Source organism: Carassius carassius, chromosome 8, assembly GCF_963082965.1.
Source record: "Carassius carassius chromosome 8, fCarCar2.1, whole genome shotgun sequence".
In the NCBI taxonomy this organism is placed as follows: Eukaryota; Metazoa; Chordata; class Actinopteri; order Cypriniformes; family Cyprinidae; genus Carassius; species Carassius carassius.
The window spans coordinates 20,573,381-20,717,559 of record NC_081762.1 but is presented as its reverse complement, the minus strand read 5'-3'; the positions used below and the strand labels follow the sequence as shown (position 1 = coordinate 20,717,559).

The window sequence follows — 144,179 nt, the reverse complement described above, 5'->3', positions numbered from 1 at the left end:
AAAGTGAAAAACTGAGATTGTTTTGATGGGCCCCCAGCAGACGGATCATCAACCTGAGTCCTGTGATGGCGATCCCAGAGGAGCAGCCCGCCCAGCCAGCTCTGCCCGTCCAGCCTGAGGGCATGCGTGTGGTCTGCGGCCACTGCGGCAACACATTCCTTGTACGCTCTCACATCTTTATATTCATATTTCATCTCTGACCTACTGTAATATTTCTTCCCGTCTCAGTATGTTCAAAGCAGAGAAGATCTGTGAATGCATTTGCACTGCCATTCAAAAGCTGGAGGTCAGTAAGCTCACCAAGGCTGCATTTATTTGAAAAGTAACATTGGGAAGGATTAGTAATATTTCAATAATTGTCTTCTATTTGAATATAATTTTAAAATGTTATCCATTGCTGTACTGTCAAAGCATCAATACTCCACTCTTCAGTGTCACACGATCCTTCAGAAATCAATCTAATATGCAGATTTGCTGCTCAAGAAACATTTCTTATTATTATTATCAATATTAAATACAATTGTACCACTCAATATTTTCTTTGTGGAAACCGTAATACATTCTTTGATAACGAAAAGGTTCAAAATTATTTGTAACATTCTAAATGTCTTTACTGTAATTTTCAATTGAATGCATCCTTGCGGAATGAATGTATTCATTGCTTTCTTTTAGAAAGTCTTCCTGACCTCAGACTTTTGTAGGGTAGTGTACATGTGCTGTAGAGTTTTCCTAGTGTACATGTTCTTAGTGTTCTGTGATGCCCCTGCTGTGTAGGGCAGCGATGATGATGATGATGATGATGATGATGATGAGTGCTCCCAGTCTTCCTCAGGCCTGGCTATTCGCAGACCCTCTGATCTTTTCAAGGTCCTAATACACTGCCACCTTCTCAGCTGGTGGAACTGACTGAATGACAAACTAACTAGAAATGCATGATTCCAGGGCTCCAGACTGTGAAAAATTAACTAAAATTCAAATCTATTACTTTTATCTACACTGCCTCTCAAATGATTTTGAACAGGAAGATTTTTTATATTTTTAAAAGAATTATCTTCTGCTCACCAAGCCTGCATTTATTTGATGCACCAATAAAAAAGGTACATTTTGAAATATTTTTACTATTTAAAATATCTGTTTTCTACTTATATTTATATATTTTAAAATGTCATTTATTCCTGTGATTTCAAAACAGAATTTTTTTCCATCATCATTACTCCAGTGTCATGATTCTTCAGAAATCATTCTAATATTGTGATTTTCTTCTAAAAAAAAAAAAAAAGTTTATTATTATTATTATGTTAAAAACATAATAACTGTGAGTATAATTTTTTCCTGATTTTTTGATGAAAAGACCATTCAGAATAACAGCATTTATCTTTATTTTGTAACATGTCTTTACCATCACGTTTGATCAATTCAAAGCATTTTAAGCAACTAATTCACATAACTAATGTTGTCAGTCTATATACTGAATCTTCATTTCATCCACTGACTGTTAATAACTAAAGTAAGAAGCTATGAACTCAATGAACATCTAAGCAATCATCCATAGTAAGCAATTCTGTAATTTGTCAACTTAAAGTCGTTTGGCTCCTGTATGTCATTTATCTGTATATTTTTGTCTGGAGCCCTATGACTCAGATGATCATAACTCCTTGTAGCCTGCAGAGGCAAGATGCAGCAACAGAAAAAAATGATTTACATGTTTTTTGTGAGATCTTCTGTTACAATCTTAAAGAATTCTAGTTTTTTAACTGCTTTTTGCCTTTGTACAGGGTTAAATCCACTAATTCTCCTAATATAGTCCTTTATACATGTCAGTTTATTCACTGAAATCGTCTCCAAAAGATTTGCTAGTTCTTTGAATCATTTATCAGTAGCCATTTAAACTAATACTGAATGTTATGCACTGACCGCTGGAATCAAGTTCGGTGTAGATTTGAAAATGATTTGTCGTGCTGTTTGTTTAATTACTGTAGATGTAACCTCTTTCTCAAATCTCCTTGTTTTTGCAGTGGATGGAGCTCCGATTCAATACACTGGCCAAGTGCCCGCATTGCAAAAAAATGTGAGTTGGCATCATTTGTCATAATATTTGTGCATCAAAAAAAGCGATGTGTGTGGCAATACTCCACCAGTGATGTGCCGTTCTCAGGAGAAATGTCGTAAATCGCAATGTGTGATGTACCCCCAGGTCAGGCTTGAGTTTGTAACTGGCCCGTTTGTAGATGTGAAAGTAAATAAACCCTGGCCAGTTCCAGTTAGAGACGGAGGCAATGTGATGCCTGTCTGCCAGTTACCTGAGACAGCAAGCGTATCAAGCTGACATACTGAAACACGAGCCCTGCACACTAGTGATGCTGCGAGGGAGAGTTATGACAACAGATGTTGCAGCACAGATGAATGGAGCTGAGTCTCCCAAAGCAAAGCACAGATTTCCAGTTGAACGCAGAGCATTGGAAGAGGCAAAGAAGAAGATACAAGCAGCTGATTTGTTGTGATTCTAGAAGAATGTTTGAAGATCCCGTCACATGAGAGGCATGTGAAGGGTCATGGTAAGACTTAATGGCCCTCAAACAGGAAAAAGAGCAGACCATGTGACCGAGGGCTCTGTGCTGAACCCAGTGAGATCTCAAAGGCCCAGTACAAAAATATATACTTTAAACCAACTTTTTTAAAGATAAATACTATTTAAAAAAGTTTTAGTTTTTCTCAAATTATATTTAGATTTAAAAAGTCCTCAAAATATTTATCTTCAAAGAAAGTAAAAACATTTATTATAAAGACTATACTATACTTAATCAGTGTATTTTCTTTAGACGTAAGCCAGAATAGTACTTAATGTAGGTTGATGTTTTTTGTTTTTTACAACTTAAGTTCACAAAAAGCTAAATAAGCTATAATATAAAAGTAGAATTTTCAATTAAAATAAAGCTAAAAACATTTCATTAGTCAATGTTTAATTTAGTTTGTTTACTATAAATGACGGCAATTTCAAAAGAGCTTAAAGGGATAGTTCCCCTCAAAAATGAATATTATGTGATCATTTATTCACCCTCAAGTTGTTCCAAACCTGTAATAGTTTCTTTTTCCTGTTGATACCAAAAGAAGATATTTTGAAGAATATGGGTAAACAAACAGAAAAAATAATATGGAAGTCAATGGGGACCTTTTTTATTTCTTCTACAAAATATCTTCTTATGTGCTCAATTTTATGGTATTTCCTGTTTTGTACTAAACAAGTGATCCGTCAGTAAAGCAATGCAATAAGAGGAGTTTTGCTTTTTAGAAAACTGAACAGAACCGGTTTAAACCTGAAATCATTATTTTAAGCTATACCAATATAAAAAATCTCTTTAAAAATAAATGACTCAGTCATTTTACTCTTTCCACTGTTTGTTGTTTCAGGGCCTCATTTATTAAGCATGTATACGCACAGATTTGATCTTAGATTGTGCGTACGCGTGCGCTCATATTTGTAAAAACTGTCTTTGATGTGGAAAAGTGCGTAGCATCACGTCAGGGTCTGAGCAGATGTACACACTTTTTTTTGTTTGAGTAATGTAAGCTGTTCTTGAAGATCACTGTTCTAAATTAAATTATTTGGACAATTTTTTTTAAACTCCATTTTTCAAACCGCTTTTCCTATGTAGAGTTGCAAGGCAGGCACTGACTAATTCCTGCTATAAAAGCGTTATACCTCTGTACTGAGAGACTGAAACATCAGGTGTGTGGTCAGTTTGTAGTGGTCAGTTTTGCAGCACTAGTACTAAGCACATCTGCTATCTCCATCTTCAGATCCTCTGTAGGCAGTGCTCTACCCAGAAGGCGCTGCTGTGCCTACATTACAGTAGGAATGATCTGCATTTTCATCGGCGTCGGTTTAACGGTGAGTATTATTTAGTATGGTTCATAGTTAATTTTGTTGTGTTCTCTACCATCCAAAATGTTGGGGACAGTAAGTTTTTTCTTGAAAGAAATGAATACTTTTATTCAGCAAGGATGCAAATAAATGTTTGGACATTCTATTCAAAATAGAAAATTGAAAAATAAAATGCATCATAGTTCCCACATAAATATTAAGCAGCACAAAAGTTTTCAACACTGATAAATATTAAAGTGATTTCTGAAGGATCATGTGACACTGAAGACTGGAGTAATAATGCTGAAAATTCAGCATCATAAAAAATAAAGGAATAACATTTTAAAATATATAAAAATAGAAATTTTATTTTAAAATTGTAATAATATTTTATAATATTACTGTTTTACTGTATTTTGGTCAAATAAATGCAGCCTTGGTGAGCTTAAGAGCCTTCTTTCAAAAACCTTAAAAGAATCTTACATATATGAATATTTATGTATATACTTTATTTATTTTTGCATATATGTTTAAATTAAGATTTTATCATTTAAATGTCACCAAGGCAGTGTAAACTTTATTTTGGATTTAATTTTTTTTATATAGCAGTATAAAAGTTTTTTTAAGTGTATAAAAATATAAATTTTGGTTTATATGAAAATATTATTTTTTAATGCTTAAATTTTTTTAAGAAAAACAAGTTTAGATAATTGAACATCTAAAAGGGTAAAGCATGTTTCTGTTTTTCAGCTTTTCCATCCAATTTATAATGTTACAAAAATTATATAAAAATAAATACGTAGATGATGGGGAAAAAAGAACACTTAAATAAATAATGCAACAAGGAGATAAAAATGTTGCAATATATTATTTGTTTAACAGAATCTAAGAATATAGATGATTTATTCATATTAGCTGACCTTGTACCTGTCATGTAATGACCCCTTACGAAAGTGTGTCCTGGGGGGCAGTTCTCCAGGAGTTTCACTACATGACAGTTTGGATAAAAACAAAAAAGCTTCCTGGATACACTTACTAATTTTCCTGGATACACAGCGGAAAACGGTATACTTTCCACTGACATGAAGTCACGGTTTTCTTTAGTAACAGACTTATTTCAGTCACGCTGGTAATTTACATCAGGGTCAGATGATCATTCTCACAGTTTGATTTAAACCATATATTATGTTGCAGTTCCTAAAAAAAGTTACCAACCAACAAACAACTATCACTCAAATTAGCATTTGACAGTTGTTCATTTTGGACTCTGGAAATGAACTATTAAACTTTTTTTTTTTTTTTTACATCATCACATCGCTGTGTTTTTCCTCTCAGGTTGGCACTCAGGACTTTGCCAGACGTTACCACGCTACTTATGTGTCCTGGGCCTTCGCGTATCTCCTGGGCCTCATCTGTCTGGTACGAGCCTGCTACTGGGGAACGATTAAAGTCAGCTATCCAGAGAACACCTTTGCGTAGACAAAGCATCCATCCTTCAAGTCCTTAGTGTTTGATTTCTCTTGATTTGAACAGGTTAACTGTTACAAGAACATCAGAATCCAGGGGGTTTGGGTACGTGCAGATGTTTCAGATTGAGTTTTTGATTAGCTCTGATGTACCTGTAGCTGATTTGAACCCGCAATATGATGACTTGAGGAATTAAAGTGAATTCAAAAACTAGAAAACTAATACAAATATTCCATTCGTGGTTCACCTGGATTTGTTATGGTGGGTGGATATCAAACGTATTTTACGTACTGCATTTTGTTACCAACTTGACCAAAAGAGATGATCTTTTATTTGCCCATTGCACTACAATTTTATGCAATTCTTCTGTTGTGTTGCTGCTAGTTACTACAGTCGTTCTGAGCTGAGAGATGTTGTGTGTTCAGAGAGCCTGCTTGTGGCACTATCTGTCACGTTCAGATATATTTAACTGTTCTTAAAATCCTGTGCCAACATTGTTTTGGTTGTTCAGTGTCCGTTAGGAGATCTCCCGACTCATTTAGGCTGCTCAAACTCACTGTGAGCAATAATCATGCATTTTTAAAAACAAAACTCTGGGTTCAGTGCAACTTAAGCTCATTCAACAGTTTTTATGTCATGGTATTGATTGTTTAGCACAAAAATAATTTTGACAATAGAAACAAACAAACAAAAAAGGCACTGATGCAGTGGAAGTGAGTGGGACCAATTCATAAACATTAAAAGCAAGACGTCTTATGATGATTTGAAAACTTGTTGTGCTGCTTGATATTTTTGTGCATTTTATTTTTTCATATTTCTGTTATGAATAGGAAGTTTAAAACTTTTATTTGGAACAGAATTTGGTTCATCTTTGATGTGTCATTGCTAAATAACAGTATTATACTAATATATACTAAATATATATAACAAAATTGACTTGTAAAGAAGAATTAATGTAAGTGCATTTATAAAATTATAAGCTTCACACTTCTACTTTTAAATACTCCAAAATTGTCCCCAGTCACTTCCATTCTAAGATACATATATTTTTGTTGAAAACAAGTTTGCAAATGCTTGATCTTAACTTGTATTGAACCTGAAATATTCCTTTAATTTAACTCACACTTTGATCAGACACTTGGTGAATGGGAAATGACATATGCATGATTTTAATTGGACTCTTTTATACTCAGAAACAGTGTTTTGTTAGTCTGTTACTGACAGGGCACAGTGCAAGTGTTGCTCTCTGTCCTGTGTGTAGAATGTAAATGCCCCACTGCCACCCGCCTAATTCCACAACTCACCACAACCTTGCTAGTATTGCTGTAGCTCTCATTTACAGTAGGTCAGTATTTTGTCAAGACAAATGGAGATAACTATACTGTCTAAACTTGTTCTGAATGTGATAAGCCAGTGAAATCCTTGTACATAGGAAACTGAGCGCACTAAGTCTGTAGTTCAAGTTGGAATATGGCTTGGGTCTTTTTAAAACAATAATTTCTCAATAAAATAATAAAAATATTCCTTGCCCCTTGATGGTGTGTTGCTTCATGCCAGCTTGACATGAAATGTCATTTTTTTCTTTGACGTACAGTATAATCGCAAATATGTTATTTTGCATTGCACAAAAGCCTCCTGATTTCTTTTAATTTGGCACAATGTGTCATTTGGATGAATAAGGCATAATAATATAATTCAGGAAGAAGCTAACACCAAATGGTCTTTCAAAGGTCAGGCTGTTATTAGACATGGTCCGCAGCTTTATAATTTACATTATTTATTATTCACTGTTCTTCAGAAAAACCTCCAGGTCTTGCAAATCCTTTGGTTTTTCCAACAGTGACTCATCTTTTCACACTGGTGACAACTCATACACAACTTTTATAAAATAGTCAAACATTCCTTAATGCTCAAGAGGAAACATGATGCATTAATGTGCCAGGGGGTGAAAACTTATTACATTTTAAAATCAGGATGAAGTATACTTTTTTTTGTCTCATGCAGCTTAATAAAGGCATTCCTAAATTAAACATAAACAAACAAGCAAACAAACTGTCCAAAATGTTCCACCCTTAATGCATCTTGTTTGGTTCTGGAGCATCAGTGAACATTTACATCTTTTGGCTGCATATGAGTATGTATACCGTTAAGAGTATGTGCGCGTGGAAATCGTTCAACCATGACGTCTTGTTTCACAGGGGTATAAATAAGAGGTAACACAGACACAAACTCCCTTATTCATTCATCACAATGGGTAAGACCAAAGAACATAGCTGTGATGTGCAGCAAATGGTTGTTGAGCTTCACAAAATGAGAAGTGGCTACAAGAAAATAGCAAAAACACTGAGAATGCCCATTTCCACTATCGGGACAATAATTAAGAAATTACAGTTAACTGAAGTGTTATGAATAAGGTGTCTATCTTGTCCCAACACATTTTCAGGAGGATGGTTCGAGATGCCAAAAAACCTCCAAGAATCACAGCAGCTGGAGAAGTTAGTTGGGTCTTCGCATATAACATTTTCAACTCACATTGTTATATTGACTATACATTTAAAGAAATGGAAAAAAAGAAAGAAAAAAAGTTTCCATATTATTGGATTACACCATATGTTAAAAAAAAAACTACACTAAAAAATGCTGGGTTAAATATGGACTAACCATCCATAACCCAATCGCTTGGTTTGTCCATATTTAACCCAGCATTTTTAGAGTGTGGATTAGTTAATTTATGTCAATATATTTATGTTTCTTTCCATCCACTGGATGGCAGTGTAGATTCTTGAGCGATGGCTTTCATATGCTGTCGCCATCTCCAGACTCCACATAGTCAGAAAAATTCCAGGACAGATTCAATGAAAATAAGCCAGTACATCCACTTAGAAACTTTATTAACCACTTGATACTACCTCCACTTGGCAATACTTAAGACGAAAATTGTGGTTGGTCACATTAATTTCATATGTTCATTCTGAGTTGACAAACTACATGAAATACAAGAATAGAAGTATATCTTCTCAAAGAAGTGGTCATGTCAAGTGCTGCTACACGAGGAGACACAGACCTGTGCTACAGACATACTGACAGCACTCAACACTGTACTGTCACGGCACAGATGAACACATCTTACACATCTCTGATGGGACTGGAGTGCTATCACTGGAGAACAAAGATCTCATTGCTCTATTTGATATCCTCTACAGTTTACACTACTCCTATAGAGCTAAGAATGGAACAACACTGAAAGCAAGAGCTAGTCACTATGACTATACAGCAGATATGAAGACAACGTGTTCCTGATGACAGGGATACAGATGTCAGTCCAGGCTTGTGTGGTCCTCATAATGTCTGCTGTCATCTAACGGGAGTCGACAGATTCTAGTTATTGTTGAGGACCCACCATGATGCTGTGGAAAGAAACAAATTAATAAACCAATATAACAAATATACATATACATTAAATTTAATATATATATTTATTTTCAAAAAGATTCTGTACTGTAGTTTACCTGGAACCAGCATAGTTGTCATAATCTCTGGCGTCTCTAAGAAATCCACATTGCCTCTCTGGAAGGTTTTGCTGTAATTGGTCTGCAGATGACTAAAATAAGAAACAAATAGGCTTTTTTATCCAGTTTTTGCAATTCCTTGAATGCAATAAGAAATCTTTGGGACTGTATTAATATTGAAGCTTGTGAGAAGTGGTTTTGGAAGAGTGAAAATGTGGCAGTGACTTACTTCTTCCACATGTTGCTTTGCTCCCAGAACTCATACAGAATGAAGCGGGATTCGTTGGCAAGCCGCTGAACTGCAACACTGCCGAAAGAGCAGAGCCAGCGTGGGATTAATGTCAAACACGTTTGCTTAAAATGGTTCTTTAAGGTTTAAAGCTCTAAATCTGTGTTGTTCAAACGATTTCAGAAAATGTAAAAAAAGTTAAGGAAAATTAAGGAAAGTTTAAATTTAAATTGCATCTTTGTATGCAATTTCATAATTCTATTGTCTTTGAAATGTGATTAAAGAGTCAAACTGACATGCATTTATAACAAAATAAAATATGCTTTATGGTATTTTTCAATTAAGCATGTCTGTCATGTATTTAAATATATCTGTAATTACACATGAAGTCGCATTTAAATGTAATTGATTAATACACTGTTAAATTGAACATACAATCAAGTATTTGACATATTCTTGGTATGTCATCAACACAAAAATAAGCACACTTAAAGCTCAACAAAAGATGAATAAAACCATGATTTAACGTAACTTAAAATATACTTTTAAACTTAAATTTGCATTATTACAAAGTGAGCTCTCCAAGTACACTTTAATGGCCTTATATATACAGTATATATAATCTACAAGTACGGTTTGTTTATTTGGAAGATTTGAAATACAAAAGCTTTATGATCAATATTATAATTTTAAGCCAGTCCACATTCACTTCTACTAAATGTAAAAGAGCAGCATGAACATTGAACAAAACAACCGAACCATTCCTTTCATTAACAAATAACACGAATATTGGTAAGCCATCGAACCCTTCAATGTTCTGGTGTAAAAGGTTGTCAGTGAGTCATTTGAGCTGAAGCGCTTGAAGCAAGTCAATTATTTAATAATCCAAAACAGAATTCTTCATCCAAGCCATTCCCACTGTTAATTAGCCAATTGGTGAAAAGCTCATAATTAAACCAAACAAATGGTCTACCTTTATTAGAAAATCTTCTAGACAAATTAACTGCTAACATGATCACTGACATTTTTGTGATGTCAGAGTTAAAAGTCAAACCTGGACTGAGGGCTCGTAAACACATGGTCACATGCTCACAGCATGATGCAGTTCATTCACAGACCACTTTAAGCTTTAAGGCTCTGCCACATGAGCGAATGGATGTCTTGTCCTGAATATTTCTTGATTTAATTGGATTCTAACAGTAATAATAACAGGTATTTCTTAGACATGCAGAAAACAACAGCCTCCAACTGTGAAATGAAACATAAAATTCATTGAATTCAAACACATGGATGTAAATTCTGATCACTTGGAGAACTGGCCTAGACTGACCCCTTACAACCAAAGCTGTATGCAAATTCACCAGACAGTCACCCAGATGCAGTGGCGGTGTGAACTCACTGGAGGCAGCCGGTCTGGGTTCTTGCGCAGTCGATGTACTGCCGGAGAGCCAGACGAAATTCCTCCACTTCCTCCTCCAGCACTGAGAGCTGCCTCTGCACGATCAGGATGTGCTGGAACACAGCAGCAGTCAGAAAACAGGATTCCAACCATGCGTTATTTATAAAGTGACCAAAACTGTTCCTGAATCAGTTTTCCCTTGGAATACATGAAGTACTCTAATGTCGCTCCAAACCTGTAACACCTTTGTTCATCTTTGGGACACAAATGAATTAAGATATTTTTTTATGAAATCCGAGAGCTCTCTGCATAGACAGCAACACAACTGACACATTCAAAGCCAAGAAAGGTAGTAAGGACATTGTTAAAATAGTCCAAGTGACATGTCATGAGTGTGCGTCGAATTCTGGCATGGAAGAGAAGAAATTAGTGAATAAATGTGTTATTTTTGTTTTCTTTGTGCACAAAAAGTATTCTCATAGCTTCATAAAATTAAAGTTGAACCACTGATGACACATGGACTATTTTAACAATATCCTGTCTATCTTTCTGGGCCTTGAACATGTCAACATGTGTAAATAATGTGTAAATAATGACTGAATTTTCATTTTTGGGTGAACTAACTCTTTAAAGATTTTGTTACGACAATATATTTGATCATTTTCGTAAATATTCCCTATAAAGCATAGAGATTATATGCAACGTATCTACAAGCTGAAATTGAGTCTGGACCAAAAAGACATGGTGAGAGGCACTGTAAAAATGATTATAACTAGAAAACATTCAAGAAACATTTCTTATTATTAGTGTAGAAAACAGTCAGGGGCTGCTTATTATATATATGTGGTGATGTTATCAGCCATCACGGGGTTAATTCCCAAATATGGTGTTTCCGCGAGGATAAAAGGAGATGCGACGGACATCTGGGGGAGCGTTTATTCCGTTTCTGGGAAGTGACGTCACTTTCGGGGCGCCGTTTTCGGTTCAGGAGTGCGGCAGAGGAGACTAGCAGACACGAGAGGCAAACAGATATCACTACGAGTTTTTCTTTATTAGCACGTTATTGAGTGCATTGAGCACTGCGAGTCATTTACCACAGGTATGTGATATTCTCTTATGCCTAAGCTAACGATTAAAGTGGGAGGATCATCTCCTTAACTTAATGTTATATTTAAACAGCGATACAAGCGTGGAGGTGTTGCAGCAGGCTTGGCAGACCTTGAAGACTGGCAGACGCTGTCGGCTCGCTACTTACTGACTGTTTATCTACGTGTGATACTAAACGACCCTGAAGTGGATGGGGTGGCGTTTCACGTATAAATTACCGTGTTCGCCCTCATTTCCGTCTTTTGCTCCAACTGTCTACTACTATCTGAGACGCTGTATTCTATTTCAACAGTGTGACTGCTTCTATCCGGTTGTGGACTGTATTCAAGCCGATCGAAGCACGCGTCGAATGTACAGCCTGCCCGGATATTTCTAAAATCGATCCTTAATGTGACAGTATTCCTCGACTGTTGAACTGAGGTTGGGGGGAAATAATTGCACACTGACAAATTCTCTATGTCACCCTTGTATTTATATAGTTTATATATGGGTGTTTAATCCGAATTCTGCATTCATTATGGTGTGATGAACTGATTTACTGTTTGTGACATTGTCGTTCATTTCTCTGTCAGGAAGTTTGTGGGGTGGTCTAGAATCTCCCGCTAACGTGCTGAGCACGGTCATTATAGAGAAACTGGCCTGTTTGGCCGTGCGTGCGATTTTTGTATGCTTCTTTGACAACCTTGATGTGAGAGTGCATGTTTCGTGTATCGTTTTTTTTTGTATTGAATATTCTTTGTCTTTTCCCTTCAGAATCTGGGGCCATCCGTGGTTCCTGAAGTCGGCAGGGTGTTGTGGCTGTCGGACAGATTCAGACACGGTGATTGTTTTTTTCGTTTGTTTTTGTGTGTGTTTTGTACGAGTGGTGACAATACAGTGGATTTGTCTGGTAAGTGCCCCCCTATAGTATTTAATTATGGAGGCTGAATTACAGGAAATGAGAGAGCTTGTGATTCAGTTAAAGGCTGACAATGAGAGACTGCGACTGGAGCGGGCACCGGTTGAGTTGCTTGATCCTGGCGCAGCCTCTGGTAGTGCTTCGCGACCGGTAACACCTAGTTCCGTCGACTCAAATGTTGGTACCGTCGAACGCTTCGTGTTCGTGCCGCGAGATAGCCGTTGTCCAAAATTCAACGGTAGATCTGGTATAGGCGTTGAAGAATGGATCGAAGAAGCAGAGGCATGTATGCGCATACGGACCATGACTGTTGTTGAAAAAGCTTTCTTTTTGTTCGATCATCTCGAAGGAGAGGCTAGAGACGAAATTAAATATCGACCAAGTAGGGATGGGAGGCGTTCATCAGAATTAGGTGAATTACGGGAAATGTTGCAGCAGAAGCAAAAGCAAATTGATCAACTTACTCAGGTTCTAGCCCGTAGCCAAAGCCCCCAGTTTCGCGGTCGTTCACCACGTTTTGCATCCCTGGTTTGCCGACGGTGTCAGCAGCCTGGTCATTTTGCTCGAGATTGTACTCAGCAATTTCACCCTCCTGGCCCTCCAACTCATCCCCCCGTTGACTCGTTATCCAGCGGCATGAGGTCTGGCTTGTCCAACCCGCCGGAAAACTAGTCCCCACCGGGCTGCAGAGCCACAGTCCGGTTGGGTTTACGAATGGCTCTCGTATCTTTTCTGATGGTCTCTCCACGTCGCGTCTAGTCTCCTCTTGCCCACACCTTGTTGTTACGATCGGGGGTGTCTCAGTGCCCTGCCTGATAGATACTGGCTCCATGGTATCAACCATTACAGAGAGCTGTTTTAGGTCATGTTTTGAACCATGGGGCCAGGATCGGTTGCAGTCATGCCACTGGTTGCGCCTCAGAGCCGCCAATGGACTGGAAATTCCATACATTGGGTATATGGAATTAGACATTGGACTGTGTGGTCGCACCGTATCCGGTTGTGGAATACTGGTAGTTCGCGACCCCCCAGGCGCTAATCCGAGTACTCCGGGTATTCTGGGGATGAATGTTCTTAGTCGTTGCTATAGTGAGCTCTTCGGACAACACGGCGCAGCCTTATTTGATCTACCATTAGTAGCGCGGGATGCGGGATTATCCCAGGCCTTCCAAGCCTGTCAAAAAGTGGATGGCGTTCTTCCATGCGGAGGTAATACCAAAATCCGTGGCCGTCGAGTGTGTCGGGTTCCCAGTGGCACTCTGAAATTTGTAGCTGCTACGTACTCGTCCGTGTTTAGTGGTAAGACCGTGTTATTTGAGCCCCTTGAGACCGGGTTACCCGTGGGCTTATTAGCCTCTCCGTCTTTAGTGCGCGTGAGCGGGGGTACAGTTTTTGTACCCGTGGTTAATGTCGGTCTAATTGACGCGGTTTTATATCCTACAACAATCCTAGGTAAGCTGCAGGAGGTGTATTTTGTGGATCCTCCGGTAGGGTTGAAGGAGGTTTCGACTGATACTGCTAGGCTCGTAACCTGTGATGGGATTGCTGTGTCAGAGGCGGGATGCGTTGACAAGGTAGAACTGCAAGGGTTGTCGGACGAAGAGCAGAAACAGGTAAGGGCTCTCCTTTGGGAGTTCCAGAGTGTGTTCTCCACTGGCGAGGGAGACCTTGGTTGCACTAACCTGTTGTCTCACGACATCCCTCTATTGGATGAAACTCCAGTCCGAGAAAGCTATAGACGAATCCCCCCATCTGAATATGAGTTGGTTAAGACCCATATTGGTCAGCTTTTGGATGCACAAGTGATCAAGGAGAGTTGCAGTCCATATGCCTCCCCGGTAGTATTGGTAAAGAAGAAGGACGGTAGCCTGCGCTTATGCGTAGACTACCGTCAACTCAATTCTAAGACTCGAAGAGACTCGTTTCCGTTGCCCCGAATCGAGGAAACATTGGATTCTTTAACAGGGGCCCGCTGGTTCACTACATTAGATCTGGCCAGCGGGTACAATCAGGTCCCTGTTACTGAATCCGATCGCTATAAGACCGCCTTTTGCACACCCTTTGGGTTATACGAATGGAATCGTATGCTCTTTGGCCTGTGCAATGCACCCGGTACCTTCCAGCATTTGATGGAGCGGCTCTTTGGCGACCAGCGTCATCGGTCTGTCTTATTGTATCTTCACGACATTATCGTGTACTCCTCATCGGTCCAATCCCATCTGCAGAGGTTGAGGATGGTGCTGGCTCGCCTGCGAGCCGCTGGCCTCAAAGTGAAGCTGGAAAAATGCGCGTTCTTTAAGGAAAAGGTGCAGTACTTGGGACATGTCATATCGTCCCAGGCAGTAGCTACGGACCCAGGAAAGGTGGAGGCCGTAGCACAGTGGCCTTGTCCTAGGACTGTGTCAGAGCTGCGGACCTTTCTGGGGTTTGTTAGCTACTATAGGCGGTTTGTAGAAGGGTTTGCTCAGGTAGCAGCTCCGTTACATCGGCTGGTAACTGAGGCAAATAAAGGGAAGGGGAGTAGTCGGAGGCAGGAATTAGCGCCATGGTGGTCAGAACAATGCGATCAAGCGTTCCACACTTTGAAGCAGAAACTCACTACCGCGCCGGTTCTTGCTTATGCGGATTTCAAACTTCCGTTTATCTTAGAGATTGACGCCAGCCATGTAGGGCTGGGGGCAGTGCTTTCACAAGAGGTCGATGGTAAGGTGAGGCCAGTGGCTTATGCTAGCCGAAGTCTTCGACCAGCAGAGCGTAATACTGCCACATACAGTTCGATGCGGCTTGAGTTTTTGGCCTTAAAATGGGCTATGGGGGAAAAATTTCGCGAATACTTGCTAGGTCATCAATGTATTGTCCGGACCGACAACAATACACTGAGCCACCTAGCCACTGCAAAATTGGGCGCCACCGAACAGCGATGGGCAGCCGAATTAGCGGCTTTTGATTTTGTAGTACAGTATCGATCGGATAGGTCTAATCAAAATGCGGACGCATTATCACGGTTACCTTCGGTGGAACAGTCCACCGGGGATAATAGCCAGTCAGGTATGCTCGTTCCTGAGCTGCTGCGGCGCGCAGCGGGTGTAGGCCCAATTGGATCCACTGCGGTGAGAGCTGTGCAGGCTATGCCAGCTCGATCCGGGCCAGAATTGGTGGCCCTACAGGAGGAGGACCCGGTTATTAGTGTAGCCCTTAGGTATTGGCGTCAAGGGCAAGGTGCGGTGTCAACAGGCCAAGGGGGCTGCACCAGTTGCTCGGAGTTATATGGCACACTTATTGGCCTCTCGTCCAAATGAGATCGTGGCCCTTGACTTCACAGTCTTGGAACCCTCTCATTCTGGGCAAGAAAACGTACTTGTGATGACAGACGTTTTTAGGAAGTTTACGATGGCAGTCCCTACTCGGGATCAACAGGCGGAGACCGTGGCCTGTGTCTTGGTGGGTGAGTGGTTTTATAAGTTTGGGGTCCCTGGCCGAATCCATTCGGATCAGGGCCGAAATTTTGAGTCTCATCTTATCCAGCAGCTGTGTAACCTCTACCAGGTGGACAAGTCCCGCACAACACCATACCATCCAGCCGGCAATGGCCAGTGCGAACGGTTTAACCGTACCTTGCATAATTTGTTGCAGACTTTGCCCACCGGAAGAAAGAGGGACTGGGCATCTTGTTTGCCCCAAGTATTGTTTTGCTATAACAACACTCCCCACCAAGCCACTGGAGAAGCCCCTTACTATTTGATGTTTGGGCAGGAACCTAGATTGCCGGTTGATTTCCTGCTGGGTCGGGTGCAGGAGCCGGTGGCTGGTAGGGTCCATCATTGGGTGGAAGAGCATCAATCCCAGCTTCAAGTAGCTTTTGATGGCGCCCGTGAGCGGTTGCAAGCGGCAGCCCAACATCGTAAGGCTAAGCACGATCGCCAAGTAAGGGAACAGCCATTATCCAAGGGTCAACTGGTCTATCTGCGAGAGCATGGGTTCGTGGGACGTCATAAGATCCAGGACCTTTGGAGCTCGACGGTATACCAGGTAGTCAAGACTCCACGAGATGGCGGGTCAGTGTATACAATTGCACCGGTACAGGACCTTGAGAAGGTTCGTCATGTTCACCGGGCGTCCTTGAAACCTCGTAATCAGAACAATCCAGCCTGTACTGAGCCCTTAGTAGGGCAGGTCGAACCATCATCCCCCCTGGAGATAGAAGACGAGCTGGATGACGGGGACTTGGCCCGTGTGGTGGTAGAGGCCCCGTCGGGTACTCAAGGAGGTGTAGAGGGGGGTAGAGCCCGCTTGGAGGCCAGGGTCAGTCTAGCTCCGGAAGTGGAAGAATCCACTGGCCAGCCTTTAGTGGGAGGACATGGCGCTGACCCTCGGTTAGAGTTGGAGCTTATAGCTTCGGGGCCGTCCGCTTCATTAGGGGATGCCCCAAGAAGAACGGGCCGTGTTGGGGCAGGTCAGCACTCCAATCGGCACCACTTGCCGCGAGCGGCAGGAAGTGAAGTCCATCAGATTTCTGCCAGTTCTGGTTTGGACCTGGCCTGGTACAGACCGTGGGACCAGTAGTTTTTTTCTCATCGTCGGGACTACGATGACTAATGGGGGGGAAAATTGTGGTGATGTTATCAGCCATCACAGGGGTTAATTCCCAAATATGGCGTTTCCGCGAGGATAAAAGGAGATGCGACGGACATCTGGGGGAGCGTTTATTCCGTTTCTGGGAAGTGACGTCACTTTCGGGCGCCGTTTTCGGTTCAGGAGTGCGGCAGAGGAGACTAGCAGACACGAGAGGCAAACAGATATCACTACGAGTTTTTCTTTATTAGCACGTTATTGAGTGCATTGAGCACCGCGAGTCATTTACCACAGGTATGTGATATTCTCTTATGCCTAAGCTAACGATTAAAGTGGGAGGATCATCTCCTTAACTTAATGTTATATTTTAACAGCGATACAAGCATGGAGGTGTTGCAGCAGGCTTGGCAGACCTTGAAGACTGGCAGACGCTGTCGGCTCGCTACTTACTGACTGTTTATCTACGTGTGATACTAAACGACCCTGAAGTGGATGGGGTGGCGTTTCACGTACAAATTACCGTGTTCGCCCTCATTTCCGTTTCTTGCTCCAACTGTCTACTACTATCTGAGACGCTGTATTCTATTTCAACAGTGTGACTGCTTCTATCCGGTTGTGGACTGTATTCAAGCCGATCGAAGCACGCGTCGAATGTACAGCCTGCCCGGATATTTCTAAAATCGATCCTTAATGTGACAGTATTCCTCGACTGTTGAACTGAGGTTGGGGGGAAATAATTGCACACTGACAAATTCTCTATGTCACCCTTGTATTTATATAGTTTATATATGGCTGTTTAATCCGAATTCTGCATTCATTATGGTGTGATGAACTGATTTACTGTTTGTGACATTGTCGTTCATTTCTCTGTCAGGAAGTTTGTGGGGTGGTCTAGAATCTCCCGCTAACGTGCTGAGCACGGTCATTATAGAGAAACTGGCCTGTTTGGCCGTGCGTGCGATTTTTGTATGCTTCTTTGACAACCTTGATGTGAGAGTGCATGTTTCGTGTATCGTTTTTTTTTGTATTGAATATTCTTTGTCTTTTCCCTTCAGAATCTGGGGCCATCCGTGGTTCCTGAAGTCTTCTGGGTGTGGTGGTGGTTTGATTGACAGTCTGCAGTGTTCACAGTGAGTGTAGTGTTGTGAGAGAGCACGAGTGGTTGCAGTGTTGATCTGATAGCCAGGACAAATTCCCCAGGTTCTGAAGTGGTGTGCGTGTGTGTGTGTGTGTGTGTGTGTGTGTGTGTGTGTGTGTGTGTGTGTGTGTGTGTGTGTAATGTGTGACGTGTCTGGTTTTAAGATTCTTTATTAAAAAGTGTGTTTAGTAAATTATGCTTTTTTTCAATAAACTGTTTGTACTTTCACCATTGTCTGGTATCTGACTCAGCCATTACGTACCTGTGTGCTTTATGTACTCAAACTATTTCTGGGTTCCCGGATTACATCTGGGTGGCGTAGTCGGAATTCACCTAAAGTCTCAAACTGCCAAATATATATATTATGTATATATATACATAAAAATAATTGTATGTATTAATTATACAGGGCTTTTTGAGTCACAGTTACAAGATGTCAGATCAAAACTATATAGCTCTGAATCTAATAGGGCTTGATGGGGTTGAATTAAAACATGACTAAAACATAATAATTCCCACCTATGGTTCTGTGACTCAGATCGCTGTGAGAATAAAGAGAAACCCCTCAGGTCTCGAGCATCAGGTAAAGCAATGAAGACACACGTCATAATAGCTACTTTTTATAAAACAGGCTGTTGACAGGTGAATGGGAACTGAAGAGAACAGGAACTGAGAGTTTGTACCCTGCGGGACATAGTGACCTCTCCACAGGCCCTGTGCTATTTCCATTTTCCATCTTTGACAAACTAACTCTCTCTACAAATACACACAGAGGAAACCGCATTTTGTTTCAATGCTGGTTTGTTCAATGCATCCCAAACTATTAAATTCCCATATTTATCTGCTCCAAATAAATGTAATATCAAGCAGAAAGACTGTCCTTTATAAGTATCCTCAATCAAGGAGATCTGCTTTGAGCATAATCAGTCCTATTAACATAAATCACAGCTCAAGACTTGAATGCTAAATGAACACAAATACAGATGCATTAGCAATGCTGAAATTGTTATTACATGCATATAGTCTTTGCTAGTGAATATCACGGTCTGTTCAGATAACCGACAAATTGATGAGAGTCTATTTAACTTCAGCCATGAAATAGAGTTTCATAGCCCATGGAGAGATAAATGCTTTTTCATTTGGACGTATGAGAATGTGATACACACAAATGCAACAAATCAGACTTGAAATATCACTCATAACAAACCGACTGCTAGATCACACATTCATTTGTGCAAAGAATGTTTGCAAAAAAGCCTTGTGAAATCGCATGGGAATCTTATTTGAAAAAGAAGCTACTCATTTGTGTGTAATTTTATGCTTCAGCATGTCCAATATGATGTTGTATTGTGTCTCTGTCGGCAGTGACGCACAACTGTGTTTACAGCCAGTCTCCACAGGGGTCTGGATACCACTCTTCCCCCCGTTGTTCCCAAGCACCGAGTCACAGACACACAAACCGCCTATTTAAAGTCCGTCAACAGCATCTTGTGAGCCTCAGAGAAGAGCTCTCTCAAAGTACTGATGCCAAATGAGAGAGGAAGAGTGATAGACGGAGGAAAAAAAGGAAATCAAAAAGAATAACTTGGAACTAGTTTTTCGATCCTGTTTCCTAGACGACAGGCCTCTGTGGTGAATGACGTGAATGATTTTCTGAGAATACGGTGACATACAGGAAGACCATAAATGACTTACTGATTTGGTGGAGCTTTCCAACACCTCTTCTTCCACCGGCTCCAAACGCAGTTCCTGTGAAGAAAACACACATCTCTGTTTGAATCTCATGACAACAAAAATCTAAATAAAATATGAGAAATTATATTTTGCATTAAAAAAAAAATTCCACCTGTTTTTTAGGATAATAATTTTTGCATGACTATGGAGTATATTTTACCTAAAAATTCATATTACCGTAATGCAAATATCATTCTTATCAAAGTAATACATCTAATTGGCATTACAGTAATGCATCTGGGCATTTATTTATTTATTTGTATGTTTTTATTTTTATTTTATTTATTTAGCAGTTTCCATTATTTTCATTAGTGATTTTCATTAGATTCTCATTACTGTAATGTAATTTTTGTTTAAAGGTGCCCTTGTTACAGTATAATTACACATATAAGTGCTGAGTAATATTAATTAACTACATGTCCTTATTATATGGTTAGGGTTATAATTAGGGTTTGTCTTAGGGTTACTTGCATGTAACTACGCATAATTTATTGTTATTATAATAGAAAATACATGCAACTTAAGGACACCTTAAAATAAAGTGTTAGCCAATTGTTTAAGAAGCATAAATTAGAGAAAGTAAAATAAATACTACCAAGTTTTCTTTTCAGTAATGCTATGAAATAGACTTCATTTTTTCTAAGCAGAACATTATTTTATATCTTATAAAATATGACCATATGACTAAAACATGTTATTGACAGGTTCCATGATGTTTACCCTCAAATGATTTGTAAAGTTAAAAGTAAGAGTGATGACAGACACAGAGAAAGCATTATAATGAGAAAAACAGAAATCATTTGTGTAGCCTGTTGCCTTTTTCTCGAGACGGTCAATCAGCTTTTGCAGTCTGTTGATCTGGGTTATCCATTGATTGTCCTCTTCATACAGACCTGCAGAAACACACATTTCAGCACACAAATGCAGCTCTCTCTTGTTCTCTTAACATATGGCTCTAGGAGGAACTTGCTCTGGCTGAATGTAATTGAATTGGAATCGAATTGTATTGGGAGTGTTTTTTTGCCAGCAATTATTAATTTGATAATCTCATCATGTTTTTTTACCAGCAATAAACACAAGCACAGATGTGTTCCACCTAACACTGTCACCTTCACTGTCCCCTTCTTTCTCTGGAGTCTGTCCCATAATCCCTCTTTCCAGATCTGCTGTCAGCTGCATGCCCACTGGGTGTGTGTTATGTGCCCCTTCCTTCCTCCAGAGCACTGAGGCTCAGAATAATCACCTGAATTAACAAGGTTCAGAAGTGGGTTGTTCGGAGACAAGCTGTTATTCCTTTGAAGTCTTCGATTAGATCTCCTTCCTGACCACTGAATGGGCAGAACCTCTGGCTTCACAGGCCCCTGTCTGTGATCGAGACAGAACACACAATTAACACAATACAGATGCTCAGGAATGAGAGGAATATTTTTCTCAAAATCTCATTATTAGATTCTGGTTATTCTGGAATGGGAGGTCAAAAATAACAAATAATATTTAAATAATATAAAACATGAAAAAACTGTGTTTCATTGAGAATTACTTTAAAGCAGCTCTCCAGTGTGTTCTAGTCTTGACTGACCTTGATGGACTGAACAAAAGAAATGAACCTGAAAAGATTTCTGTAATCGCCGTACAGACCAGTGGTACTTCATATGTTCTTACCAGCTGGAACAAACCTTTGTGGAAAGTTCACTTTGCCAAGCTGTTATTTTTTGGCCTGATTTTGTATGAAATGACATCCCTCCGGGGCCATGCATTGATTTTCCTTCAAGTAAATCAGGGCCTTTATACTGAAACAGCAGGTTCCCCATAAAGAATCCTGCTGAAGGGTGAAAATCCTGGTCTTTACTTCTGACTTTCCAGAGTTTTCGGTGCTGTGACCTGGATGGAGCTTCTCGCTTAACATCACTCAAACCTTTTCAGCTATATAACTATGATTTGTTAAGTGTTCCTCCAGCAAATGACCTCTACAGGGGAATTACGGAAAGGTGGACTTTAGTCTTAAAAATAAAGGTTCTTTACTTTCATCGATATTTTAACATCATGAAATCTTGCCATTGCACAAAAAGGTTCTTCAGACTATAAGATGACCTTTTATATTTAAACACGTGTAGCTTATATTTAAATCACGTGTTCTTAATGGACAGACAGTAAGTTCAGATAATTGTTAGAAGAGTGCATGGAGTCAATAGTGACAGAGTTTGTCAAGAAATATAGTAAAACTCCCACAGACCAGCTGGAGACCATCAATGAAGATGTAGTGTTCTGAGTGGATTCTTACAGTTTTTCTCAATTGCTTTGGCTCAGTTCTCAAATGATTTTTTTTATTTCCCAAAACATTAAGTTCAAATCTCTGAACAATTCAATTCTTTTTCACATCAGATTGGAATTTCTTATTGATTTGAGCAAATTGCAAATGCTTTGGCACATGTGTGCAAAGAGTACATACAACTGTCTGCAGTTTGGACAACAAATAATTGCATATGGCTTGATGATCAAAACTGATGACTCGATTCTCACTTACACTGTCAAACACTTCAGAACTTCTCAGACATTTTTTATTGTGTAAGCCATCACATTCAAAACGATCTATTCAATTATCATAATTAGTATACATGAATGTATATTCTAAAATATATCTGACATTGACATTATTTGTAATGTCTGCTAAATTGGCACATGACCTCTAATTGCATTCGCAATCTAATTGCAAATTACCTCTAATATGAATCAACCATTTCACCATTTAACCAATCAACTTTGGGAGTATATATTACAATGTGTGCTGCCATTTCAGAGAACGGTGTGAGCACACATTCCACACATTGGGCCCTATAATACCCAACTTCTCCTGGCCTTCCTAAATGCACTTTACAGAGACCTGATTCCAGAACAAGAAAGAGGTTTAGTTAGACCACATTTGCCTAATTATGTTGTTGTCTGGGATAATGTCAGCTTCCACCGAACCAACAGTGTTAGGGACTGGTTTGCTGCACATGAAAGGATAACAGTGGAATTCCTTCCACCATACTCTCCATTCCTAAATCCAATAGAAGAGTTTTTTTCAGCATGGAGGTGGAAAGTGTATGATCATAGACCACAAAATCAGATGTCTTTGTTGGATGCCATGAATGCTGCATGTGAGGTCATCACAGCTGACCATTGCAGGGGATGGGTGCGGCATTCAAGGAGATTTTTTCCACGGTGTGTGGCAATGGAAAACATCAGATGTGATGTTGATGAAAATCTTTGGCCTGACCAATGTGAGCGACAAGATGTCCACCAAGAATAATTTGTTTGGTTTTTTTTCCCATGAATGTTATTTGTTGTTTGTGTATTTGTGGTAATACACAAATATGAAATGTAAAGTGAAATCTTGTTACTCTTGTCAGTTACTTTACATGTACAGTAAGTACACTTGTATTGTGTATATACACATGAAGTACAAAAATAAACACTGTAAAAATACAAATGTTCATAGACTTTTTTCTTCTTCTACATACTGTTGACTTTTCTCAACAAATATGAGATTTTTGTTTAAACCCTTAATTTTCATGGTTGACTGTTGTGGTGAAAAAACAACTAAACATTTTGACCAGTGTGGGTCACACAATGACAAAAATACTTTAGATTTTGGTGGCCTTGGCCAAATTATTGACACAATAACTAGGTTTTGAAGCATGAATTAAATGTTTTGGGTGAGTAACTACATTTTGCAGACATGCTATAAAGTTCTGAAGTTCCTGCAAACAGATGTGACATTTGCACTCACAGTTTAGAGAATGTTAAGACTGTTGCGAAAAATGTGCCAAAGCAATTGAGAAAAACTGTAACAGCTCCTCCAAAGGTTATTATATAGTTATCTATTATATATGTTATCTATAGGTTTATTTATCTTATTTCATCGTTCTTAATAGCACCTCCCCTCAGCAAGCAGCATGATTTAAAGTAAAATTCTTGGGATGAGTAACAAACCTAAATGTATACTTCGCATTATGGATTTCTTGACATTTTCAACCCATCATATAAAAAAAATAATAACAGTGATTCCTGCCTTTAAAACATGTTATATTCTTACATTATGTAGGTATATGCCTATGCTAATATCATTTGTTCATTGCATCTAAATAAATTGCATTAACAAAACACAGTCTGTTCACATGCAAATGATGCTTCAACATTTTCATCTGGCATCAAAACAGTTCTTAAACATCACAACCTCACTGATGCCTCTTCGATTGCACAAGACCTTTCTGTCCTGCTCTCTTTTGCTACCAATTAAAATGTACAAAATAAGTCAGCAGTTTTCTGACTTAGACTTAAGACTTAATCCTGGTCATCCGGTTAGGGTTTATTTTGCTATAAGGACAACCTGTTTGTACAGTATAGTACTTTTTACTTTTATTAGGAAGTAATCATGTGCCATCAAACACTCATAAAGATTATATGTTATTAACGGAATACCATTTTACTATTCAGTTGTGGGAGTGAAAAATGATTAAGTGCAATCTAATTGTATCTATTGTTCAGCTGCTCTCGAGCAGCAGAGGAATGCTCCATCTATTTTAACTCTTGAGACAATGAAATAAATGTAGGCAGGCAGGTGTCAAAATTAAGGCTCAGTTGGTTGCTCATTATCCCTAAAGACACTGTTGCACAACGCACGTCCTGAGGGAAGCTTACCCTCCGTGGTTAAAAATGGCTCACAATTGCATCAGCACACTGAAATCAAAAGCAAATGAATCAGCTAGAGCCACACAGGTGATTAAAACTCAGCTGGAATCACATCCAGACACCTGCAGGAACCCATGGATCTGAACTGACAGACCCAACGATCTGTTCTCCAGAGACCAGCCTCTTCTCATACAGGAAATTATATGGAAATGAAGCAGTGTGAAAAACAAAAATGGAGGTACATCTTCAACAGTGCTTTTTCATAATAGCTGGTAATGGTCTGCTTCGCACACATAGATGAAAGCCGTGCTGTGAATGGGTTGAGCGCTCCTGTGAGCTCTGGATTCAGATTTAAGCTCATCTCTCCTGTTTCATCCCTGTGTGCGGTGCTGCTCCTCAGAGACTCGACGCTTCAGACGGAATAGAGAATGGACCACGCTATTTCTATTTGTTCTGGTCACCAGACACTTTCAGCACATCTAACGCAGTGGGAATAAATCCACACTGACCAGTACACAATGAGCTTGCCGTATAATGCCAGGCCTCGCCATCTCAGAGCCTTTAGGCTCAAAATGTGTATGCATGCTTTCTAAAAAACACTAATGTTATGAAACTCCACACTGTCAACTGTGACACAAAAGCATGGTGACATAAGAGGTTGCGCGTGTGTAGCCATGTGAAGACATGCACAGGTTTGCTCTGTGCTTGAAAAAAAATTATGAAAACATTTCTTAAAGGGATGGTTCACTCAAAAAAGGAAATTCTGTCATCACTATTCACCCTCATGTTGTTCCGAACCCTGAATGATTTTATTTTTAAAGGATTCGTTTACCCGAGAATTAAAATTTGTCCATCTTCTACTCACCTTTGAAGCATCCTAGGTGTATGTGACTTTCCTCTTTCAGAATAATCCAATTTAAGTTATATAAAAAATTGTCCTTGCTCTTCCAAGCCTTTCAGTGGGGGTAAGCGGGTGTTTGTTGTCAACAGTTCAGAAGACGTGAAATAAAGTGCGCGAATCTATAATAAAACGTCCCTCACATGGTTCTGGGGGGTGAATAAAGTCCCCCTGTAGTGAATCCATGCGTGTTTGTAAGATAAATATCCAGATTTCAAATGTAATAAACACTTCTCACTTCTGCTGAAGATGTGCAGGCGGAGGATGGAAGATGTATGTGTTGCATGTGCGTCTTTGGGAAATGTAGGAGCAAAGGAAGCAAAGTTTTTTTACTTTTGCAAAGGAAAACCAGTCTCCTCTTGGCTAATTTCAAAATCCTCTGACGTTGTTAAGTGAGTGACATGACATACAGCCAAATATGATGACCCATACTCGGAATTCGTTCTCTGCATTTAACCCATCCAAAGTGCACAAACACAGCAGTGAACACACACACACCATGAACACACACCCAGAGCAAATACTCATTTTGTGCTTCCAATTTCAGCGTTTTGTTTTATTCTCTCTTCTTGCTCGTCACTAACCACACAGCACTGACGAACTACAACATCCGCCTGCACGTCTTCCAGTTCCCAACAGTCAGCCTTTATTCACCCCCCAGAGCCGTGTGAGAGATGTTTTATTACAGATTCGCGCACTTTATTTCACATCTCCTGAACTGCTGACAACAAACACCCGCTTACAACATTGAAAGACTCAGAAGAGTAAAACAATTTTTAATACAACTTAGATTGGATTATTCTGAAAGAGGAAAGTCACACACACCTAGAATGATTCGAGGGTGAGTAGAAGATGGACAAATTTTCATTCTCCGATCTGTTAAACATAGACTGCTATTCACTTGGGAAAAGTGTGATTAATTATATTGCATTTGAAGTATATTTGTTAAACTGTAATTGCAAAATCTTAATGAAATAAAAGGCCTCTTAAGTGTACACTTTCATGTTTTCACAAATATGTTAATAAATATGTTTCTTAACAAATAAAAGATATAAAGTGCACTTTGTAATGGTAGCATTCATTGGCCAAGGCCCAGCCATGAGGCCATTTGACCAGATAGTATCGTTCGTCGTCGTTTTGTGTCCCATATGCATCAGACATTTAGCCAATGGTCCGTGGGTGAGAGATGGAGACATTGGGCCAAAGCAAATCCCATTGAGATATAAAGACATGTTCCAATGTGAAATCATTTCAAATGTCTTTGTACTAAAAAAGCTAAAAACAATTCTACAACAAAATCATGATATATCTCTTAATTGTTTAAACATGAATGTATCTGAGGATTTAACATTAAACAAGTACATTCAATTTGCTAAATGAATGTAAAAATTAGGAAGTTAAACATATTTTGGTAACATTTTCAATATGGTCTCTTGTTAACATTAATTAACGGATTAGCTAATATTATCAATTTTGTGTTTTTAAACTTAGCTATGGTAAATACGGTGACAGAGTCCGTCTCTGAAAATAAGGAAGATAAAACTTAATGTAACAAAATGAAAGGGATAGTTCACTCAAAACTGAAAACACTTGTCATCAATTACTCACGCTTAAACTGTTCCAAACCTGTATGAATTTTATTCTGATGAACATTAAAATATATATTGTGAAGAATGTTGGTAACCAAACTTAATTTTAATTTATTTATTTAACCAGGAAAGAAAACTCACTGAGATAAAGATCTCTTTTACTGGCCAAGATAGGCAGCTGAGTTTACATAGACAATTTTACATCGAAGTTACAACACACAAACATAAACAAACATCATTACATAAATATACATTTTTTTTTAACTTCATCTCAGTCTGGAGAAGATTCCAATCCGAGGCTGTGGCATATTTAAAAGAGGTTTCACCAATCTCGGTTCTAGCAAAAGGCACACACAGGTTGTGGGTCGATTTAGAGCGTAGTGAATAATGACTGGGCAACTTCTGTTTACTGAGACAGCAAAGATAAGAGGGCAAATAACCCTATATAGCTTTGTAAATCAAGAGATACCACTGCTTTTTCAAACAGTTGCTGGTAGCCATTGACTTTCATGTTATTATTTTATTTATTTATTTATTTATTTATTTATTTATTCACACTATGGAGGTAAATATCTACCAGTAACTGTTTGGTTACCAACATTCTTTAAACTATGTATATTTTTTTAAGTTCAACAAAATGTTCATTTTTGGGGGAACTGTCCCTTTAAGTTCTATAAAAAAAAAAGTAGGATAGGTTTCAGAGCTACATATCCTCAAACCGTTTTAAGTACCTTGAAGAAGAATTTGTTATTTAAATTATAAAATAATAGAGCTGAAATTAAACACAGGATGGGCTGGAGCCCCCTAAATAGTGTCTGTAATTGCCTCTGTTTTTACTAATAACTGCAGTAAATGCTGTATATTTCAGTGGTGCATAGTTATTAAGTTAGACACAACATACCGCCTGCAGAGGCGATAATGAGGTAATTTAAATTTACCAATTAATTAGGAAGCGACTGGCTGTATCAGAGCCAGAGTGGTTTTAAGTACAGACAGAAAAAGAAAAGGAAGCACTTCCATTTAAACCTCAGCATCCTTCATTTCTTTAGGCCAGCTGCTCCAGCTAATTTTCTTAAGATAATAAGGTGAGCGGAGCAGCACAGCTGCTGCATACTGAGAGGGAGGAGAGGTAGTGGGCACGTTGTGACACACACACACATATACAATCTCAGGCACACAGCGCTCTCTAGCATGCAGTCATCCAGGTGCTGGAACAAATCAGCTCATTTTCTATTCCAAATTCTGCGCTCTATAAAGATCTGCTGACCCCCACTGTGGACCATGCAGCAGAACCTCTTCAGCACACAAATGCAGTCAGAGATGCTGTGAGCTCAAAATGAGCTGCTAATCAAGCACAACACACACGCATGCACACACACAGTTTCTGTTGATTTGGTGGCGGTTTACTCTGGCATCCATCCCCTTTCTGCACCAAAACAAAGGCCTGGGTCAATGGTCTGCTGGTCACCTGGTCTATTAACAAGTAATGCCACTGATGCTCTAGATATTCAACAGCAAGGATGGCTGTGCACAGAATCCCCTTTGCTCGAGTCAGTGCACAATTGCTGTCTACATGCATTTTCAACAGTGTATGTTTAGATCTGTGGAGACTACATGTCCACTGGTGCGTGAGTGTGATTGCTTTTAGTACACAGTCAATAAAGACTTCACATACTACCGGCCAAAGGCTAGGAATAATTAAGTTGCTTTAATGATTTTGAAAGAAGTCTCTTAAGCTCACCAAGACTGATTTATTTGATCATAAATACAGTATAACAATAATATTATGAATTAATATTACAGTTAAAAATAACTGTTTGTGTTTTAAAACATATTTCTTTCCTTTAAAAACTTTTGAATAGTGGTGTATCACGGTTTTCACAAAAATATTAAGCATCACAACTGTTCCAAGCTTTGATAATAATAAAAATGTTTCTTGAGCAGCAAATCAGCATTTAGATCATGTAGCACTGAAGACTGGAGTAATGTAGCTGAAAATTCAACTTTGCATCAAAGGATTGCATTACATCTTAAAGTATATTTAAACAGTTATTTTTAATTGTAATAATATTTCACAATATTACGGGTTAAATATATCTTTAATAAAATAAATGCAGTCTTGTTGAGAATAAGAGATTATTATTTTATTTTTGTACAAAAATGTGATTATTCACATTTTTTTTAAGTGTATGTTTGATTAGATTTGAAAGAATGCATACTTTGTCAGTGTCCAACATAAACATACAGTGTCATATTAATATTTCATCATTAATTCTGTCACAGTCTAGCTATAATGAAAGCACCCAAATGGCATTTATAATACTGCAATGTGTGATTTGTATCAAGTCAAACATATCTCAATGTTATGATAATACCACTGCTAGTCCTGCTCTGCTGTCACACAGACAATCTCCTGAAAGAGCTTGACGTTCAGCTTCTGAAGACAATGAACTGAAAATATGCACTCATCTCCTGCTCACTCCACATGTATGGTAGAAACTGTATGCTTAAATAAAAGTAAGTGTGTGTTCTGGGTGGCTTGCCTGTCCTGCCGGGTCTGTTCGGCAGTGGTCTCCATGGCACACTCCAGAGAGCTCTGGAGAGACTGCAGCTGACTGGTGGTCTCCTTCAACAGGAAACGTGTCACAAACTGCTCCAGATGTGTGGCCTCCTGATAGTCCTGCAAATTTAAGGCAAAGATTGCATTCACGGTTACTCTAGAATGAGAATTTAAAATACACTGGCATTTCAGTTGCACTAAAATATGAATAAAGGTTTATTTAATAATTGTATTGATGTGTATTTTATAATTATATATATATATATATATACATATATATATATAATATAACAACAACATAAAATAATTATTATCCACAACCAGTAAGATTTTTTTTATGTTTTCGGGAAGTCTCTTGTGTTCACCAAGGCTGCATTTATTTAATTAAAGGACAGTAAAAACAGTAATATTGTGAAATATTATTACAATTTCAAATACGTATTTTCTATTATAATATATTTTAAAACTTATTTTATTCTTGTGATGTCAAAGCTGAGTTTTCAGCATCATTAACATGATCCTTCAGAAATCATTCTGATATGTTGATTTCAGAGGTGGGTAGTAACGAGTTACATTTACTTCGTTACATTTACTTGAGTAATTTTTTGGGGTAACTAATACTTTTCGGAGTATATTTAAAGTTGGGTACTTTATACTCTTACTTGAGTAAATTTTGGGGGGAAAATCTGTACTTTTACTTCGTTACTGTGGGCGACGCTCCTCTCGTTACTTTATCTTAATGCAATAAATGTTATAAATGCTTCAGTTTATTCCAAACGCGCCTGTCACAGTGTCTGGGTTGTGTTCCCTGGGTTTCCACTAGGTGTCCTCCTTTCTCACGGTGTCTGTCTCCTTATCACTTCCTGTTCCCTTATTTGGTCACCTTCCTGCTGTTTAGTAATTGATTGTTCCCCACCTGTCTCCTGTTCCCTCATTATCCTTCTGTGTATTTATACCCGGTCTGTCTGAGTCTGTGTTACGGAGTCCTTGTTTAATGTCCTATAGTTATTCATGTCCGTCGCTTCTTGCCTTGCTTTGCCTTGTCTTCGTGTCTTGTTTATGTTTGATATTCTGGTTTTGACCCTGCCTGGACTGTTTACCCCTTTGGATTACCCTTTAATAAATGACTTACCTGCAATTGGTTCTATCTCCGTGCCTCATTGGATCCCTGCCGTGACAGAAGGACTCCGTCATTCTATGAACCAGCGGTATGTCGTCTTTCCGTTCCCCAGCCAAGATGGCGGAGAGGCGAGCCAAGTATCTTAGGTTGATCGCCCTCCGCCAAGAGGGAAATGAAGTGGGTGCCCTGGCTCAGGTGTTCTGGTCCCTGGCCGAGGGCATGGGCTACAATGATGCGGCCCTCAAGGACTATTTCAATGGCGGGCTGGATGATCCAGTGTCTCAGGAGGAGATGGCGCAGTTAGAGACACTGGAATTCTGGGAATTCGTGCGCTACCTGCAGCATCGGCTTCCGTGGGATGCCCCAGCCACTTCTGTCTCTTCCGGCGGGGTGGTCGTCAGCCCAGCACCACTGCCCAGGATGGCAACCAGCCAAGCGCCACAACCCAAGATGGCCGCCAGTCCAGCACCACTGCCCAGGATGGCTACCAACCAAGCGCCACAACCCAAGATGGCCGCCAGTCCAGCACCACTGCCCAGGATGGCTACCAGCCAAGCGCCACAGCACAAGATGGCCGCTAACCCAGCGCCAATGCCCAAATTGGCCACCGTTCCAGCGCCCCAGCCCAAGATGGCCGCCAGCCCAGTGCCAATGCCCAAATTGGCCACCGGTTCAGCTCCACAGCCCAAGATGGCCGTCAGTCCAGCGCCACAGCACAAGATGGCCGTCAGTCCAGCGCCACAGCGCAAGATGGCCGCTAACCCAGCGCCAATGCCCAAATTGGTCACCAGTCCAGCGCCACAGTACAAGATGGCCGCCGGTCCAGCGCCACAACCCCAGGTGGCCGCCAGCCCAGCACCACAGTACAAGATGGCCGCCTGTCCAGAGTCATGGCCCAAGATGGCTGCTTGCCCAGCGCCGCTGCACTGGATGAGAGTCTCAGCTGACCCTCCGGAGTCGAGTCAGATTCCAGTTGACCCTCCAGAGTCGAGTCAGCTGCCAGTGAACTCTCCAGAGTCGAGTCGGGTGCCAGTGAACTCTCCAGAGTCGAGTCGGGTGCCAGTGAACTCTCCAGAGTCGAGTCGGGTGCCAGTGAACTCTCCAGAGTCGAGTCGGGTGCCAGTGAACTCTCCAGAGTCGAGTCGGGTGCCAGTGAACTCTCCAGAGTCCAGTCGGGTGCCAGTGAACTCTCCAGAGTCGAGTCGGGTGCCAGTGAACTCTCCAGAGTCGAGTCGGGTGCCAGTGAGCTCTCCAGAGTCGAGTCGGGTGCCAGTGAGCTCTCCAGAGTCGAGTCGGGTGCCAGTGAGCTCTCCAGAGTCGAGTCGGGTGCCAGTGAGCTCTCCAGAGTCGAGTCGGGTGCCAGTGAGCTCTCCAGAGTCGAGTCGGGTGCCAGTGAGCTCTCCAGAGTCGAGTCGGGTGCCAGTGAGCTCTCCAGAGTCGAGTCGGGTGCCAGTGAGCTCTCCAGAGTCGAGTCGGGTGCCAGTCACCGCTGATCCTCCAGAGTCGGGTGCCAGTCACCGCTGATCCTCCAGAGTCGGGGGCTAGTCACCGCTGATCCTCCAGAGTCGGGGGCTAGTCACCGCTGATCCTCCAGAGTCGGGGGCTAGTCACCGCTGATCCTCCAGAGTCGGGGGCTAGTCACCGCTGATCCTCCAGAGTCGGGGGCTAGTCACCGCTGATCCTCCAGAGTCGGGGGCTAGTCACCGCTGATCCTCCAGAGTCAGGGCTAGTCACCGCTGATCCTCCAGAGTCAGGGCTAGTCACCGCTGATCCTCCAGAGTCAGGGCTAGTCACCGCTGATCCTCCAGAGTCAGGGCTAGTCACCGCTGATCCTCCAGAGTCAGGGCTAGTCACCGCTGATCCTCCAGAGTCAGGGCTAGTCACCGCTGATCCTCCAGAGTCAGGGCTAGTCACCGCTGATCCTCCAGAGTCAGGGCTAGTCACCGCTGATCCTCCAGAGTCAGGGCTAGTCACCGCTGATCCTCCAGAGTCAGGGCTAGTCACCGCTGATCCTCCAGAGTCAGGGCTAGTCACCGCTGATCCTCCAGAGTCAGGGCTAGTCACCGCTGATCGTCAAGGACTGAGTCTAGTCACCGCTGATCGTCAAGGACTGAGTCAAGTCACCGGTGATCGTCAAGGACTGAGTCAAGTCACCGGTGATCGTCAAGGACTGAGTCAAGTCACCGGTGATCGTCAAGGACTGAGTCAAGTCACCGGTGATCGTCAAGGACTGAGTCAAGTCACCGGTGATCGTCAAGGACTGAGTCAAGTCACCGGTGATCGTCAAGGACTGAGTCAAGTCACCGGTGATCGTCAAGGACTGAGTCAAGTCACCTCTGATCGTCAAGGACTGAGTCAAGTCACCTCTGATCGTCAAGGACTGAGTCAAGTCACCTCTGATCGTCAAGGACTGAGTCAAGTCACCTCTGATCGTCAAGGACTGAGTCAAGTCACCTCTGATCGTCAAGGACTGAGTCAAGTCACCTCTGATCGTCAAGGACTGAGTCAAGTCACCTCTGATCGTCAAGGACTGAGTCAAGTCACCTCTGATCTTCATGAACAAAGGCAAGTCACCTCTGATCTTCATGAACAAAGGCAAGTCACCTCTGATCTTCATGAACAAAGGCAAGTCACCTCTGATCTTCATGAACAAAGGCAAGTCACCTCTGATCTTCATGAACAAAGGCAAGTCACCTCTGATCTTCATGAACAAAGGCAAGTCACCTCTGATCTTCATGAACAAAGGCAAGTCACCATTGATCTTCATGAACAAAGGCAAGTCACCATTGATCTTCATGAACAAAGGCAAGTCACCATTGATCTTCATGAACAAAGGCAAGTCACCATTGATCTTCATGAGCAAAGGCAAATCACCAATGATCTTCATGAGCAAATGCAAATCACCAATGATCTTCATGAGCAGGGTCAGGCCAGCACCAATCTTTTGGAGTCCAGTAAGGACACCAGGGAATTACCAGAGTTTCGTCGTCCCGTTGGTCCAGCCACACGGAGGTCTGCTCCGCCTTGGGGGGCTCTGGTCCTGACCACATGGCTGTGGTGGTCTTCTGCTCCGCCCTGGGGGCCTTCCGCCCTGACCACACGGCTGTGGGGGTCTTCCGCTCCGCCCTGGAGGACTCTGGCTTCGTCCACAAGGACGTGGTGGTCTTTTGCTCCGCCCTGGGGGGCTTCCGTCCTGACCACACGGTTGTGGTGGTCTTCTGCTCCGCCCTGGGGGGCTTCCATCCTGACCACACGGTTGTGGTGGTCTTCTGCTCCGCCCTGGGGGGCTTCCGCCTTGACCACACGGCTGTGGCGGTCTTCTGCTCCGCCCTGGGGGGTGTCACATGATGTCCTTATGGATTTCTGTTTTGTGTTTCTTGGTTTCTGTTATGTTTCTGTCTGTTCCCCTCAGTGAGTCTGGCCCTCCGTCCCTCCCCCCGAGCCTCGATCTGTCCGCCTCCCTCCTGGTCTGTGTTGTGTCTTGTCGTGGAGCGTCTGGGAGCCGCTCCGTAGAGGGGGGGTCCTGTCACAGTGTCTGGGTTGTGTTCCCTGGGTTTCCACTAGGTGTCCTCCTTTCTCACGGTGTCTGTCTCCTTATCACTTCCTGTTCCCTTATTTGGTCACCTTCCTGCTGTTTAGTAATTGATTGTTCCCCACCTGTCTCCTGTTCCCTCATTATCCTTCTGTGTATTTATACCCGGTCTGTCTGAGTCTGTGTTACGGAGTCCTTGTTTAATGTCCTATAGTTATTCATGTCCGTCGCTTCTTGCCTTGCTTTGCCTTGTCTTCGTGTCTTGTTTATGTTTGATATTCTGGTTTTGACCCTGCCTGGACTGTTTACCCCTTTGGATTACCCTTTAATAAATGACTTACCTGCAATTGGTTCTATCTCCGTGCCTCATTGGATCCCTGCCGTGACAGCGCCGTCTAGTTTTCTCTGGGCAATGAGCGATGCCCATTCGCGAATGATTCATTCAGTCAATTCTGTTCAAAGGCTTGATCAAACCAATTGGCAAACGAGTGAATTGGTTCATGAATCAGTTTGAATGAGTCGTTCAGTTCCCTGCCGCGCGCGCTGAGCGACTGAAGTGGTTCACTCGGAGTTGTAACGTTTAAGAACAGAAAGAGCGTTGAAAACGTGGCTGGAACTGCACTGAATTGAAATCTGCAAAGGCTATTATTTGCTAGCGATGGAGATCCTTATTAGATGAACACCGCGTGTGCTGTCTACTGTTTAACAGGTAATAACTTGGGCTACATTCGATTACAGTACACGATACCACTGTGACATTAGTTTGTTGTACGTGTGTGGCTTATAACAGAGGGGAGTCAAGTTGAATGCAGCTTCCAAAAGACAAAAAATAACCGATTAAGATTTTATTAATTTTAATACAATCACACCGGTGCGAGTACGTTCAGCAAGTCATGTCATCAGCTGCGCTGAGCCAGAGATAGATGTGTTTTTACAGCACTGCGCATTATAACCAATCACACATGATTCTTTTGAGCTTATTAAATCATTGGCCAATCAGAGGCGTTCAGATGAGTCATCGCTAAAATGCCGGTGCTTCCTTCACTCGCTCGCTGACTGGAGACCTCTTTCTGGCGAATTCTCTCATCAGAAACAACAAAGTGCAGATGTGTGTACGAATCTTTAATTAAGATATTGATTTCACAGTGTTAACAGTTTCAATGATTTTAATGGGAGTTTCTGAGAGTGATTGAACTCTAGACTGTCAGTGAAAATGATCTTTGATAATGTAAATGTTATTTGCTCTCTTTCTGAACAATGAAAGATTAGTAGCAATATTTATATCACATTAACTTTCAATGTTAAATTCACATTTAATATAAAGTCAGTCGTATTAAAAATATGTTATGGCATGACACCTATATCTGTTACTTAAGTAAAAAGACAGGGTTTTATAATAAATTACATAAATTGGAGTAAAGGCTGATGAAATATATACATTTATACACACACACATACATTACATACATGTTATCTATATATCTAAATAAAAATAGGCTCAGTATATATGACCCAAAGTAACTAGTAACTAACTACTTGAGTAGATTTTTTTATCCGATACTCTTTTACTCTTACTCAAGTAACTATTCAAGACTAGTACTTTTACTTTTACTTGAGTAAATATTTCTAGAAGTACTTTTACTTTTACTTGAGTACAGTTTTTGGGTACTCTACCCACCTCTGGTTGATTTGCTGATCATTTGTTACAATCAATGCTGAAAACAGTCAAAATATTTTGATGGAAACTGATATATTTTTTCAGGATAATTTGATAATTATATAATAATTTAAAAGTCCCTAAAAAACAGCATTTATTAGAAATTTAAATATTTTGTAACTGTATTGATGTCTTTACTTTCACGTTCAATCAATTTAATGCATCCTTGAATAATAATAAATAAATATCGCAATGACCCCAACATTTGAATGGATATACATTACAGTAGAATTTTAATATGAATCTTATTAAGAATATAAAAGTAACATTCATTCACCGTGGCAGGATGTAAAGTGACTGTCCAAAACAAATTGTAATAAATAAAATCAGAAAGCTCAGTGTAGGTTTTTGCACTATACTTGCAATCCAGGTACATGACTGAAATAGTCCATGCATCACGGCTTTCAATCAGCCTCTTTTATCTTTTTGGATGAGATTCTGTTTCCCATTCGCAGTCTCAAAGGCAAGGCTGCACAGGTATATTATTTGCACATGGTACGTCGCTTATTCAATGTTAGAAATCAGCAGCTTCCTCTATAATTATGTCGCACTCCAAAGCAACTGTGTTCTGTCACAAAGAAAAGCCATTATTAAGGCGAGAACATCGCCCAGCTAACAGGACACATAACTCTTCTGAGCATCCAGTTATGAAACAGCACAACATGTCTATCATGAACTGACTCAAGATGTTCACAAGTCACAAATCCAACAGATCCACCAACACATGTGTATTTACAAAGTGGGTTAAACACACAGACCTTTACAATAACCTCAGCATGAATCACTGCAACCAAGATCTGCATAACCCGAGGCTGTTCAACAAGCAGCAAACATCACTAATCTCTCCTTCCAGTGTCGAAGCTCGAGGACAACATTTTACACAGCAGCCAATCACGTAAACACACATTCAGACAATCAATACAAAGCGTCTGCAGCATGCAAATGATACCTCATGAATCACAATTAAATTCTTCAGAATAATCACACTGATTGCGACAATAATGCATGCACATTCATTTTGCTCTCAGTGCTTTTTAAGACTGAAAATAAGTCATCCAATAAATCCATTAATAAATAATATTCCATTGTTTTCAATGACAAGCTGTTAAATAAGTTTGAAGCCGAAACAGACTAAATGAGATACTAAAAGGTAAGCAAATCGTGACATTCTTATTAAAAAAACACCATTTGGAGATCAAATCACCAATATAAAAACAATATTGTTAATATTTGAGCTATAAATCTGTCATGGCTCCACCTGAAGGCAAGAGATATTGGCTGGAAGATGTGAGCGCTCACAGTGGGATGTTCATAAGTGTGGTTGCTGTTTATAGAGTCCTGTCCTGAGGGCAGAGACCACATGCATCACAGCAGCTGGTTTGCACACCCACTCGTGGCCTTATGCAATAAACACAACACTATTTGTTGCCATACAGCATCACTATCTGTTATTGTTAATGATTACTGGAGCTCATGCAATAGAGATGTACACATTACCAAGTGGTGTGAAGAAAGAGATCAAAGAAAACACCTTTGTTAACACCTTGATTTTTTTCTCACCACAAGACAAGAGTGTGATTCAGGGCCGGTTCTTGACAGCTAGAGAAGGGTGGGCTGGCAGATATCCTAGGTGGGCATTTATATATATATATTATATTTATATATGTATGTATGTATCACAGTGTCTACAAAAAAGCAGCAACATTTTTTTTCAACAATAAATGTTTCTGGAGTGGTAAGGATCATGTGACCTTTAAGACTGGCGTAATGAGGCTGAATCACCTTTGTATCACAGGAATGCAATAATAATAATAATTATAATATTAAATAAAATAATATTAAATATTACTTTAATGCCTAGAAATGTGTTTTGCCTTACATAGTTTATGATTAGTGGATAGTGCTGTAAATTTTCACACTGGAGGTTAAAAAATTACACAACTGTGTAAATATTTTAAACACAGGCATTCAAATGATGTTCTTTTCCATCTTGCTCTGTTCCTCTCTTTGAGGTTTAATATTGTGAACTGTGCTCTTGCCTCTAAATGAGTGGTGTGTTATTCCTCGTTGCACAACAGTATAAAAATCAAAAAGAATTCTGTCTGGACAAAGACAGCACCTGTCAACATACATAAACCTTTAAACCATGCAGTGATAAAACAATCAATCACAATTTACACATCAGACAGCCACATATGTTTTTACTGCTCTTTTGCTCAAAGTAATGCTGAAGCTTTAAACACATACAATAAAACACAGAAGCAAATGCCAGAAGTCTTTTACAAAAAAAGTCCCATTGAACTCATTAATCGTGTTTCACATCCTCTGTCTGCCTCACTAATCAAGCGGCATAATGAAATGACACAGCACTGCCCTTCATGCCGATGACTCCATTTCTGAGAGGTTCACATGCATTAAGTGGCATGTCTGCTGGGCCTGGAGTCAGCGCTTGGCTAATTCATTATATGTGCGAGGCAGCAGACAGTGGGTTAAATGGCTCGGTGGGGACGCGTACCTGCGCGCACCTCTGATGGTCAGTGTGGACTGTGCCCATTACTGACATCAGACACTCAGCACGATAAACGCCACTGTTCAGACCAGAATGTCAGTGCTGATAACCACCGACAACACTGCACATCTATATGAGCAAGACTGTGGCAAATAACTCAATCAATACATCTGTGAGCAGATCTTGCTATGTATGAAATCTCTTTTATATGAATTTTTCGATGTCTAAAACACAAACTGTTTGAAAGATAATAATTAGATAATACGTGACAATCACGTATTAACAAATATTCATTATTGTCCATAAATCATAGCTTAAACATACAAGATCTCTGTTCAATTTTTGTATATGAACATTTGATGGAAATGGCCAGTGTTGGGCAGAAACAACCCTAAAGTATTGAGATTTTTACTTTATATACATTTTTCAAATATGTGACAGTAGTTAGTAGTGTAAAAAGGTAGGTGTGGTTTTTAGAAAATACCACTTTAATGTGATAAATATCTTTTTATCATTGTTTATCAGTGTTGGGGAGTAACTAGTTACATGTAACTGCGTTACGTAATTTAATTACAAAATTATTGTAACTGTAATTAGTTACAGTTACTACGAAAAAATGAGTAATTAAATTACAGTTACTTATGAAATTTTTAACGATTACAAAGGGGATTACATTTGAATATTTACACACATCCACATACAGATTTAACTGATTTCTTTCCCAAATTGCACTGACTATTCTGGGACATACCGCCCTAATAATTTCCTGGATGACGAAATACAGTCTGGTTCGTAGAATCCAGTCATAAAAACGAAATGCCTAACGCGGACGGAATATGCCACATTTTGGATGACTAAATCAAAAGTAGGTCAGTACACTTGAATCAAAACATGACATCGACTAGTATCTGTGAATATTAAGCCCCAAAAATGCAATATATGACTTGCACATTCTGCGTGTCTGTGGAAATCAGGCGCGGACTGGACACCGGGAGAACCGGGACAATTCCTGGTGGCCTGGCAGCCGATTTTGCCCCACTATTTAATATCATTATTGTATAATTGCCTGCGAATGTACTAAAGCGATCATTTGCGAATCCGCCATTTGATAATTAAATCTCTAATAAGTCAAGTGTTAGTCATGACTCGCGCGCTCTCCGCGCCTCCGCCAAACGGTTTGGATCAGACTCAGAGTAATCAATGCGAGAGAGAGAGAGAGAGAGAGAGAGAGAGAGAGAGAGAGGAGAGAGAGAGAGAGAGAGAGAGAGAGAGAGAGAGAGAGAGAGAGAGAGAGAGAGAGAGAGAGAGAATTAATAAAGTGGACTGTGGAAGCGCACAGCTGGAGCAGAGAAGCAGAACTCCTGTTCAGGGTTTTAGGTCAGTTTCATCTGTAAAGATGCTTTTTTTGTCTTTTTTTTTTTTTTTTAATCAAGCAGCAGCACGTTGCTCACCAGCCATCACTCAAAATACTATATAAAGGACATCATTATTATCAGTTGTAATGTTACAGTAGGAATTTATCTTTAAAAAATTCCGATTTAAATTTACATTTTAATATTTAACTATAAATCCAGAGAAAATGGTTACCATTGTTTAAATGTGATAACCAAAAATGTAAAATTATTTTACAAATGTATTTATTTAAAAATAAATACAAATCCATTTGCAAAAAAACAAAAACAAAACAAGGTTATTTTACTTTTATATAGGCTAATAAAAGCAAGGTTAATTTTTGTAAGGGAAAAACATGACTCGTGTACAGTATTCAGATTTTTCTATAAAGATATTGTAGTATTGTAGAGTATTGTATTTTAAAGTATAGTTTTGTTCAATCTTGAGTATTAAAGTCACGAGAGATGGATAACAGGGCAAAATAAAGAAACTGAAGAGAAAAATGGAAGTGAAGGTGCAGTTCAGGAGACCACTTTTAATTATTTTTCATATCCCCAAATTAAAGATTTAAACCTTTTTTATGTCAGGTCCATACAAAAAAATATATTTGTCCATGAATTTGTTTGTATGAGTTTTTTTCCCAGTCCGCCCCTCCTGTAAATTAATGGCAAAGACATGGTTTCATTTACTACACATAGGCCTACTGAAGCGCGCAGTGTTTTCAACCTCTGCTGCCTCAATATAGGAGTACACGAGCACATAAACATAATTTCTAGAACTGCTCTGTGTCACTTAATGTGCATTTTACTTATTTTGAGAAAACTATCATCATATACAAAGAGACAGCAGTTTAAAAAAACACCAATGTTTCAGGAGTTTATTACACAGAATACGTCACATGCTTATTAGATAACTGTATTTAAGTTGATGTATATGCTTTTATTTATTATTCTTTAAATTTCACAAATTTAGAAAAGTAATCAAAAAGTACTCAAAAGTAATTAGTTACATTACTTTAATAAAGTAATTGAAAAAGTTACACTACTATTACATTTTAAACAGGGTAACTTGTAATCTGTAACCTATTACATTTCCAAAGTAACCTTCCCAACACTGTTGTTTATCACCATCCACCCTATTTTTATATGCAGAATTAAGCTATTTTCTGTCAATGTGCGAGATTTTCATTTCATTAGCTGTTATAGGAAAATAACTAGAAGAATAAAAAGATAATAAATAAATGAAAATCAACTTTCTTGCATGGTTTGTAGCACATAGGGATAGTTGGATAGTAATATTAAAACAGATAGTAATATTAAACCTTTGTGCTACAAACCATGCAAGAGTGTTGATTCTCAAATTATTTATTTATTTGGTATTTATTGTAGTGAAATACATATATACTACATATTTACTTAATACTTATGTTGCTGCATACTACCACATTGTTTTTAATATAAACTATGAATGAAAATATTTATTAGCTGTATTTTAAATATAAAATTACCTGTTTAATGCATTTGATGCATTTTATTCTGTTTTTTTTTTTTTTTTGTAAATATGTTAGTTAGGTGTAATATATGTATGTATGTATTCTTTTCAATTTAGGGTTTTATACATACATTTATTTCAGTTAATTTGTATTTTATTTCAAGTAATATTTTACATTTTAGTTTATGATAATAACCCCATGATTTACCCTAATTACAGTTTTTTTCGATTGCTAAACGTCAGTGAGCACAACTGGAGCTACATGTGCAAAACTCTAACTACAGTCTGCACTAGCAACAGTCACCTGAGCTAAACAGTTCACATCACCTGCAAAACTCATTCCAAGCAACACAACTCTTAACACATGGCTCAAAACAGACTCAGTGCAGCCACACACAACACAACCCTCACTGAGATAACACACACTGTCACTCAGAACACACTGAGGGGAAAACACTAGCATCAAACACCAACACAGAAAATACTCACTTTTCATTTTTACAGTTTGAACAATTTCAGTTACTTCATACAAAGTCATATTTTCTTCAAAGAAAAGAGTGACATTCTTTCACATGATTTACAGTTTTTCTCAGTCGCTTTGGTACGGTACATTTCTCGAATCATCCATGAGATTTGCAAAACAGTAAGTGCATTTCTCAAAACAACTTGTACAAAGAGAAAAACACAATGGATTACCTGCAAAAGCCAGTCTCTTGCTCAAAATCCTTAGTTCATCTCTCAAAAATAAATATCTGTGTCAATGTCAGTGCCATCAGAATGACAAGAGCTTGTGTCATAGTTTACGGATAAGACAGTCAAATTGCTTAGTCATGTTGTCAATATAACAGTGTATTCTGGAGAGATGTTCTGATGTAAACTATGGCAACAGTTTGGATGACAGTTACTGTATTGAACAGTATGCCATATGCTTATGTATGCCATATATCCATTTCAAAAGTACAAATTTACACATTACTGTAAGTGGGAAATTGATTGAAAGAGACTGGATAGAATTCCCAGTTACACTTTTACTAGTGGTCTGACCCCCCCCCCCCCCCCCCCCCCCCCCAAAAAAAAAAACCTTGTCATTGTGATATAGAAAAGGAAAAATAAATATGGGCACAAAGATGAAAATAAGTCAATTGTCAGAATGTGTAACTCTTGTGTTGTCCTCTGTCTATACAGTATAAGCTTTCTAACTGAAGATTCATGAGATGAACCTTTGAGCTATTTCAGAGAAATGGTTCATCACTGGTTTATCATCTACATTCTCTTCATTAGTAAATATTCACTTGCACTATTCATGCCAAATTTACAAAAAGTCTAATAATGATGTGTAAAAATATAAATCAAAAGTGTGCTTGTCAGTTTATGACAACTAGATTAACCATTTTGCATTGAATGACATATACGATGAACTAAAGACCCGATGTTTTGAGGGGTAAGACTATTCCATAGAAAACTATATAATACATTTTGAGCAACATGACATTAGCAACTGATAATGTAGGAAACGGATGGAGGGAACGGAGACGTTATGTCGAATGACATATGGGGTCTCACTTGGGAGGCCAATCATCTCTGAGTTTAAGAGAAAACGCCAATGAAAATTGGCTAGTGGATTTAACATACCTGAGCCACTCCCCGTGCCAACGGGTATAAATAGGGCGACAGGTGCATCCACTCATTAGGTTTTACGCTGAGGAGCAGAGAACGTGTCCCGGCAACAGCGACCAGTTCAAGGTTGTGGCATGGGGACATAACGTCTCCGTTCCCTCCATCAGGGAACGAGGGTTACGTACGTAACCGAGACGTTCCCTATCTGTCAGTCACTACGAGTTATGTTGAACGACATATGGGGTCCTATGGAAAACGCCACAACCTGAACACCGTCACAACTCTGTGGCGCTGTAATTGTCGGCAAGCCGTGGCGTGCCACAAAAGCTACGCTTAAGGTCGTAACCTTCCCAAAGCCCCAGCGCAAATTCACTGACCTTGGTACCGAAGGGGCCAAAGGGTGAGTACATCGCTGCTGGAGAAGGCCACGCTGCTGTTCCGCCCACATAAAGTTAATGGAAGGGATTTCAACCTTCAGAGAAAGATTGCTTCAAATCTTCCCTATTTGTTCTTTCAGCTGGCAAGACAATGGGGAAGCGAGCCTTAGGAAAAGGTCGCTACGGAGACCACATCCTACCCGTAGGGAGGTGACATGTGGATATACCGATATGGACTGACCCAGGGGCAGTACTACAAATGGAAGGGGTCTCTGAGGCAGGTCCTACCTTGAAGTAGGGATGGAACGGCTGCCAGAAGAGACTGACAGAACGGGTCTGTCAAGGGAAGACACGGGTTTGCCAAGAGGGAAACCTTACCGTGGAAGAAAACACATATGGGATTAACCGTAGGGAATTAAGCCATATGAACACCTAGCCCAGTACAGGGGCTGACCGGAACTCCGGGCATGCTAACGCCAGTACTGGGCCTGTCGACAGACTGCTCCGCCAAGTCTGACTGCCGAGGGTGCTGGAGGATGCTCGACCAGGGTGCGCCAACCGGGGAACTCTACTGGGAGAAGAAAAGTGCTCACATCCCCGTGTTAGGGGGAATGGCGCAGCAAGCTTGACACCGAGCCAGCCCTTCCCGCCAATTACCTGTTGCCCAACACACGGGAAGAAACTGGCTCTACACGGAGGTTGTAAAACCTCGCAAAGGTGTTAGGTGTCGCCCAGCCCGCAGCTCGACAGATGTCTGCCAAAGAGGCGCCGTGCGCCAGCGCATAGGAGGAGGCCACACTCCGTGTGGGGGCACGGCTCGCCTTGGGAATGGTAAGCCAAGGCGATGGCATCCACTATCCAGTGGGCCAACCTCTGCTTAGAGACAGCCTTCCCCTTCCGCTGACCTCCAAAGCAGACCAGGAGCTGCTCAGAGCTTCTAAATCTCTGGGTGCGGTCCACGTATATGCGAAGCGCTATATACAGACACAGCGACGCCAAGGCTGGATCTGCCTCCTCCAGGGGCAGCGCTTGCAGGTTCACCACCTGGTCTCGGAAGGGAGTGGTGGGAACCTTGGGCACGTATCCAGGCCGGGGTCTCAGGACAACGTGAGAGTAGGCCGGCCTGAACACAAGGCACTCTTCACTTACCGAAAATGCTTGGAGGTCCCCGACCCTCTTGATGGAAGTGAGCGCGATCAGGAGCGCTGTCTGGAGAGACCGGAACTTAAGCTCGACTGAATCCAGCGCCTCAAAGGGACCCCTCCGAAGTCCCGCCAGGACAATAGAGAGGTCCCAGGAGGGAATCAGGGGTGACCTAGGAGGATGTAACCTTCTGGCACCCCTCAGGAACCTAACGATCAGGTCATGCCTCCCCAGGGACCGGCCGTCCACTGCATCGTGATGGGCTGCAATGGCAGCCACATACACTTTCAGGGTGGAGGGTGACAGCCCACGCTCCAACCTTTCTTGCAGGAAAGTAAGCACGACTCTGACCGGGCATCTCCGGGGGTCTTCTCGGTGAGAAGAACACCAATTCGTGAACAGACTCCACTTCAGAGCATAGGCCTGCCTTGTAGAAGGGGCTCTAGCCTGAGTGATAGTGTCTACCACCGCTGGGGGCAGATCATTTAGGTCTGCTGCGTCCCGTCCAGAAGCCACACGTGGAGGTTCCAGAGATCTGGATGCGGGTGTCAAATGGTGCCAAGCCCCTGAGAGAGAAGGTCTCTCCTCAGGGGGATGCGCCAGGGAAGGGCTGTCACGAGGAGCATGAGTTCCGAAAACCAGGTCCAGGTGGGCCAATAAGGCGCAACCAACAGGACCTGTTCCTCGTCCTCGCTGACCTTGCACACTGTCTGTGTGAACAGGCTCACTGGGGGAAACACATACTTGCGTAAAGCCAGAGGCCAGCTGTGTGCTAGTGCATCTGTGCCCAGGGGGGCCTGGGACAGGGAATAGTACAGCTGGCAATGGGAGGACTCGTGGGAAGCAAACAGGTCTACCTGGGCTTCCCCGAATCGACTCCAGATCAGCTGGACCGTCTGGGGATGGAGTCGCCATTCCCCAGGGAAAGTGAGCTGTTGTGAGAGCGCGTCGGCTGCAGATTGAGCTACCCCAGGATGTGGATAGCGCGCAGCGACCTGAGCTGCATCTGACCCCAGAGGAGGAGATGGCGGGCGAGTTGAGACATGCGACGTGATCATAGACCGCCCTGTCGGTTGATGTACGAAACAGCCGCAGTGTTGTCCATGCGGACCAACACTTGCTTGTCCAGCAACAGCGGACGAAACCGTCGTAAAGCTAGATGCACTGCCAGCAACTCCAGACAGTTGAAGTGCCAAAGCAGCCGAGGTCCTGTCCAGGACCCCGAAGCTGCCTGCCCGTTGCATGTCGCGCCCCAGCCCGAGTTGGAGGCATCTGTTGTGACAACAACATGCCGGGACACTTGTTCTAAGGGCACGACGGCCCGTAGAAAGGCAAGGTCCGACCAGGGGCTGAATAGGCGGCGACACATCGGAGTGATGATGACACGATGTGTACCGCGGCGCCATGCCCATTTTGGGACTCGGGAGTTCAACCAGTGCTGAAGTGGCCTCATATGAAGCAACCCGAGCGGCGTGACTGCGGCTGCGGATGCCATATGCCCAAGGGGCCTCTGAAAGTGTTTCAGTGGTACCACTGTCCTGCGTCTGAAGGAACTCAGGCAGTTCAGCACTGACTGGGCACACTCGCTGGTGAGACGTGCCGTCATACTCACCAAGTCTAACTCCATACCGAGATAAGAGATTCTCTGCACAGGGGAGAGCTTGCTCTTCTCCCGGTTGACCTGAAGCCCCAACTGACTGAGGTGCCGGAGCACGAAGTCCCTGTGATCGTACAACTCCTCTCGGGAACGGGCCATAATGAGCCAGTCGTTGAGATAGTTGAGGATCCTGATGCCCACTTCCCAGAGCGGGGCAAGGGCTCCCCGTGCGCAGCTCCTGCATCAAACTCGGGTTGGTTCTACCCTCGTGCATTGATAAAGCCTTGGCTTGGTGAGTTTGCAGGATAGCCATGGCATGTAGAGCAGAGGCAGCTTGGCCCGCCGCACTGTTAGCCTTGGCAGCGAGAGCGGCCGACAGCTTACAGGCCTTGGGTGAGAGGCGCGGACTATTCCTCCCAGTGGCGGCGTTATGCGAACACAAGTGCACCGCAATCGCACTCTCCTGCTGGGGAATGTCGACGCACCCCTAGCTGCCCCGCCATCGAGGGTAGTGGGGACGGAGGACCGAAATGAGCTGCTTCCGGCCGTAAAAAGGGGCCATCCACGACTACATCACTTCCCCATGCACATCCGGGAAGAAAGGAACCAGAGCAAAACGCGGTTGTGAGCCGCGCTCTACACCGAGAACCAATCAAACAGCCATGAGCACTCAGGGCTGGGCGGCCACCTCCATCCTGATGCTCACAGCTGCCCGGGCAAGCACGGCTGTCAACTCTGGGTCCAATTCGGCAGTGGCGACAATACCCGAGGGGGGCAGCCCCGCCGAATCTTCATCCACAGAGGTCAACAGCCTATCCCCGATGCTGCAATCGACATCTGATCCCCGGCGGCAAACTGAATGACCCGTTGGGACTGCCATAAGACAGCCCAGCAAAATCACCCAGCAGCCGCACAGGACAAACACTGCGGAAGGGGTAAGAGGTCCGTGGGGTGTGGCCCGGTGGAGAAGCTCTCACTGTCACCTTCAAATCTCCCAGAGCACTAGCCGGCGATCCTCTGCTCGTGGCAGAGAAACCGGAACGGGTAGTGACAGAGGGGTCTGCTCCCTTACCTTTAAGAAAGGGGAGACGCGATCACAGCATTGCCATGGTCACACACGCAGTGCGTGCATGAACCATCCACGAACGCGCCTTCAGCGTGCTGAATGCCCAGACACGGAAGACAACGATCGTGGCCGTTGTCAGAGAACAGGAAACGACCGCATCCAGAAGGACGCGGACGGAATGGCGTCTTTAAAAAGACGCGAATCGTCCGCGATTTGCTCTTTTAGGAAATCTGCTCTCTTAGCTGAAGCGCCCAGGGGAATCGCTGAAAGGGACACCACTGTTTGCGCCGTACCGCCAACCAGAACAGCTTCCCGACACAGCAGATGAATGGCTTTGTGGAGTATAACAGCTTTCCCTTCCATTAACTTTATGTGGGCGGAACAGCAGCGTGGCCTTCTCCAGCAGCGATGTACTCACCCTTTGGCCCCTTCGGTACCAAGGTCAGTGAATTTGCGCTGGGGCTTTGGGAAGGTTACGACCTTAAGCGTAGCTTTTGTGGCACGCCACGGCTTGCCGACAATTACAGCGCCACAGAGTTGTGACGGTGTTCAGGTTGTGGCGTTTTCCATAGGACCCCATATGTCGTTCAACATAACTCGTAGTGACTGACAGATAGGGAACGTCTCGGTTACGTACGTAACCCTCGTTCCCTGATGGAGGGAACGGAGACGTTATGTCCCCATGCCACAACCTTGAACTGGTCGCTGTTGCCGGGACACGTTCTCTGCTCCTCAGCGTAAAACCTAATGAGTGGATGCACCTGTCGCCCTATTTATACCCGTTGGCACGGGGAGTGGCTCAGGTATGTTAAATCCACTAGCCAATTTTCATTGGCGTTTTCTCTTAAACTCAGAGATGATTGGCCTCCCAAGTGAGACCCCATATGTCGTTCAACATAACTCGTAGTGACCGACAGATAGGGAACTGGTTTTATGATGTGTATAAATGACTAAATGATGTGGTTGTACAAGTAGTTTTGAGAATTTCATTTCTGATTTGAGAAATGCACCAAAGTGACTGAGAAAAACTGTATTTACATTTTTAGAACATAATTCTTTAAGGTAAATGAAAATTAGCAGTTTGCTGCAGTAATTTACAGAATTACAGTAATGAGAAAAAAAGGTAGAAACTAAAAGTACATACTGTAATTCGAACAAATAATTTTCAGGGCTAATCCTGAAATTGCAATCAGCAGTGTTTGAAAGGCACAAGACTGAAATCTATTCTGTTTTGAATGTGTGGTTCATAGTTTTGACAGCAGTGTGTTAGCATTTGAACAAAGTGCTGTGAATCCACAGTGTTGTGCAGGTTGTGGGTAAAGTCATGGGATAAGTGTGTAGAGTTTTGAAAACTGTGTTCAAGCAATGAAAAACGAACTAGAGTTTGGTCCACATGTACTGCTGCTGTGCAGACTGTAGTTAGAGTTTTGCACATGTGACTCCAGTTGTGCCCACTGTTGTTTAGCAATCGAAAAAAACTGTAAAACATTTGTTTTTGTAATTTTTTCCAAATAACTTTTAAGTATTAAATAATCTAAAATTAAAAGTTTAAGCTACTTTGTGGTGTAGCAGTCTTTTATAAAATGATATCTTGAGCGTAGTTTATAGAATCATACAAGTGAAAAGATTCGTAGGTAACTCAAAATTGAGTGGGTGACATCCAAATGTTGTCAAACATCAGTCCTCCGCTATTTTTAAACTCGGGTGTACCCCTGAGTGAAGAACCATGGGTACACTGCAGTGATTACTAAGTCAATTTTGTTTGTTTGAGAAACACAAAATGTTTTAGGCTGTAATTTGTAGCCACATAATAGTTTGATTTTGATTCTTGACAAATAACATCCATTTATCAATAAACCGACATTAATAATTAAAAATGATTAAAGCACTTTATCATATTCATATTCATATCCAGCAGCATGTTGAGGACAGACTGTGTGTGTGTGTGTGTTTGTGTGTTTGTGTGTGTGTGTGTGTGTGTGTGTGTGTGTGTGTGTGTGTGTGTGTGTGTGTGTGTGTGTGTGTGTGTGTGTGTGTGTGTGTGTGTGTGTGTGTGTGTGATATACCTTCATCCACTCTCAGAGCTCCCACAGTGCATGGATTGAACAGCTTTATTGCGAGACTTAGAAAATTACACACCTACGGCCGCATTAGGGGCCAGAGAACATGCTGCGTGTGATTGAGATAAGACACTGACAGCCTCCAGGAATGCATGCAGAATACTAATTTTAGTGCTTACAGGTATCACGTCTATCTGCCCCCCACTCACAAACACTGAGAGTGAAAACAAATGACTGCAGCCACATAAATACACAAAGGTTACGTGAGTACGCAGCTAACATCGCTTCCAGTTGGAGGATGGCCTCTTTTCTCATAGACGTGGTTTCAATCAAGTATGTGACTGATATCAGGTCCATCTGTTGAACAAAGGCAAGGAAGGCAACTTACCTTCTTGGTTTTGTCCATGGCTTTCAGTATGGATACGTTCAGGTCTTCCAAGGCTGCGAGGACGTTTTCATATTCTCCAAGATGCTGAGAGAAGTATTCTAACAGAAAGAGAGACTATTTAAAATATTAAGATACATGCAACAATGTTTTTCATAAAAACAAATTTCAAACGTCATTTGATATAATGGAATAATGATATGCATTAACATAGAATAAGAATGTATATATAATTTCAAAGTTGAATACAATAATTTAAGACCTACCGTAAAATATGTATATACATTGTATTTATCTTATGCAAAATATACTTGATGTTTGCACGTTTCATTGTAATGTTTTACTGCTTTATCTTTCATAAGTTACTTTCTACCCCTTATTTATTGGGATTGGTAAGTTTCTTTTCTTTTTGTTTTTTAAATAAGTTTTTTAAATAAGTATCTTATGCTCATCAAGGCTGTGCAAAAAAAAAAAGTAACGTTCCCAACAGATCCTACAGAAATCATTCTAATATGCTTATTTGCTGCTCAAGAAAAAAATCTTATTATTATCAGTATGTTGAAAGCATACTGCTTAATATTTTTTTATGGAGACTGTGATTCACTTCCATTCATAAGTTTGGAGTAAGAAAGATTAAAAAAAAGTATAAAATTAATAATTAACTTATATCTCAGATAAATGCTGTTCTTTTGAATTTATCAAATAATCTTGAAAAAAGTATGATTTATTATACTTTTTTTATTTATAATGATATATATTAGCATAATTGCAGTCTTCAATGTCACATGATCCTTCAGAAATCATTCTATGTTTAGTTTCGTAATTATTATTGGAACTCAATTTAATACTGGTTCTCATTATTATAAATGTCATTATAAGTAATATTTGTGCTGCCTAATATTTTTGTGGAAATCATTATACTTTTTTCAAGATTATTTGATAAATTCAAAAGAACAGCATTTATCTGAGATATAAGTTAATTATTAATTTTATACTTTTTTTATCTTTCTTATTCCAAACTTATGAATGGAAGTGAATCACAGTTTCCATAAAAAATATTAAGCAGCAGGCTTTCAACATACTGATAATAATAAGATTTTTATATATATTTTATTTATTTTTTTCAGTAATGAAATGTTCAAAAGTACAGGGTTTTTAAATTTTACTAAACCAAACCTTACATATAAATTCTTTTTTATAAATAAATATAAATATAACCCATATTTACTGTATATAAAACAGTGTAATACATTTCAAGTCAAATATAATTTGAACAGAAAAATAAATAAATAAAATAAAAAGATACCTGAGGCAGGACCCTGGAGAACCTTTAGGCAGTCTGTAAAGATGCCTTAAATATCCTATTATTATTATTCTTATTCAAGAAACTTTTGTGAGTGCTTCACTTTTACTGGTGGAACCATTGTCAGTCTTTAGATTTCTTGAAGGATCTCATGAAGTGCCAGAGGGTTCAGAAGAACCCCAAATTCTGCCTCAAGTATCTTGTCATCATCACAGTTAACCAGTATTAGTGTCTGTCAATAACAAGTGTGAACTCTTACCACACAGCTCATCTGTGTCCACGTTGCTGTAAACAGACCATAAGCAGACATGTTCATTTCTTTTCCACAACATGTTAAAAGAGACATGTGAGCTGCATCTAAACGTGATCTAATGTTTTGTGCTGATTTCAAGCTATGCAGACAGCATCCCGCTCAAAGGCAGGTCCTTTGGGACTGTGATGTTTGTCTAATGAGAGAGGGTCATATTTAATCTCTAACCCTGAATAACACCCAGCAGGCAAACACTGAGTCCACTGACAAGTCCATGTCTCAGCCCTGCTCTGATGAGAGGCTCAGTGCCGTGAGGTAAAGTCATCATCTTACCGGATGACAATATAAGAGTCAGAATACACAATATGTAATGTTATAAAACTAAAATGTAGTGGTGATATTTTGATATAATATTTTATCGAATAATTAACATTTATTTTTTTCCATATTTCACTTTTGCTATTTAAACATCACTGTGATTCAGAAAGGAGTGGTAACAATGAATGGGAACATGCAAATTGGCTGAAAAGTAAAATTAGAGTTTATATTCTTCTTTCGCACTGAACATCAAACAGTTTTTATTGAGAGAAATATGCCCAAATTTAACAGCGATTTCCATTAGCTTCACAGAGTGACAGCATTATTGGCTACAGGGATTGAAACTGTTGTTAAAATGGAATGAAATCACTATCATTAAGTTTATGTCTTTTAAATTTAAGTGGGTTGAATTTTTTCAGTGTAGACATAAAAAAGTCTGAGCTCTTCTCACGCCCAGAGGTTAGATTTTAATGGTTAGGTCACTTTCAAGGAAAGATTGATGAATTCCTCGTTTCAGGAATCTCTGTCTGTGACTAGTGAATTGTGATAATCCATATACTGACAATTTGATCTATGATGGTGGAACGGATATGTGTACATAAAATCATCCGTCAGTACACTTGAAGTCATGCTTTAAATTGTTTTCTCAGATATATCAAACTTATATATTAAAGATATTTACACAAATAGAGTATAAAATAAGACAGAAAACCCTTAAGGTCTAAAATACAGTTTTAAAAAACTGATAAAAACAAACAAAAATCAAATCAAATAAAACAAAAATACGTCTGTACGTAAAAAAAATGTTTTGTTTTTTTGTTTATCTTTGACATCATGCAGTAACAAGTTTGCACAAAATAGTTTAAGAACTAAAATATTCATTGCAATCAATTGATTGCCAGCTCTACAAACTATGCCGAATTATGACTGATGTGTTTATATACCTGGTTAATTTTAGATAATGCTTAATTTTACATAACTAATACATAGCTTTTACTTGGCTTTCATTGTAATGTTTTACTGCTTTATTTTTCGTAAGTTACTTTCTTCCCTTTATTTATTGGGATTGGTAGGTTTCTTTAAATGGGATTTGGGATCATACTTCAGGTGAAATGTATTGTACTGCATAACAAGTGGAGTTACTTTGTGGACATTTTCCTGAGAAACCATCAGGTTCACACTTTAATCGTTACTACGTATCTATCATAATGAATAATTGATGCTTGACCCAAAACAATATTATGCTCATGCTAAGGGGAAGAGCCGATCATTATGTTGGCAAACGAAAGCAATTTTTTTCTTTGAAATACTACATCAAACCATATCGGCCAGCCACATCAAACACTTACTACAAAGAGAGCATGTACCAGCCAGGAGAGATGCTGCTATGGAAACCAAGGTGACTTAAGTGACATGGAATCATTCTGCGAGGAGGTGAAGGCAAGATCAAGATCTGCTCCTTATAACATATGCTACACAGATTACGTTCATCACAACATATGGTCAAACACTGGGGTATTTAAACAATTTTTATTTTTGGTTTGATATTTCACCTCCCACAAAAAACAACAACAAGCATGTCTTTCCTCTGGCTTGTCATGCATTATTTCTGCCAAATTTTGAAGCCTTTCTTTTTCATTCAAGAAAATCTCAGAAGAAAGCTAACTTCTTTATCTCTCTCGCACAAACACAAACATCAGCATGGACCACTGACATGGCTTTGTCTAACAAGCCAGAAGCGCGATAAGCATCAGTGTGACAGTAGTGTGTCGTGTTTGAGAGACAGCACACCCTCGTTCTCACTGCCGCTGTGATGACATCATCAGGACAGAGAGGCTGCTGGGTGGAAGTCAGTGCTTCCAGCTCTGCGTTAAAACGAACCTCTTGCATGCTTGCTACAAAGTCATGCCTTTTTTGTGACAGAATCATACAGCAAGTATGTTGCAAAATACAAAAATGTTGTAAAAAATTATGAAAAAGATACTTGGGGCACCATTTAGGGTTCTAATCTCCTTAGTATTTATTCATATGTAGGGCGGGAGTTGATTCCGAAAAGAATCGATTCTTTGATTCAGAGGCATCAGATGAACTCAGCTAAATCTCGGGTAAATTGACTGTGTCCGTTACTCTGATTAATGTTTCTACACATTAATGTTTCAGTTAAGTTCAATGGTGCAAAGCAAACATATTAATGTGTAAGCTGCAACTTGTTGTAACTTTCACACAGCTGGTGCAACCAGCTCCAGATCTTCCCTTGGACTTCAACACTGTTTCTAGCACACATATATTCCTGAGTCAATACACTGAGATTCCAGATATGTGATTGTATCTGATCACTGAATTTGGACACTTCAGTGTTCAGAAAACCACCATTTTTGAAAGGTTGCCTATAAGATGTCCAAAGGGTTTAATCAGTGTGTTGATCTGAGGAACCTAAAATGGTGCCTTCATTAGTATGTGTATGTGAATGAAGAGCAGCAATACTTACTTTGTGTTATGAGTGTCAATTGCATGGAAGAGCTCCTTTAATTCATCTCCTGACAGAACACCATCTGAGAAATAAGCCTTGAACTCATCAAAGGACAGCTTCCCATCATCTTTTGAGAGGAAAATGTGGTTAAAAAGTATGATATATATATATATATATATATATATAAAAGCAAGCAAAGTTCACGTCATCCTTTACGCGATGACGATTTAGCTCATGCACGTCAGATCTCAGGTGTTTGGGAAAACATGAACACGCTGCGAGACGATGTTTGCCACAGGGCTGAGAGCTTGTGTTAGTTGGAGCAGACGCCCAGAGGTTTTCAAACAAACAGTGACCGGTGAGTCATGCCAGCCTATACTCAAAATAGAAGAAATGTACTGCTGCACATGCTGCGTGCTACACTCCTACTAATATACAATATTAAATAAAATGCAGTGAAAGAGCCTCAGAAAGAACACAAAATAAGGAAGAGAGAAAGAGGTCTGCAGAAATCTTTATGCCTGACATTATACACTGAAAAACCTGCAACTGTTACCATAAAGAAACATTTGAACCTAATTTAACCTATAATAAATTAGTTTTGTTTGTTTAAATTCATGTATCAAGGTTGATTCAGTGATGTTAAATAATATTTTACTATTGTTTGCTTAGTCTGGGTTTAAAAGACACTTAATATTTAGCAACATAATTAATTTGACTTCGCTGATATCAAATAAACGGAGCTCGATGATGACATTATTAGCTGCTTTATAGTCAAATCAGATTTAGATTTTGCAATATCAAAACTGTATTTTAACCAAACTGAAACAACATTGAACTGGATTTGAGCTGAATGACGACCTAACCTTCTGTAGAACTGACCTTTGATAAACTGAATTAATGCTGAACTGACTGAAGCTGAATAATGACACTATTGTCTGTTTTAGAGCTACTTTATGGCTTAAACTGAAAATTTGCAGAAAAAGATTTGCATCGTTAACTCTATTTTTACATGTTTATTACTGTGAAGCTGCTTAGAAACAATCTGTAACATAAAGTTTAGTTTAAAATTCTTTTACATTGAACAATATGATTAACAGAAAGATACAATTCAAATTAAATTGAATTGATTAAACTATCATAAAATGTATTAAGTTATCATTTCTAATAATAGTAATATTAATACAAATACTTTTTTAATTTGAATTTTATTTCAATGTGCACAATTAGACATAACATTCTTAACACATAAACTTGCAATGAACATCATTTTAATCTTACCTAGTTATTGTGTGTATATTTCCGTATATTTCCAGTTACTTTAAGTTAAATCATCAAATTATTGTATGCACTGTTTGCATTCTAAAGCAAAAAATAAAATAAAAAACTGAGTTTGAATTCACAATTACTGAACTTCACATATGAAATCCAATCAATGCTATTTTAAAAATCCCATGGCTGCTAAAACTGAACTATAAGTGGAGATGTTAAGAAGGATCGCAGTGACCTTGCAGTGAGTGTTTGCATCGCTCTACTAAAATATTGACTAACATTAGGAAACGTATGGACATCTAGTGTTTCCATGACAACAGAGAATGGACAACCATTCATACATATTGATGCACAGTTAGAGTAATGTGTACGAGACTAAAACAAACACTTTATTACGCGGGAAACAACAAGTGCACAGAAAGGCAATGTCTTACCATTTTTATCAGCTCTTCTCAATATCTGAAAGCAAACAGGACAATATCAGTTGATAACTAGGGGCCATGGAAAAATCATGCTGCGTTGATCATGTAAAGGGACTTTAGCACTGTAAATTATTTAGGTCGAGGCCTAAAAAGAGCAGAGATGAAAGAAAAAGTGATGATGGATGTGTTGACTTTGAGCACCCAGGCGCGCTGTAGTGGTCTGTTAAATAAAGTCCCAATTCACAGCGAGAATATTCACACTCTAAATATGGTCCTCTGCTAGGCATGCCAAGACTATGCTGAATATAGCTTCCTCCTCAGAGGAGTGAAAAACTATGCCACCAATCTGTCAGGGACCGCTGCTTCCTTATTCCTGTATGATAATTAACAATACACACCTCATGTCTCATGGGAAGCTCTTTAGACAGCACACTACAATTAAATTAGTAGCTAAAAGAGATTTAATGACTGAATGTGTATAAACTATGCATAATGACTAATTAATAATATGCTAATTAACATTATGCATGATGACGACAAACAGACTAAATGATGATAGCATTACATGAATATCTATGAAGAATGTCAGTCTCACATCACCAGACCACTTCAACATTTAGACCTGAGATCAGTAAAGTTGAGATCAAATTTAGTTCATTAAATATATATATGTGTGTGTAACCCTGGTCCACAACAAAAACAGTAACACAGGTATATTTGTAGCAACTGCCAAAAATACATTGTATGGGTCAAAATTTAAAAAAAAATTATTTTATGGCAAAAATCATTAGGATTAGATATTTTGAAATGTCCTACCCATATATCAAAACTAAATTTTTGATTAGTAAGAATTTAATTTGCACAGCTTTAATTGCGATTTTCGCAATATATTTTTTTAGGCACATTCAGATTCCAGATTTTCAAATAGTTGTATCACTGCCAAATATTGTCCAATCCTAACAAACCATACGTTAATGGAAAGAATATCTATTCAGCATTTCAATTTCAATTTATCCTGTTTTTTGGTCCAAAGCTCTCTCTCACACACACACACACACACACACACACACAAACATATCAGAAAAGATAAAAAAAAAAGCTTTAAAATACTCACATCCAAAAATATTGACATTCCTTTCTTTAACTCGACGGGAGTGCTGGCATCATCTGAGAGTGACTGCACCTCTTCAGAGCAATCCATAATGATTCCTTCTCTAACTGAAACTCTTCGCTTCAGGTATAGTAATAAGGCTTAATGTGTCGACACAAGTGCGCGTGCAGGCGAAGGAGCGTGCGTTCTGCTCTGTGTCTGTGAGGAATCTCCCGCTGTTCTCCGTCCAGCGATGAGCCACAGGTCTCCTGATGCTGCGCAGAGCACCAATCACACTCGCTCTGAGTTGGGCAGCACGCTACTCATTATTCTCAGCTGTCTCAGCGGGGAGAAACGATTGTGATGTTTTATGATGTGTTTCCTCGTGTTTGTTAGGATGCAAATGACAGAATAATGGAAAACTTGCACACGCACAAAAAAAAGAGTATCTCAATAACGTTTTGTTGGGTGCCTGCCATTAAGTTCATTCGTGCAAACCGGATAGTACAATTTAAGGCATAGTTCATCGCAACAGTGACAATGTTGTCATCATGTCCCCATTTATCACTCTCTCATCATGTCTTTCTAAATATGACTTGCTTTATTTCACTTGCAAAAAGAGAAATTCCGAAGAATGTGTTAGTCGCACATATACATAAAAACGGTTCCAGCACAGAATAAAAACAGTGTAGAAATGTCAGCATAAAATTTTTAAGTAATAACGGTATAATAAAAGTTAATGCTCACTGATATTTTACCAACAACAATAGGATAAATAAATAATGACATGATTTTACATTCTTAAAGATTCCTTTAAGTGATCATAGCACAGTTCTAAATACTTTCGCGCGCGTTAAGCAGGATTATGTTCACACACAGTAGCCTATCAATTTTCTTACAGAAAAAAGTAATACACCAATTAACCATTTGAAAAGTCCTTTCTACCTCCCTTGAAATGAAGCACAGAGCGCTTTCCGTGAATTAAAGGTGAAACAGCAGCGACATCTTGTGGTAAAACATGCCAAGAACAGAAGCACCATGTTAAAGAGAAAACATCCCCAAACTTTTACCCGGCACAATTTCAATCTCTAGATGAATCAGTGTAATCACTGATTACTTAATAAGTGCAGTTGAATTGAAATATTAGGTTACATTAGTTTGGTAGCAATTACTAGTCTCGAGATAAAGCTCATTAATAGGGCCGCTGCTAAATCACACAAATACACATCCACAAAAACGAACACAGAATTAAATAAGCAACTTGCTGACCAAGCCACATTAAAAGACTGTCTGCAATGCACAAAGACTCATAATCTGTTGTAAAAAGAACAAAACCATCACCCTTGAGCAGAGTGCTTTTAATAATGCACTGTGGCCAGATGAGTCAGGTCTCTACATTCATAAACAAGCCAACTGTTGCCTTGAACCCTCACTGTCTGAAATCACAGACGATCTGTAATGACATGGCAGACAGGTCTGATGATTGCTCAGTGTGGTAATACCTAAATGAATGGCTATGATGCAAACCCTGTGCTCTCAAGTCAGTCCCATATTCCAGTCTGATCATGTTCCCACAAATGCTGACTAAATCATTCAAAAGTGGTTTCGTGAAAACCAGGGTAAAGTCCAGTGCCTCCATAATCTTCCATCCATTCTTGATCATCTTTTATGGTTCATGCTAGTGTGAAGTACAACCCGAATTCCGGAAAAGTTGGGACGTTTTTTAAATTTTAATAAAATGAAAACTAAAGGAATTTCAAATCACATGAGCCAATATTTTATTCACAATAGAACATAGATAACGTAGCAAATGTTTAAATGGAGAAATTTTACACTTTTATCCACTTAATTAGCTCATTTAAAATTTAATGCCTGCTACAGGTCTCAAGAAAGTTGGCACGGGGGCAACAAATGGCTAAAAAAGCAAGCAGTTTTGAAAAGATTCAGCTGGGAGAACATCTAGTGATTAATTAAGTTAATTGATATCAGGTCTGTAACATGATTAGCTATAAAAGCTTTGTCTTAGAGAAGCAGAGTCTCTCAGAAGTAAAGATGGGCAGAGGCTCTCCAATCTGTGAAAGACTGCGTAAAAAAATTGTGGAAAACTTTAAAAACAATGTTCCTCAACGTCAAATTGCAAAGGCTTTGCAAATCTCATCATCTACAGTGCATAACATCATCAAAAGATTCAGAGAAACTGGAGAAATCTCTGTGCGTAAGGGACAAGGCCGGAGACCTTTATTTGATGCCCGTGGTCTTCGGGCTCTCAGACGACACTGCATCACTCATCGGCATGATTGTGTCAATGATATTACTAAATGGGCCCAGGAATACTTTCAGAAACCACTGTCGGTAAACACAATCCGCCGTGCCATCAGCAGATGCCAACTAAAGCTCTATCATGCAAAAAGGAAGCCATATGTGAACATGGTCCAGAAGCGCCGTCGTGTCCTGTGGGCCAAGGCTCATTTAAAATGGACTATTTCAAAGTGGAATAGTGTTTTATGGTCAGACGAGTCCAAATTTGACATTCTTGTTGGAAATCACGGACGCCGTGTCCTCCGGGCTAAAGAGGAGGGAGACCTTCCAGCATGTTATCAGCGTTCAGTTCAAAAGCCAGCATCTCTGATGGTATGGGGGTGCATAAGTGCATACGGTATGGGCAGCTTGCATGTTTTGGAAGGCTCTGTGAAAGCTGAAAGGTATATAAAGGTTTTAGAGCAACATATGCTTCCCTCCAAACAACGTCTATTTCAGGGAAGGCCTTGTTTATTTCAGCAGGACAATGCAAAACCACATACTGCAGCTATAACAACAGCATGGCTTCGTCGTAGAAGAGTCCGGGTGCTAACCTGGCCTGCCTGCAGTCCAGATCTTTCACCTATAGAGAACATTTGGCGCATCATTAAACGAAAAATACGTCAAAGACGACCACGAACTCTTCAGCAGCTGGAAATCTATATAAGGCAAGAATGGGACCAAATTCCAACAGCAAAACTCCAGCAACTCATAGCCTCAATGCCCAGACGTCTTCAAACTGTTTTGAAAAGAAAAGGAGATGCTACACCATGGTAAACATGCCCCGTCCCAACTATTTTGAGACCTGTAGCAGAAATCAAAATTGAAATGAGCTCATTTTGTGCATAAAATTGTAAACTTTCTCAGTTTAAACATTTGCTATGTTATCTATGTTCTATTGTGAATAAAATATTGGCTCATGTGATTTGAAAGTCTTTTAGTTTTCATTTTATTAAAATTTAAAAAACGTCCCAACTTTTCCGGAATTCGGGTTGTATGTAAAAAAGGACACCAACTCCATCTGGGAGAGAACCAGCGCTTATCTTCTCATTATTAGATGTTATTCGTGTGTTACTACACAGTTAAGAGCTTGTGTGGCAGGATTCCAGGAGTGACAGAATCTGTTATAAAGGTAAAGGGTGTCAAATATCAAAATTATGAACACTGATAACACTGGAGATCTATGGCTGGCTATTATTATATATTTTCTATTTTAAATACAATCCCAGTGTTTGCTGAAGTCGTTTCTTGTTTACTCTAGCTATTGAACTAAGTGTATTGTAGAGGCTAAATGCCTCTTTGAAAAATGACAAAAGAACTTTAAAAACAGAAAATGGGAAGGGGAGAATTTAGATTTGTCAAACCGTCAAAGTGCTTCAGTGGATTTACAAAACAAACTAGATTATATTTCCTAAATGAAAAGCAGTGATTGGCAGCATTAAAAAGATTGTCTTTAATGCTTTAAAAATGTAAAGCGACTGTACATCAGAGCAGCTTTGTGTTTTCATTTCACAATGCTCAATTTGGGCCTTTTCATTGGCTGAGCATGAGAATCAACATGCTTCTTTTTGTTTTCACATGGCCTTTAAAGGCTGAATATTCTATCAGTGTAACTTTAGGAAATTTATTCTTGACATTTAATCTTAACATTTATAGATATTTATAGAATTTAAAGTTAAATATGTCTAAGATTTAATGTTAAATGTATCTGTAAAAGGAAGCATTAGAAAGTATAAAAAATAATTAACAAGAAAACAATAAAGGTACATAATACTTTGTTCAAAGAGTGTCTAATACTCTCCAATCTTTTTTGTCACTCAATATCCCCCAAAATATTGTTTTTACTAAATCTTAATAACATTTGAAAAGAGACCCAATGTATACCAAAGCATGCATGTATTTATGTATATATTTTTATTTATTTATTTTAGTCTTATGAGACAGAAATGGGCTTCCATACAGCTTGGACACCCCCCCCCCCCCCCCCCCCCCCAATTATTTAATAAAAAATGATTATTATTAATATAAATAATTTTGTGTTTGTGTGTGTATAGGATATATATACTACTTTGAACAGCAAACATTACTTTATCCAAAGAGTCTCCGCAAATAGCCTAGTGGCCAATGTGTGTGTTTTACTCAATAACACCAAAAAAGCAGTGTTTCTAGTAAGTTTATATTTATGTATACTGGATTATCCAACACTATCATCCGACCACGTGTGAAATATTTCCACTAGTGATTGTACTTAACACTAAAACGTTACAGTGAACAGCGTTTTCAGGTGAATCAGAGAGCAGTCTTGTGTCATCGCGATACTCACGCTGACGTGCGCTCGTGACATCACGTGACGACATCGCACGGAATGCTGGGAAACAAACAGTGGTATGAATAACACTTGGCGTAAACATCCGTTACCTATGTGTGCAAGAGTTCGTGGAGCGCAAGCAAACAACCAGTCCGGCAGACGCAGCGACCGTCTTCCACAGCTTTTATAACCGTGCTCAGCTGAGCGAAGAGATGTGACAGTCTGAGCAGCGAGAGCGGCGGGACTCTGGACTCGGGAAAGTGGCGCGTGTGTGTGATTTATGGGTCAGACAGGAGCGGTCTGAGAGAGGTTTATTCTTCTGATGTTGGGATCGAGAGTATGGCGTTCATAAGCGAGCGACAGCTGACGTGCTTGCATCTCAAGTCCTTGAAGTGGCTCGACTCCACATCAGTCTTTCCGAGATAAATCACTAACGTTAGATGGTAAATCACTGGACTCTTTCCAGGGAATCGTCGCTGATCGCTTCGCCAGAGCAGCCCGGGTTGGGCAACGTGTAGCCTCCGTTCAAGGGTCAACATTTTGGACTGGTCCAGTCGATCAATCCAGTGGAGTCATATGACGTCGGGATGAATCTGTGGAGCTCGGGGCCAGTGCAGGGGGTGCTGAAAGCCCTGAAGCACGCCGCGGGGAGAGGGCACGTCCAGCTGAGCCGCTGGTTGCAGCGGACCCCGGACTCACTGGACTGCGACAAGATCGACATCTTGATCTGTAACGTGTTTGACGAGCGAGGGAACGGAGGGAGACCGGAGGCGGACCCCGCGGGTCACACCGAGCCCGTCGCGTCCTTCGCTCCCGAGTTCAGACACCCGTGCTGCATCACCACCTGTTGCTTCAAGAGCGCCCTGCTGGCGTGCGTCCTGACAGCCGTGTGCTTCTCCTCGGTGGCTCTGGTCCGTCAGTACCTGAAGGACGTGCTGCTGTGGGTGGAGAGTTTGGACAGTTTCGTGGGAGCCCTGCTGTTCATAGTGGGCTTGATCACGGTGTCGTTCCCCTGCGGCTGGGGCTACATCGTGCTGAACGTGGCCGCGGGGTATCTGTACGGGTTTGTGTTGGGCATGGGGCTGGTGATGGTGGGGGTTTTGATCGGGACTTTCATCGCTCATGTGGTGTGTAAGCGACTGCTGACGAACTGGGTTCTGGGTAAGATCGGCAGCAGTGAACAGCTGAGTGCTGTTATTCGGGTCGTGGAGGGGGGAAGTGGACTCAAAATCGTGGCCTTAGCGAGACTCACGCCGATCCCTTTCGGCCTCCAGAACGCGGTCTTCTCGGTAAGTCGCCCTTGACCATTTATTCTATTGACATTATTGTTGTTTTTTGACATAATTGTTGTTTTCGTGTAACCAATTTCGCACCAGTGTTATTTTGGTGACATTGGTAGAATGCCAATATATATACTAACCGTTTTCACTTTTATTTGACAGGTTTAGTATATTTCTTTTGTATTATTTGATATTTATATTTTTATTTTAGTTAAATTATTCTACTTTTCTTCAGTTTTGGCTTTTTATTATACATTAAGTGAGATGTTGTTCTAACAAATAGCTAAAATAATAAGTTTAAGATTTGTAATATTTTATTTCAGTTTAAGATTATTTTGTTTTGAGTAACAAAGTTGTTAAGTGGTTTTAGTTAACCCTATAACTCAACATCAATTGCAAGTATGATATTGCTTTTATACAGAAACAATAAATAGCCGAAGTAATAGATCATCACTTATATTGTGACATTTTCCTTTCAGACAAATTCATATGTTTGAAAATCGCTCCAAATGAAGAAATGGTCTAGCTTTGTTGTTATCAAGAAATGTCTGAAATTATTAAAAACCGGATCTGGATCAACATATGGTTTGTGATAGAGATTTCCCATCCCACTTAAAAGCGTTCTGCTCGAAATCCTTTCCGTGTACTCACTAGTGAAAGAAACCCAAAAAACAGAAAATGTTGACATTCAGGCTTTCACAAACCTTGTTTCACTGGAGTCAGACATATGATTCTCCCTATTTATGCATGTGTTTTTAATTGATTAATTCATTTATTTGATTTATTTTGGCAGAGTAAAAAGACACCCAGCACACAAATGTGTCTGATTAATAGCATTGAAGTGGCTGTTAATCTTCAAGGGACATCCAGGTGGCTTTATCCAGCTTTGCTGGAATTAAACAATTAAGACCTCCAGCTCAGAGGCAGATTTAAATCAAACATAACTGCTCTTCACGCAGGATCAAGGGTATAAAGACAGGTCTTTCTGTACATTGAAATATTACCTTCAGACACTTTGCACAACCAACATTATACATTTTTAATTAGCTGACACACATGAAAAAGAAACTGCAAGCTTTAACAGTGACAGAGGACAGTGAAGATCAGTGACACATTCCTACTGCAGACAGTGTCTAACAGCATTTTTAGCCTTACTCCGAATTACTTCTAACCCAGTTTCTTTAACCTTTTTGATAAATACATGGTGACTGACACATGTAAACATACAGCAACATTTAAATAATTTACCAAAAAAGTTAAACAGCTTTTTGGGCTCCTGAATGTGATTTGAATTTTATGTAAATAATTTAGTTTGGTCACTCAGCAAGCTGTGTTTTGTTCTCTTCGTTCAGAAGTTGTTTCTTAAAACAAAGAAAGATTATATCTGCTTAATTTGAATTCGATTTGAGAGACTTTCTGGGGGATTAAGGCTGATTTGTTTGTTTTTTTGTTGTTGTTTTTTTATATGAACTTTTTGGAACATATTTGACTATTTCTTGCATAATTTATTCACTGTTTTTTATTATGATGGTGATGCTTATGAGCAGGTGTTTTTTAATACAAGTTGAATGTTTAGCCCCACTTCCACTTGGTAACTGGGTTTAAGGAGTGCTGGAAATTAACATTGAACACAGGAATTTGTCTCTCTTTTTTTTAGGTTAACAAACCGCTTTAATGTTGAACAGCTGTTTAACTGCACAGTTAATTAAAAATATTCAAAATTACAGTTACTCTGCTGCAATTAAATAACTGTAAATAATGTCAATTACAATATTTTTTGCAGCAGTTAAACATTTGTAACTTGTGCATGAATGCAGAGATGAATCGGAGCATTTAACATTTGTATATTATACTTCTTAATAAAGGCAGCTGTTATATATTGGATGCTGAAGAAACATCGCTTGGCACACAAAAAAAGCTTTAAACCAAAGTGGTAGTTATTTAGTAAATTTGCATTTGCGATTTTGCATTTTGTACAACACCCAATATACACTGTAATCAAAACTAGAATACTCCCATTATAATCAACAAGCTGTAAACATTCTGTAATAAAATATTGATTCTGTTGCGTAGCTACAGAGTCCAAACTCTGTCTGGTCTCGGACTGTTGTGTGAAATTGTGTAAACTAACAACAGTCAGGATGGGAGTGTTCTAGTATTGGCATGGCATTCATTTTCTGTGTATAATTAATTACACATTTGAATAACAGTTTTGTTTTCATGCAGTTGTGAGCACAGCACAATGCCCTTAAAGCAACGTAAGTCTCTGTTAATTCTGAAGGACGCTGTAGTGATCGAGTACTTGGGTCATCTCAGTAACTCTTCAGTTTTGGGTTTGCTTTACATGGGATTGAACCCGATATGTGAGTCCGTTCTCTCGCTCCATTACCCTGCCACCCTCTACTATAATCCTAATATCAATGAGGATGTAATTCAGTTTGTTTCAGTCTACATTTGGGAAGTAAGCAAGTGCCACTGACTCTAATTGTGTTAACCCTCATTTATTTTTTACATAACAGAGGGTGCACAACCCAAGGGTGTGATATATGTCGGCACTAAGCGGGTAACACTGGAATTATGTTTCACATTCTCAGTAAGCACGTTCTATAGAAAGGGCCGTATTTCAATGTGCCCTGCGTTTTCTGCTGAAGCAGAGTGTGATGCGTTATGTAGGTAACCCAACACAATGCATGCGTCTGCATAGTGCATACTTAAAATATTGCTTCACAGCAATTTACAATGAAGTCACTTCCTAGAACAAGAATGCGTCATTTTATCTGGTTCATGAATATTAATAGGTCGACGCAACCCACATCAAACAATGCTTGCATCTTCGCCAGTCTAATGAGCTAAAATAGAAGTAATTTACAACATGGTTCTTAGTTTAGCACAAGAAGACAGAGATTTGCACCATGTTTTACAACTCGCACCCAAAGGTGATGCAATTTAATTATACAATGCTTTTAATGGGTTTATGTAGGGTGTGTTTGCTTCTATTTAAATATTTAATTTTCAAAGCATTATAGCAATGCAATACAACCAGTAAAACATCCTACATGTGTTGCAGGAACGAATCTGTGCATTGTGTTGTATTTACCAACTCTATGACCAATGCTCTCTTTGACAGATCACAGATGTGTCCTTGCCAAATTATTTAGTGGCTTCCTCAGTGGGACTTCTCCCAACACAACTCCTTAACTCGTATCTGGGCACCACCCTGCGCACAATGGAAGATGTGATTGCAGAACAGAGCGTCAGTGGATACTTTGTGTTCAGTCTACAGGTAAGCCTCCAAAAACGGAAAAGATCTGAAAGAAAATCAGCAAGAACCCTGTATGTACAGGTTGGCATACAAGTGAACATACTCCTTGCAGAATCTTCAAGAAGTTATATTAAAGGTGCCATAGAATACATTGGTATTGGCTAGTGATTGGACTAGTTTTGAGTAGCTCACACTCGCGGGTATACCGGTGTTATGGTTTAACTGGTGGTGACCATGTAATGACCTCACATTGCTTCCAAATGCAGTTTTTAACTGCGACATTCCTATTCATGTTCATTCTGGTTGCACATGAAGGGAGCATCAGTGAAAACAGGCATGGACAGCCATACAGAGAGCCAATAAGCTCTTTTGGAAAACAAAATATGATGCTTACTTTTTTTTTGTAGTCTGGATGTTTGTGCACAAAGGGTTATTATCGATCCCTCTTTCTGAAGCAATCTTTGCACAACTCCAGCGCTGAACTGACCCTTATTTGTGAGGCAGTCTGCATTAATGTATAGGACTTTTCAATTTTTTTCCGGGACATTTCTTTTGAAAATGAAAGTTAACCACTGTGTCCTCAGCGGTCTATGTTCGTTGGAGCATCCCAACATCGACACTGTTAATGGCTCTTTTGCGCTGACATTGCACCTACAGCAGCTACAGCAAGAGAACAGTAATGGTGGACCGCAGCTTCTCACTCAGGGCTGTGTATATGCTAATAGGGCAGAGAGCGTCACACATGGGTGGTACTTTCACCGACTATGTCATCACAGTAGTGAGAAACCTGGAACTGCTAGTGTGGAGTAGGGCTGTCAACGAATATTCTAAATTCGAATATGTATTCGAATAGTTTAAAAAAAAAACGAATTTCGAAGGTGAAAACTAATATTCGAATAAAAAAAAATGTGGAACAAAAGGCTCGCGGTAGTAGAGGCGTGGTTGTCTGCTTTGCGAGTGGGCGCGCTAACGCTTCTGAGGGTTCAGGGACAGGTCACAGCCTCACAGGAGTCGCACTGTGTGGCACAGCATCACTGCTGAAAGTTGACGCGTCTTCATGGAAGGTGCCAGCAAGTGCAGAGCCCAACTCGACCGCAGCAGAGAAAATGAGGTAAAATTGTTGACCCGCGATATTGTTGTATGCAAGCTACAGTTAGCATACCATTCGACAACTAGCAACATGAGGTCACATCTCAAAAATGTGCACCCAAATGAGCATGGCATAATGTGTGTAACTCCAGCTAAACAGTCACGTCTTGACACTTAACGTTACTTTGCATCGCCCGCCGCAAGCACTTTGTCTGCAACATGACAAGAGGCCATAACGGATAAAATAATTTCGTTCATTTTTAAGGACATGAGACCGATCAGTATCGCGGATGGGGCAGGCTTCGGGGAGTTATGTCAAGCAATGGATCCGAGGTTTGATTATTTATCGTTTCATGTCAAGGAAAAGTTCCATGTTTACCACAGCACAGCTCGCTCGGAGCATTCAATGTCAGTTCTATATGCTGTAAAACTTCTATTAATATTAATATTAATATTATTTGTTTCAATCACTGAATAAAGCCTGCTATATTTGGGACAACAGTCGCGTCCTTAAATTGCTTGCACAAAAATTTGTTTGTTCATTTTCAACCATTATGCGCAGAGAACGTGAGGGTGAGAGAGCGTGAGGTCTGCAGTCTTGGCCATTAGTTGATTTCCTTGTTTTTGTGTAGGTAATACGTTGTCATATATGTTTAAACTTAAATAGACTACCTATACAAGTAGTTATGTCTCTTTGTATTATTTTTGCCTGTTATTGACGTAATGCGCGTCATTGGCAACATGCGCCACCAGATGTTCGAATAGTTCGAATATTCGTGTATTTTTTAGAGGGAATATTCGAACGTCATTTTTGAGCAATTTTGACAGCCCTAGTGTGGAGAGACTGTTTATGAATTATAGGGATTAAAAAACAATGAGTGAGTGGATTTATCCCATTATAGGCTGGTTGTTTAGTTTCATGTTTATTTACAGAGCTTAATACAACACTGGTGATTGTTACCCTTTTTTTTTATTTAAACACAATTGGTGGTGCACAGTATAATGTTGTCTTGAACCTGTTCATTGTTTTGCAAAGTTCTTTGGTTTCCAAGTATGCTTTGCATATTGGAATTCTCAGAATCCACTGGAACTTTCAGTGGCGTTTAGATGTAGCTCTGCCACTTACTTGGACAATTGAGAGACTACTAGACGATGATCACAAAAGGCTATAAACAGTGATTAATGCTAAAGAGTATAACCCAATGTGAAATTTAAACCAGGTCATTTGTGTAATTTCATTCATTTTGACTTGTAGAATTTACTTGTTTGTGTTCTCCTGCACTAAAAATTAGATGTATAAAGAACATTACAGTAAAAAAAAAAAAAAATTTAAATGGTGTTTTGCAGATTTTGCAATAGATATGTAACCAAATGAGGACATGAAATATTTATGTCTAGTCTAGATTCTTGTGGAACCTGCAGTAAACCATAATTATAGATAGTCACTGGAAGAGCTTTTTTGCCCTTGTGTGTAGTAAAGTTAGATGCCAGTAATGAATTCTTGACTGAAACAGGATGTTTCGATATATCAGCCAAGGAATTATTGCTTAAATTTACAACCACACTGAATAAGTCCCATCATGTGGATGTTTGTATCAGCTCAGTCAGCAGATCCACCCAATGACTCACTCTCTGTGTTCCTCTCATCAGATCTTCATCAGCATAGGCCTGATGTTTTATGTTGTACATCGAGCACAAGTGGAACTGAACGCCGCCATTGCAGCCTGCCAGTTGGAGCTGGAGACGTCTTGCATGAACGGCGGAGCGGCCAACCACAGCAGCTCGACCTACTGCAGCAAACGGGCTGCGGCGGGAGGGGGGATCAACGTGGTCTGAATGAACATATTTCAATCCTTTATCCAGCTGGACGGATGGAGATCTGCCTCGCCTGCGTCAGGGAGTCTCGGGAGCTGCTACAGTCCCAGCTAGCTCGCTAGCTCAGCTAGTTCTGGTTCTGATGGAGGTCTGATGTGGATGTGGAGCGACACTGGACTGTCAGAGAGATCATCAGGCTTTGATGGAAACATTGCCCAAAGATTGGGACCCAGGGCCAGTATTAAATGAGAAGTTTATGAGATTGACTTGAGATATATTTGTTTTTGCGGTACATTTTCTTTTCTTAATGATACTAATATAAAATTATTAAACTTTATAGACGGTCTAAAGCATGAAATGGGTAAATTAAAGCAAATGTTATAGAATTGTAGTTAGTTACAAAAGAGGGCCCAACTAATATATCAGGTTAATATGCTTAAGATGTTTCCTTTTTTGGTGTATTTTATATATATATATATATATATGTGTGTGTGTGTGTGTGTGTGTGTGTGTGCAGAGTTGTTTCCTTTTTTATACTTCTTTTTTTTTTTTTAATTCATCTAAAGGTATTGCTTGATGGATCATTTCTTTTCGTATTATGTATAGAGTAAGAAAAACTATTATCAGTTAGTACCACCTGCATACAAATTCTGGCTCTTGCCAAACCGGGAACACTTTTGCTACTCTGCAGTTTTATAAGGAACAGATGGGAGGGAAGGAAATTTTCTTAGCTGGATATTTAAGGATGTCCTGCCAAGAGTCTTTAGTACAGCTTGATTGGCTCAGCGGTGTGATCGTACGCGTTCGATTTCTCATTCTCATATTGAGAGGACTAAAATTCTTTGCCTTCTTTGTTGTATCGTGTAACCAAATGCTTTATTATAGGGCTGTTTGCATTTTTGATAACACTTGTTAATTTTGTTTTCATTGTTAGAATCATAATCAAAAACGTTTGCACATGGAATTGAACAAACTGAAATTTGTAAGATAAAGACAAAATGCAGAAAAGTGGGGAAATATTGAATATATTTGTATAATTATTTAAAGATATGATTTATAAACATTTTCCCTAAATAAGGGGAAGATATATATATATATATATATATATATATATATATATATATAAAGGGAAGCGTTGTCATATGTTAGTACTTTGTTATTAATATGTAATGAATGCTGAAGTTCAACATTATTCCCATCAGTCTAATGGGTTGCTGGCACTGTGCTAAAATGGCTCACAGTTGCCTACAATGCATCTTTTGGCACTTTTTCCTCAAAAATGCCCACTAGTGAAAATTCAGCTCCCCTGCACACTTGAGCGCGACAAGATCAGCTACAAATAACTGAAAAAACTGCGAACTATAACTAAAATGTTATTACACGACTCCAGTCATGGTAATGTCTGTCCTTCCCTCCTTAGAGATTCACCTAATTAGAAACAAAAGACTCCTGAGCATTGACTGACGTATTTGGGTCCTGGCAATATCATTTAGCACGGGTGAACTCACAGCTTCCACACCGGGAACGTGCAAGGGATTTCACACAATCCTGAGGCTTAGTTTGTTTGTTGGGCTGGTTGACATGAAATTATACTGTAAATCCAGCCGTTCATGCTGTAAATCATTGTGGAGGTGACTTTGATGTAGTTTGATTTTGTCATTGTGAGCTTTTTATCCCCATTTTTATTTTTATTTTATAAGAAACACATGCTCTCAATGATGGATTTCCCAGTAACTGAAATGTACACTCGGTGGGTAGTGACTTCTTTCTCCGAGTCATTTGAGACTCGCCGTTTGGTTTACAGCATCAACACTAGAGCTTCACCATAATCTGACAATCAGTGGAACACTGGTGCGCTGCTCATTCCGAAAAACATCTCATCTTACTCTGTATTTTCGTCTCCAGTTATAGTTTTGCTGCTACTTAGACTGTAGGGTCTGAGTGAAATGCTGACAAGGGCTCCAATTAATATTGCAATTTTATTAAGTGATCTAAACCATCTCACTTTTTCGTACATGGAGAGTGTGCAAATAGATTTTCTAACAAGTTGTTACATTTTTTTTCGAAACATGCAGGTGTTACTAGGCACAAATGGACACATTCCTTAACTTAAAAATGGGACGATTTTTTTTTTTTTTCTCAAAGGAAATGGAATAGCCCCTCTGTTTTCTGAATTTAGCAATAAATAAAAACTGAACATGCTGACTCACTATCTGAGTTACATTGTAGAGATGCAACAATCCTGGTCTTGTGTTACGATGTCAACCTGCCTTGTACCTCTTGCTGCCTAAGACACTGAAACGGGACACTTGCCCGCGGTGTGTTCAGACTCTTAATTCGAGCAGGCATGGGGTTGCGATAACTGAAAAGATGAAGATTGTTGGCGTGTAAAATGCAAAAAGAATCAAAATTTAATGAACAACAATAATAAATGACAATTTGAGGTTATGTATCAGTGCTTTTGTCTTATTTTTCCAGTCCAAATGACAGTGGGATATGCAACAGTGCTATATATAACAGCAAAGGGGTCATGTGAAGTTCTTGGCAAACCTTAATCTGAAGATTACAACACATTTAAAAAAAAAAAATACGTACAAATGTAATTTCAGATTAGGGCACATCAGGTACTATACTGAAACCTCTTGACCCCTTTGACAAGTGCATTTTACATACACTGTATTTTGTTATACAGAGAATTTTGCAATGTAAATATTTATCGCTGTACTATGCTTGTTCAGTGTTATTTATGAAATAAAACTGTTGAAAAATTACATGAGCATCTTGTGCTGTGCTCTCTAGTATACATAAATACCCCAGTGTTTCAGCCATTTAATTCAGTGTAGGAGACACGTCTTAGAACAGGCTCTTAACAGAAGATGGTTTGTTTGCTGATAATTCAGTTTAGTTACAGATTGACAGTGCTATATTATCTGATTATGTAATTACTTAAGATTTAATTTCTCACATGGTTGCCTCCTGTTTCAGTATCTGTTATCTTGGAGTTGCAGTGACATGGTACAGACTGCACCATTATCTAATCTAAAATGTGGAAGATCCAATCCAGTCTCACTGGCAAGCAATTTCATATGAAATTGTACAATGTTGAACTGTAGAAATGTATTTATTTTTTTGGAAAATAAGTAACTATGAAGGTCCACCATTTACCCCAACCATAAATATGTTTGACTCCCATCATAAAAATATTTATGAAAATGCCACCTTGTAAATTTTGCATTTTTTTTTTTAATTTGTTCATTTAATTATTAATCTTTGCAATGTGAATCAAATGAAAACATACAATATAAAAAAAAAACAGAACAGAACAGAACAAAAACGTATGATTTTTAGAAAATAGTTAAAAAAGTTCCACCCCCAAATATAACCAACTTGGTCTCGCTGGAAAATGTAACTATTTTACAATGCAAATTTGTATGAATTTGTACAATCTGAATACGAAGATCTCCAATAAAAAATTAAAATAAAAAAAGAAAGCATGAAGATCCACCCCTAATCCAAACCCTAAAATATAACAAACCCACTTTTATGATGTGAAAATGTGTGTTTAAAGGGATAGTTCACCTAAAATTTTAATTTCATCATCATGTCGTTCCAAACCCTTAAGACCTTTGTTCATCTTCGGAACACGAATTAAAATATTTTTAAGAAATCCGAGAGCTTTCTGATCCTGCATAGATAGCAATGCAACTGACACACTCAAGGCCCAAAAAGATAGCAAGGACATCATTAAAATAGTCCACATGACATCACTAGTTCAACCATAATTTTATGAAGCTACAAGAATACTTTATGCACAAAGAAAACAAAAAAATAACTTTACTTAACAATTCCTTCTCTTCTATCACAGTTTTTGATGCGCATTCACAACAATACCACGACACGTGTGCATTCCTCTGCTTGTAAACAAGGCACAGCACATCTGGGTTCTACATCAGAACGCATGTGTCACACATCTAAGACTGACACAGGAGAGAATAATATGGTTAAATAAAGTTGTTATTTTTGTTTTCTCACACACAAAAAGTATTCTCATAGCTTCACAAAATTACAGTTGAACCACTGATGTCACATGGTCTATTTTAATTATGTCCTTACTACCTTTCTGGGCCTTGAATGTGTCAGATGTGTTGCTATCTGTGCAGAGTCATATAAATTTGTGTAGTTAATGAGAGAAATTTCATTTTTAGGTGAACTATATCCTTTAAAAAAAGAAAGAAAGAAAGAAAGAAAGAATGTAGAATAGTAAGCAGGTCTACCCCTAAACATAATAAACGGCCCCAATTTCATGGGAAAGTATAAATATTTTATATTACCAATTTTATAACATTGTATAATGTGAATAGTAGGAAACGTAGAAATTTTTGAAAGAAAAAATTATCCATAAGGGTCCATCCTAAACCTATCCACCAGTTCACTATAGTTATGAATTGCCTTGAGGTTGCGTTGGAAGATCCCTGCTGGAGTTGTTCCATGACTGTAACCTTGTGTGTCCCTGATAACAGAAAACCCTCCTGGAAAGTGCTGACCAAACAAACATATCATGTTCTTGTCATTATGTTACCAATGATTGCATGTTCGGTCTAGTATACTGACATCGCTCTTTAACGTTTGGAGAGGACTGATCTGAAAGTCCCAGTATTACCCTTCCCTGAAATAGCATGTGCTCCTGGCCATGTGTCAAAACAATTCAATGTGCTACAGTGATGTCTATTGAGGGGAAGAGCACTGTGATTTACTACCATGTCTTGTTGAGGACAATGAGAGCCTCTAGCAACCTTTTGAGCTACAAGGATAACGATATTCAAACAAACCTATCACAGGACTGGCCCTTTAAGTGACAGTGGACGTTATCCTGGAGAGAGGGGCAAGGAGAGTGTGTTTGCGCCACGAGCAGACCTCTGTGAGTCAGTCATACAGACCCCAAGGGCAGATCTGTGGCAGTCTGACCTGGTTTAGATCTAATATTTACTCTTCTGACCAAGCAAAAGGTTTATTAGCCTTGGCAGTGGGGGTGACTTTCAAGGTTTTTAGGAGTCATGTGTCCACCCTGTTTAAGACAGCTGCTGCCTTGACACTCATATGCTTTCAGCTAATCTAGGACATTTAAGAGAAGACCTCACCAACTGAAATAAGTGGAACATTTATCTGAACTTTATTTCAGAGATAGATCTAGTGAGCTCAGGCTGTGGAGGAAGATATTTTGTTTAATTTGTCTAACAATGTCCACTTTTTGAAAATTCCCACCACGGTGTTATTTCAGTGCTCCCCATCTCAATGTATTGCTTTCAAGCAATCTGTGATGGAAATTATAGTTTCGAAAATTTAATTTTTTCGAATAAAATGGCTTATTTCAAAGCTATAATTTTATGTATTTAAAATGCACAATTAAATCATATTTTCACTTTTTGCACAAAATGACAGCTTGATTGCTGCATGGTAACAACATACTATTCGCAAGTGTATATGTAATAGTTCTATGTGCACAAATTTAGTATAATATTTTTACACCATTTTAATTTCACTGATTTTTTACAGTAGACACACGCTATGTGTGTGTAGTTTAAAAAAGCAATACTACACCATGGCTCTGTTCCAATGACATTTGAGAAATACTGACCACTTGCGGCGTAATATAGAACACACAACCCGTGCCACAATAACTCAAGGTCACATTTATTTAAACAAAATCATTTAAATTCAGTCAACACTTTCATATTTTAGAAAAGACATTATGAGAGAGCAGAGACTGACTGAAATCATGGTTTGAAATAGATTTTGCATGACAACTACAAAAGACAACAACAACTGTGGGATAACAAGAAGTAAATCCTTCCATTCAAACCCTTCAATAAGATCTCTTTCTGCAGTATTTTATATCCAGCTATGCATCCTATTATTCCCTGTATGTCTTTGTATCTTACGCTGATCTGTAGTCTGGATTTGTAGGCACTCTTCACATTCTTTATTTTAGTACAAACACTCTTTAAAACTATCTTCTATGAGACAGACCTTTAGTCCCTGGGGATTTATTAATCATGTTTTGAAAGTGCAGTAAATTCCCCAGTGATCACTGGTGTAACGGCCACAGTCCAGTTTCTCCATTCCCACCAAGACCATGTGGTCAGGAGTGACTCTCGGGCCGGTTTTAGCAGACCTAAGGAAGATGCGGTCGAAGCGACATCTGCAGATGTAAGGCACAGTCTTATTGCTGTTTGCTTTGGTGTCCCAGGTGTATCGGCAGTGTTCCTGCTTGCCCAGCTGTTCCCAAACATCACACACACCTGGAGGCAAACCTCCAACCTTTACCACCTACACAGACAGAAATAGTCTTCAGAAATACTGCATTAATTGCACTAATGGTGACTTTCACTGCACTCTCATTCCTCCATCGTATTTGGAGTTATTGTGATCATAAGCACAGTATTTCATAACATTTTTCTATTATTCAGAGGCCCATCAGTAATTTATTTTTTTATTTTTTTTATTTACCTCAGAGTCTCTGAGATTGGTGTCCCCAGCAAATATTACAGTAGCGTCTTCTGGTGCTTCCATCATCTTTTGAAACACGACCCGCAGTTGTTTCATTCTCTCTTCTGATTGGTTCTTACAGCTTTCTAAATGTGATGTCATCAAGTATAGCTTCTGACCTGAGAAATTCACCTTAATAAGAGTAATAAAAAAAAATTAATGTGTGCATAAATAATGAGAAGCAAATGAATTATGAGACACATAATATTAACCTAGAAAAGGATATATTAATGTATAGATACACTAACATTTACATTTTTTGCAGTCTGAAAGTTTTTATTTATTTTTATTAGTACTTTATTGAGCAAGGATACATTAAAAGCGACAGTAAAGACTTTTAATACGTTACAAGCAAATTCTTTTTCAAATAAATGCTGCTCTTTTGAAATTTCTTTGTTCAAAATGTTCAGCACTTGAGAAGTAAGTCAGCATCTTAGAATGATTTCTGAAGGATCATGTGACTCTGAAGACTGGGGTAATGATGCTGAAAATTCAGCTTTGATCACAGGAATAAAATACATTTTAAAATTTATAAAATAGAAAACTGTTACTTTAAATTGTCATGGCATTTCACAACGTTACTGTTTTCACTGTATTTTTATCAAATAAATACAGAATTGGTACACTGTCTGTAAAACAGTAATATATTGAAAAATCCAAACTTTTGAATGGTAGTGTATTTCTGATTCTTTTAAGAAATAGACCTGTGCCACTCATTATACCCCAACACGATCTTTGGATAAAATCACAAACCCACCTGAGCAACTAATAGATTCCTCAGCATTTGTGTTGTAGGATAACCAATGATCTCACTTTCCAGAAGTTTTACCCTTGATTTCTTCAACATTATTGCCGTGAAGTATCCATCATCGCTTCCTTTAATAACACAGAACTTCATGAATCGGTAAATAACTCATACACAGCTTCACTGTCGGAGCACAAAGGTCATTCTCTCACCTTCAACAAACAAGTAGCTGACAGCCCGTTTCTTAAGATACTGAATATAAGATGGAATGAGCTCTTGAAGAAAAACCACATCTGGTGTATATCTACAACAGAACAAAGGATCATATGCAACGAGGAGTTACGAGTTAAACAAAACAACTTTACTCTCAAATAAAACACGAAATAAGAGGACGTCGCGGGTCTCTAAATAACTCACAGAACTAGATACGAACACAAGCCCCTGGCGCGCTCTGCAAGACTCAATGTGTCCAAACCATCCACATTCCAGCTGATGAAGGAGAGCTTGCGGTCCTCCGCATTAGATTCGGGGACAGCACTTTCAATCTTACTTTCTGGGGGGTTCACACCACTGGAGCAGGTGGGCTCCTCCACTGTCAGGTCAATGCTGCACAACAAACAATTTGAAATATTATTTGGGATGTGTATAAAGAGGATATATGTAGACCAAATGCTGTTTTCAATTTCTAATAAACAGAGGAGAAAACCTTACCAATCCACCTTGAATTTCTTCTTTGTTCTTGAAGAATCAACAGGGTCTGAGGAATGCACCTCCTTTCTCTTATTATTCCCAGACACATCTTTATTTTCCTCTGCTTCTTCAACATCAAAGACTGAGTCCATATGAGCCTCGAAGAAAGAGTTCAGTGCTCTCTGGCGGAAACATAGAAATAAAAAAGCGTTTTATAAGAACACCAGTGGTCAACGAGAACTAAACATGCATTACTCAATACAACTCTTGTTGTTTTTATGGAAACTTGGTGCAGTAATAGTGCCATACCTCCATATCCCATTCATTTTCTGCTAGATAACACTGCGCCACAGCACTATCCGATCCAGAGACATAGGCAAACTGATCGCAAAGACTCGTCCTCGTTTCCTCTAGAGCAGACATTTGTTGATCTGTGTGATTATCTGACATTACAGTGTTGGACATGTAAACGGCGGGACATGAACGCTTACAACTACAAAAACATTCCGGGCGGAACCCGCGAAAACACGGAGACAATGTTAATATTAACGTATGCTTGCGGTCGCTGGATCTAATTTATTTACACTATGGTATAAATCACGTCCTTAATATATTAACCTAATTTTCACATTAAACGCTACAACCAGAGAGTGCCGTGCTGAAGAATTGTTATTACTCAAATAGAGTCTTTCGGAAGCATTTAAATGTAGTGCTGAAAGAGTCGGTTCTTTCGAAAAGTTCGTTTCAAAACTAAACGATTCAGCATTACGCAATTATGGTCCTAACGTTAAAAGTCAAATAATGTCTAAACACGTGTGTGCCAGTTCAGTTTGATTGATTCACCCATGCGACAGAAAATAAATTACAAACTTAAAACTAGTTAGCATTAGCATTAAACAATTGAAAATATATGTTGCCTTACGTTTAAATGATTCAGTCGTGTTCTTGAATGAATCGCTCAGGTATGTTTCGTTCATTCGATTCATTGAAAAGACACGACTCAAATGAATCGTGGTTATCCATTGTTTCATAATAAAAGTCCTCAGAACCGAATGGTCAGTATTAGCTCCTATTAGTATTCATAGACTGTCTTATTAGATTTATTTAACCTAATTAGAAGAATACAGTGCAGTTTTACATTAGTTATCTGCCGTTCTCATCGTTGTGGACTATTGACTTTGCCTAGGTACATAATAAAACTCTTATTTTGTACAACACTTGGGCCAGCTTTCAAACATTCTTCAAGAGTGATCCTGTCCTTCACGGTGTTTTGGTATTTGCCGTGTCAGCGATGGTGTCAATGTCTCTAAATACAATAAAACAGATAATGAGAGCGATGGCGGACAGTCCTGGATTTGACCGGGTTTTAAGTAAGGTACGTGTAAAGTAAAACCTTTGGTTAAATTAGTTCAGTGGTTCTACTTGGAGATCCACACATTGGTATGTAAACTAGCCAGGGGAGCGTTTCCCAAAACCATAGTTGCTAAGTTAGCAACTTTGTTGGTTGCTTGCAATACAATTTCCCATTGCCAACCAAGTAAGTTGCTAACAGGTTAGCAACTATGCTTTCGGGAAACGCACCCCAAAGCAGTTCTCCCAGCAGTAAACACGTTCATGTGGTCATCAGGTGGAGGTGCTGTCTGCAGCCCCTGGGAAAGTGGTGTGTGAGCTGAAGGTGGAGGAGGAGCACACTAACAGAGGAGGCACTCTTCACGGAGGACTGACAGCCACTCTGGTGGATGTGATCTCCACCACCGCCATCATGTACAGCGAGAGAGGAGCTCCAGGGGTCAGCGTGGACATGAACATCACGTGAGCTTCTGCCTGACCTGTGTACAGGGCTGCTGCGTCATCCGCGGTGACCTCAGTATCAGTGCTGTTATTATAAAACTAACTGTTTACGCAATATGAATGAATCAATATAAGTTATGAAAACAAATACATTTTTTAATAAAAAAAAGAAATATTGCAATTGCCTACTAAGATTACCAGATACTATTAACATTACTAGAATTAAAACAGAAAAAATGCAAAAACAAATTAAATTGTGAAATATAAAAATAAGTTTCAAAATATAAATTATTACTATAATAGTTACATAAATGGCTTCAAATGCCTTGCTCAAAACAGCCCTTACATTTTTAGTTATGTTCTTAAGAGTATAATTTCAATATCATAATAACTGTTGCATAAACAAGTGAAAACACCATAAAACCACAACAGCATACCATATTCAGCTATGCAGTGTTATACTGTTTGCTCAGGGCAAATGTCTAGTTATAAATTTATTTATAACCTTTATTGGAAAGTGTTTTCATATTTTTGCCATATGTACTCATAATGAATGTATTAGGCTGTTCAATGCCTGGTTGCTACTGTGACATATTGCATGTTGTCATATACTGTACATTTTCCCTTGCTTAATAATGACAGAAATGTTCCAATAGCTTCATGTGTGTGTGTGAATAGAGAAATAAGTGTGACTAATAGTCCTACTCACAATAAAAAAATAAAATGACTCCCATTCAACATCTAAAATGTACTCTTGACAATTAAATTTGTTTGCTTTCTATTTAACAGATACATGAATGCAGCTAAAATTGGAGAGGACGTCTTGATAACAGCTCAGGTTTTGAAACAAGGACGGACTTTGGCATTTGCAACAGTAGATCTCACCAACAAGGCGAACGGAAAACTCATTGCGCAGGGAAGACACACTAAACACCTCGGTAGCTGATTATGTACATGCCGTGTAACTGACATGAAACATGTTCTTTGTTACATTAATAAACTCCATTTGCTCGGATATGTTCAGCTGTGTTTATTTCAACAGAATTATTCAAACAATGGGTACATCGAAATAAAGACAAAGACCCACCTTCCCCTTCGACGTTCACTCAGAATTTCAAAAGTGGGAGAAAAAAAGAAAAGAAAAAATAAAGGAATTTTTATGCCTTAAGAACGGACAAAGATGGCTTACAGATACCAAGTCCCAAGCACTGCAATATTTAGTACTCTCAGAACAGGGTGGTCTATAAAAGAAAAACAAATCCTTAATGATCCATTTCAAGTTTCACTACGAAATTTCTCATTAGGTACAGAAGCTTGAACATCAGTCTCCCATCACATACCCACCACCAATGATTACATCCGGGTATCAGTAGCTCATATGTATATTTAGTGCTCAACTGGTGACAATAACCATCCCAACTATCCCAGGAAAAAAAACAGCATCAGAATTCCTCCAAAAAGACAAGTTTGTCAACCATTTTAAATATACAATCACACACTGCACCACCGTCCCTTCAGGCACCACTCCTCCAGAAATGATAAAGCAAACAAGGTTTGTAATATTTTAGGCAAGGAATGACACTCAAATTAAAATGTCCAGCAAAACCTAAGGCAGTAACTGAATGAGAAGCAATGCCTACACCAAACGAGTTAAGTTTTGTTCACCTTGTAATAGAAGCCTTTTGAGGAAGACTACCCAGGCTCTTATGTCCTCAGTCACTGATTGTCATTACTCATGAAATCCCTACTTAATATGACAGACATGTTAACTATCCCTCATGACAGTGATGTTAAAGCCAGTCCAACACACGAGGACCACATGTGAGAGACCTCTGTCATTGGTTTCCTTTTTTTTTTTTATATGTTTTGTTTTGGTAACGCAAGGAGTTCCTTCGGTGACTGGTACTGTTGATGGTGCAGCTCCAAGAGAACAACCACTCAAAATCAATGTTCATGCAGGTTCAAATAAAAACTGATCAGAGAGAGGGGAGATGGGATGAACCAAAGCAAGACTGGTTGAGGGAGGGATTTAAAACAAAAAAAGGAGCTAAATTAAATCTCACGATGAAAATGAGTGGTTAACAAAACAGAGAGTTCCAAGCACAAGTTCATATTTATTCAGCTGAGGGATGTGTAGATGAGTTCAACTTGCTTCGAGGCCTCGAGGGGTGTCTTCCGTGCCTTTCTCCTAGTCAGGCATGTATGGACGGAGGTGGTCCTCAATGTCTCCAACCCCCCAACAGGTGAGCTGATCCTGTGGCAGGTAGAGACAGAGGCTGCACAACTTGAAAACTGTGAGCTTGGTTTTTGGAGTCTGTTGAAGAATGAGGAGAGAAAATAATATTAGACTATTCTTAAATACTATATGATGCAGTAAACATCTGGAATTGAAAGGTGTATAGTTCTCAATGCTCAATGTTGATAAGCCAATAAATTATTTATTAAATTATATGTTATTACCAAGAGCCCAAAATAAGCAATATTAAAATAAAAACTGGTTATTAAATGGTATACAGTAAATGTTAGGTTATCAGAAGTTTGCAATTGATTCACTGATATTAAAATTCTGGCCAATTAAGATTACAAATAAATTTTTTATGTTATTGTCAATAAACAATACAATTAAAGATATAATAAAAGGTAAATATACATTTAGTTATACAGTACATATTAGGTTATTATACAGTGTATAATTAGTTGTGAACCACTAAAAACTCTGGTTACTACTGATAACCAGAAAATTATGTTGTTATTGTCAATAACCAATTAAAATGGCCCCTGTGCAAATTATATTAAATTTATTTATTTTCATTGCCGTCCCAGCATCTATGGCTATTTTCATGGCAAGATCAATGTATTATTTTAAAAAAAAATTTAACCAACAATGTCAATATAAACATTTTTCATTTCATTATCTGATAAATTTAAGATTATTCCTGGTGAAATGTTCTTTTGTCCATTAATAAACACTAAAACCTAATCACTTTTAATGTTACAAGTAAATTGAAGCATTCTATAATATAAAGCTTTGTAGTATTGAGATTTGCTAAAGATCACACTTAAGTGGGAAAAATAAATAAACCCTAATTTGATAGAGTATTAGATAAATGTACAATACTGATAAAAAAAAAAAAATAAATAAAAAAAACTCTTAAATATTACCCATGGACTTTATTGAACCAACCTGTAAGTGCTGTCTGTCCACAAAGAGAAAGACGGACTGATTGGGGTTGTTCATAACCATCCCAGCCTTGTCCTTCCGACCAACAGCATGCAAAAACTGCTTTTCATAGTCTCCATGATGAAACTCAAACTTGGCCTGGAAATGTTCAAAGCAAAATGTTAGAATTTGTTGAAGCACGTGTTTTCTGGCACGCCCAATAACAAAGATAACACGTCAGCAGCATCACTGCAGTGATGTGATGTGATCTTGCTCACAACAGACCCGGAAGAGAAGAAAATGCTGAATAAAGTCGTAGTTTTTGCTATTTTTGGACCAAAATGTATTTTCGATGCTTCAACAAATTCTAACTGACCCTCTGATGTCACATGGACTACTTTGATGATGTTTTTCTTACCTTTCTGGACATGGACAGTATACCGTTCACACAGTTTCAATGGAGGGACTGAGAGCTCTCGGACTAAATCTAAAATATCTTAAACTGTGTTCCAAAGATAAATGGAGGTCTTACTGGTTTGGAACGACATGAGGGTGAGCCATTAATTACATAATTTTTCATTTTTGGATGAACTAACCCCTTAATGGTTTGAACAAGCCCATAACCTCAAATACAAGGAACGATAAGCAAGCACCACAATTTGTTTTGGTAGAAATTACATATACATACCTGAACAGGCCTGAATGGTTCATGTTCAGCCCCTTTCCATCTGGAGAACAGGAGACAGACAATCTTCTCAATATCATTGCGGGGCCAAAGGATAAAGTCCATCTCCTGGGTACAACCGATCACATCCTGTACAGATTAAGAAACATCAGTGAGACACAAAAAGCACTGACCTCAAACAACATGAGACATGGGTTTTTAGACGAGACCATTACTGTTGCAACACAGCTGACAGCAGCTTAATCTTCAACGGACAATGTTGAGAGTGAGCCGTGTTGTGTGCCAACACTTACTCTACGCATCGACTGGTAACGAGGCGCGTGTAACTGCACCACATCTTTCTGGAGAAGCTCTAGAGAACTCTCTAAGGAGTAGCTCGTATCCTTCACGCCTTTAAGGATATTTTCCTCATAGTTGTTGGCCATCACAGGTACCACCTCAGCTACTTCGAAGAGTGCTGACTTCTTTTTCTGTAAACGTGGGAAAAGTGAGAATCCTGGAGAAACAGTCAATCATTTCTCAGCTTCACACGGAATCATTTAACGTACCTTTTCCTTAAACACAAAGGCAATGTAGATCTTGAAGTCGAACTGATCGGCCAGAGATTCCCGTTTCTTCCGTAGCTGGGCGCGGAGTCGGTTTCTTGTTTGATTCCGGCGAGAATTTGGGTCTCCCATTGTTACGGACCGTACTATTCTCCTTAAGCAGACTTTTTTTGCTTTTTATTTCCTTGACAGTTGACTATGTGGTTTACAAACCCTTTTAAAAACTAAATAAGCTGTAACCAAGCACTACATACTAATTTGAATTAAGGAACAAAGTTAGCAAAACCAAATCAAGTCATTTTTAATCAATGTGGGTAGTGCACTTGGGCCAGTTTTGATGCTTTACACCATTTTTAAAACAAACAATCAAGCCAAGGCTAAGTGTAAGCTAAAAGAAACCACTCGTAGAACACGACCTGATCAATTAGGATTTTTTTCCCCGTTTTATCTCTAAATAAAGGACAGACAGTTTTGTGTTTGTCTCTGTGTGTGTGAGGGGAAAGATCCCGGTCTTCAGATAAATAAATCTGGTTTAAAGTTATCTAAAAAGCTGACCTAGAGATTTGACTTTGGAAAGTCTCTTCCTGGATTGGCTCTTGCTTGTATTCATGTCTTTGAATAAGCGGTCTCATAAAAGCACATCTTAATGACAGGTGAGAAAGACAACCATGGCAAAGAAATGCAGATGCCATGAGATCTTGGCACTGAGGAAGAACACAGAGTTTGCTGGACATCTTGGGATTTAAGGGCATAAAATTGGCCCACTAGCTCTCCTGCCACGGTTGAGTTTCATTGTGAGGCTTTTATTTTGTGGCTGGCTAGCACACTAATACTAGCTAAACTGAATACAAATAACCTTGTTGAAGGGAGCTACATGTCTTTTTCTATCCAGTATGAGATCTAGGAGCGCATCCAAAGCTAGTATTCATCATTAAACCGACTGTTACATTTTGGGGATTTTTTGCCTGTTTTCTGTTTGTTATCGCAAAGCTAGCAGAGACTGGCTTTGATGAGTGGCTGGCTAACGTAACTGGCTAACTATTGTTTCTCGTCATATTTATTTATTTATTTATTTTTACTAGAGTTGACTTCGAAGCCCGTTGCGATCCGAGCAAGTACTGCAAAACAATTCTAACGCGTCTTAATACACCGAGCTCGGTTCAAAACCCCGGCCCGGATAGATCGATCCTCGGCGGAGGTTTATCTTGATGGTCTCCCGTTTGTTTTCGAGCTTCTCCACAGTCGTCACACACGCGTGTAAGCCATGTCAAGATAAAGTGACAAACCGACCGAAGTCCTCCGTTCTCTCAGGTAACAGACGGCGGCATCTGCGTCGCGGTGGACCCATAATGATGGAAGAAAGGGGTGAAATGTCTTTCGAGCGATTCTTTCGACTGTTTCAGTCCTTCTATCTGCGTTTGTCTGGAAAATAACAAGCGCTCCTCGCTGAACAAACAACTCAAGATGGCCGCTGCACGCACGTGACGGAGGAGGAGCTCACGCTGCTGTCAGCTGCGTTCATGAAGGCCAATGTTGACCGTTTTTAACTTACCCGAGTAAAAACAGTAGGTGGGGTCGGTTGTAGCTAAGAAGATTAAATTATTAAAAAGTACTTAAACTGTCAAAACTTGGAGGATAGACAAGTGTAGATGTAGTGTAGTTGAGTGTAGATACGGATATAACTTCTCAACCAATTAAATAAAATGTTGTCGACATAATTTACAAATAATTGCGTAGTACCCAAGCGGCAACATTCTGATCTGAAAAATGAAGCCTACCCGGAAGTTCGAAAAACTGCAATACAACGAAAATCCGCCAGGGGAAGGTCCCAAAAGGGAGCAAATGTCCATAGCCCCCATGTTAAAATGTCCGTTTTCACAGCATAAATTCATGTTTTTACAAGTTGGTCCCGTGGACTTTTATTGTATTTTTCGATAGCTTCCGAGTGCCTGACAACTGTGAGGGGGGTGATTTTTTTTCTAACTCGTTAGTTTAGATCGTATTTAGATATAAAATATATGACAATAAGGGTGTGGTTAACTTTGAGTGACAGCTTGATTGACAGCTGACAAGGCAGCGCCACGGAGAATGACAACAAGAAGCGCCATTTTTTAATACAGTTGACATATAATACTACTGTTTCTGTATCATGAAATGTAGTTTTAAGAGGTTTTCAGGCGAGAATGTAGTTGTTTAAAGCTCAAATCTGTGGTTTATTTAAAGATTTATGAAAATTTTATCCAGTCGATCCAGCGATGACCGGGCGTCGGCGTTCATGTACCCCGCCTGAAGCAGTCTTTCCTCGTCTAGACCTTCTAAAGTTTGCCGCCGATGCCGCGGACTCTGGCGTCTCTGTAGTGGTTAAACATGAGATATAATTCATCTTGTGTATATCTAATGGGCGATTTTTGGTCTCGTAAATCTATAATTATTTCCCTGGGCAATCGTTTTGGCTGAGGGGAAGTTTCATAACTTTATAAGCTATTTAACTTTACCGATGTATGGTTAGACTAGAGCGCTGACTTTGTATGTTTAACTGAATTGTTTGCTTTATTTGTATAGCTTCTTATACCTTTTACTTATACTTTTATAATGGCTAATATTGATAAAACTGAAATTTAACAAAAAGAGACTGGGTTAAGTTTTGTCATTTTAAATTTTAATACAACGAAGATGATCTGTAATGTTGTTTACTGCAGAATCTGTTGTTTAGTACAAATGCACATATTGCCTGGACCATAAAATGTTTAATATTTTTATATTATATTTAAAATGAAAAGAGGCAGGTTTGTGTTTTATATTTTGTTTTTTCATAAATAGGCAAACGTTATGTGTAGTTGAATATAATCAATATGCGTTGCCTGAACCACATTTGTGTGGCTATAATGTTTAAGATTTCTTTTAATGAAGACAAAAAAAATAGTTAGTATGGTTTTTATAACATATTTCGTTGCCTAAAATATACACAGAGATAACCGAATTTGCAGAGCGAGCTAAGTGAAGCGCGCTGCGTCAGAAGGTGGGCGGGGTTAGGATTTCCCAAGATTTTCCAAGATGGCGCAGCCCATACCCCCCATAAACGGCTTCAAACCCGTTCTTCAGAAAGTCTATGGGTGACGTCACAGACGCTTTGTCCATATTTTTTACATGCGTAGTGCTCACCTTAAACAAGGACAATGTTTTTGAAGTGGATAGAAATTCTAATATTTTTATAGTGAAATCAAATAGCCCCTGAATAAAAACAATAATTATAAAAAAAAATCCCTTTGTTGGCTGTTTGTTTACGTCAGCCTCTCTATCCGCGCGAGTCCCGGAGTCACGTGACGGTACGAAGGCAGTACTTAAGCCAATGGCGCGCTCCACACTCTCAAAACTGATGAGCTGTAGCGGGTTATTGAGAGCAGTGTATTTATTGTAATTTTCGTAAGTATCCTCTTTGTCTTGCCTGGTTTATGTTGGTTTCTGTTTAGTTGAGTTGTTTGAGACTTTTTGTTAATTTTTTGAAGAAAAGGCCATGTGTTTTTAAATGTAGTCTGTACGAGAGTTACTGGGTTCGTCGTCTGAACACAAACATAGGCCTACACAGCTTTTGATCTATGCTTGCCCCTTTTCTAAAAACTGATATCTAAAAACTTTTGGATATACATTAATGTTATCAAGTCAACGGTTTAATTTGTAATCTACTGTATCAAGTTTCAGCTGTTGTGTAACATGCTGTAACTTATTTTAAAAAGGTCTTGTTAAATCTAAAGATCCTAACTGATAGATTAGGATAATGGATGTGTCAGCTACATAAGCCTGTATCTTCACTTTTGCTGAAAACCATTAGCATAATTGTGTTGCCAAGAAGAGGACTATAAAACCTGTGCTTAATCAGAAAACTGGTAATCTCTCATCAAGAGAATCTTTAAAGCAATTATTAGTAGACTGGAAGACAAGTGTAAGAGAATGGAGATTAAATTATTTCCAAGTCAAAATGACTGGAGCCCAATGTGATGGTTCAATTTATGAAACTCACTGAAGTTCCTGAACTCTTCTAGGTGAAAACATGAGCTCCATCAGAAGACCCAAGCATGCAGAGAATCCCTCTGAAAACATCAAGGTATGTGACCATATCTTGCCCAAGGCTCCTTGGATGCAATTAATTTAGTTACTACACAAAACTCTGATGACTGCTGAACCAATGTCCTGTTGAGTGATTAAATGGGGTTTTGAAAGAAACTGGCAGCACAACCATTAACTGATTAATGTCTGATAAAAAGCTAGGCATTAGTGTTTCTTATAGTGGCAATGTAATTACCTCTAGATACTTAATACATTTGGATTACTTATTGTCTGCTGGAGTGTTGTCAAAAAAGGAATAAATGAGGTCAACACATTGCAACATGTCTTTAACTTGATAAAAATTCCCATTTAGGACAAACTCCTCTCCGACCTTGCTGTTTTTAAGTTAATCATTGCCCATGTGTTGAAATCCAGTAACCGTGCATCCGTCTGCCACTGTATTGTTAAAGTGAAAACATTAACCAACTCCAAACTTGCAGTTGGTCATAAGGACACTTCTGTGGTGAGTTCCCACGGTAATTACAGGTTAAAGAATGTCGTAGCAAGATAAAAATGGAAGCGGCCCAATAGCTGCTTGTGGGAATTGGAGGTGTTTCCAGCATGCAGCTGATGTGTGGCCTGCCCCTTTCCCACGCTTGTTAGAAATGTTGATCTGCTGAGTTACTCTGATACCTTGCTTGTTGCCATCTCATACTGACCTCTTAACTGGTGTAAGAGGAGAAGAATGACTGTTGAAGCGGGTGAATGGAGCCTTTTACTGTGTGCTTGGGTAGAGTTGCTTAAATTTCATTCTCACCGAAATTGCCCTTTTCTTTTCTCAGAAGTTCCTTATAGTACCAACATCAGGAGTGGGATCAGGGAGGAGGACCCTGAAGGTCCTTCAGCCGTCTGCTGTCAATAAGAACCTTGGTCGTATCGAGGTACGTGTCGGTGGTTGCCATTTTTGGATGTTACGAAGTGTAAACGCTTTAGTTGGAGGGGTGATGTTGAAGACCGTCATCCTGTTTAGAATGGCAAAGCGATTCCAAAGAGAAAGCTGTGGAGTGCTGAGCAGGCGAAGGGCTCGAAGAGGGTTAAAGCAGAGGTGGCTGTCAAATCCACAAGTGCAGAGGATGAAAACCAGCCTGAGGGGGTCACGCAAGAGGCCTATGAGCTCATGATCCAAGGTAAATGATGCCCTGTCCAGTTTGGAAAAGTTGATTTCCATTAATGCAAAAGCAGTGCCTGTTAATATGGTCACTGTTAATGTTTGCAATGTAAGGGTGATTGACCGTTCTTGTAACATGGGTTATTTTTTTCTTTAGAAACTCCAGGGTCATCCTACTGGAAGGAGGTAGCAGAAGAGAGGCGGAAAGCCCTGTTCCGTGTTCTCAAAGAGAATGAAAAGGTCGGTTAATCTACATGAATCTTGCTTAAAAGCTGCTTTCTATAGTATTGATTCTTAATCTCTTAAACGCACCGCTCGTTTGACTAGATATTCTGAACTTTATTTCCAAATTAGTTGCACAAAGACATTGAATCCAAAGATGAACAGATTGCTCAGCTGAAGAGTGAAAATGAGGAGTTGCAGGAGCTGGCACAGCATGTACAACACATGGCTGACATGATTGAAGTAAGTGCTCCGTGTATAGCTCTTAATCCACTTGAAGCCTGACATCGCTGTTTCTAGGTCCAAGTGTTTTAAGATGCCTAAAGAAAACCAACTAATCTGCACCGTAGTACTACTGAATCCTGATTCTTATCTTTATACATGCAGAATCTCAGGTGTGTGTGTGTGAGAGACTTTTATAAAATCAAATTGTGCCATGGGAATGCAGCTATTGTTGATCATTTACACGGGTGTCTGGAAACCACTAAACAGGTTCTATTCATGCCAGGCCAGTAATGGATGACACAACTTTGCAAAGAAACCCCAGGCATCTGCGCACATACCTATAAGTTGTCACCATTTTCAGAAGTTGATGGTTTTTGTTGTTTACACTGTGACCATAGCAGTATTATTATTGCTTTGACCTGGGAAACTGTATTTGTGTCACGAGCGTAGTGGCGATAGTGTGTCTAACTGTGTGTAATCGAAGTCTTATTTCTTTCAGAGATTAACTGGTAAGAGTCCAGACAGTCTAGAGGAGCTGCGTGAAATAGCCTTTGATGCTGAGGAGGAAGATGAGGAACAACATGGGGATGAGAGCGAACAGTCACAGGACTATAATGTGCCACTTAAGGATAATTCCACAACAGAAGAAAGCTGAAATTATTCCAACTGAAAAGAACCTTTATGAACCTGTCTGGTTTTATTTGAACATTTCTTTGCCTTTGAGAACCGATATGCGCCTTTGTTTCTAATACTTTTCTTTGCTGTAAATTAGCTTTTTTTCAGTACCTGTAGTTAATGTGCATGTTCACTGCCAGTGTACATATGTAAAATTGAATGCATACAATGGAAATAAACTCATATTTTGTACACATGCTTTTTAATGATTTACCTAGCATGTGACCACTCTTAGTGGAAGTGTGGCCCTTCAGCTCATCTTCCTCATACAAAGCATCTTTCATCGAGCTCTGCTGGAATCCTAAAGCCCTGATAAGCTCCTGAGCGTAGTTTAGTGGCCATTGCTCCCAGTCCAGACTCGCCAGTTTCTCCAGATTGGACTGCAGGGCCTCTGAGTCCTTGAGGTGGCAGATGATTGGGATATTGTGGCAACAGAGGATGTTGAGAAGGTAGCAGCTCCAGCGCTGTGACGTAAAGGAGTGTTTGCTGGTTGGAGATACAAACTCGAGCAGGGTGTCTGGGAGTCCAAGTGCTTGTGCTTTGTTTTGGTTGGCGACGTGGAGATAGCAGATTGCACTGAGGCCTTCAAGAAGTTGAATGATGTGCTGATCCGTAAGGTCAGGTGTTTTCAGGAGCTCCACCATGCTTGCCATGTAGTTGTCTGCTGCTTGAGCTGCATGTTCATAACCTCCTAAAAGAGTATAGTAGTTAGTAGGGTCTGTAACAGTAGAAGCCCTTGCTGTGTTTCACTTAACATGTGGACTGTTTTTGCTCCCTTCCATCAATGATAATGGTTCCAAGCTAGTATGTATTGGACATGTTTTCCAGAAGACTTTGTACAAAATAAATTCAAGCACTTTTTCAAAGACCTTTTACCTATGTATGTTTAATTTATATATATATATATATATATATATATATGGGTCAAAGATGTTAAGCTGTCCGCATCAAGAAAAATGTACAAAAGTGATTTTGTGTCCATAGAAAGCACATTAAATGTAAGTAAAATGTCTACTTTTAAGGTTTTAAATAAGTTTTTGGAGAATAAAATGTCAAAATTTGGTTGAAATAATGTTACATTGTCATTCAATGTAACAATATTTATGCAAAAATTCAAACAACATGCTTATTCTGATGTGTACATATTAAAATATCTAAATGAATAACGGAGCATACTAAATTTTATTGTGTTTTAAATTAGTACAAAATTCTTACTGACAAATGGGCAAAACCTAGGATAGTGGCAAATGTTAAAAATGTACAATTACAACTCCTTAGTATTTGTGGTGAAAGTAATTAGTCTTTTAATGTGTCAAATTTTTGTTGTAAATATGCCTGACAAGATTGTTACACTGACATTTTACTGGGTGTCTTCTGTAAATCAGGGCAAAATGTATGATATTTATTTTTTGCTCGGAAAAACAAAAACAAAATTGCAATTAAATAAAACAAAACTTTTTGCATTCTTTTGGGGGGGGGGGGGGGGGGACTACAACAGTTTGAAGCAGTATTACACTTTTTTTTATGCTTAAACACTTTTTTCGTCTTTGACCCATATATATATATATATATATTTTTTAAAGGACTTGTGAAAACCCTGTATTTAACAATCTGAGGCTGCAATAAATAAAAATGTAAAAATAAAATCACCTTTTAAAGTTATCCAAATTAAGTTCTTAGCAATGTAAAATAATTTTTTTATATATATTCATGTTACGGTAGGAAATTTACAAAACATCTACATGGAACATGATTTGTACTTACCCTAATGATTTTTGGCATTAAAAAAAATAAGTTTAACAAATAAAACGTATGTTTTATATATACCAGTGCTACTTATTTCTGGTTTTGTGGTCCAGGTTCATGAATGAAGTAACGTTACATACCACAGCCACTGGTAACTAACGTTCCCACTAGACTAACGTTACTCAATGCGCAGCTTTTATTACTTGCTTTGTTTTGAACGCATTGTTTGCCAACGATTCACTTACCCTCTCATTAAGACCAGCTGCTGGCGGTTTCAGTTTTATATTTCAAAATATCACTTAATTTCAAGGTTAAAAAGGCGTCCTCCTGTAATATAGAAACGTTTTGTTTTTTTCATCACCTGTGTAACTTAATATCCCGATGTCCCGAGCTGCGTCTGCTCTCACCGCCACGGGCAGCAGCGTATTCCGGATCAGTCGACCAGCCTCGAGGATCTTATTTTTGTGGCTTCTGTCTGGTCTTTCCAGGCCAGAGGAAAAATAAGGTTTGATGTAATTGTCGTACAATGAGGAGAGGAGCCGAGGCATGCGTCTGCCTGTCTCGAAACACTTAGCAAAAAGCTTTTTTTCAAAACAGAACGTGATTTTCATTTCATGCAGCTCGGTATCGTGACATCATCCATTTAGTACGTTTTCACAAAAGCATTCATAAAATGCTTCCTACACTAAGAAAAACACCTTTTTAAATGTCCATTTGCTTTAGAAAAATGTTATTACCTGAAACTGGACTGTGAATTTCCAGTTCTTTGCCATGGACTGGATCATGAAACTGCTGAAGTTATTTATATATATATATATATATATATATATATATATATATATTTATATATATTTATATATATATAGTACAGTAATGAGCAACAGCTGTTCTAATGTCTGTGCAGTTCTTGAAACTCTCATATTGTACATGTAGTAAAAATTGTTTAACATTTACCATGCACTACAGGCATTAAAAACAGCACAATGCCATATCTGACAATTATGTAAAAATACATTTTATTGCCACTTTCAGCAGAGGAAATACAGTAAACTCATAAAAACGAAACAGTGAGGGAACATTAGCACTGTGACATTAAGTGAAATCTGCTTTCATTCAAACAATAGTAGCTAAAGCTATTGCAAGCTGTGTGCTCAAGCTCTGGACACATACAGTAACACGCTCACAAAACCATATCAACAACAGCTTTCCTATCAAGAAGGACATTAATTTACATTTGAATGAGGGTTGAACAATAAATGCAGTTGAAGTTCACTGAGCTTCTGTCTGAGATGAGTACAAGGAAATAAATGTTAATTCATCCTCCTTTTTTGATATCTCCAGGAGTGATCACCAATGCCTAGGGTTAAATACTGTAATGGTTGTCATTAGACAAAGAAAGCAAGAAAACACAGCCATTCATTTCTGTGACTAAATACAGAAAAACAGCATAAAAAAAGTATTATTTTTGAACGTCTGTTATAGATAATTCTGATAAATAGAAACCACAAAATGGCCTTAAATATATTGACTTCTGTATCATTATGGCTTTTGGCGTTTGTGCGGTAAATGCCAAATAACATGTTAAGAAACAATCTTACCAAAACAGTTGTGCTTGTGAGGCATATACTTCCGTAACCTTTCTGTACTCGGTACATTCCTCGAAATGTGCACCTTTGATAGATTTAAGCCCCTGCTTCCGTACAATTCTCAATGTCATAGAAAATATAGCAAAAATAGGTCGGGTGAACTACAAAACGGCGTTTTAATTACCACCATAAGCGTGAATTTACATTTGAGAGCATTAAAGATCAACACAGGGTGTGTAAACGTGTCAAATAGTGAGGCAAGCTTTTGTTTAGCAAAGAGCATTTTCTCTGGTCATGTGCATTAGCATACTGAAAAGACATTTAGGAAAGGTTCCCTTGAGCACAAATACTGTATAACCCCATTAATACACTGTTAAAAGATGAGACTGATCAGCAAAACATCTTTCTATATGTAAAATGTCAACTATATACATATAAAAAAAAAAAGTGAATAGCCCCTCGATAATACCAAAATCCTGACTGTACCTAATCATATTGTGAACCGATATTTAATACATCATTAAAACGATCTGTTCTCAGTATTTTAATAAACAACAACAAATAAAATAGGGTGATATCAGCATCTTAACCATTTACAGTGAAGAGAAATGAAAAATAAATAAATATAACGAATGATATTACAGTCACATGACTCAGTAGTACAGTAATAATAGGCACAGAAGCAAGTTCGGATCACAGAGCAAAATATACTTCCAGTCTTCATTTACGTACAAACAAAAAATTCACAGTAATGAATCACGCTTCTCTGACAGAATATAGTGTAATATATAAGTGCATTTTCATATACTCTGACGGATTCCAGACAGCGCTTGTTGTAAGAGCCTCAGTGTGCTCAGGAATTAGTACCGTGTTAATGTGTTCAATACAGGCTCCGTCCATAGAAATATTTTCTTCTGACCAGTGAAGGCAAGCAAGCGATGTGTAAATCCGCAGTCCCCCACCTACACTGTTTTTTTCAGTAGTCCACACAACTGGCTAGGTTCAAACAGCACACAATATCGTTCCTTTCCCAGAGGTCACAGAAATCTCACTCTGCCCAGGTCAAAAAAACTAAGCGGGGAGCATTAAAACAGTCCCTTATAAGCCCTGAAATGGAACGCAGGTGAAAAAAAAAATATCCAAGAACAAAATTAAAATAGGATTTCCTTTCTATGTACACGGCTCCAACTGTGCAACTGCAATCTGCAAATAACTAACTTCTGATAATAACACTCTTACTGTTCAATCAGCAATGATGACTCAGGACCACTGTGACACCAGTAGTAAACATCCTGCAGAAAAGGACACTCTGTGATGAAGGTCTCAAGATCGAAGGCCAAGCTTCACCTTCCCTTAGTTAGCAGGTGGTGTGTATTTCACGTCTGAAGTGTGCAGGGTCACAGGAGGGAGAACGAGTCGTTTTTCTAAAATGAAGTGGTACCAGTGTTACCGCGACGAGTCCCCAGCCGCACTATTTCCCTCGGCACTGTGTCCAACTGCTCGTATGCAAGCCGCCCGTCTTCACCTGGGAACAGAAACACACAAACATGCTCCGTAAGACACAGGAAGACTTTCAGGTGATGTTTACAAGCACTGAAACCATGTATAATGTACATGTAAATTTAAGACTTTTTTAAAGACCTGCACAAATAAAATTGACATTCAAACTGAATTGTCTTTTACTTTAGTCAAGTTTGGGGTCGGTAAGAATTCTTTACGAAATTATTCAGCAAGTACGCATTAAATTGATCAAAAGTGATCTAAAAAAAAGGATTTTCATTGTATCATGGTTTCCACAAAATATTAAGCAGCACAACGGTTTTCAACACTGACGATAAAAGTTTCCTGATACAATAATAGTGTGTTTAAATAAAAGCAATTAACAGATTGTGCCAATATTAATTAAATTCATGTACTGTAATTGTTTTAATGATGGATTTATGCATGTTATTGGACTTCAAAAACGTAAATCCCATTTACTGCCATTATAAGCCTGGAAGAGCCACAAAATTTTTTTATATAACACGACTGTATTCATCTGAAAGAAGAAAGTCATGTTCACCTAGAGTGGCTTAAAGGTCAGTAAATCATTTTTGGGAAAACTATCCCTTTGAGACTTGTTAAGGAACCGTAGGGACCCTGGTGCAAGCATACTTCTCAAAGTCAATCATACAGTCTTTCTCTTCAGGGAAAACATGCCAAAAATATCGGTGACTTCATAGAATACATATTTTTGTCTAATAAAATGTGGTCTAAAAAAAGGGGTCTCAGTCAGATTTACACTAATAAGCAGAAAGAACATAAACTGACTAATAGTGCAGAGGATGTATCACTCGTGCGACTGGATGTTTTACCGAAGGTGAGGAGGGTTTCTATGGCAATCTGGTAGAGATCTTCATCTGCTGAGTCACACAGTAACACCACAGCATCAATGCTCTCCACAGCCTGAAAATAACCCCCGACAGACAGAGAGGCTTAATGAAACGTCTGGTAAACAATCACAGATATGATTTAATCTTCAGTGTAAGTGACGTGTGATGCAATCAGAGAGACGGACTGACCTGCAGGCAGCTCAAAGCGGCACATGCAGCTCTTGATCGGTCTGCTTCTGATAAGGCTTGTGTGTAACAATCAACAGCCTGTTGAAGACAAACACACAGACAAACTTAACGTCATCACCTCCTGGGGTCCTCAAACAGCTGTACTGCTGCTACTATGAAGATTCAAATTTGCACATTTCATTTTTCAATATTTAATCATATATTTATGGTTTCTTTTTATTCTTATTTTTCTATTTCCTCAATTTTCTATTTTCCTTTTTTTATTTGTACCTGAATATGCAGTCATGAGATATGCATCTAAGATTGTTTCCATCAGTTTTTATGCGTTTTAATTTTTTTTACCAAGATATATATGAGAAGAAATATTTCTTGAGCAACAAATCAGCAAATAAGAATGTTTTCTGAAGGATCATGTGTCACTGAAGACTGGAGTAATGATGTTGACACTCACAGGAATAAATTACATTTCAAAATATATTTAAATAGAAAACAGTTATTTTAAATTGTAAACATTTTCCCAATATACATGTAACAGTTTTTACTGTTTTGATCAAATAAATGCAGCCTTGAAGACCTTTTTCAAAAGCATGAAAAAAAATCTTAACCTCAAACCTTTGAATGTCAGCTTATGTAGATTTAAACCTGGCTATTTAGACCAACCCACCAACAGCCAACCATGGGCTGTACAAGCCAAGTACAAGACTGACCTTTGACCTGAAGGGTTTGTGTGAGGCAGCAGAGGAGAGGAAGGCTGTAGCGGCCTTCATCACATCAGGGTCATCAGAGGTCAACAGCCCAGCCACGGCCCACAAGGTTTGAGGGCGGGGCTGAAGACACATGACGGACACTTCCTGTAGTTCCTTCACACAGCGTTCTGTATCCCCACAGCTCAGGGCTTCTTCAAGCATGACTGGTTCGGAAACAAAAGAGAGTGTTACGCTATGTTAAAACTGTGCTAATAATATATAAAGCTTTAAACTCATTATTCAATAAAGCGGCTTACCCTCTTTGGCTAAATCCAGCAGGTGTCGCTCCATGTCCGTGACATTATGTTCAACAGTGTAGCGGTGAAACTGAAACACAGTGAGAATATCCTGTGCCAGAGGGGGCAGTGAAGGACACAAAGAAGAGGCCAGCTCGCTGCTGTCCATCATCTCATGCACCACCATCCTGATCACTGGATACACATGCAAACACAGGCAGATGAACTCTGATGTTACATTCACTGATGCTTCCTCCTGCAGATTAATACGGTTGTTATTGTCACTACCTGAGTCAGGAGAGTGAGGCAGAATCTGTTGCAATGGTAATGCAAAGCTGAGCTGCATGTGCTTCAGCACTCGGTCCAGTGTAGTGTAAAACAGACCACCGCTGCAGTCAGACCACAGAGACATCAGCGCCGGACGCTCCACCAGCCCAGGCAACACTGTTTAGAGAACCAAGAGAGACTGTTACACAGACACAACTTTCCACCACACCTAAAAAGTGAATTGAGGAAGTTTAGCAGTCATAAAGATGTCTTAGGTGCCATGAAATTGCTTTTCATTCACATTATAGTGCAAAATAAAACACTTTAATAAAACAAATATCATGCTTAAACAGCCAAAACTCTTTGAAATTCAAGTATTGAAGTACACGTGAAAAGTAACTGTAACATTAAAATTATTTCAGAAGGAATAGTAAACGTGAATACTTCACAACGAAATATTTAAGATATACTCACCATCAGACACTAAAATGCAGCTGCCTGGTCTGTCAAAGTTTTTCTCACTGAGATCCTCCAGCAGAAGTGTTTGAGTTGTTAGTTTGTGCAGGTATGTCTTGTGCTGCGACTGGCTTCCTCCTGAGGTCAACAACTGCATCCCATACATAGAGAAACTTCAGCATTTTATATTAAAAAACACAATGGCACAGATCAATCTGTTTATGCCATAAATGTGCTGTCTACTGACCATGATTGGTGTAAAAGACAAAGAAAAATCACAATATTTTTGAATCTGAGAAGGAAAAATGACGTTGCAAAGGTGGAAAAACAGAATCACCTGAATGAGATGACTGCAGTATTGTAGATGAACAACAATGGCCAAGTCCAGATTCTCGTTTCCTGTGGTGAGAGGCAATGGACTGCCGGCCACACTGTTCCCCACACCAGTGTCCTCAGTGAGGGCTTCACTCAGGTGGCCTCTTGCTTCTGGATGTTGGCCTGACCTGATGAACGTGTAAGACATACTGTCACCACCAGAGGGCACAACTACCGAGGTCATGTAGTTGAGTTCCTCAAAGAAACCTGACTACCAAAGGATTTAATGTCCAACTCACCTGATTCTCTCTGACTCCATGTCAAAGAAGACAGCACGTGAGAGGGCGGCAGCATCATCTCCTGTGTCATCGTCATCAAAGTCTGAGGTGTTGAGGAAGTCGAAACTTTCCAGAGCGCTCTCCACTGTCAAACTGAGACTGGATGAACGGCTCCTGTGAGCAGGTAACCGACACTGAGGAGAAACAACAACCTTCATTCAAGACTGAGATCATCTGAGACAAGGTGCTTGTTCACACCCAACAAGTTCTTGCTTTCCAATTTGCTACTTTTCAATTATTTTCTACAGGAGTCTTCTTGCGCATGAGAGGACGCTCTAAAAACGTGATGCTCAAAGTTAAAAAACACTTTCAATAAGTCAAGAGGAGACTGGTTTCCCTGTTGTAAACAAAACTTGGTTTAGACTAGCATATTCTCACCAGAGCTTACGCTATGCCTCTGTCATCCGCTGGAACGCCACTCGTGTTTATGGCAACGGAAGCTAGAGATTACGGTTTATGAAGTTGTAAATATGTATATCTTTCTTACACGAATGCATTGCTTCACTTCAGGAGGCCCTTATTAACCCCCATAGTCTCGTGGAGCACTTTTTATGATGGATGGATGCATTTTTTTTGGGCTTCAAAATCTCAACCCTCTTCCACTGCTATAATAAAGATTCGACATTTTTTAATAGAACTCTGATTGTATTTGTCTGAAAGAACAAAGCCATATACACCTAGGATGGCTTGAGGGTGAGTAAACTTTTTGGGTGAACTATTCCTTTAACAACTGTTTAAAAAGTATATACTATATAACTATATAGTAATGAATGTGTGTAGTATGAATGTAATGTAAACACACTACATTCTGTGGTACCAAGTTGGTATAAACATTTTAAGATCCTGCTGTTTTTCTACATTAGCGTAAGTACAAATGGTACCGAAGGTGTGAGATCTAAATGAGAGCGCACAGCTCTGAAAGCACAATCAATTTTGGATGCAGCCTTGGTCTCAAGACCAAGAGTCCAAATGCTCCTGAACCCATGACAAGACCAATACCATGAAAACATGGTCTTGGATTTGGACTCGAGACCAAATCCACCCTCAAGTCTTACAAAACTGCATTGTCTGAACCCCAGACCACCCTTTTCTTGCAAACCATGGATCTTTGATAACTACGTTCATGTTAATCAAACGAACCAAGCGTCATGATCAAACAAACTCAGGTCTGAATCAAATTTCAACAGTAACTCTTCTAGTTAAAGACCACAGAAAACTCATTGACCTTGAGCAGATCTTCGAGTCTCATGACCTCCTGCTCCAAGTCCTGCAGCTCCCCGCAGCGCTGGCCCAAGCTCTCCAGCCGCAGGAGCAGGGACTGAATGGCCTCCTCCAGACTGCTCTCCTGGAAGATCCTGCTGCTCTCTCCAGACCAGCTCACAGCGCCAGCCTCGGGCATCATGTCAGAGGAGGTGAGCCTCCTCACCAGCTGCCTGGTCAGACTGCCTTCCTCTCCGTCCAGCTCCACCGGCTTCAGTTCCAGGGCTTCATCAGACACGTTGGGCTCCAAGAACACCACATCCTCGGGTCCCACCGCAGACAGCTGACTCTCGGAGCAGAGCGAGAGGGCCGGCGAGCCTGTGCCGTGCCCCTGGGCCTCAGCCTGGTCCCACTCTAGGTCTGGATCGCTGACACTGCCGCAGTCTTCCTCCACACACTCCTCCTCCTCAACCGACTGGTCCTCAGAGGCTGGAGCTGGATCAGAGGGAGGGTCCGTCTCAGGGGGCGTGACTGTGATCTCGGGGTTTGACTGGATGGGGGCGGGGCTTGAGGTGGGTGTGTCAGAGAAAGTGAAAGACAGGCGCTTGCATTCGGCCACACCGCAGCCTCCGTTCTCAAAGACGTCGTCTGGTAAAGTGGACTGTTTGATGGAAAGAGAAAGAAAATATTGTAAATATGGCTCCCTGACATCATTTATTTCTATCAGCGCTATTATCTATAGTAGTTTTAGTGATCTAAAGAAGCAAACAATATTTTCTGTCCAAAAGTCAAGCACACTAAAGAGCAGTAGAACAATTAAAGACTTCCATGAAATGTTTTTTAACACAGGGATTCCCAAATGTTTTGTCAGCTAAAGCAGTTTGACCTGAACTGAACACTGATCTGAACATTGATGTTTCTTGAGCAGTAAATCAGTATAATTAGAATGATTTCTGAAGGATCATGTGACACTGAAAACTGTATTTAAATGATAATAATATTTCACATTATTACTGGTTTTTCTGTATGTTTGATCAAATGTAGTCTTGGTTAGCATAAGAGACATTTTGCTAAAACATTTTAGTGTCTTTTTTTAAATCATGTTTAATTTAAAATGAAGTAAAATAGCTTTTCATCAACTCAGGAACCCCCAACAGTTTCTTCTTTTGGGAAACCCTGGTTTAACATATCCAAATGTTCTTTCCAGGAAGTTGTGGTGGGACATCTCACAGTCTGCTCATTGACCGTCAGATACATACTACACATAAAACTGGGAAGCAGTTGTGAAAACTACAACAACCTTTCTTTAAAATAATCTAGGCTGATCATTTGTGCACTTGTGATTTGTCAAAGTTCACATGTGAGTGGCTTAAACATGTAACTTAAGACGGTCTATTTAACTGTAAGACGGTCTTTTTCATTAGGTAGGGGGTTCTTGGTCAGATTTTCAATTACTGTAACTGAACAAAAATTGCTCCTGTGAATAGGATTAGTCAATATTTTAAAACCATCTTCCTGGAAGAAAATTATTTTGGTTGTTGTTGTTGTTTGCATACAGAAGGACTCAAAGCTAACATGAACTCTCCCTTTACGAGTCGCCACAGTGGAATTACCCACACAAAAGCTAACATTAACTAAAAGCCACTATTTTTATTTCATTGGGTCTTTGAACATCTGTTATTATGGTTTGGAAAAGTGGATGTGTGAATGTGAGTGAGAAGAAACTTGTTTTTGCGTTAAAAAAGCAGAAAACGCAAGCAAAGACAAGAGCCACACGCAGATATTCACTCAGAAGGGCAGGACACATGGTGACCTGTCTCACGTAGACCTCCAGACTGGACCTTGAGCGAGGTCTCAGCACAGCCAGATCGCCAAAAGAGCGACTGCGTCCGAGTTTCTCTAAGAGCGTCTCTCGGAGCGTGTGCAAGAATGAGAGACCCTGACCCTCCCACCGCCGAGGATGCCTCTTCTTTGCCATTGACACACACACACACACACACACACACACACACACAAACACACACACACACGTACACACAACATGGTGCCACAGGGTGAATACAATTCATTAGACACAGCAGCACAGACTAAACATGAACATTCACACACAAGATGCAAGTTCTTTCATATTCAATAATACACACAAAATAATACACACTGAACCCAATACAGCTAGCCAGACTCAGTAGTGTTATTTTTAGTTTAGTACTCTGCTTTTAAGGTGGGAAATGTGACAGTGTGATCTAACACCTGATTTGAAAACCACAGTATCCTGTTTCATACTGTACGTGCACCCTTGTAAAAAGAAGTGTGCTCCGCTGCACTGAATGTGCACGTCCCGTATTACAATCATACTATTAACTGTAATTGCACATAGTAAAACATTAAATAATAAATAAAGAGAATTATTAAGAGAATTTACACTTTCATTACTATATTTCACACTTAAGTATACTTTTAAAAAGTGCGATGTTAAGTATTTTAAATCTTTATGTTTTAATAATCTTTTGTAATGGCAAGTACTTGATTATATTTTTAATTGTAGTGCTTTGATATTACATATAAAGTTAGTATCTGTGACCCTGGATGAAAAAACCAGTCATAAGTAGCACAGGTATATTTGTAGCAATAGCCAAAAATACATTGTATGGGTCAAAATTATAGATTTTTCCAAAAACCATTAGGATATCAAGTGAAGATCATGTTCCATGAAGATATTTTGTAAATTTCCTACTGTAAATATATAAAAACGTAATTTTTGATTTGTAACATGCATTGCTAAGAATTTAATTTGGACAACTTTAAAAGGTGATTTTCTCAATATTTAGATTTTTTGTGCACCCTCAGATTCCAGATATTCAAATTGTTGTATCTCGGACAAATATTGTCCTATCCTAACGAACAATACATCAATGCAAAGAATATTTATTCAGCTTTTAGATGATGTTTAAATATCAATTAAAAAAAATAATGACAGGTTTTGTGGTCCAGAGTCACATATTTAAAATGTTCTTAATGGCAAATTTATCATTACAAATGTGTAATTGCAAATATATTTTAATACAAAGAAGAGATGACATGTCCAATGACAATATAGTAGGGGTGTAACGGTTCACAAAATTCACGGTTCGATACAATACACTGGTGTCACGGTTCGGTTCGGTACGTTTTATATACAGCAAAAAGAAAAAATTGGCAGATAAATTTCCTCGATTTTTAAAAAATGTTTTATTTATTAAAACTAACAAAGTATGTTTTTTTTTTTACATTGAACAATGATGGAGCTATTCTTTACCCATCTTCTATGGTGTTTTCTTAGCAGCATACTGTATAAAACAAAAACAGCTCCTTATAAAAAAAAAAATGAAAATGTTATATTAGTTATGAACAAATACAAAGATGTAACTTTTTATATGGAACTCTATAACTCTTTATATTGAGTGTGTTTTTACTCAATTGGTTCTCTATAGGGCTTATGTTTTTTGGAACAAAGCAGGAATTACGGTCTGTCTGAAATGGGCTCGTGAAGGAATATTGTAACGGGGCTCAATTACATTAAGCATGTTCTTAAAACCTACGTTTTCCACTACAGAGTAAGGCGCTCGCTCACTCAGTACGCGCTGAAGGCTCGTTGCAAAATGACTAATGCGTTTAACATACCAGAAATAGAAGATCCTCCAATAACCAACGGCTCTGGTGTTTGGGTGCACGTTGGATTCCCTGTAAGCTATAATGGTGATGATAGAATCAATGGTAAATAGTAAGGTCTCATATCCGCGGCTATAACGTAAATGCAGCGTACCAATCACCGTGGTGATGTCTTTTGCCCTGTTTGAATCCGTTGGAAATGTCTGTCTAAATGCTGCGGGGATAGTTTGTTGAGTGTAGGTTTCTCCTTTTTTCCGTCTTTTCCCAGATACTGACACACTAAGGTGATGTCGGCGTAAATGAGTTGACATGTTTCAAGTATTCCCGCTGGTGTTTGTTTTTTTTTTTTTGTATTCCCGCTGGTGTACCCTAGATGCGACATACCGTTGTTTTTTTATCCACCACTCTCTTGCCATCACCATTATAGCTTACAGGGAATCCAAAGTGCACCCAAACACCAGACCTGTTGGTTATTGGAGGATCTTCTATTTCTGGTCTGTTAAACGCATTGGCCATTTTGCAACGAGCCTTCAGCGCGTACTGAGTGAGCGAGCGCCTGACTGAGTAGCCTAACATAAACATATAAGTTGGTGTTTTTTTCTTCTTCGGGGGTGTCAGGGGCATTGCCTGTTACGTCGTTTGGGTTATTGGGCTACCTTGTTGAACGCATATCATTATATTTCACCATTTTTTTTTATTTTCCAAATATAATTAATTAGTCCAACGAATCGTTCGGTCCATAATGCGTACCGCGTACCGAACCGAAAGCCTCGTACCGAACGGTTCAATACGAATACGCGTATCGTTACACCCCTACAATATAGGTAATTATGAAATGTCACATTAAGTTGCATTTAACAAATTTAAACTACAATACATTTTTACTTAATTTTAAACAACAGGCAAGTGTCTTAAAATTTATTCTCTTATTTCTGTACTTATTTTAAAAGAATGCTTATGTGTACAGGTACTTCTTTTTCACACGGGCAGGATTTAAGTGTGTAAGGATGCAGCTGGTGACAGAAGCAGGACTTTTAAAACAAAACAGAGGATTTGTTCAGAATTGCACTCACAAAGAAAGACGTGTCCTGGAAAGTGGGCGTCTCGGGTGTGCCTTGGCTGTACACTGAAACTCGTCTCTGAAGGGCGGTGGCTTTACTCACGTTTCCTGAAGACAGTGTCAGATCCTCCACGTCAAACGGACTTTAAAAACAAGACAGACATGCATTCATGTACAGCAATCTAATATCATATTTAAGCATTTAATGAAATAAAACACAATTTGAGAAATAAAAATTAAAAAAATTTATTAACTGTTAGGCAGAAGTAATTCTGTGTGACTTTCATGACTGTCCTGAGGAGGGCAGTGTATATCATCACTTTCATTAACTTCTCTTCTTGTTTAATTAGAAAACTTCACTTACAACCAGGCGACCTCCAGGTTAAGTTTAATGGTTCCCAGGTCGTTGACGTCTACTGCTACCACCTGAGGCATAGCGGTGAACAAGTCCTTGGTTTCACAGATCACACTACCCACCAAGATGTGAGTGGCCAACCCCTTTAACTCTGTCACCTAGTAGAAAAGAGATAATGATTTGAGAATCGTCAATTCAGAACAGTTTCATTCAAGATAAATGCATAGCAAATAGCAGATAAATGCATTCATCGAGGATCTAACCAAATAATTCAAGACAGAGGGTACGAGATGTAACATTTGAGGAATCAATCGTCTCTTTTTGAATATCTTTGGTGGTTCCAACCCAGTATGTATCACTGTCAGAACTAGTATCATTAATCAATGGACGTCTGTGTGGACTGGAGCCCACCTTGATGTTGATGAGGTCTGTAATGAGGGGCATGAAGATCATCTCCTCTCCATCCCAACTCTGCTTGGAGTTCGTTTCGATCTTCCCCTTCAGTTTCCACCGCTGCCGGCCATATCTCATGAAAATCTGCCAGAAAAAGAAAGACAGAGGCAAAAAGAGCACAAAATGTCAGAATTAGGAAAACACTGCCAACACAAGTTCACAGAATTGTAAACAGAGCAGTAAAGCAATGGGAGTTTTCAGTGTTTAGTTTAATACAGCCTTGGGTTCGGTGGGTGTATGTAGTTGTGGATCAGAAGAGAAAACGTTGCTAAGAGAGCTGTGATTACGAATGAACTGGATGTACTTGGCAGAACAGCAGGCAATTGCTACAAGCGTTTAGTAACTTAATAGAAGAAAGACGCATCAGGCTTTAGTACAGAAAAAAGAATGCATGAGTTTCCGTTTTTTGGTTTTACAAACGACTCACCTCATACTGATCGCCGGGACAAAGCCTGGCAAAACCAGCCAATCCTTAGACAGGGTGCAAAGGAGCGCAAAAGTTTGTTATTGAAATACAAAACATATTTTATCGATTTTTTCACATTTTTGTGCAAACATCCAGTACCTTTCATTTTGATATGAAACTCCCCCAACAGGTTCTCCAGCTCGGCCTCAAAAGAGCTCATGTTCTGAGGAGACAGGAACATATGGTAACATGAATGACAGGAGAAATTAGATATTGAGACATTTCTTACAAGAACTTATGGTATTAGGACCAATTCTCAATATTAACGAGTTGTTTATTAATAACACATTGTCTGTTTATTAGTACTTATAAAGCACATATTCTGCATGACCATATTCATCATCCCTAATCACACTTAAAACCTAACCTTAACAACTGGCAAATTATTGAGGCAAAAGTCACAGATTATTAAAAGAGAGAACTGGACCTTAAAATAAAGTGTGACCAAACTATAAGCAGTAATCTGCATTATTGTTATTAAATAAATCAAAGAGTATATAATGATATATTTATTATTATATAGTGTAATTATTGTAGGCAGTTTGTTTGCATATGTTATGTATAATTCTAATTATATTAAATATAACTCTAGCAAAAGTTTGAAACAAATTGTGATTTTGTTCCTCATATCTTAGTCGTTTTATTGTAAGAAATATTTCAAATACTGTTTTAACCATTTACAGCTTGTTTCTGAAAGAAGTCTAATGCTTGAATTTAGTTGATCAAGTAAAAATAATACAATTGTAAAATATTATTACAATTTAAATGCATTCATATATTTAAAAAAAATTATTTATTCCTATGATGACAAAGCTGAATTTCATTTCTTCTTATTACTGAAGTCGAAAAGAGTTGTGCTCTTTTATATTTTGTGGAAAGTGACATTTTTTTCCAAGACTCTTACACTATACATGTCTTTAATGTCACTTTTGATCAATTGAATGCACACTTGCTGAATAATAGTAATAAATAAAAAAATTAATAAAAGAACCATCAATACATATAAACATCTCATACATACTCAAAAATGTTTGGCGGTTGCATATTATCTGGCAATATTAAAATACTGTGTCGAAAATAGTTAAACCTTTAAAAGCTGATCTTCAGACCTGTATGTCTTATGTAAATGCCCTCTCAGATACAAATGAACCCGAAACCAGCCTAATTACACAAACCAATTAGTCAATTAGTCATTCAGATGATCCACACTCAAGTTGATTCCAAATATGTACTCTACTTGAGCGTCAACAAAGCAATAAAAAAAATGGCCAACTGGTCAGACAAGCAAACATTAATAATGTACCTCTGTATACTCTTTGTATCTGCGGTTGACCTCCACCAGACTCTCACGTGTGCCTTTAGTGGAGGGTGAAGCAGTGAAGGCCTGTTTCATCTTACTGGCACCATCACGCAACCTTCTCTGAATACAAAAGCCCTCGTACAGCTCGTCGACCTGTAAAAACACACACACACCGCATTGGCACACAGACTTATATTACACGAAAGCAGCTCTACGCATGCTAGCGCTCACTAAAGATTGCATAAACGCTAGCTTTGATGTCTAAAGTGCCAGCATCGATCATTACAGAGCCCTGGGGGTTCCCATTCAGCAGAGAAACGTGGCTTTTACAATCTACTGTAACGTTCTGTCATCACAATGGAGCAGCGTACTGTACCAAGCACTGAAAATGAATTCGAACACTTCAAAAGCAAACACAAAATGATGCAGCTCAACAGCCCTGGGGACAATAGTAATGCCATACTTGTGTGACAGACGAGCAGCTCGGAGCCACGGCCTTTATCATGGAAATGCACATTTAGCACATTCACAACTCAGTGAACATTGGCCGGCTCAAATTAGCTATGCTAATCCTACCAGCGCTGAAGAGAGTGTGATTGAGGGGGATGGAGAGATAGCAAGAGGGGCAAAATGAGGATGCGGAGATGGACCGTGAGCGACAGAAACAAGTGAACCAAAAGGGCCAGCAAGAACAGAGAATGATGGGGAGAGAAAATAGAGTAGGCAGGAAGAGGGATGGACACTGGAGCTAAACGAGATCCAGCAGTGATTTCCTCTGATCCAGTGTTTCCTCCACCGCTGCTCAATCTGCAGTGCCACAGCAAAATTATACTTGGGAATGTTAAGGCGTTGATACGCCATTATTTGTTTTTTTAAGCTGTTATTTTAAGCACTTAGCATTAAAATGGTTTACTTTCGACCTGACTTGAACTTATTGTTTCTAGTGGAGCGTCCGTTTGTGAGGAAACTCTTTAAATGCAGTTCATTTATAAAACAAAGCGAAACTTTCTACAAAAACGAAACAATAATTGCTTTCTATTTTAATATATTTTAAAATCTAATTCATTCCTGTGATGCTAAGCTGAATTTTCAGCATCATTACTCCAGTTTTCAGTATCACATGATTCAGGAATCATTCTAATTAGCTGAATTGGTGCTCATTAAACATTTCTTGTTATTATTAATGATAAAAACGGCTTAATATTTTTGTATTTGTGTTTAGTTAATAGTGTAGTTGAATGGAGTTTGAGAGTTCTGTTAAAATGGTATTTTAATCTAAAGCAATTACATGTTGGAGAAAACAGAATGGTTAATGTTTAGTAAGATGTTTTTCGGGTTCGAGGGAGGTTGCCCCCTCCACTGGAAATACAACATCTTGTAGGAAACCATGTTGTGATGCCAAGGATGTGCCCTACTGAGCGCCGCTCTGTGAGGAAGATTTAATCCATAACGTACAGATTCTCCTCTTATAGGAGAACACAAAACATGTCAAGATACTAAATCAAAAGGAAATATTCAAACACATGCAGCAGAGGGACCTGAAATATTGATGCAGGGCTTTTTGAAGTCTCTCATTAAGAGGAAAGGGTGAGAAACGGGACAATCTAACCCAATTAGTGTGTGTGGTGGGGTATATTAACTGTGTGTATGATGGATGTGCGTGTGTGTGCTATGATGTGTGGGGGTTGCTCATGATAAACGACATGCATTAGACAAACAGTTAGCTGTGCGCATGTGGAGATGGAGTGTCTGGACGGTGGTCCTGTGGGTTTAATTACACTGGGACGAAAGACCCCACCCAAGTCTGGAGAACTGCACACACACGTGTACTGTCACCAATCACAGCTCTAATGTGGTACACAGCTGCCTGTTTATTTGGCTCCATAAAAGCCCTGGTCTGACTCCTCTCATCTGCCATAGCAGCGAAGCAGCATGGGAAATGAATCACCATAACCGCCCCCAGCCCGGTCCATTCTGGCTGCCGGGTGGGGTGTGATGGGTGATTTTTTTAGGAGCTGCATTTTGACAATAAATAAGCCTTTGGAAAAATAATGTTTTTCTTGACTCTAGCTATCAGACCAGTGTCCTATTTGAGGGAATTTTCCATAAAATGAAAACACTCAGCAACCAGAGGTACCATAAGGTACTATGAAATAGTCCATACAACTCATTTCACAATTACACATTTTAGTAGAATAAAAACCCCCAATCTTATCTTTTTTAGCACCCAGGTAGTTCACCAGATTTAACAACATCTGAGGCCATGTGATAGCTGAAAAGACCAATATTTAAAGGGAATGTTCACCCAAAAAAGAAAACTATAATTCATTAGTCATTATTTACTCACCCAAATGTCATTCCAAAACCAACTCCAAAACACAAATTAAGACATTTTTAATAAACCCAACAGATCCCTCCATAAAAAGTCTATTCCAACAAGACTTTGACATTTCAAAGACCATTTTAACAAATAAATGAATTAATCCCTTTAAATTGGGCAGTTTAAAACCAAAAAAGATTTAGATTAGATTTTATTCACATATACAACATAAACATTATTTATTCATTTGTACTACAGAAGCATTAATTGATGGACATTAATAAAACACATCAAACAGGACAAACCAATGTGCTGGATGCACAAGAACCAATGAGGGTTGTTCTGAAACATCTAGTAAATATGGCTGTGCTTCCATTTGTCATGTTTGATGAGCTCTATTTATGTTTTTGAATTTCCTAAAGCATTAAATGGGACTGAATTATTTGTTCCAAAGATAAACTTGAGTCTTATGGATTTGGAATGACATGAGTGAATGACAACATAACTTTAAGACATTAAACACTAAAAACATTTCCTTCAAATCTCATTGGCACCTCCGCATATTCAATCATGCCTCAAAACAAATGATCATGTGACAACATATTAGCCAGAAAAAACAATCATTATTGTCATAGTGAGGGCAAACTTTGTGTTTGTTTGATACGTACACAGCAGAAAGAAATCACTCAGCCATTACAATCGGCTGATATTGCCAGACTGATATTGTCTCAGTTAAACATTCATGTCCACTCAATGACCGCTTTCTATCTCATTTGCTGTGCCCACAGCATTTGTCCTCAGAGGCATTGCCCGTGATGACACAAACAGACAGGCCTGCAGTGACTGCCACAACACGACCATTTCCTCTGAACAGTCCTCCAAATATAGTGGCCTCAAAAAATATTTGGGACACTTGCACCACCCTTGAAAAATTTATGGATTTCATGATATACATAGGTCAGTGACAAATAAGAGTGTCCACAACAAACAACAAAGGCAGATTTAAATTATTTTTTAAAAGATTCTGAGTTCTTAGAAAATAACTCTTTGTATTCATTCTGGTTTTGTACGGTTTTTAAAAACTTTTATACTGTTTTCAAGAAAAGTTCAAATAAAATGTCTAAAGTATAAAATATAATATTACATAAAATATCATGTGGAGTAACCATCAAATACAAATGAATATTAAGTAGTAATAATTAAAGATTTCTAAATATTTTTCTTATACATGCGAGCATACACATTTTTTAAATAAAATATAAAATATAACATACTACAGCCCTACCCTATATATATATATATATATATATATATATATATATATATATATATATATATATATATATATAATACTGTACTTGTAGGTATATAAAATTCTTACAGATAATAATAACCACTTAAGTGTACTTGAAGTCCTTATCATAACAAATATTTACAGTATTAGTATATTTTAGTTTATCAGTAAACTTTAACCATATTTAACCACAAAACATGGTAAAAGTTATAAGGGTAAAAGAGTTTTTATTGAGATTATATCACATAAATAACCTGAATTAATAAGCTTTCCACTGATGTATGGTTTGAAAGGATCAGACAATATTTGGCTAAGATACAACTATTTGAAAATCTGGAATCTGTTTTCAAATAGTTAAAACAAATCTAAATATGGAGAAAATCTTCTTTAAAGTTGTCCAAATGAAGTTCTTAGCAATGCATAATACTGATCAAAAATTAAGTTTTAAGATATATTCACGGTATGAAATTTACAAAATATCTATGATCTTTACTTCTAATGATTTTTGGCATAAAATAAAAATTATTTTGACCCATACAATGTTTTTATTTTTGGATATTGCTACAAACTATACCAAAGCGACTTAAGACTGGTTTTGTGCTTCAGGGTCACATATATAGATGTAATAAAGTCCTTAATAAGTGTGTCAAAAGAGCACTGTAAAGTTCATAATTTTTTTTATTTAATTGGAATTAACATCCAATTAAGTGTCTGAAAACAAGTTCAAATTCATGTAATGAAATATAATATAATAATGTGTTAGTGTATAAGTGGTGTGGTGTGTAGAAGTGTGTTGGTGTTGAAAATGATGCATCTGGGGAAAGCTGTGTGACACACACCCAGATATGCATTTCTGCAAACATGTCGTTCCCACTGGGAATGTGTATGATCTACTTGGGCACAACTTCTTTTTGGTTGACAGCAGAGGTCCAAGGCGACTCAACCCAGTCATGCATGTGTGTGTGTGTGTGTGTGTGTGTGTGTGTGTGTGTGTGTGTGTGTGTGTGTGTGTGTGTGTGTGTGTGTGTGAGCAGCTGTTTGTCAGCCCTCTGTCCATTGCAAGTGTGCAGTTTCGGATTAGGCCGACTAAGTCAAATAACAAGCCAAGAATACACAGCTGGTCCACACACACCGCAAAAACAACAGAAGGAACGGGACCAAGAGTGCAAAGATACATGCCATATTAATATGTATCACAATGAGGATATTTTAAACAGATGAAGTGGAAAAATCCTCTTAGGTTACAGGCATGTATCAGCTGTGATCATGAGATTTAGACCCCTACTCGGGGGGGATGCCAGACTGATTAAACGGAGATTAAACCTACAATAATTCACCCACATCAAACATCTTTGGGGTCCAAAGCCAGATCATAAACTGCAAGCCTTTTGAAACCTCCTCTTGGTGTTGCCTGACTTCCTATGGGCAAGCGGGACAACTATGGCTGTGATAAAGTTGATTTTTAAAAGCACAAACCCCTGCTGAGATCTGAAGGCTGTTATCAATGTCCTTTCTGTGAGAGACATAAAATAATGATATAATTATAGACATTAGTTTTCCCACAGCTCTCACAGATCAATGTGCTTTATATTATTCTGCTGATGTGTTTCAACAGAGGCTATGGAACTAAAATAAAATTGTCAAAGCCATTGGCTGCTTTAAAGGGGAAGGAACAAAGAGGAAGGAACAAACCTATTAGAATTAACTTCTTAGAGAAGGTGCTATAGACTAACAGTAATTGTTGATTGGCAACTCGTCCAAACCCTCTCTAAGAAGTTGGCCATCTGAATTCATCCCCTTTAATGCACTGCTGCTACAGACACCAAAGCCCTGCTCCTGGAACAAATCCTCCTCCTTCACCAGTTCATTATGTGTCATTACATTATGCTGTCTTTATACTATCATGTCATTTATTTAATGAAATAACAATAATATAACTTGCCTTAATATACTCACTTTTTTTTACAGAACCAAGATCCAGCTTATAAAAACTTATATAATCTGCATACACAATGCTCAGTAATAAAGTAGCAAAAACAGTAATAAGGTACTGTAGTAAAAATCAACTGTTTTAACATGTATTTTTAATATAACTAGACGTTCTATTTCCAGTAAAGCTGTAAAATTCTGGATAAATTGAGAATCATCATTTTTTTCTTTTTTGTCTCAAATAGATGTAGAAATAAAAGAATAGCCCACACCCATCCATGAAACAGCTTTTGAGTCAGTTGTCCTGTTAATTTACTTATGGTCCTTTGAAAAGGGGGGGAGGTACATATTAAAAAGCTGTAATTATTTAATCTTTCCTCCAATTTTGATGAGAATACCCTCAAATTAAAGCTCAGAGTGTTCACTTTAAGCCCATATTATATAAATGTAACATGAATTTATATATATATATATATATATATATATATATATATATATATAAATAACTTTTTTATATTAAAATGATAAAAAAGTAGTTTGAATTAATGATTCAGTGACTCAATCATAAATACAGGTGCATCTCAAAAAAATTTGAATATCATGGAAAAGGTCTTTGTTTTTTTGTAAGTTAGTGCTTCCTTGTATTCTAGATTCATTGCACACAAGCTGAAATATTTCAAGAGATTTTTTGATATAATTCTGATGGTTACGACTTACAGCTTAGGAAAATTTAAAAAATCAGTATCTCAAAAAATTTTAATATTCCATTTTGAGCTTGATAAGTTTGATAAATTTTGAGTATAAATACTGTGCACCTCTTGAGCTAGTTTAGAACATGCAACCAATTTGGGCAAAGACAAGACAATCAACAACACCCTCCACAAGGAGGGTAAGTCACAGAAGGTCATTGCTGAAAGGGCTGGCTGTTCACAGAGTGCTGTATCAAAATATATTCATAGAAAGTTGACTGGAAGGAAAAAGTGTGGTAGGAAAAGGTGCACAAGCAACTAGGGGTGGCACGGTTCAACTTTTTCACGATTCGGTTTGTTTCACGGTTTTAGAGTCACGGTTTTCGGTACAGTTCGGTATGTGCTATGTTTATGGAAAAACTATACTTTCTAATAAAAAAAGAATAAGAATATTCTATCCAACTACAAGCAACTGCACACATAAATACAATAGAGTAAAGATGCATACAATAAACAATGATTTTCAGGGTTTTTTTATTTGGCAGGTCTAGCATGAGTTTTAAGGTACAGAAATTTAATAAAGTAATCAAATGTAAAACAGCATTGCATATTGGACTATATAAATTAAAGATAATTCTTTATTAAAGTTATAAAAGCTTTTTAATCAAGAGGAGTGAGTGAATTCTTTGTTGTTGCTGTTTCTATTAATATAAAGACTGTCAACTTTAAGAGAATACACTGATACAGTGATTAAAAAAAGTTAACAGCTTAAGTCATTTGTGGATTAATGCGTATTGGAGACGCAAACCATTTAAAACGATTCAGTTCGATTTGGTGAACTGTTTCAAAAAGATCCGGTTACATCGAATGATTCGTTTGCGAACCGGATATAACTGGAACTGTTGTGTTTTGAACTCTCTCACACAACAGACACGGAAGAGAAGACAATGATGAATAAAGTCGTAGTTTTTGCTATTTTAGGACCAAACTGTATTTTCGATGCTTCAAAAAATCCTAACTGACCCTCTGATGTCACATGGACTACTTTGATGATGTTTTTCTTACCTTTCTGGACATGGACAGTATACCGTACACACAGCTTCAATGGAGGGACTGAGAGCTCTCGGACTAAATCTAAAATATCTTAAACTGTGTCCCGAAGATAAATGGAGGTCTTACTGGTTTGGAGCGACATGAGGGCGAGTTATTAAAGGTGCCATGTGCAAAAATTGAGGTAAAAATATACAAAAAATGACCTACACGCATCAAAAGTATGAGAAGAAATAAGGGCGATGATGTCATTAAAAAAATGTCAAGTTATAGTGCTGCAGAGAGCATTAGCATTACTAGCCCCGGCCCGACAGGTGTCGTAATACCAGTTTCGGCCATGGGAGGTGGTATGCGGGCAACATAACCACCAGCCAACCTACAATACACGAATAACTCGCACGGCTTGTGGGCGTACCTGAACCTGACCTCAATCTTGTGGAAAGTACAGCCCACTACTTCAGTTCAGTTCAGGGAAGAGAGCGGAAGGATCACTTAAGCCCTTGGCAAGAGACCACCACCCGCTACAGGGAAACAACTGCGCTCGGAATCACAAATCAAATCCGATAAGAAAAGGAGCCGAACCAGAGTAAACATCGGCACTGCTTTCAATCGCTGGAGACAACTGATGGACCTGAAAGAAATGAGGTTCGACACCGAACTTGCAACATTTCTTTTGGATTGGTAAGTTAGATGCTGTTAGTATTTCGCTAGAAGTTTGTTTTATATGTTTGTGTATTTTTTTTTCGGGAAGTTATAACATAGAAATGTATCGAAGGCTGTTCTATAAACGTGCTAATGTTAGCGATGGCTAACTGTAGCTGCGTTTGATAATTAGCTAGTTATAACTTACCCATTTTTTTATATCATAAGTAACCTGCTCTGTCTAGTCTGTTGGTCTCCGTGTCCTCTTTGCTTCGTGGTTTTTCTGTACGTGAGAAAATTGATGTGTTGCATGAAAGCGTGTGAAAAGAGTCAATTGCGTGTGTCTCACGGTGAATGCTTGAGAGTTGGCAGCTCTGGTTACGTTGGTTGGCGCTAGCTTGGTCAACATCAGCTGTCTGATGTTGAGCAATGATGTTGACAGAATGCTGTCTGTCAAATTAATTTAATTCAAATAATGTGTATATACAACTCAATGTAATATGAACAAAACGAATATGAACATATTCACTGGTAAAGGTGAAGGGGAGTAGCTTGAAGATGTCATGTTTCAAAATCACTTGACATCACCCAACGTTCCTCTGGAGGCAAAACGTCCTCTTATAGCAGCGGTTCTCAATTCCAGTCCTCGCGCCCCACTGCTCTGCATATTTTGCACGTTTCTCTTTGTTAACACACCTGATTCAGATAATCAGCTCGTTAGAAATGAACTCCGTGCATGAACTGTTTTTCAAATGTTCATTGCTCCCTACTCTCTGAGCAGGGGAAATCTGTTGAAGTTTACCTCACATCGAAACATTCATTCACTGATTTGTGCTGTGCAGCGTCTTTAAACATGGACAACTGTGACATCATATACCTCTGTAAATCAATACAATTTAAATTCACGTCTTGCACACTTCAATGCACTTTGATTGGAACATATAGCTACGTTCACTTCGAACTGGAATCATGGCTGAATATCCTGTGATGTCCACTTCGCAGGGCACTTATGTTCGAATAGAACAAATGTCTTAAGCGCTAAGAGAAACGTTCAAAATGTGCAGAGCAGTGGGGCGCGAGGACTGCAATTGAGAACCGCTGTCTTATAGGTTTCAGCTATGCTCTAGGGTTGTTGTGAAGGTAGGGGCGGAGCATAGAAACTATGCCGTTTCTCGTTTGTTACTCTAGAGTAGACAAATTCACTTTATTGAGGCATACTGCCCCCATCTGGTATGGAATGTGGAGTATGACTTGATTTTTTTGCCAGATATGACAGATGGCACCTTTAATGAAATAATTTTGCAAACTGGGCGAACTAACCCTTTAATGTGACGTATAGGCTACTGTGGCTACAAATAAACAGAAACAGACTCGACTGAATAAGCAGGCTATTTTCATAAGCGTTAAAAATGAATAAATAAAATAGAAATAAATTTCTGTGTGATTAATTTTGAGACCTGATAAATTAATTAATTAAATGTATCACTTATTCTATAGTAAAACATTGATGCGATTTGAATATTTCACAAAGCATGCAAACAAATGGCTGCTTTTATCATCTTCGTGTGTGATCGTGCATGTTCCAGTGACTTATTTCTTAGTTTTCTGATAACTTCTCTTTGTTGGTGAAATGATGGGGTTTCGTGACGTTGTTCCTGAGAGGCGTGTAAAGGGCGTGTTTTAGTGAAGCGCAGTGGAGCTTCAGGCCTGACTGTGGAAATCCTGCGCGATTTTGGCCTCGGTGCTACTGGCCCGAGGCAATGAGCCCCGCCCGGCCCGTTTTAAGCCCTGGCTCGCACTGCCCCGACAGTGGAAATGCGGCTATTGGAAACCTGAAATACTCTCAGAAAAAAAACCTGTTTCACATGTTGTACTGCCTTTACTTTTTCCAATCTATAAAACAGACAATGATTGCACACACATTCACACACACACACACACACACACACATATATATAAAAATGACCTTGCTGATGTGGAACTCCAGTCGTCGCATGTATCGCTCTATGGTCTTGATTTGCTAGGAAGCAAGAAGAGAAAATGTCAAAAATTAATATTATTCACTGAAAAAGAAAAGACCAAAGAGAAGAAAGTTCTTCAAACAGGGATGAATCTAAGTTCAGAGCCCCTGATTTTCAACACGACTGACACCTGCGGCGATTAGTGTGTCGCAATAACGGATCACTGCTGCAGGAATGCAGCACATCATTTATGCAAAGCTGCTTATTTTTCCTGCTACATGTTTCTGACCTCAAACTTCTTAGAAAGGTTAACACAGTTCACCTAAGACAGGTTAAGAAGCATTAATGTGTTTAGGGACCCTACCTTGTCCAGATCATACAGCACACCCTGAGGGAGAAAAAAAGATATGTGAATTCAGTGGAAATGCTACAAAAAAAAATAAAAAATTCAACATTTAATTATTAAACAAAACTGACAAAATCCCTGCAGAAAAGACCATCTCAGATCAGCTTGATGGTCCAGGCTGGTTTATGCTGTTTAATGGAAACTAAATTGAACTGATAACATGCTGAAAATAGTTGACCAGGGATTTCTTGCTTATTTTTGCTAGTAAAGAAGTCTGACTCCAGCACACAACACATGCTGCACTGCAACTAATGACTTTTTAATGAGTTTTTAATTTCTTTTCGTACTTTTTTTCACTTGTTTTATATTTGTTTATAATAAAAAGAAATAAATCTGCCACTGCAGTATGCCAGAATGTCTCCTCTTCTCCGAAGAAAAGTCTTAATATCTTATACAGTATTGCTTCTCAAGTAAAAAATCTTGTTTAAAGCATTTCTAGACATTCTAATACATCATCATTTACAATATGTTTTTGAAAATGCATGTGTTTTGTAAAATGTTATATTGTGAAATATTGCAATTTAAAATAACTGTTTTCTGTGTGAATATAGTGTAAAATTTAATTTAATAATTTAACGCAAGGCTGAGTTTTCAGCATCATTATTCCAGTGTTCAGTGTCACATGTTCCTTTAGAAATCATGTCAGTCTGAATGTGTCCTTGATGAATTCCTTTTCAGTTTTTTGCTGGATCTACACAATCTCGTATTCTGACTAAATCAACAAACGACATTTACATTGTGAATACTTCTTTATACTACAATGTCTTAACAGTTGCTGATTTGTTTTTGGAGAGTTAAGATCCCTCTCTGCTGCCTTTGACTTCACAACTTCGATATTTGCTCATTGAAATCAATAGACTTGCAGCACTCTGACGCAGTGTAAACTGTAGTTTGTAGGCACCCTGATGATGTCAAATCCAGTCTCACCAGTCTAGAGTTCCTCTTCATGTCTTTCATGAGGGAAGTGAGTTTATCCAGCTCTGTTTGGTGCACCTCTAGATATTCACTGACAGAAAGAGAAAATGATAAAGACTTCAGACTGATGCAGGAACAATGGCTGCACACAAAGATTTCATCACAGCCATCTGAGCAGCAGTGATTCATGCACACAATATGACTGTAGTGGGAGCTGAGAGAGAAGATCTACGTGACAAGAGAAATGTGAATCAGAGGAAACATCTGAGCAGCACTCACTCCAGGCCTTGTTTGAGGGCCCCGTAAACTTCTTCCACTCTTTTGGGCTGCGGCTCTCGTGAGCTGCTGCTGCTGCTGGACTTGTGCCCGGACAGATGGGGCTTCCTGGGCTTTGAGATGGGCTTCTTCTGCACTGCTGAGTTCCCCATGAAGGAGTTACACCTGGAAACACACAAACAGATGTGAATGAATCTTAAGAAAACGGCCCTTTGCCACCACAAAATCAGCTTGCAATAAGAAATTATATTTTTCTTAAAAAAAAAAAAAAAGCCTTATTTTTTTTTACCACCATCACGCTGACGTTTATTAAATCAAAGTTGCTGCGTTTTTCTGCTGCTCATCTGATTTTAAAACCGAGCTCTATTGCATCAAATGTTTCTGGCTGTCAACCAGTTGACAATTAAAAATTATTATTATTTTTTTGTTTTTTTATTTTGCTGTCAAAGTAAACAAGTATTAAGATTGTTTGCATGTGACGGTATTTCTGTAAACATAATAATAATAATAATAATAATAATAAATACTTGATTTAAGTTGCAAAATGCTAATAAAAAAACTAATAAAATTACTACAAATTAACATTTTTATTACTGTTATTTAAATAGAAATTTAATTCTATGAAATATATAAAATAAATCACTTCATCATTACAGTAATGAGAATCTTGAAAATAGAAAATATAAATAAAATCTAAAAGAAATGTAAAAAAAAAAATTTGACCAAATGCATTGCAGTATATACACAGAAATAATTCAAATAAATAATGTCTTATTTTTATAAATTTTTAAATTGGGGGTGAAATAGTCTTCCAGTGTAAAAGCTTAGTGCAGATTTGAAGCCTTTAGTCTAGTGTTGGCATTTTAGTGCACTTCAAGCTGTAATATCCATGCAAATAACCACCCTCTTCTCTTTTGAGAGGCTTCAAGGATTCATGTCAAATGCGGATAAAACTTGTAGTGTTGTACAAATTCCTCAGTGCTTCCTGACATTAAGACATCTGTCAAAAGACAGGGTACTTATTAGCCTACTTCTGATGTCACAGTTCACCGTTTCATAATAACACAATGGCAGTTGGTTGCTTGACATGAACGTGTCTGAACGTGTCACACGCACGACAAGTAGTGCTACAGTAAATCTAGGCCATTGTGTAGAATGAGCACATTCTGTTGCCTAAGGCTCATCCACTCACGATGCACTCCGTCAAGCTAAGATAAGCTAGCGTGCCCTGAACAAACACACTCTTGAATGCACCTACTATTTTACATGAACATAATGAGTGGCTCTTTTGCAATTTTGAAGTTTATTTTTACATTCAAAAATCTAGTGGAAAGTCTTCCCATAACCTCACCGTGAGCGTCTCTCCTGCAGGGTGCTGAAGCCGGCGAACGACTGGCTCCTGATGATGCCATTGGGCCCTCCAGGAGAGTGAGTGCCAGCAGCCATGATGTCTGGGAAGCGGGAGGACACTCCTGCAAGAGGGCAGAGAGGATTCTGGGTAAGAGAGAAGTCAGTGGTACAGATGGGGGAAGGGTTGTGTGTGTTGGGAATGACCAAATGCACATTTTAACCAGTACTCCATTTAAAGAGATAATTCAAAAATTCACCTAGAAAATGTCCCTGTTTGGATCACAGGCAAAAATTTTCTTGCACGGACCAATTGTTTCGCTTCATAAGTTCAAAATGTACTGTATAATCAGGAGCCATAGATATTCATTTTGTTTTACATGAAATGCTTTTTTTGACTCTTAAAGTGATGGTAGCCATTGACTTGCAGTTTATGAATCACTAGAGACCACAGTTTCAGCTAAACATCTTCTTTACTGAAGAATAAAAGTCACCTACATCTTTGAAGGCCTGAGGGTGTTAAAACTACCAGTGCTTTTTGATTTTTGAGCGAACTATCCCTTTAATGACATTAAATTATTTAAAACACACAAATAATGAATAATCAACAGTGATTACATTAATGCACTTATAACTGAAGATAAGGGGTTTAAATGCAGAAATGTACAAAACAATATGAAATGAAGTTGATGCATGTCACAGATTTATGTTTGGGTCTTTGTATGTGTATGTGGTAACTGATATTACAACAAATGCCGTGATTAACTTAGGACACATTCACCGGATTTTATTTTGTGAGAGATACTGGCTTTCTAATGAAAAGATATCCTGACAACAGTGACTCTAGATCAAAGTAAACAAAACTAGCTGAAAAAAAGAGAGTCATTTAATCTCCTGTGTATACAGCTACTGAAAATAGCACTGCTGGGTGAGAAGACCCCATATGGTGCACATTCAGAGGTTTTTATAAAGCGCTCAAAGCCACCTGATCCCACCGCAGATCAAGACGCATAGAAGCATGAGGCGACCCAAATGGAGCCCAGAAAGACCAACATCATCACTAGTGTAATGATCACAGAAATCTCCTGCTTACAAAAAGACTTCAAGATCATCCCTGATCTCCTTATAGCTTATCCAACCTCCCATAATTCATCAGAGCAAAGCGGGATAATGACAGTGGCGATTGGAGGGTAATGAGGATCATCGATGTGATCATCGATGTGAGAGACTCATTCTGACCCCAGATCAACAAGCAACCTTCGTAACCCTGCCTGACACTGATATCTACACCAGAAAACGGGAAAATCTGGGTTTTGCAGTTGAGATTCTCTCCATAGTTGAGGTTTCACACTGTATCCAGGGGCTGTTTGTCGGACGTAACCATACACCCGTGGGTTTATGCTCAGTGCAATAGATACATAATTGCTTATATAAAGCTACACCAAACCAATAAAGCTCTGAAATAGATGTTATTTGCAGAGGACAAACAGAAGAGTCTTGGGTAACAGGCTATTTATAGGCAATGCTATATTGGTTTTGCCTCTAGAATGAACTAATGTTCTGTACATTTTGATCTTATGACAAACACTCAGATCATCGTCATAAACGGGAAAACAAAAGGCAGAAATATTAAAAGAATACACAGCAGCATACAATTCTTGAAGTCTAAAATAACCCATCCAATCAGAGAACTGCTCTAGATGGTGATATTAAATTTCCATATTTTTCGAAATACTTGTCCCTTTTGTTGTTCTGTGTCCATAATGTTATCAAAACTATACAAGTAAAAACTATACTAGCTTAAAAACGGCACGATTTTCTACATAAATATTATTTTTTTATTAATATTCAAGAATAAATATTCAGTTCTCAAAATATAAAATATGTTCTAATAAAATAGCTAAACAAAATAATCTACTAAAATAAAATACAAATGTATACATATACTGTATGTGCATACATATACATTTTTCATTGTATTATGATATTATGTATGATATGATTATTTAATACAATATAACATATATAATTGTGCTCATAAGTTTACATACCTCTTACAGAATGTGCAAAATGTTAATAATTGAAGCAAAATAAGAGGGATCATGAAAAATTGCATGTTATTTTTTATTTAGTACTGTCCAGAATAAGCAATTTCACAGATGTTTAAATATACTCCAAAACACAATTCAGAATTCCTAAAAAAATATATATACATAAAATGTGTTACTGTGCATATAATGTATATTACTATAATTTCAGTTATGTTTGTTTACTACATTTTTAATTGAATATTAATAGTGCAATGTTATTTATTTTTAACTTAATTTATGCATGCAAGGGTTAATGCTGAAATCTATCAAAACACAAAACGAACACAAGGAAACCAATATAACCAATTGCTTATTTCAACAAACAAAGGTTCCACTTCAGTTTCAAAAACACAAAGTGACACTGTGCCACCCAGTGCATGCTGGGATTGTTCCACTCATTCTATTCAGGCCTAGTCGTCTCGGTTCACAGGCACTCGTGAAGCACCATTGATGTGGGCTACGTCATCCCCGTCCCTCTGGGCACGAAGCCTCATAAGTATTCTGACTACAGCTGCCTGGCACCCAACTCTGAACTCTTCACTGTGAGAGACGGATGATGAGGACAAAAGAACCAGAGAGGGGGGCTTCATTAATTTGTCACCTCCAGCAGGGACCATGTTTGTCTGGCTCGTTGAGGGTATGAGGGGGTCCTGAAGCTGGGCTGGAGAAGTGCTGAATAAAAAGTGTGTGTGAGGCAGAGGGGGTCCCTCGTTTCCTCCCAACAGCCCATATTATGAATTCTGACTAGTGTTTTTGTTGTTTTAAGCATAAATCTAAGTGAATCTAGTGAGCGGTTTAAAACAAGAAAGTAAACACAGAGAAAAATATTGACTTTTAATATCTTATCTTATCATATCTTAACCAATAAATGATATTTGTCATCAACCATAACATACAAACGATTAGCTTAACATTTCAGACACTTTTAACACTAGTGCAACTCTAGTGTTAAAGGGATAGTTCACTCAAAAATGATTCTGTCATCATTTGCTCGCCCCTTAAATTGTCCCAAACCTGACCATCGACTGTTTGGTTACCAAGATTCTTCCAAACATATCCTATTGTGTTCAATAGAGGCTAGAAACTCATACAGGTTTAGAACAACTTGAGGGTGAGTAAATGATGACACAATTTAAAGTTTGTTTTTACTGGTATTTTTACTGAAAAACCAAAAATGGATGCGATTAATATCAAACAAATAACATCAGGATTTTATAGATTCTATTTCCTTTCTGCACTTTAGCGCTCTGTAAAAGTAATTTTATTTCCCGCGCAAGCACGTGTGCACGGCCGCATGCACACATGCACAAGCGGAAACTATCTGCACGCGTGAATATCATCAAACTCAACCCACACTGCAACTTAGCAGCAGCACGATTCCTAAAGGCTGTATAAATGATAGCTTCTATAGTAACAGCAGACAATGCACAATGTGTCCAGTAAAAGAACACGGTAATCATGGATCCCCCGCAGCAGGCCTCCTCCTGTCCTTCTGCTCTGAGGACCCGTTGTCTTCCCGGTCTTTTGCTCTAAGGTAGGAGTTCAATCCCAGCTGCTGTTTGATGCTGGTCTTGTTCCACACTCTCCAAAGTGAAGAGTTCACTTCAAACACCCATGCCAACTGTCAGGCATGTGGCAGTGACCGACTGACCCTGTTCTACTCAAGCTGTAGTAATGTGTGCTTTGGGCAGTGTCTCCAAATGGGCCAGAACAAGGATCTGCAGAACCACATACACTCAAAGCACAAAGATTATAAACGCAGTGAAAGATGATTCTAAAGCAGGCGTATGATGACTGAATGGATGCTCTTGTGTTGTGACCGAAAGATCATGTGGTCATAACACTGGTTGCTATTGTTTAAAAGGATCCTAAAAAATCCAACATTCTTCTTGAAATTGGGAGGCACTTTAAGTTTACTGCCACGTGAACATTATTTGGACAAACTGTTCAAGTTTACAGTGCCTTAATAAGAAGGCATTATAGGAGGTGCAAGCATAAAATATTTAAACAGTGTAATCAAAAACATTTATTAAATTTGATGTGGGCTTCAGCAGCCTTCACAAAAATAACTAAATAAGGGTTAGCTGCCACACATGCTGATCGTATCTCCAAAATGCAAACATGAGATATAAGCACAACTTTTTTGACAGAGCAAGAACAAACAAGTGAAACATTCCCCATGTCAGAAAAAAACACAAACACACAATAGAATGTGACACAGGCTTGCCTAAAAATAACAAAAAAATTGTGCAAAGAATGTAAGGGGGGGAATAATACAAAGAGAATACAAAAACTCCCTCTCACTACGGTCAGTGATGCTTTGTTCCATTCAACTTCATTCAAGTCAGTTGAAACACTCTTGAAGACTTTCTAACCTAAAGAAATGAACTGAAAGTTAACGGAGACCCAAATTGAAGTGGACCAAAAAGAAATCCACATTTTATACATGCAAAGAGAACCGAAGTGCCTGTGCAATTTAGTCATAACTGCTTTATTGCTGGTCAACCGGAATGGTTTTAATGGTGACGTTTGGGAAGAAAAAACAAATGTGAGGGATTGTTTCCAACAATTTAATAAAGTTTCATTGAACTGATCTTTATTTTGAGTGCGGTATATGGCACGCCTTATATTTTCCTCATTTCTCTCAGCTTAAAGGTCATAAGGTCACATAATCTGAATGTGAAAGCTGAAGAGTTTGAACACACTGATATAGTTCAAGCTGACAAGTTAACATATCAAGTTTTTGTTGTGTTAGGATGTAAATGTAATATCCCCTAAAGCTAAAATGCTAAGCTATGTTAAAATACAAACGGTGACACATATTTTTGATTCGTCTGATGATCAAAACACAGGCATTTATATTTAAGCCACGGACATCAATCTCATATCATAAAAAAAAAAAACCTTTACTTGATTTATTACTAAACGAGTCAATATTTGAACAGGGATGTGTTTTCAGCAGGATCATTTGGCCCAACTTTGGTATTAATGGATGATTTATTTCATATTTAATCCACAGACTTAAGACTGAAGAGCATTTGAATGTTATCTAACGGCAAATACTAAAATGTCATACTATTTTCATCTTTACTGTGTCTGAACTAAGACAGAAAGAAACTATGTTAGGAGGTATGAGTTTATATCCTCTGAAAGGCACATGAATTTTTTGTAAAACAAAAATTATGATAACCATTCTTTCAAATATCACAGCGAAGAAAAATAACAGGTTGACATGGTTTTTCAACTATAGTACATATTCTGGTTAAGCCTTTATTCAGAAAAAGACTATTGAAATATTTCCGTATACATAACCATTCATATTAAATTAATAAATTAAGACATACACTTCCATTTCCCATGATTCTCGTGTTAATAACAGGGATGCTCACTGTCGCCATTCATTTTTAGTAATTCTGCAGGGTAATTTAATAAATTCATCAATTCATAATTCATAATTTAATCAATTAATTAATTCTCATTCATGTCCTTGACAGCACATAAGAGCACACTGAACTGAAAAATGTAGATTTGAGACTCTTACAGTGCTTTTACACATGTATATTGATTTATGTTATGGCATAAGATCTTTTTTCTGAATTCTAAATAAGGCATTTCCATGAAAATCAGGCTTTATTAGCTATAATTTATATTAGTTTAATTAGGGTAACACATTTACATCACACCTTCTTAATTGTAATATGACCAGATTGTGATATGTGCATGTATACATGGTCCATAGGCAGAGCAGTGACTGGTTTAATCGGACTTGAAGACAGCTATGAGAAAAACACACATACGTAAAAAGAGTTTGAAAATGGGCTAGACTAGAGGGACAATTCTGAGGGATATTTGGATGTTTTTCTGTAATACTAGACACTGAACCATATTTACATAGTAGAAAAGAGAAAACAGAGGCCAGGCGAAACTAGAGTTAGAACGATGAACATCCTTATATGTGGAGACAGGAGCTTGAGGCCTAGGAATAAAATAATAATACTTTTTTTTGTACACTGTGTGAGAGTATCTGAGGATAACACCGCACACAGCTGGCTAAAAACCAACACAAACCCAGATCAAATGTCAAATGTGATATGATGTGAATCCTCTTCCCTGTGACAAAAATAACACTGTATGCAAATGAGTAGCTTGGACATACTTCAAAATGTGTTATTTTGTATTCTAAGGAAGAAAGAAAACAAAAATGGGCTTGAAATGATTTTTCATTTTTAGGTTAACTATCCCTTTAAGCAACTGCACTCCAAGGAACAGCTGTCCTAAAATAACATGCATATTTCTAAGTTCAACAGTAAATGTGGATTGTCACTGAGGGGCTATGCCAGTCTCCTACAATTGTTAAGCCACTGAACTAAGTTCCACTTGATTTGGTCTCTCTTTATTTAGACAGCGCTGGCCAGTCCAATACCACACAAATAAGACATGGCTATAGTGGAAAACAGTCCTGTTAGATTGGGAAAATAGAAAATAACTGAATTTGTAAAGCCGTCACTGATCCATGCGGACACAGACTCTTGCAGATGGATCTCTGATTCAGCATTTCAGCCACAGATCATTGTGTGTGTGTGTGTGTGTGTGTGCACAAGATGCATAAGTAAGACAAGAACAGAGATGGAGAAAGACAGTTGCCTCTTCATTTCTGTCTCTCCTGCACTCTGCCAACTGGACATAACTAGAACACTGCTAAAAAAAGACGCCAACATTTTGACTTGTGCATATGTAGATGAAACATTGAAAAGTTTTTTGTTTTGAGGACTGAAAATACATTTTAAATTAAAGATGACATGTCACTTTCAGCTTCAAAGCATCTAAGCAAGAAAGAAAACACACTCTTGATGCACAGCCCTTACAGACTGAAGATTAAACTATGTCCTAAAAATACAATGAAAAATTAAGATGATGAAATCTGCCAATCAGAGGTTTGATGTGGTGCATTTAGGTCAGGCAAAAAGCCAAATCCTGAATTAGTGGTGCTCACTAAGACAAATATCATTAATATTACATACTCGGGGGGTGTAAAAAAACAAACCAAAATTAAACTTTAGAGTAACATTTTTGTGCTATGAATGGAAATGTTGAATAATCTCATAATAAAAAATAATATTTACACTTTTTACCTGTGAGAAAATCTCATCAATTAACATTGAGGGAAAAACCCAAGTAATTTTCTGAGCTGGTCGGTTTATTCTCAGGCATATTCAGTTATAAAATGTAAAAATATAGTTAGCTTTAAAAATCAGCCGTAGTTTATGAGGGTGCTTTCCTGTTATCTACAGTGCTTCTGGGTTTGACAGGAGGGTGTTGACTTCATCTCTGCTAAAGCACAGCTGTTTGTCAGGACAGACCCCGAGGATGACGGCACCCTTTAAAAGGCATAAGGATTTGGCTTTTCAAAGCAGATTACATGTCACAGCTGACAGAATCTAAAAATCAGGCATACATGACATCATCTAAGGACCTCAATTCAGTCAGCCAATAACATTTCAGGACGAATGCACCACAACCAATCAGATTTACGCTCACTTTCTAACTCCTATGCAAACAGACAAGGAAAAACAAAAACACTGAGTTCATCAGCTTGTGTTTAAGGGATAAACCACTGTAATACTAAACACAGGGCTGAGAGATTGTGTCGCTATGCAATAACTGTCTGCAAAACGGATGTACGAGGGGTGTCCTGTCCTTAGTGCGCTCAAATTCAAACACTGTTTATCAGGGGGGATTATGGGATAGTATCCCTACTGATGACAGCTAAAAGCACATGTCATCTGTTTAGGAAGAGAGAGAGTGAAGAAGAGAAGGAGCCAAGTCATTCACTTCATATTGCCTTTCTCCAGAAACTGAACAAAACACAAGCTCTGTTCCAAAATCTAGTCAGCCACCTACCTAGACAGCATTTTAACGCACCACGGACACACTCATGATGCAAAATCTATAACACTACCTTTAAAAGAGGAAATTTGAAGGCAGCAGCGCATTTATACATTTTTCTGGATGAGGCGAGCCCAGAATGCACAGCATCCAAAATGGAAAACGAGTCAACATCGACCAATGACAGCTGTACATAAATGTATTCTATTCTTTATTATGTTGCATTTTAGGGCTATAAAATGCTGCACATGTGCAAATCGCAATATGCATATTGCAACGGCTTGCTATAACTGACAAATTTTAAACACAAGACATTATCTTATCATATGTACTGCATTATTTAACATCACATTTTTCTTCAATATCATGCAGCAAATAATCCCGCTTAGAAGGCAGCTGCGTAGGCGGTTCACTAGGTTTTGGAACAGAGCTAAACTACTCAATCAGAATGGAAGAAACAAATCAATATCAATGATACAAAAAAAAAAAAACATGAAAATAAAAGTACTGGACACCATTTATAAACCTGATTCAAAATGTTGTATCAGCCACACAAACCTACTTTCCACTTGATGCAGACAATGCGATTTCATTACCATGTACTTGTTAACATTACAAGAAGCAATATATTCATTAAGAGTGCTGTTTGATTGACACTGGCTGAGTGTTAGCTGACAACAAAGAGCATATGTCAGTGGAGACTGATTCTATAGTACCACTGACGCTCTGCAGGCCTCTTGATGACCGCGCTGATTTGATTTAGCTCCCTTTACGACCGTGACGTGAGTCCAAACCTCTCACTGCCCCCTGTCATACACACAAAGTGACAATAAATAAACCCAGACCTCTTCCATCCCGCTTTCTCCACCTACTAAAAAGATTCTAAGATCTCGCTTTCATCAACAACTTCTTTTCTACCTCCACTTTTTCTTAAAATACCCCTCCACAGGCCCTAGGGGTCAGACTTTGGGACAGGGATTTGTCTGTACAGGATCACTGGAGAGAGAGAGCCTTTCAAACACATATGAACCCCATAAGCTCAATTAACCTATATCTATGTCAGAGATACCTCAGCTCAATGTGAACCAAGATAAATCCAAATAGACAAATGAAAGCCAGTTAACAGTCACATCTAAATCAAGTTGGCTAGCAATGGTGGAAGGCCTCCTGAGCAGGATTATACACTGATGACCGCCCAAAGGGGAAAATTCAATGATTATCAGCTGTGAAAACGTAAACATCTAAAGCCTAAAGAAAAACACCAGGACTAAACATTACTGTAAACAGCTTAACAGCAACTCATAAAGCTGATGTGCTCAAAGCCGTTCCAGAGATAAGATTGGATGTTTTTGAAAGAGCCTGCAGTAAAGCGGCCTCATCTTACTGAACGCCTGCCAAGTTTCACTGAGCTTTTCCTTATCCAGCGAAATTCACAAATATGAAATAACATGCTCTGCTGAAATCATAAACTTTGCCTTCAACTTTACCGCTCCCCAAAATCCAAACATCTCCGTTTTTATGATAAAGAATAAATATGCATGAGGCATCAACAATTATTATTCTCATTGTTAAGAGTTTAGAAAAGAATCAAGGACCGTCTAGTTTGCCATAATGAGCTCTTTTGTATCAAATAAATACGGCCATAAATGTACTGTATTCAAACACACAATGCTGCCTGTCCGACTTAAACAATTGCAAGTTTGCAACCCACCGACTCAGAGATACTGAGATAAAACGGTGAAAAAAAAGAAAGAAAAAAAAAAGTAAAACGGAGAACAGTTAGTAGAATGTGATCTAATATACACTAAACCACATTTCTGAGAGGCTGAGATTGAAGAGATAAGAGTAAAACGAGCTGGGAGCTGGAGTGATGATAGGGAGGGGAAAGCTGGCTTTATTCAGTGAAAACAAACTTCAGAGATGAAATTTGGAGAGATGCTCATTTATCACTGCTTTGGCAGCTCTAGGCTCTTACACCCCCCTCCAATAGAGCGTAACCATGCGTGACCACCCACTTTTTCAGTGGTCTTGGTTTCGGAAGTATTTTTTATTTTTTCATTCATTTTCCCGGAAGGAATTTTAATAAAAACTTCATTAAAGAGTTCTCAACCAAAACTACCAGCTATGAGATAAATCGCAACAGGAAAAACTTTGATCCAAAGCAAAAAATATATGACAACTGGAAACAAGATGAAAGTATAAGACTGATTCATTCAAGCACTGCAAATTATAGTAATACATATTTTATGTTTATTGCACAATAATCTGATATATAAACAAATACCTCAAATCACTGTCACATTAGCTTCCAATATAGAAAAGTAACCTTAAATTTCACCTTCTGAAAGTAAACATACGGCACTGTGTCATCCATATGAGCTCATGAAATATTGAGCTGGCAGCTGCCAAATTATACCCCAGCAGGTTCAAACAGACATCAGGCTGGTTTTCTGATGGCAGCTTGTCTTATTTCAAGACACAATCTGTTTTAATCACACTTGCACGAGCCAACAAAGTGCAGCTATTAGCCATGGCAAGTAAGATTCATTTCCACGAATCAGTTCTCTCGAACCAATTGGTTTCAAAGAACCGGTTATAAAAGAATCAATCCATGTTCAGATAAAGCATACACATGGTGCTATGTTGTTTTTATTACGCTTTATTAATAATAACGTTTATTATAATTTCATGTGTACCCGCTTAGTTTGATTCAGCAATGATTCTGCTCATAAAACAAGTAAATCAGAACCAATCATTTGAATTTACATTTAAACAATACGACAATTAATCTACACCTAGCGACATTTAAAAATGCAGCTCTGCATACTGTGTGCTGATAAAACGTTCATACAAACAATTAAATGCTAAATCGCTAAGACAGATTCCAGTGAAAACTGTTTTTTTTAAACCGGTTCACCCAATTCATTGAAAAGATCCGACTCAAAAGAACGATTCGTTGGAGAAGCGAAGTCCGATTCAGTTTAGTGCAGGATAGATTACATATAGTTTATAATATGAAAATACTTTCAGACCGGTTTCTGCAGAATCTCTCGCGCAGTGCCTTACAAACGTATATAATACAGAATCATAGATATATAAACAGTAAATATGAGAAGATAAATGCAGAGTTAAAAACTAGTTAATTAGTTCATCACATACACAATGTATTAAAAAACAATGACAATTGGTGGGCAACCACAACTAACGTTATGCCTTAAAATTGTCATTTGTTAAAGCCCTCCAGCAAACACACGCTGCAAAACAGCATGTCGCCACAATGAGCTGTAATATCCACATTTAAATGATGTAGCGTAGGCTACTCACCGCTCGAGACAGAAAACTTATTCCCAGTGAATGTTATTGACTCGAGTTGAGCACTTCCATCCATGCGAACAAAACAGCACTTACTCCTTTCTGCGCCTCGATGTGCTGATGTGTGCTAAATAAAACTATCACAGCCAAACGTGTTGAATGACAGCACCTCAGACTTCGCCGACTGAACGCATCCAGCACGACAGAACAGAAGCGGATCAAAAATCATAATGTTGTAGCCTACACTAGAGATTTGTAGCGCTCCCTCACAGCCGCCACGGGCCAATCAGAAGGCAGCGCTGTGGTAGTGGGCGGAGCCTCCCGGTTTTGTCATATTCACCCTTGACTGATTTGAGGCTTGTAGTGTGCCACATCAGGGGCTGGCATTAATGGGGTATGTGCTCAGCTGTCAGAGTGAATCTTAAGCTACTTAAACTATGTGTCTGTAGGAGTTTTGCATATTTAAAATAGCTTAGTGTACCTTTAGGCAACATGAAACCTGCACACTATAGAAAAGAGCACAAGCTGCCTGACCACTGACCCACGTAAATGCTGGAATACTGTCTTAACAAAAGAGCAGGGTATCAGTGTTAAGCTGAGCTTAAAAGGACTGGACATCAGGTTCATTAACTGCACCATGATTATGATTATGAATGATTATACATGAAGTCTTGTAGCATATATTTTTACTGTTATAATTAGGACAGGCATAGGTGCACAACTACCATTTTTTAATAATAAACTATATAATTTTAGTACTATTTTAAGAACAGTCAGGAAAATACCAAAGCTGATTTGAAGAATGAAGAAGAAATACATAAGAAAGGCACCTAATTACTGGCGTTTTAAGTATTTCTTCATATTTTTTTACATATTATTTAAGAAAATAATTTTGTTGTTGTTCTTTATAAAGCAAAGGGATTTTAGAAGTTAGCCTTACTGAATTTTAAAATGGGCAAAGGATAAAACTTTTCCATCTGAAAACTTGAAAAATTATTAAATACATATATTTTTTTAGAATATACAGTAGAGTAAAACAATGACATTATACTCCAGTTGTGGTGCATTACTAACACTGAAAGTAGCATCTGTTACAGCATTTTGGGCTCTTAAAATACAGCTTTGCCATCACAGGAATTTTGAATTTGAAAATATAATCAAATGGAAAACAGTTATTTTAAATTGTAATAATATTTCACAGTATTACTGTTTTTATATTTCAAATAAATGCAGCTGTGGTGATCATTAAATTCAATAACATTTCATCTTAATTATTCCAAACTTCTATATCTTACAAATGCAGTCCTACTAGAAGTTTAGGTAGCCACTGTTAATCTTACATACCCTTCATCAACATTCATGTCAAGATCAGTCATTTAAATTTCAATGATTGACTTTAAGCAGACAGACAAGCAGTTTTTATTTGAATTGGAATGAATGGAACCAAAACATTAGGGACTGTATTACTGTATTAGTATGTTATTTCAAACACAATGTGGGCAGATAAGAGATCAATTAAAAGGATTAATTATGCATGAAATATCGCTCTCATTTATCTTTTTATCAGCAAAACACACAGATCTGTTCCCCAAGCTGAAGTCTTTGCAGTAGGTGGAAGAAATGTGCCTTGCAGGCGCTGCACTTTATAGCAGAATCAGCATGACCACATTAAAGTTTGAGCAGCTGAATTAGGGACTGTTACTGTGCAAGCCACTTTACATCATGTCTCTTTCTTTAAGTCCCAGTCTTCCCGCTGAGCTCATTGTGGTTACACCTGACCTTGGAGGTACATCACTCTCACATGGTGTGGTGCAATGTGTTGTATAATAGTCGGAGAGGCTGAGTGCATCCAGACAGGCTTGGACAGTGCAGCACAGACACCTCCACATGCATCCTCTCTTTCAGCTGCTGCTCACCTCATCCTGTAATTATGGCTGTCATCAGCAGCCCCTGACGAGAACCTATATTTACTGGAGCCTCAGTTCTCAGGCTTACAGGAGCCTGATACAGAAGAAAAAGCTTTCTCCATTCACTTGCAACTGGTCTTAAACAGGTTAGTGAAATATGAATGAAAACAGAAGGCTAATGATCGGAGTTAATATGCAGTGAAGGAATGTCACTACACTCATCTCTTAGAAGTCTTATTTAGATAAACGAGACTGGACATGCACTTAAACATAACAGTCCACTCATTCTGTCTTGGTATTTAATGCTGCTCCTTATTGTAAATATAGACTGAGCAGGAATCATTCACACATGCTTATGTAGCTCTGCTCAGCAAACATGAGCTCAGGTATTTGCAATCACTTCCACTGGAAGAGACAAACAGAAATAGGTTAAAGCATGCCATTGGGGTCAAGAGGTTACGAAAAGCAGCCAGACAAGCGCAGCTGAAGATCAGTATGTGTGAAGTTGTTGATAGAATGATCACTTTAACAATTTGGAAGTATTCTGTTACTAGCTTTATAAAGGTCAACCTTGTAGATCTCCCTATGCAATCATAATAATGCACTAAATGTAATTTTGTGCATGTTTTTTCATGTCGTCACATTACATACATACCTGATTTGATAATTTTTTAAAATATTAATATTTTAACAAAACAAAAAAAATGTTTTCCCCTTTTTTCTCTTGAGAAACAAAAATATTTATCTATCTATCTATCTATCTATCTATATATATATATATATATATATATATATATATATATATATATATATATATATATATATATTATGTCAACCTACCAACTAAGGTTTTCTCTTGAGGAATGTAATTATTTTAGTGAGGCTTTTATTCTTTCATGATTTAATTTGTAACACACACTGTGATGCCCCCCCAAAAATATCCAAATGAATGTAATTAAATTAAAAACATCATAGAAAATGTGTATTCAAGTCATTGTATGTATGAATTACATTTGAATTACAAATGAATTTCTATGTATTTACATATTTACAAACATCTAGCGTGGCCTCAATATGACTTAAAATAAGACAGTGTCACGGCTTACGCTGCTGGAAGGAACACAGAGCCGAGGGATAAACGAAACAAGGATTTATTAAATTATACATAGGCAAGGTAAGTAACAAATAACAAGTGGCAAGTGGCAAGTGGCAAGTGGCAAGTGGCAAGTGGCAAGTGGCAAGTGGACAAGTGGACAAGTGGACAAGTGGACAAGTGGACAAGTGGACAAGTGGACCCGACAAAACAGAACTGAAAGGACAAGGCTTAAGTACAAACGATAATTGGGAAAACACAGGTGGATGGCATGACTAAATTAACCGGGACATGGAACACATGGGGAAATAGAATAGACACACCTGGGAACTAATCAAAACCGAACACGGAAGACAGAAACTGGGTCACAGGGGCAAAAACACACAAAATGAGTCCAGGTGTGTAACAGACAGATGATATAAAAAAATTAAATATTATTTTTAATATAAAGAAATTATGTTTAAAATATTAAAACAAGCTTAAATTATCAACAATCAAGAGATTTCTTATTTTAATTCTCCCCCACAACAAAAAGTTTTTTTAATACTTAGTCTAATTTTAAAAGCATGATTTCTAGACCTAGAAAAGCAATTTAAATTAATAGACTCTTTAAACACTTTGAGTATTGAGCTAAAATGTTTGTAAAAATCCAGTCAAGACAGAAATAGAATAGAAACAAAATAGAAACTAGGATTTTCAGAACTTCAAATATCGTTGGGGTCAAAAAACGTAAAGAACCACTAGTAGAAAGCTCTTATTTAGAAAGTTTGCATGTCTGGGAACCACTCACATATTCTTGTAAAACGTATTAATCTAGTTCTAAGTAAATTGTCAGGCTGTAAATTTCCCCCTAAACCCTTTGAAACTGCAGCACAGCAAAACTGTGTATATTTCATGATGTTTGAAGGTCTTCAGTAAACCTGGGTTTTTAGATTATAGGCTGCCGTGCCCTGTGGCTAATCTCCTGCCTTTGGTCCTATAATGACAGACTCTGATGCAGGTAGCAGCCCACGGTGCCAAACCCACACAGCTGTCTGTGGACAGCCGGGCCTCCAGGTGTTCGGTAAGCTGCTGTCTGCATAATAGGTTCACGGTAAGATTGAGATCAGTACTGTCGTGGTAAATGACATAAAGAAACAAAATCATCCAGGGTATGGCGGATCATGTTTTCCTACTGAATGGTGGTTCAGAGCAAACCAGGAAGTGTTAGTGCTCATCTGTCAACCTCTCCACATTGTGTGTTTTCACCCACCGTGCAGCACAAGAATATAGTCGTAGACTCGTATCTGTGGAAAGCTCTGTTTGTTTGGTCTAAAGTAGGTCAATGGAGGCCTCCGTCATGTGGCGTTGAGGAAAAAACACACCGTAATGCACAACCCCCCACACAACAGTCATTGTACACATAACACCTGAATCTCTCAATTGAGTTGTCTTTAAAAACACTACTCTGGCTGCTCAAAGAAAGAGAAGCAATCAGCAGTTCCATGTACTTTTGCTCTCATCCTGAGGCTGTACATGTTGTTCTGTGCACTTGAGGACATGTGTCCTGAGTTGCTATGACCAGGTCATGGCTTCTTCCTTCTGACACATTTGCCCTGAGCATCACACGCTACATGGATGGATAAACCGTAAGCACGCAAGCTGCAGCAAGAGAGGTTTTATGCTTCTTTGTTATTGCATCAATAACATTGTCATTTTCCTTACTATTTTTCAGAGCATAATCTAACAAAAGCATTCAAGTTTGTTTGTTTGTTTTGTTTTTTATAAATTTAATATTTGTTAGTTAAAATATTTGACTTTGCGTAAGCAGTCAATTAATTGTATTAGTATCTTTTGTATATTTTAAGATATTTACTGGAAAAAAGATAAAGCTGATTAAGAAAAAGAAAACTAACTCATAAACTGACTTAAGTGGCTTATTGCTTTTATAAAACAATGGCAAAATAAAATCATAAAAGACTTGCAATATATATTATTATAAAATATTATATATTACATAATAAAATATCTGCGATAAATAATCTGATGTATTACTGGTAATAAAAACATTAATAATAAGTTATTATTATTATTATAATAAACAAATTCTTCCAGCAATAATATAGTTAGTTAGTCTAACTGTGGGTAACTATTTATAGATAATATGCACCCCAATACTTTAAACAAGGCTCAGCCAGTCAAATTTCATATTTCAAATTTCTTATAATCAGTCCTATAACGTATGGTAACTTTCATCTTGTTATTGTTAAAAGTGTCTGGTGTGATGACTCAAACAGCCGTGTGAAACGTTCAGTGCTACATCACTCACTCTAAATCAGCCTCTGATAATAAGAAGACATCAGTTGATGCTGTTGTTCCTATAAATCCTGCCTTGCTGACATAGACACTGACATCATAGTTCTTCATTGGCAGCTTTGGACAGCGTGATGTGATGATGACCGAGCACATTGTGTAGTTCTGCAGATAACATCTCTACCAAAGGCTGAGTGAAAGCCAGGCTACACCCGTAAATCTCCTGTGCTGCATGAATCAATACATGGAGCCGATCAGGGCTGAAATCAAATGCCACCACAGCGATCTTTGCTGAAGCCCCAGAGGGGATACAGTTTCCCCAGCCTGAGTGCCATAGATCAGGGGTGTACGAATCACTTGTAATCTGACACTGATTTTTGCACAGACTTGATTTGATTGACAGAAAACATGATTAAATCCATCTTAAGTGCAATTCTTACATATACAGCAGCTTTCTGCCACCTTACAATATCACTGAAGCAATATCACGAGCACTTAGCCAATCATAAAGTTGCAAAGACCTTTAAATAAAAATACAGAAACATTTCCCAAAGTCTTGACTATTTATTTTATGCTTTTAACAATTAGGTAGGAGATTACATGTAATACTGCAAAATCAATATAGTCATGATACCAGCTGTAATTGTATACTGATGAAAAAGGAGAGAAGGAACAATCTGACAAGTGTGGGCGAACATAATTATAAAACAGTCTCATGAATTTTAATTAGGTGTCATAATATTAAGTGTGCCCAGTTGTAACTGCTTTAGGTGGCACTTATTTTAGTTAGTCAGGTTAGGCTGACATATTGGAGACTAATGTAAATGAATGTTACTTTCCAAGACTCCACTAGTCACCATGACCCAGGTATTCTGAGCTTATTCTCAGCACTCATACTGCTTCAGGACCAGAGAACAGACTTCACTCTCTACTTCAGGGGCTGCAGGCGGCCACATGAAAACCCTCTTTGAATAACATGAGGCACATGCAAAAGGACACAAGTGTGTATTTGGTTTCCACAAACACTTTTTGATCGAGAAAGTTTGATGGCCTGTAATGAACTGGAAAAGATTTGAGGGACTCTCATGAGCTGGTTTTATTGGATGGTGGTTAAATACTGGAGGATGGTTGAGTCTTGGATTTTGAATTTCCAAAAGAAAACACATATAAAATGCACGATGATCGATGTTTGTGGCAGAAATATTCACATCTAAATTGGGTCAGTCCAGTCGAGTCACACCTTCTATCATTTGCTATCACCCTCAGGCCATCCAAGATATGCTTGTCTCTTCATCTGAACAGATTCTGAGAAATTCAGCATTGTATCACTTGCTCACCAATGGATCCTCTATAGTGAATGGGTGCCGTCAGAATCCAAACAGCTGATAAAAACATCACAATAATCCATAAGTAATCCATACCACTCCAGTCCATCAGTTAATGTGTTGTGAAGTGAAATTTAGCATCCAACTTAAATATGAGTATGTAATACTGCTTTCTTCAGTGAAAAAGTTGTCTTGTCTGAATCAGGAGCGAAATATGCAAAGATCAAACACATTTTACAAGTGAAAACAGTCAAAAACTAACAAATATGCCAGTGTTGATGTGAGAGGACAACAGGGGTTCAATTATCAGTTTATACTTATTTTATATTATGTCAATTTAGGCGGTTTACTAAAAATATTTTAGGTTAGAAAAACAAAAGTTGTAGCACTAGACTAACAAATCTTACAGTTATCTGAAAAATAAGAAACAGGTTTTCTTTGGTTAGGATTTATAATGCCTATAGGACACCAAAGTCAGCAAGGTCCCCCAAAACATGGGTGCATTGATATATTTCAAATATCACAAATGTATATAAGCTGAAAACTACTTTCTGCAACACAATAATGCACAATGGAGATACCATAGTAGCATAAATCTGTGTATATTATATTTAAATATCTATATACACTATCTGTTTTGGCACATGGTTCTGCATTTAAACAGTGCTCTCTAAAAGCATGTGAAAGTGATGGGTAATGTCCAACACGTTCACTCAATCCCAGTCTATAAATAGATCACATCAACACATTTCCACCCAATCCAAACTCAAGGAACATGCTGCTCCTACAGTTTAAACCCTAGAGGGAAAAGACAAAGATCTCACTCATAATTTACAGTCAAGGATTGAGTGAAATAAATCACTTTCATACTATTCTTTCTCTCTATTTTATCATACACAGACAAACGTTTGTTCTCATAGAGGCAGCAGGTAAAAGGGTTTAACAGCAGTTAAATCTGAACATTCAGTTCTTCAGTGCTGGATGGAGATGACAAAATGTTTAAGACAGCATATCACAGACAAAGCACTCGTCATCTGCCAGACTATAAACAGGTTTTAAAAGGACAAATTTACCAGTGAAGTCATGTTTATGTTGAGCTAACAGTTTAGATTTTTTGCAGACTTTGATGCCAAATAAGCCTTCAAAACCAAATAAGCAACAAAACGATATGATATTGGCAATGTTACCCAAAAACACAAATGATTTTAAATTCTCCCACTACTCACTACCTTTCAAAAGTTTGAGATCACTAAACATTTTTTAAGAAATTAATACTTTTATTCAGCAAGGATGCATTAAATTGATCAAAAAGCAGTAAAGACATTTACACTGTTCCAAAAGATTTCTATTTCAAATAAATGCAGTTCTTTTTACTTGAATTGTGATTTCCACAGAAATATTAAGCAGCACAGCTGTTTTCAACACTGAAAATAATATTTAATGCTTCTCAAGGACCAAATCGTTATATTAGAATGATTTCTGGAGGATCATGTGGATTAAAATTCAGCTTTACCATCTCAGGAATAAATGACATTTTAAAATATATTAAAACTGAAAACTGTTATTTTAAATTGTAATAATACCTTAGCACAAATCACAGCGGTTGTGCTCTTTGTTGGCAACATTTATAATGCTCATGGAGAGAAAGTCATATTACATTCATCTACTTGAAACTCCATTTACATAAAAAAGCAGTCATTACATCTTTTTACATTCTGTTTGTGCTGCTCCAAAGAGTCATTTAGGAGTACCCTTACAGTAAATGTTCTTCAGAACTCTTACAGTATGTTAATTTATGCAAATCTCATAAAGAGGGGAAATTTCTGCCCTCCAGAAGATCAACAAGCATCCCGTTTCTCTGCTTTGGCATATCAAACAGCAGATATCACTCAAAGGGACATGTCTGATCATGCACAACCTTATGAAATGCACATGAAATGCAAACAGCTGCGATGTTTCAGCTCTACAGCTACATGCTCATCCGAGTTATCAAACAGATCTACTAATGTACTTCAGCACAACCAGGAGTGAACACCCACTCGACACTGTTGTTAAGATATGACACATGAAAACCACATCTCCACAGGAATCAACACAACCACGGCCTAAACTTCCCACCCCGTCCCAGCGTGACCCTACCGTCATCATCAAAGACATCCTCTGCCTCCTCATGCATCAGTTCATTTAGGTCAACCTCCGTGATGTCAGGAAAGGCCATTCGGTTTTATCCTCTGTTTCGCTTAAGTGTCTGAGCAGTAACTATACTGTGAAATTAAATCAACGCTCGGACTGTCTCCCCCCGAGGCGAACGTGAAGCCCTCTGTCAGCTTGAGCCTGAGCAGAGAGGCGAGAGGCAGTGGACCGCTCTGAGCTTCTACTCACTGCACCGAGTCGAGTGTGATTGTGTGTGGGAGCCCACATCATCCAAGCCAAGTTTCATCAACAGGATGATTTCATAATCTCCTGTGTGAGTGTCAGAATGAGGGAGATGTGTGTGTGTGTGGTAAATATGCCAAGCCTGGTGTGTTGAGTGGAGGTCAGGCCAAAGCATCTTGAGAGCCAAATACTGTGTAGTATTCATCTGGAAATATTACTAACAATATTACATTTATTCTTATGTTTACTTTATATTAAAAACCATTATAGATTTCACAGCAGAAAGACAACCTGAAGGCTTTTAACTTAATAATATAAACGATCAATCAGATGACAAAATGCATGTGATCATGTTGAAACTCAAATATGATATAGTAAGCTTTATAAGGTTAAGGTGCATATGGTTAATCACTTGAAAGTTTCTATCATGTTCTTGACATCTAAAGTGTTTCTGAAATAGTAACTAGGCTGCAGTGGATTTAAGTCTTTCTCTTTAATTTTGGTGTGCCTCCTATGAATGCTCTGTGGAACCAACCTAATGACAATCTCATTAACGGAGGGGTCAGCTCACACACTCACAGTCCTATAACAGCAATTATTCACTTCAGGACTCTTTAAAAACACGTCCTAAATAGAGGAACCAAAATAGATCCACCCACACTTGTCACGTTTCCAGGAAACATTCTGATGTGATTGCTCCATCCTTTCACATTTTGTGGTGTTTGCTAAGGCAAGAATCACTATTATTACTATAATTAACAGTAACAGTATTAAACTGTAAATTGTAACTCATCCTGAACAATGTGTGCTATGGACATGAAGGATGAATCAAATTATGCTTTTCCAAACAACCAGACATGCTTTTCACCTGGCGGACAATAGGACATCAAATAAATGTTATTAGCAAAAGCTTATTTTGAATGAGGACATCATAACTAGAGAACACCTAGCAAATTAACTCCAAAGTATTTTTTAATTTTTTTTTAGTGTATATAGCTTTTACATTAGGCTACCTTCCACTTACCAACTACATGCCACCTAATACACCAACTACCCTGTTAGCCTATGAACTAATTAATCTGCATAGATTTGTTCCTACCTTTCGTTGAAATGTTGATTCATCTGATTTGTTCAAAACAATGAGGTGTGTGTCCACCGCTACTAATTAGCATGAAACGTGCCAAATCATGTCCATATAAGGCCTTTCTTTACAATGTCACGTCCCTCTCAGTCCAGCTAACTTTGTCTTGTGTGCACGCAGTTGCATGCCTATAAGTGAAAGAAACCTATTGTTCTGTGAAAAGCTTCAAAGCACTCTACGACTCCTTTAAACACGTTTCTCATAATAATGAATCTAACTGAGATGGGTCAGGTCTATTTTTCTTCATTTGGTAAAAGTTTGTTTTGGTAAACAGATTAAAACATGGGGCTACAGTCTGCCTGATTCTACAGCTATGGGAGCAAAATAACCTAATATTATATAAAGATATATGAGTCAATTGTGTTTGTTGGAGATAGACTGACTTGCCCCTGGCCTACAGTCGCCTGGTGGTGCCTTTCAGGTCTGTGCATATGAATAATGAAGGACAAGAGAGTAATAAGACCCCTGAGGTGGCCAAGAGGAACTGTTTTCTAGACCAGACCACACAATATTCCTGGCTACAAGTATTTGTTAGTGTGAACCTCAAATCTAACGCAAAATCTCTGTTAAAATCCTTCTTATGCAGTTATCATTGAGATATATATTGGAGAGGTACCATTAAACTCTTTTTGTTACAAAAAAGTCACAAAAGCTGTCACTGGTATGACAGCCTTTCAGAAAGCGCACCCTTTTACACCCAATGGTTGCATTTTAGTCTCTTTTAGTACACATTTGTACCTAAAGTGTACATATTAGTACCTGAATGGTACGTACCTTTTGAAAGGGTACCACCCTAGCAGCTTTTCATACCTTTTTTCTAAAAGTGTAACTTTTGAATATGTGTGAATAAATGTGTTTTAATCCGCTGAGCTGTGATTATTGCTGTATATAGGATGGTCATTTAAATCTTTAAAGTGTTTCTCTACTGAACATAAGATGAAATGTCATTTCATTGTATAAAAATGAAATCTTTTATGGCACTACAGGCTCATCAACAGTCTATTGTGCTGTAATGTTAGCTGTTAGTCATACCACTGAAAATGAGCAGCTATCATACCGACACACACACACACACACACACACACACACACACACACACACCTGCTGTTATCAGCACATCCCACGCACCACAGGCTTCCCTAGGTAAAAACAAGAAACACACTGCATGAAAAATATCAAACAGAAGCCTTTGGGTATGAGAGTAATCTGCACGATAAACAGTTTAATAGAGAAGCTGAAATATATTTCTACTTTAATTCTGCTGCCTTTATTTCATGGGAACATCTTAATGGCTATTGCCATTAAGTTCACATTTTATTCCCTTATCTTAAAGTTTTAACACCACCTTTAACTTTCTTAACACCGCTCCAATGTCTCTTCTCAAGAGTTCATCTATATGTCATTTTTAAGTCAGTCAGATAAAAGTATTCTGGGCCCTGTTCTTGATTTGGTAAAGTGTCATGAACTGCATAAGCGCAGATATGAATAATCTTAATTCACGTCAGTTATCGCATGGCAATGTGCTTTACTTATGCAAGAATGTGTAACCTTGAAAAACAGGTTGTACTAAGACTCAAAGAGATGGTAAAACAAGGAAGGACGTTGAAACAAGCTGAGGAAATTCTCTTATTGTGCCACTTTGTTCTTTTCTTTCCACCAAGAATGCCAACATATATTATAATATCAGCATCTGCTAGGTACTGCTGCTTTGCCATAGAGACAACAAGAAACATACGGCAGTAAAAATAGACGATTAATGGTCTAAACATCATCATCATGCTGTTCTTACAGTCTCAGTAATGAGTTTAAATATGACTGGTCTGCCTTTAATGCTTGCTGAGTCTGTTTGCAGATTCATTTTGAGGGGATGTTGGAAGACGTTCAGGGAATGTAAATTAAATTAGTCAATACGAAGCAGCCTTGTGAGCTGAGGATTATTTGTCCAAAATAACAGTAGATGACGGATAGTTTTCCTTCCTAAAAGCTCTTCAAAACTGTATTCCATGTCAAGGTTAGTGATTCCACCATGAGGGGAGGAGTGTTGCTTTCTTTCTGATTTTAAACTCTCAGTGACCCAAAACCACTTGCAAAGCCCCACTGCTGACTCAGAAGGCATGGGAAAGAGGGCACAAGCAATGTGACAAACAGTTTTACTGAACCACACCCTGTGCCAGTTTCAATATAACTTCTGTTTTTACCACTAAACTCTTTTTCATATCCCAAGGGCTTTTAAAGGACAAGTGCAAAGAGTGTGAGTCGAAAACTTGATTCATTTTATGAAACTGAATGCATCATTTTCACAATAATCCTGATTCGATGTTTCTTTTGAAATTGTTAATACCATGTTAGTAATAGTATCAAATACTAGTTTCATGATGCAAAAATGACTCTGAAAATAAAAGTGAACTCCTATTTAGTTTGATATTGTTCATAAATAATCACATGTCTTAAATCCTCATAATGCTCCCTTCACAATTCAGTATTCACTGAAGATATAATATCTACTATCATCTTATTCAAAGAACTTGACATCAGCAATTTTTTTGCACTTTAATGAATTACTGCTAAACATTATGGGAGGTGGATAATTAAAGGGACATTAAGCAACAATACAACATCGTCTTTATGAGCAGGACAAGCTATGGGTGGAGAAGCTTCTGTGGTTTGCATCACATCCGTTCCCACACAAACAGGTGACCAGAGAGCAGGGATGTGTTTGCAACAGGGGTGGAGAGAGAGAGAAAGAAAGAGGGAAGGAAAAGAGCCACACCTTCTAGATATCTCTAGCGTGCTGATGTTGGTTAAGAGCAATATTGGTCATGCTTTAGTTGTGCCAGAAGTTCGCACATTTACCACTTCCTGAAAAACAAGCAATTCAGGGACAGCTAGAAAAGTGAAATGGTGCACCTGGGGTAAACTTACAGAAAAGTTGAATTAATGCTGGTCAGACCAATAATATCTCCATTAGGCTATTATTAGACTATGATCTGTTAATGCCTGCCCATATGCCTTGATAAATGGGAACAGTGTTAGTGGTATTGTATGGCTGATGATATGGTTAGTATAGTATTTTGTAAGGGGAGAGAGAGAGAGGGTGATGTTGAGCAAACTAAGTACAACAGTTGAATAAAAAAAATTACTATAGCAAACTATATATATATATATATATATATATATATATATATATATATATATATATATATATATATATATATATATATAACTATATGTAATAACTATTGTTCATATTAAATTACAAAACAAGACAAAAATATTTAAAATAAATTGTATAATATTTAAATATTTTAATAATTATTATTTAATGTTATTTAAACTAGGTGATTTTGGTTTGGTAATGGTGATAATACTAACTAATAAAATAAATATGGAATGTATGGAATATTTATAAATATTATAAATATTTAGCAAAAGCAAAACACAATTAAAAACAATGTTAATGATTGTTCTGGTATTTGGTGAGATTATCAAAACAAACAAACAATGCAAAAAAATGTGCTTTAATATTTAAATCTAAATATCGGTGACTGGTTTGCTATTGGTAAAATTACCAAAAGGAATAATTTAATTTAATTTAATTTAATTTAATTTAATTTAATTTAATTTAATTTAATTTAATTTAATTTAATTTAATTTAATTTAATTTAATTTAATTTAATTTAATTTAATTTAATTTAATTTAATTTTATTTTATTTTATTTTATTTTATTTAATTTTATTTTATTTTATTTTATTTTATTTTATTTTAAGTATTTACATAAATATAAGTTAATATTTCTAATATAAATATTATTGATTGGTTATTGATTTGCTCTTTGTGACATTACGAAAATAAAATAATTTTAATTTAATATTTGAATGT

At 38.6% G+C, this 144,179-nt stretch overlaps 9 protein-coding genes across 11 annotated transcripts in view; 4 read left to right on the top strand and 5 right to left on the bottom strand.

Moving 5' to 3' along the window:
* Positions 1 to 5,904, top strand: part of pip4p2 (phosphatidylinositol-4,5-bisphosphate 4-phosphatase 2) — a 13,296-nt gene extending 7,392 nt beyond the window's left edge. Inside the window, exons 4-8 of one of the 2 annotated variants that reach the window (XM_059556599.1) lie at positions 38 to 161; positions 775 to 867; positions 2,016 to 2,068; positions 3,799 to 3,889; positions 5,198 to 5,904. In XM_059556599.1, the coding sequence (XP_059412582.1) occupies positions 38 to 161; positions 775 to 867; positions 2,016 to 2,068; positions 3,799 to 3,889; positions 5,198 to 5,341 (505 nt within the window). In that variant the 3' untranslated portion in view covers positions 5,342 to 5,904. The remainder of the gene's footprint in view (positions 1 to 37; positions 162 to 774; positions 868 to 2,015; positions 2,069 to 3,798; positions 3,890 to 5,197) is intronic. The other variant, XM_059556600.1, reaches the window with a different exon arrangement.
* A 2,298-nt stretch (positions 5,905 to 8,202) lies between these two features.
* necab1 (N-terminal EF-hand calcium binding protein 1) lies at positions 8,203 to 57,164 on the bottom strand. Its single transcript, XM_059556597.1, has 13 exons — positions 56,792 to 57,164; positions 55,690 to 55,714; positions 54,002 to 54,110; positions 51,205 to 51,230; positions 49,646 to 49,743; positions 29,620 to 29,756; positions 21,159 to 21,280; positions 20,732 to 20,808; positions 19,877 to 19,930; positions 10,467 to 10,579; positions 9,068 to 9,145; positions 8,839 to 8,930; positions 8,203 to 8,736 (listed from the first exon to the last, which is right to left on the bottom strand). The coding sequence occupies exons 1-13, from the start codon at positions 56,876 to 56,878 to the stop codon at positions 8,708 to 8,710; spliced, it is 1,047 nt and encodes a 348-aa protein (XP_059412580.1). The 5' UTR covers positions 56,879 to 57,164; the 3' UTR covers positions 8,203 to 8,707.
* Positions 57,165 to 61,225: 4,061 nt separating this feature from the next.
* On the top strand, positions 61,226 to 69,081 carry tmem64 (transmembrane protein 64). The gene is made up of 3 exons (XM_059556586.1): positions 61,226 to 62,662; positions 65,781 to 65,936; positions 68,655 to 69,081. The coding sequence occupies exons 1-3, from the start codon at positions 61,961 to 61,963 to the stop codon at positions 68,838 to 68,840; spliced, it is 1,044 nt and encodes a 347-aa protein (XP_059412569.1). The 5' UTR covers positions 61,226 to 61,960; the 3' UTR covers positions 68,841 to 69,081.
* A 5,412-nt stretch (positions 69,082 to 74,493) lies between these two features.
* LOC132145498 (tyrosyl-DNA phosphodiesterase 2-like) lies at positions 74,494 to 77,265 on the bottom strand. Its single transcript, XM_059556583.1, has 7 exons — positions 77,110 to 77,265; positions 76,822 to 76,982; positions 76,528 to 76,716; positions 76,323 to 76,414; positions 76,123 to 76,241; positions 75,327 to 75,497; positions 74,494 to 75,146 (listed from the first exon to the last, which is right to left on the bottom strand). The coding sequence occupies exons 1-7, from the start codon at positions 77,263 to 77,265 to the stop codon at positions 74,871 to 74,873; spliced, it is 1,164 nt and encodes a 387-aa protein (XP_059412566.1). The 3' UTR covers positions 74,494 to 74,870.
* A 589-nt stretch (positions 77,266 to 77,854) lies between these two features.
* Positions 77,855 to 79,606, top strand: acot13 (acyl-CoA thioesterase 13). The gene is made up of 3 exons (XM_059556585.1): positions 77,855 to 78,175; positions 78,428 to 78,612; positions 79,381 to 79,606. Exons 1-3 carry the CDS (start codon positions 78,092 to 78,094, stop codon positions 79,535 to 79,537), a joined length of 426 nt encoding a protein of 141 aa, XP_059412568.1. The 5' UTR covers positions 77,855 to 78,091; the 3' UTR covers positions 79,538 to 79,606.
* On the bottom strand, positions 79,607 to 84,484 carry LOC132145499 (uncharacterized protein C6orf62 homolog). The gene is made up of 5 exons (XM_059556584.1): positions 82,985 to 84,484; positions 82,730 to 82,906; positions 82,440 to 82,565; positions 81,776 to 81,910; positions 79,607 to 80,905 (listed from the first exon to the last, which is right to left on the bottom strand). Exons 1-5 carry the CDS (start codon positions 83,111 to 83,113, stop codon positions 80,780 to 80,782), a joined length of 693 nt encoding a protein of 230 aa, XP_059412567.1. The 5' UTR covers positions 83,114 to 84,484; the 3' UTR covers positions 79,607 to 80,779.
* Positions 84,485 to 86,332: 1,848 nt separating this feature from the next.
* gmnn (geminin DNA replication inhibitor) lies at positions 86,333 to 89,605 on the top strand. Its single transcript, XM_059555322.1, has 7 exons — positions 86,333 to 86,404; positions 87,022 to 87,083; positions 87,868 to 87,966; positions 88,056 to 88,212; positions 88,351 to 88,433; positions 88,548 to 88,658; positions 89,140 to 89,605. Exons 2-7 carry the CDS (start codon positions 87,030 to 87,032, stop codon positions 89,293 to 89,295), a joined length of 660 nt encoding a protein of 219 aa, XP_059411305.1. The 5' UTR covers positions 86,333 to 86,404; positions 87,022 to 87,029; the 3' UTR covers positions 89,296 to 89,605.
* Positions 89,420 to 91,703, bottom strand: LOC132144879 (armadillo-like helical domain-containing protein 2). Its single transcript, XM_059555433.1, has 3 exons — positions 91,423 to 91,703; positions 89,530 to 90,006; positions 89,420 to 89,448 (listed from the first exon to the last, which is right to left on the bottom strand). Exons 1-3 carry the CDS (start codon positions 91,670 to 91,672, stop codon positions 89,420 to 89,422), a joined length of 756 nt encoding a protein of 251 aa, XP_059411416.1. The 5' UTR covers positions 91,673 to 91,703.
* Positions 91,704 to 92,060: 357 nt separating this feature from the next.
* ripor2 (RHO family interacting cell polarization regulator 2) lies at positions 92,061 to 139,174 on the bottom strand. Of its 2 annotated transcripts, none has more exons than XM_059556581.1 (22): positions 138,922 to 139,174; positions 118,882 to 119,002; positions 117,534 to 117,695; positions 117,267 to 117,345; positions 116,298 to 116,321; positions 115,939 to 115,992; positions 106,052 to 106,201; positions 104,848 to 104,911; positions 104,710 to 104,753; positions 104,241 to 104,366; positions 103,839 to 103,987; positions 103,488 to 103,617; positions 98,792 to 99,427; positions 97,528 to 97,700; positions 97,251 to 97,416; positions 96,932 to 97,064; positions 96,479 to 96,634; positions 96,212 to 96,385; positions 95,916 to 96,118; positions 95,209 to 95,286; positions 95,002 to 95,092; positions 92,061 to 94,172 (listed from the first exon to the last, which is right to left on the bottom strand). In XM_059556581.1, exons 1-22 carry the CDS (start codon positions 138,998 to 139,000, stop codon positions 94,072 to 94,074), a joined length of 3,093 nt encoding a protein of 1,030 aa, XP_059412564.1. In that variant the 5' UTR covers positions 139,001 to 139,174; the 3' UTR covers positions 92,061 to 94,071. The 2 variants fall into 2 exon arrangements, with proteins under 2 accessions (XP_059412564.1, XP_059412565.1); XM_059556582.1 differs by lacking the exon at positions 138,922 to 139,174 and adding an exon at positions 130,178 to 130,394.
* Positions 139,175 to 144,179: the final 5,005 nt, after the last annotated feature.

Excerpts from the sequence above, each read along its gene's own strand:
- LOC132145499 (XM_059556584.1), bottom strand. The coding sequence starts at position 83,113 with ATGGGAGACCCAAATTCTCGCCGGAATCAAACAAGAAACCGACTCCGC. Across the intron at positions 82,907-82,984 it reads CCTTTGTGTTTAAGGAAAAG|AAAAAGAAGTCAGCACTCTT; the intron begins GTACGTTAAATG and ends CCACGTTTACAG. Across the intron at positions 81,911-82,439 it reads AACCATTCAGGCCTGTTCAG|GCCAAGTTTGAGTTTCATCA; the intron begins GTATGTATATGT and ends GAACATTTCCAG.
- LOC132145498 (XM_059556583.1), bottom strand. The coding sequence starts at position 77,265 with ATGTCCAACACTGTAATGTCAGATAATCACACAGATCAACAAATGTCT. Across the intron at positions 76,717-76,821 it reads AAGAAATTCAAGGTGGATTG|CATTGACCTGACAGTGGAGG; the intron begins GTAAGGTTTTCT and ends TTTGTTGTGCAG. Across the intron at positions 75,498-76,122 it reads GGAATCTATTAGTTGCTCAG|GTGAATTTCTCAGGTCAGAA; the intron begins GTGGGTTTGTGA and ends ACTCTTATTAAG.
- necab1 (XM_059556597.1), bottom strand. The coding sequence starts at position 56,878 with ATGGATTGCTCTGAAGAGGTGCAGTCACTCTCAGATGATGCCAGCACT. Across the intron at positions 54,111-55,689 it reads GAGAAGAGCTGATAAAAATG|ATGATGGGAAGCTGTCCTTT; the intron begins GTAAGACATTGC and ends TCCTCTCAAAAG. Across the intron at positions 29,757-49,645 it reads CCATGGACAAAACCAAGAAG|GACTATCAGGAGGCCACACA; the intron begins GTAAGTTGCCTT and ends TTAAATTTGCAG.
- gmnn (XM_059555322.1), top strand. The coding sequence starts at position 87,030 with ATGAGCTCCATCAGAAGACCCAAGCATGCAGAGAATCCCTCTGAAAAC. Across the intron at positions 87,967-88,055 it reads AGAACCTTGGTCGTATCGAG|AATGGCAAAGCGATTCCAAA; the intron begins GTACGTGTCGGT and ends CATCCTGTTTAG. Across the intron at positions 88,434-88,547 it reads TTCTCAAAGAGAATGAAAAG|TTGCACAAAGACATTGAATC; the intron begins GTCGGTTAATCT and ends TTTCCAAATTAG.
- acot13 (XM_059556585.1), top strand. The coding sequence starts at position 78,092 with ATGGTGTCAATGTCTCTAAATACAATAAAACAGATAATGAGAGCGATG. Across the intron at positions 78,176-78,427 it reads TTGACCGGGTTTTAAGTAAG|GTGGAGGTGCTGTCTGCAGC; the intron begins GTACGTGTAAAG and ends TGTGGTCATCAG. Across the intron at positions 78,613-79,380 it reads AGCGTGGACATGAACATCAC|ATACATGAATGCAGCTAAAA; the intron begins GTGAGCTTCTGC and ends TCTATTTAACAG.
- tmem64 (XM_059556586.1), top strand. The coding sequence starts at position 61,961 with ATGAATCTGTGGAGCTCGGGGCCAGTGCAGGGGGTGCTGAAAGCCCTG. Across the intron at positions 62,663-65,780 it reads TCCAGAACGCGGTCTTCTCG|ATCACAGATGTGTCCTTGCC; the intron begins GTAAGTCGCCCT and ends TCTCTTTGACAG. Across the intron at positions 65,937-68,654 it reads ACTTTGTGTTCAGTCTACAG|ATCTTCATCAGCATAGGCCT; the intron begins GTAAGCCTCCAA and ends TCCTCTCATCAG.
- LOC132144879 (XM_059555433.1), bottom strand. The coding sequence starts at position 91,672 with ATGAAAATCACGTTCTGTTTTGAAAAAAAGCTTTTTGCTAAGTGTTTC. Across the intron at positions 90,007-91,422 it reads CGGGATATTAAGTTACACAG|GAGGTTATGAACATGCAGCT; the intron begins GTGATGAAAAAA and ends ATACTCTTTTAG. Across the intron at positions 89,449-89,529 it reads TAAGAGTGGTCACATGCTAG|TGAACATGCACATTAACTAC; the intron begins GTAAATCATTAA and ends GTACACTGGCAG.
- ripor2 (XM_059556581.1), bottom strand. The coding sequence starts at position 139,000 with ATGGCCTTTCCTGACATCACGGAGGTTGACCTAAATGAACTGATGCAT. Across the intron at positions 104,367-104,709 it reads GTCCCGGCGATCAGTATGAG|ATTTTCATGAGATATGGCCG; the intron begins GTGAGTCGTTTG and ends TTTTTCTGGCAG. Across the intron at positions 97,065-97,250 it reads ACTGCAGTCATCTCATTCAG|TTGTTGACCTCAGGAGGAAG; the intron begins GTGATTCTGTTT and ends TATGGGATGCAG.